General features: G+C 38.3%; 3 protein-coding genes across 3 annotated transcripts; 2 read left to right on the plus strand and 1 right to left on the minus strand.

Moving 5' to 3' along the window:
• The first annotated feature begins 29,800 nt into the window (after positions 1 to 29,800).
• On the plus strand, positions 29,801 to 83,925 carry GALNT10 (polypeptide N-acetylgalactosaminyltransferase 10). Its single transcript, XM_032208872.1, has 12 exons — positions 29,801 to 30,143; positions 50,881 to 50,983; positions 52,903 to 53,041; positions 53,633 to 53,799; positions 56,079 to 56,264; positions 59,078 to 59,261; positions 62,907 to 63,024; positions 78,375 to 78,482; positions 79,382 to 79,603; positions 80,502 to 80,618; positions 82,178 to 82,327; positions 82,652 to 83,925. The coding sequence occupies exons 1-12, from the start codon at positions 29,928 to 29,930 to the stop codon at positions 82,817 to 82,819; spliced, it is 1,878 nt and encodes a 625-aa protein (XP_032064763.1). The 5' UTR covers positions 29,801 to 29,927; the 3' UTR covers positions 82,820 to 83,925.
• A 10,493-nt stretch (positions 83,926 to 94,418) lies between these two features.
• Positions 94,419 to 103,283, plus strand: SAP30L (SAP30 like). The gene is made up of 4 exons (XM_032208873.1): positions 94,419 to 95,242; positions 98,369 to 98,491; positions 99,843 to 99,941; positions 100,030 to 103,283. Exons 1-4 carry the CDS (start codon positions 95,057 to 95,059, stop codon positions 100,153 to 100,155), a joined length of 534 nt encoding a protein of 177 aa, XP_032064764.1. The 5' UTR covers positions 94,419 to 95,056; the 3' UTR covers positions 100,156 to 103,283.
• A 20,224-nt stretch (positions 103,284 to 123,507) lies between these two features.
• HAND1 (heart and neural crest derivatives expressed 1) lies at positions 123,508 to 130,405 on the minus strand. The gene is made up of 2 exons (XM_032239064.1): positions 129,765 to 130,405; positions 123,508 to 124,262 (listed from the first exon to the last, which is right to left on the minus strand). The coding sequence occupies exons 1-2, from the start codon at positions 130,359 to 130,361 to the stop codon at positions 124,161 to 124,163; spliced, it is 699 nt and encodes a 232-aa protein (XP_032094955.1). The 5' UTR covers positions 130,362 to 130,405; the 3' UTR covers positions 123,508 to 124,160.
• Positions 130,406 to 144,179: the final 13,774 nt, after the last annotated feature.

Raw genomic sequence — 144,179 nt, forward strand, 5'->3', positions numbered from 1 at the left:
ATCATGGCTGGCTCTATAGCAGTGGTGGGATTCAAATAATTTAACAACTGGTTCTCTGCCCTAATAATTTCTTCCAACAACCATTTCACCAAACTGCTCAGTAAGCTAACAACTGGTTCTCCCAAAGTAGTGCAAACTGGCTGAATCCCACCACTGCTCTAAAAGCAGAGAGGGAAATGCAAATCCTAGGTGTTTGTCTAAGCTCTTCTTGTCAAGCTTTGGCTTGCCTAATCTGTTGCTTATCTGGAGTTTCTGTCTGACCCAGTCTTTCTGAATGGATTACCAAATCTGCATTTCTAAAAGCTGGCCTTGGATTTTTCTTCCAACACTGTCCAATCTTTTTTCTTGAAAACTTCAAGTGATGGAGCACCTACAATGTTTTCTTATTTGTTCAAGGGAAAAATCCTTTAAATAAAAAAATATTATCTGCCAGGATATAAAAGAATCCATTCAGAATTCATTTTCTGCTATCTACACAGTTCTGTCTGAATTTCCATTGCCAGAGATTGCTCTTAATGAATTAGAAAGCTTCAAGGAGATTCCAATTGCTTTTGCTTTGAATGTAGTACTCAAGTGATTTTTCTTAAAGCTTCTCTATCCTTGATCCTTGGTTATTGCTTTTGCCTGCCCAGGGATGAAAACCATCCAACATCATATAATTGGTCCAGGAAGCGACAAAATGTGCTAGACATTTTAAAAAGTAAACAGATCTGGAAGAAAAGGAGATGTAATGTTTATTGTCCATGTGGTCTGCCAAATATTTCTCTAGGAGAAAGAAAGAAAGAAAGAAAGAAAGAAAGAAAGAAAGAAAGAGGGAGGGAGGGAGCGAGGGAGGGGGAGGGAAGAAGGAAGGAAGGAAGGAAGGAAGGAAGGAAGGAAGGAAGGAAGGAAGGAAGGAAGTCTTACAATAGAGTGCTGGAGCTGTCAAAGAATTCAGTACAATGAAATTGACTTTTGAGGAACCACACATTCCTGATCATTGATACTATGCATCATTCAGCCATGACTGCTAGTGGATTGGACCATTTACTCATGTAAACTAATATTTTTGGCTTTGTTCATACATTCCAGTATTTCACAATGGGATTGTTCCACTTCTGGCCTTTGAAATGAAGTCATCAGCAGCTGAAACTAACGTCTGCTTGCAAAATCCTGTTTTACTTAATTAACACTGACCTCTTAAATATTTTTTTAGTCTGTGGTTGTTGCACATAAAGTATTTTATTCTTATGCATGCAAAATTAGCCACTACCCTCTGACTAGCTTGCAGACTTCGGTGTCTCAGAACACCCATATGTTGAATAGTCTATAGATTTCATTGTACTGTGACTAATCTCATCCAAAGTATTGTTTTTTAAAAAAAAGATTGGAGACAACTTTAGAAAGAATGCATCTATTTGGAATAATTGAAGATCCCCTGAAGAAAACATTTCAGTTTTACTAGTATACACAGTTACCTTATTTTCCATATAATACATCATACACCCATTGCTTTACCCAATGAAAATTGTCTTCCTCTTTGTTTTCTGTTTGTCTTCTGCCTTTTCCCCCTTTCCAGCATTTCTGCATGTTACTGTTAATAAACCTTACTCTGACTTTATATTGTTCAGAAAACTGCCATTTCTAGCCAACTGCAAGCTCACTGCTGTAAAGGAGCCAAATTTGGGGATGCACAAATTATGAGCCTATTCAGAGTGGAATTGCTTTTTTCCATAGTTTAGGCAAAGAGAAGAAAAGTTTCCAGTAGGTCTTTCAAGCTGACTATGGCTCATGAATGCAAACCTCTCCCACAGTTGTAATTCATGCCTTTGATGGAGGATGACAGAATGATTTACTGCCATTTTAATTAGATTATTTGTTTTCTGTCTTCAAAGTAGCAAGGCATGATGCATTCAGAGACAGCTAGTCTGTTTAGGACTGCAACTCATTTATCCTTTCTACATAGGCCATTAGGTTGAGATATCACACTAAGCTGGTCCAAATCATTTCACTATCTTTCAGGCTGGTGACATTGCCTTTTCATTGGTTTGGTCATTTTTTTTCCCTTTTCTTAACAGTACAGAAGCACAAGAGGGGAGAAGCACACTCATCTCTGTTAATTGGACAGAGACCAGGCAGTACATTGAGACTAGGAAGAGTTCCCTTCAAAAGGGGACCGGAAGCACAGAAGCTATTGTCTCTTTTTTTCCAAAATCATGGTCCACCTGCATTCTTTTGTTACACCAAGAGCCTTACCGAGATTTACAGGATCTCCCCCCTCCCCCCCAAAAATAATTTCATTAAATTTTTGGGAGGGAGAAAAATGTTAAATTGGTGCTTTCTATAGTCTCCTGAATCAAAGGTCAGTTACTCACAATTTCTGGCTTTTCAATGGTAATTATAGTGATAATGCCATTGGGGCCTAGTTGCTATTGGTGACTTTCAGGTAGAACCCTGATCACTTCTGATCATTTTAGTTTGCGTTACTGCAGGGACATGATCTCTGACTTCTGTGCACAACTGCTCACAAGTTCCTATGGTCTATAGTTAGCTCATGTCTCATCTTAACTCCCTCATCCTTCTTTTCTTGTAAATTGGTGCCAGACTTTTTTCAAAACATGTGAACATGCATTCAACCCACTTGTAAGACAGTGCTCCCTTAAGCACAAAAAGTGGGTCATTAAAACAATTTTTCGAAGTGTGAATCCAATGGCACTAACTCTTCATTAATTAACCTGATGATTTATTAGCCCCAAGAGGGACAGGGACATGGAGTTATGGAATTAGGGGGTTACTCTGTGTTTCTTTGTTTATAAGAGCAAAGTGTTAATTTGAGGACATGTCCCACTTGTCTTTGTTCTCAGGTAGACATATAGTGCAACCTCTTTGACTTTACGATGTAACTAGTCGGCTTTGTTATAACCCTGACACATTTCCTGTAAATAAATTCTTTTCTGTAATAGTCATGAAAATTGCTTCAATTATCTTTGCTCAGATCACTTTCCTGCTCTCAGTACGCTCACAAGAACAGTTTAGCCTCCAATAATAACAAGTCTAGCTTTCTGAGCAAAAAGTCAATGTCATCCTGAAAGACAATGTTTCTAATATCCATAGTTTCACTGTTGCTTCTGCCAATGAGGGATGCTATTTTTAATTTGATGGAGGCAGAAGGTACCATTTTGCATATGTGAAAGACATGTTGGTCACTTACCACTAGACTGCAATCTTCCAACTAATACCACTGGTAGCTATGGTGCCAGGAAAGGACTCACTGCAGTGTTACCATTTCTACTCGAAGCTCCTACTAGAATTAAATTCTGGGTTCCAATCTAGCCGGGCTCTCCATAGAATACACAAGGCAAGTCATTTGGAGAGAGCAAAGTTTATTCAAGAGGGAATCAAAGCTTGCAACTTGCAATGGAAGTTATAGTTCTGAAGTGTCTATGGAGATTCTTAGTCATCCAGGTCATGGTTGTCTCAAAGATGCTTTTTCAAGAGGCAACTGGACTTTCTGGTTTTTCTTTGAAGATGTTTCTTTGAAGACGTTCCTTCCATTCCCCACCATCCAGTCAGAGCTGAAGAAGTTTCTTGGATGAGAAGTGAAACATTTTCAAAGAGCAAACAGAAAGTCCAGTTGCCTCTTGAAAAAGCACCTTTGGGACAGTTCTCAAGTATTCATCTTTATACTTTGGCCAAAAGGGATGCTCAATAGTTAGGCTGCTGTTTTTATGGTGGGGGAGGGAAGGGTTTTCCATTTAAGAAGCTACTTCAGCTCTGAAAAACATCTTCAAAGAAAAATCAGAAAGCCCAGTTGCCTCTTGAAAAAGCAATTTTGGGACCACGATGACCTGGATGACTGAGTTTCCATAGTTTCCTTTCAAGTAGTTAGGCTGTGCTTAGCATCTGTTTCACAACACAATGTGAATCTGTGATATGGGCATCCTGTCTTGACTAAGTTCTTTAGGAGACTTTAAGTACATCGTCCTGGAAATCAAACTTGAAAGTGTCCTGAGGAGATCTGATTTGTTGTTTGCTAACTCAATTAAGGATCATTTTTTGATTATCACAAATTGGGAAGGAAAGAATCATATCTCTTGGAAAACAGAAGGAGCCAAAGATGTATAGCTCTTTGACATCTGTCTTCACCCCGGTGTCTTTCAAACATTTTGAAATAAATTTATTATCCTATCGGCAACCAGTTTGGCCAATCACAGAGGAATTTGGGAAGTGCAGTACTAATTATCTTGAGACAACCGGTTGCTCTTTCTCCAGTTTGCAAATACCTGCGCATTGTACCACAGCTCTGGAAGTACTATTTCCCCACTAGGCTTTGCTTTCCTTCCTTCATACTCACTGCATATGCTCAATTTCAGTGATAGCCAAAAAATGAATCACTGGCAGAGAAACAGATATGCCCAGGGAGCCTTTCTTCCTGCAGCTGCATCGGTTTGTATGCTGTGCCGTTTACAGAGATACTGCAGTTATCTTAACAACTGAAATGCTCAAAGGCAGCCCAGGCTATATTAAAGAGGCTAAGCTAAATGGGAATGACTGGATTTAATCATGATGGTTTCTCATCTCTCTCATTCACAAACACCAGAATCCAACATTTAAACTTTTGTTTGGGCTTTCTAAGCATCTTAAGCCAATGCGGTGCCCACTAGGAGTCCTCATCCACTTAATTGTTTTTTTTTAGACTCCTTTAATTAAACTGATTAAATGGGAGGCCTACATGATGGCATTCTCTTTATTTCCAAGAAAGCCTCTGGGAACTATATGTTGTCTGGGCTCATAAGACATTCATAGAAAACTATTAGTGATTTCCCTCCCCTCTCTCTCTCTTTTAAAGAAAAAAAAAGCTGTGATGGTAAGGTGCATCCTTAAAGAGTAGCTAAGCCAATCACAAACAACTGTCATGTTTTGGAGTTGAATTTTTCCCCCTTCTCCGCAAGCTAGTTGACAAAGCCATGTTTTAAGAGCCTTCCAACAGGGAAGGGTTGAACAGGGTTGAGGTTAACTTCATTGCGTAGGGAGTAATGTTCCACGGGACGGGATTATGACAGAAAAGCCTTTCTTCCTAGGTCCCACCTGACAACACACCCTAGCCAACAGGACCCACAACATGCCTCTCCTGCCAGATCTGATGGATGGATCAATGTAATCAGGGAGAGGCAGTCCCTCAAATAATTCAAGCCCCATGCCATGTGTAGGTAACACGAGCACAGATTTTGGAGGACACATAACTGCCTGTGGTCTATAATTCCAAAATGTAGAACAGCATAGCACTATCATGGTAGGTAACACTATTTCTGGAAAGCTGAAACTTATTTATGTCCTTAGAAAGAAAGCATAGAAGGCAGACCTTTTTTTTTATGGGGAAGTTTCAGAAGCTATCATCTCAAGAAAAAAATCTGGAAAAAAAAGAGATTTGCAAATTGCCAAGGACAATAGTTCCCTCGTTTGCAATGTTCCCTCTTCCCTCATTTGCAATGTCACCAAGGTATTTTCTTCTTGAATTGTTCTGTCATTTATTTTTTTTAATGACAAAACAAAATAATTCATGGATTCATAAAAATTCCTCATTATTTCAATGAGGAAGCCTGTGTCATTGAAGCAGGGCAAGATTGATGCTTATGCAGTATATACTCTCTTAATCAAGCAATAAAGCTGGAAGGAAGTTAGACTTGTGCTATAGTTTAAATTATCTACAATAGATTATTCTCATATTATATTAGTAATATTACTTTAATTCACAGCAAACCACTAGCATTCTTTACTCCATGCTAGTGCAGTCGTTAGAATGCAGTACTGCAGGGCTAATTCACTACTAACTCCAGGAGTTTGATTCTGAGCAGCTGAAAGTTGACTCAGTCTTCCATCCTTCCAAGGTCAGTAAAATGAGGACCCAGATTGTTGGGGGCAATATACTGACTCTTAAACTGCTTAGAGAGGGATGTAAAGCCCTGTGAAGTGGTATATAAGTCTAAGTGCTTTTGCTATTGCTACTGCTACCTAATGATTATCCAGATTTTTACAATCAAGATCTGAAAGCAATAGAATGGGTAGTGCTTTCTTTCCCTCTCTAAATCTTCCCTTTAATGGTACTTCTTTCATCATAGGAATTTTGCTTTCCATATGCAGCAGTGAAGAATGAATGTGAGGGGAAGAAGCTTGGATAGGAAGGAACTGAATTCCCACCTTCTATGCATTGCACATTGGTCTCCATTAGGTATCTACCTCCTTCCTTTGGAGTTAAAAAATTAAAGAGGAATAGCTGAAAGCCATGTAATTTGACTACCGCCATTCCTAAGGCCAAAGGAATTGACAGCTGACATCAGCATTCAATAAAATATGCTATGTCAGTGATGGTGAACCCTTTAGGCACAGAGCGCCCAAACCAGAAGGCGCGCATGCACCAGAGCGCTGGAAACCTGACAACCAGCTGGCTGGTGTGCGTGCGCAACTTGGAAACCTAACAACCAGTTGGCCGGCACACATGCGCAACTTGGAAACCTGATGACCAGCTGGCTGAGCTGGAGTGACAGCATGAATGCCCACAAAGAGGGATCTGCATGTCACCTCTGGCACACATGCCATAGATTTGCTATCACGGTCCTATGTTGTTCTGATTAGTAAGTGAACTCTGGATGGTATGACAAGTGGATATATATCAGCCTTTAAAACTTTACTTAAAGTCTGCTTATCAATAGCTCCATATCTGGTGAGAAAAAGATGTTGAATGGCTGTGTGAAGATACAATGCCGACCCACTTCTTCTTCCCCCTCATTCTCATGTTTTCCCACAGATGCAGGGGTCACTCTTTGATCAACAAATGCCATTACGGCATCCTGCCATGACGTTGTATGTTCAGCTCAGCGCCACCCTTATGTGAGGGCAGTTTCCAGTGGCATTAACGAGGAGGAATGGATCTTGTCACCAGTCCTGGGCCTTCATTTGGTTGAAGGAGTAGGGAAAATACTTATCAAATTTGCAAATAACAAAATTGTCTAGGATAATTTCTGTCCTCCTGTTGAAACACCTCCTTCCCTCTATAACACAATTTGGATACATTTCAAATTTTTTTTTCCCCCAATCTGATAAGCCAATCATCTGCCCGGTTTATTTGCGTTACAAAAAGTGTTGTGTTTTGCATATAATAAACTAGTGGCTACCTAGTCCAGGAATTTTTTACAGAATTGTACAAAGGGGACAAAATTAAGGGTTTAGATATAGACAAATACTTAGATAAAGAGAAAATACCCCTAGTTAGAGAAGAGTACAGGCAAAAGTTGAACCAACCAATAACCTCTGGGGAAATCCTGCAGGTAATCAAACAACTAAGATTAGGAATAATTTAAACTGCTTAAAGGTTGTGCAACGGCAAGAAGCTGAGTTCAACGCAGAGATCTTATTGACTTTCTTTTTTAAAAATTTCCTTTGTTTTAATATATTTTAGACTGTGTTTGATAAAAAGCTACACCGTGTACGGGCTCTGGGAAGTCGGGGGGGGAAGGGAGGTGGAGTCTTAGGGGGGAGGGGGGAGATATAGTATGTGCTAGATTTTAAAGTAACACGATTGCACTTATATACTGTTGCTCTTTAATTCTAGTGTAAAAATAGGACAAGCTGAATATATTGATAGATAGTAGAAATACACCGAAGGGAGGAGCAGAGGGAAAGAAGAAAGAGGGGTAGAAAGGGTGGGAGAGAGGATTGGAGGGAGGGCGAGAAGGAAGGGAGGGAGTGTATTGGGAGAGAGGAGTGATAGAGGGGGAGGGGAAGTAGGGTAGAGGGGAATGTTGGAGGGAAGAAAGGAAAGTTGGAGGGGGGCGAAAGAAAGGTTGTATGGAGGGTCGAAGTGGTATATTGGGTTTGTATTTTGGGGGGGTATTGTTGACAAGAATGGCTGTGTTTATTGTTTAATGTTATATGGCCCCGGTTATGCACAGTATATATGTGACTGTACGAAATGAAAATGAAAATAAAACACATTTACACAGATAATTTCTGTCCTATAAGATAGAAATAATGTTCAAAGTTACTGTAAGAGGTCAGAAGAATGTTCTAAAATTAAGAAATGAAGTTAATGCAGACCAGTGCAAAGTTTTTCACTTAGGTAATAAAAAAATCTCTTTAAGGCAGGTTATATCTGGCTTGGGAAGCAAATCTTGGAATGCAGACTGAATATAAATTGACAGTATTACATGGTTGCAAAGCAAGAAAATGCAATTTTGGGCTTCACCTCCTAAATCAAAGAAAGTAATTATTCCATTATATTCTCATTCTGTATATTCATCTTGTGCACTTCCCAAGTCTTCTGGGTACATATATTATTTTTTCATTGTATTAATATGACTTTCCTTTCATAATATTAATAAGCTTTAATAAACATAATTGTACAATTTCCAAGTTCCTTATACAGATACTCCTTGTTTAACAACCATAATCTAGCAATCATGATTGGGACCAGCAACTTGGTTGTTCTGTGATGCAGTCACTAAGCAAAACAGCATCGGTGCTTATGATCTCACTTCAGTTTTCCTTGCTTTACCAAACTGCAAAGGTCATAAATGCAAGGATTGCTCATAAAGTTACGTTTCCATTACCTTTGTAAACTGTAAACAGTCTCTAAACAAGGCAGTTGGCTAACAAGGACTACTTGTATAGCCCATTGAATTTTAACATAGTTTTCAGGTAATAGAGTCACTGCATATATCAGCTAGTCCACATTCTGATTTATAAGGAAGCAGAGACGTTTTGTCCTTTCCTGGTGTTAATTGCTGCTGGTTATCTCTACTAGTGCTCATGAGGAACTAAGTTGACCCTTGCTAACTGTAGATGGCAGTCAGGAACATGGATCTGGCCATGCAATAATTCTAGTGACTCCATAAGTTGTTATGCAGCTTCTTGTTCTGTCAGCTACTTTTCAGCAGTTAATTGGTTGCACTTCTTCTCAGAGATTGTTCCCCTGGGTTACCACCTGAAAGAATCTCATGGAAACTTGACATCAGTCTGTTGTTCCTTCTATCCCTTAATCAGTTTCTATACATTGACTTTCTTGCTCACAAAGCTAGAAAGATTTTAGCTATCTGATTGGAATATTCAGCTTCTTACAATTCGTTATTTGTCCTAAGTGCAGACAGGCTGTGGTCTTTATAATAATTTATCTTTTAGTGCAATAATGCTTAATCCAGAGGTAAAATACTACCGGTTCAGACCGGTTCACCCAAACTGATAGTAAAAAATGCTACTGGTTTACCCAAACTGATAGTTTAAAAATGCTACCGGTTCGGGTGAACTGGTATTTCTGACAATCAGCTGTGACACATGATTTATATTAGTTAAAATTGTCAGATTTCCTGCTTTCAAGCTAATCTAAATCACATGGCACAGCGGATTTCCCCCCCCCCTCGCTGTTCTACTTACCTTTGCAGACTCAGAAGACTTCAAAATGTCCTTTTTTTAGTGCTGCGCAGGCATGCCTCAGGTGTGCACGCGCAAATCTCGCACCCGGTAGCAGACTCACTGAACCAGTAGCAGATTTCAGAGGATTTCACCACTGGTCTAATCAAATTCTGACCCAAATCTTGTAAAAAAGGTACTCTGATAATTCAAGATTATAAGGATCAGACCCAGGTTCCTAACTTTTTCCAATGTTATCCTAACAACCTTGATAGCTAATTCCGTTTTCCCATTACTAGAAGGGCAAGTGAGGACATTCAATGCTCCCACTATTTCTGGTCTTAAATTCCTTTGATACAAATTGCAATATATTAATAGAGAATGCTATGACAGATATTCCAGTGGCTCTTAACTTTTCTTATCACCGTTCTAACTTTGGTAACTGGCAGCGAGTTTATCTCTCCCAAATTAGAGTAATAGTCAATATAAGATATATTTTCTCCTGTGGGATAAATGAATCTTTTTCCAGGGCCAGCTGGTACCTCTGGGGAAAGCAGGGGCTGGTTTTGCGAACAGTCACACAGTGGGTTGCAAATATTTCATAATGCTATATATATAATTTCCCATTCTGTCACAAATAGTCTTCAATTCCCAGGTGAAAGTAGCATCTTCCTTTTATTATGACAAGTCATAAATCATCAAGGACAATTGCCCTGCTGCCCTTGAATAGGATTCCCGTCTTGGACACCTCCTTCTCCTGTGAGAAATATGGTGCTTCAGCTGATACTGCACATTTGCTTCAGGCTCACTTGAAAGGCAATATCCCTAACTACCTCTATGATTTCATATTCATATACTATAATAGTAATGTTTAATATGTCTGTAAACACCGTTGAGAAACTTGCTACTGACTCTGTGCTTCTTTCTACAAAGCTCTCTTCACTTGCCAATATATTGCAAGGTATTTTACCTGACTGTTATTCAATGTGCGTAACATACAAGTAATGTTGTAATCTCATTAGCATTTCCTGAAGGCTCTTGGAAGCACTTAGCAGTTGTTTCATCATAATGGCCTCCATAGATTTATGGGTTGAATGGGTCTGTGCTGATTGCCAAATGTAAGTCGATGGAAACATTCCATATCAAATAATACTGGTGGCAGTACTTTTTTTTTAATCTCTGCATAATTCCATTCAGTTTGAGATAATGCTTGGCTGGCATTTGTAATAGGTTTCTGTCACTGTAATAAAGCAGCTTCCAGGCCTGTCTCTGATGTGTAACACAAGTTGTTCTCCAGGATTGTAATATCTGATATAAGGAGGTTATATCTTTAACCTTGTCAAATGCTTACTGATGACTTTCTGATCATTGCCACTCAATTTCCCTGGGTGTCAGCTGTCAGAGTGGTTCACAGTGATCTGCAAGACCTTTGCAAAACTTTGCCAGGAGTTAACTATTCCTGAGAATATTTTGATTCCTTTCACATCTACTGATCTCAGCATCTCCAGATTGTTTCAATTTTCCCAGGATCAGCTTGTTGCCTCTCTGCTGTCAAAATATGTCCTATATAAAGCATTTTTTTCAGTCTTAGCTACAGCTCATTAGGATTCAGTGATATGTTTCACTTTCTGCACCATTCCAAAAACAGAGTTAACTTTTTATCATGGTCCATTATTGTTTCTATTTCAATATCTCTTTCCCCAGCAATAAGGAGGTCATGAGCAATTATTTTTATGTCTGAATTGTTTCCCAGTTCTTGATTTAATCTATAGAGAAATACCTTGAGTGCTAGGCTGGTTTTCTGCTTGCACGTATAACCTACCAAGGCAATGAAATGGCATTGCAAAACTAATCCAATAGTTCACACTTGGCCAACTTAGGACATTAAAACCAATTATCCACATCAAATCTTGATTAATTAATTATGCATTAGTAAATTCATAAGTTCTCATCTTGCCAAGGCAACTCTTAATAAACATTGAGTTAAGGTTCCATGGTGCATCATCAATGGGTAAGAAATGGCCAGTTCATAAGCTAAAGGTATATTTGCACCAATGGATCCCAGCACCAGACCTAATCCATACCATGTCAATGTTTATTAGTGCAATTGTATATTTGGCTTACAAACTGTCGAAGTCCTACTTCAGAAGTTCTAACCATGCCAAAAGAAACCTTGGCGTAGAGATCTGAACGAGAATCTACCTTTGACAATTTCCATGTCAAATTTCCTTTTCCCTGAAAAAAAAAAATCCCAGATTGTTACAGCTTTGTATTCATCTTCCAAGTAGCCCCACTACTATATTGAATGTTTATAAACCAAAGTTTATAAGCCAAAGATATAATTGTACCAATGGCTATTGACATGGTATAAATTAGGAGCCTGATGCTGATGTCCACTGGGGCAATTATATCTATAGCTTATAAACTGGTCATTTCCTACCCACTGGGCAACCAGTTGATGATGCAGTATTTAATCTTAATTCAATATTTATTGAGAGTTGCCTTAGCAAGATGAGCAGCTTATCAATTTATTAATAAATAATTAGTTGATCGATATTTGATGTGGATAATTGCTTTTGAGGTACTAAGTGGTCAACTATTGGATTGGTTTTCCAATGCTAATTTATTGCCTTGGTAGGTTATGTATGTAACATATGTACAATAGTTTCTACTACAATCAGTAGTAGTAGTCTAAGGACTTTGCTTTTTCCACAAATATAAAATCCAACCAATAGTGTTTATGCTCCTTTAAGATGTAAATTTTGATTCTGCACTTATCCCTTATATGTTGAGAGAATTTTCATTACACAGTAAGAATACTGTACTTGACATCATGGAATAATAAGAGTCCCAGAAGAGGAGAATGTATGTCTGTGATAACACCCAGCAGGTAGCCTCAGAAGTCAAATGAAAATGAATATATTGCTTGTTCACTAACGTTTCTGCAAATCACAGTCTGGTTTTCCCAGTATTGCTCACCATGTGTACATCATGTCTGGAGCTGCTAAGATCATCACCTCAGAATATCCACACAACACGCAGAAACTTTATCATCTGCCTGCACCATTTATATTTTTGGGGTCAGGCGTTTTCTTACAATCCTGCACTAATTACAGTATGTATCTCATTTTCTGGGTTACCTGCTAATATTTTGATGTTGTCCTGAAAATTTTACACTGTTCTGCCCATTTCTGGACAACAACATAGTATCAAATCAGCTTTACATAGAAGTTGTACATAGGAATGCTGTTCCTTATTCCATAGAAAAATCAGCTTCTAACAAGGGAATCCATCACTCCAAAATTAAAAAGCGCCTCCAGCATCGATAGTAGCCACATAGCTATCCAGTCCTTTCTCATCTTCACTCAACACTCATGTTGTGTTTCTAAAAATATGATGCTTCATTTTGTTTGGATATACAGTAAACCTCCATCTGCTTTACAGGGTATTCAGCACTCAAGCCCAAGGATTTGTACACTACCCACCCATTTTGTACGATGAGAGAAAATAGTAGGTGTAGCTTTTATTTTTCCTCCAGTATTAACAGGATAAATATATCAATAATTCTTCTCTCCAGTATTTCCATGCCTGCCCTAAATTGATCACTGCAAGGTTTAAGGCCACCAGAGGCTTCATGCCTTGCTTTAAAAATAAGAAGAGGGATAGTGGGAAATAAAATTTGATTATAACTGGATCTTCTGCCACCATAGTTCATTAAGAAGTATTTCTTTTCAGTTAAAATGCTTAGAACACTTTAAACTGGAAGCAACCCAGTTTTGCTACTGCATCTGGAAAGAATTATGTCAGTAACCATTTCCATAATCTACATATTTCCTCAGTGCTCATCCTGCTGTCCGATGAACTAATGTATTTCCAAACAAGATTTTTGTGTAAATTATTCTTCCACAAAGGTTCAAAGGTTGGGACATAGTCCTCCTCTTTCATGTATAACTTCTTTTCCCAAGACTTGTGTTCCATTATTCTTCTTGAAAGAAAAAGTTTAATGGAAGAAAAGATGAGATAGTTAAAGATCCCTTAAAGGAGGAAAATTTAGGTGCCGTTAAGTCTGAAAGCACCTTCTTTCATGGACTTTTATAAGGTTGTTAAGATCTATGGTTTCCTTCCATTACTTTGTCTTTTTCCTTCTACAAAAAATGATAATTAAGGAGAGAAAGATAATTGTTGGACATTATCTTTGGACTAGTAGAACTAGGAAAGGGGTGGGCTTCAAAATTTTTAGCAAGGCGTTCTCTGCATGGTTGATGGGTGGGCATGGCCTAGTCGGTCTCCTGCACCACAGTGGGGGTGAGGGATTTTTTCCCTCCCCGGGCTCTGGAGGCTTTCTTCGAGTCTCTGGGAGGGCCGAAAATGGCCTCCCCAGGCTCCAGAGGTCCTCTGAAGGCCGGAAATGGGCCCATTTCTGGCCTTCCTGAACTTTCAGTAGGCCTGTTTTTCACTCTCCCCAAGCCTCCATGCATGACCTGCACCTACTTGCATCCAAAACAAGCTGCGTGACAACTTCTGGGAGGAGCGGGATGGACAAGGCCAGAAAGGAGTGGGATTTGGGAGTGCTCCAAACTGCACAGAATCTTAGCTAGAGGTTCTCCCGAGCCCCTGCAAACCCCCAGCATCCCATCCCTACACTAGGAACCATCTTTCTGAAAGAAAGGCAAGTACGAGAATGAATACCGTAGTTTTGGGTATCCAACGAGTTCAGTTTAAGTGCAGAGCCTTAGTTCTGTCAGGACTTTCAATATAAGAAGGAAATGTTTTTAGACATTTTAGACATTGACATGCAAAAGTTTTCCCCCCACCCAAGATGGTGGTGCGCTTAGACGCTGCAGCTTTGAGCTCCTGGTGCAGGGATGGGTTCCTGCCAGTTCTAACCTCTTCTTCCACAAATCTGCAGTGCCGTTTAGAACCAATTCCAGCTCCCTCCCCCTGTGACGGTTGTAAATTCAAGCCCTGTGTTTGATGAGGGGTGAATCATGGTTTTTCCTTGGAGTATACTCTATGATTAAGTAAAATAAACCTGAGGTAGATTCTAAGAAAACACATTTTTATTGTAAAATAAATAACAAACAAACTTACTGGCTAATAACTACATTCTGGTAAAGTTTTTAGCCTACCTCCTCATGGCAGGCAAACAGAAAGAGAAAAAGAAAAGGCAGAAGGGACATGTGTAGTAGGCTTACAGAGAAGATTCAGCCTACCATATATCTTTGAATATAAGCACAGCTGGCAAAACAAAAGAACACCGTGACACCCCTTCTTTTTGCCAGTTGAGCAGACATCAGGTACATCATCAAATAAGGCACATCTTCTTACGCAAATGCTCGTGTTGAGCTGCTGGAAGCGGTTTGTTGAGCATGACAGCAATTTGATCATGTGTAGATACAAATTGCAATTTAACAAAACCTTGTTTAGCTAATTGTTTTATATTTTGATAACAGATGTCACTCCCACAAAGCAGGCCACATCTACAGAAGAGGTTCTAAAAATTTTTAAAACCCACCACTGTCCTGGTGCCACAGTAGAGTTAGGCAAAAACTAGTCTATACCCACAGGGAGTTATTAAAGATTGATCTTCTAGTTGACTAGATATTACCACCAACTTCCAGCAGTCTCATAATATACCGAGTGACATAGTAAGACTGCCAGGCTCTCCATGGATCGTTATTGGGCCTAGGAGGCGGCAAAGAGAGCGAAAGCAGAAGCAGGGATGCAGAGCTGGTTTGCTAGTTCGGTTACCGAAGCAGCCTCACAGACCAGCATTACCAAGCATTTTTCTAACCAACTCTAGATCCTTTGTCCACAAAACTGATGAACTAGAGCTATGGATGGCAACGAATAAGCTCATTCATGACTGCTGCGTGATGATCATCACAGAGACCTCACTTCATCCACTTGTACAGGATGCGTCAGTGGAGCTAACTAACCGCACCACACACCGCTTTGATAGAAACAGCAACTCTGGTAAAAGCAAAGGTGGAGGACTTTGTATTTGCGCACATAATAACTGGTGTAATAACAGTAGAGTTGCTTATACACACTGCTCTGCAGATGTGGAATTCTTAACTGTCATTTGTCAGCCATTTCATTTACCTAGAGAGATTTCTGTTATAGTTATCACTGCTGTCTATATTCCACCTGATGCAAATGTTAGCGCAGCGCTCTCTAAGTTACATGACACCATCGAGAGGCAGCAGCAGCAAACTTACCCTGAGGGCGCTTTTATTGTGGCCCAGCCACAATAAATTTTAATCAAGCCAGTCTAAAGTCTGTTCTCCCTAAGTTTGTGCAGTATGTGCAGTGTACCACCAGAGGTAAGAATACTCTAGATCATATGTACCACACTTAAGACAGGCATATAGAGCAATCCCCCTCTCCCATCTGGGTACGTCTGACCACATCTCTCTGCTACTGTGCCCAAAGTGTATACCCCTTAGGAAAAGGATACGACCAGTCTTGAAAACTGTCACAATCTGGCCGGAGGGAGCACTCTGCCAGTTGCAGGACTGCTTTGAGACTACCGAGTGGAATATATTTGAACATTTGGAGCTGCAAGAATTCACTGACACTGTACTCTCATACATTAAAAAATGCACTGACAATGTAACAGTGAATAAGCGCATCAGAGTTTACAGTAATCGTAAACCCTGGATGTTAGCAGAGGTACAATCACTTCTGAGAGCCCGAAACTCCACCTTCAAGGCAGGAAATGAAGACAAATACAATGAAGCCAGGGCAAATTTGAGAAGAGGCATTAAGGCAGCTAAACAGAAATACAAACAAAAGGTAGAGAAGTATCTGGAAGATAATAACTCAAGACAGGGGTGGCAGGGGCTACAACACCTAACCAACTATAAGGTCAATACGAAAAAAATAGCCAATGCTAATGCCCTGCTAGTAGAGGAGCTAAATAGCTTCTTCACCTGCTTTGAGGTCAAAAGATCAGTCTCTGTGGCTCTAACCCAAAGGTTCTCTGACCTCCAAGCACTCACTCTGGATGAATGTCAAGTGAGAGCTGAGCTGAAGGCTGTAAATCCCAACAAAGCTGCAGGTCAAGAGAGAGTGTTGGGAAAAGTGGTAAAAACCTGTATGTAAAGTTTACTATAAGTTTTTTTTATGCACACATTCATTGCTTTTCCTTTGGAAGGCAGAAAGTGTAAACCCTTTATTCTGCTTTAATTTTCTATCACTGTTATTTATAGTTATATAAGGTATACATTCATCATTTTAAGAAATAATTTATTTCTAATTAATTGCTTACCAACTTAGATCAAATTTTTGCTCAGCTCAAAGCAGTAAGAAATCATTATTTTTCCACAAGAAGCGGTTAGCAAAGATAAGTATAAAAAGTCTGTTAAAAAAAGGTTTTCTGGTAGTTTTATACAACTTTTGTTTAGTTAGACCTATCCAGTTTTTGCTGAAAATTCAACCTGTGCCTAATATGCAGCTGGGAATATGGGCATGCACAAATGCACAAGAAAAGGCAAATAATGACATATACACAGTGGTGGGTTCTGGATCCCATCGCAACTGGTACGCTGCAACGGGGCTGGGCGTCCACCATGTGCACGTGTGCTGTGAGCGCTTATGCACCCACCACCCACAACACTCCAGCTGCTGGGCAGAGCATCACACAGACACTGTACACTCCATGTGTGTGCACAATGGCCTGGTCGGGTCAAATACAGGTAAGGAGGGTGGGCGGATGGGTGGTACCTGGTGCTCCCAGCAGACACCGGTACGCGTGTACCAGGGCATACCAGCTGTAACCCACCACTGCATATACATCATCATGATACAGATGGTGTAACTTGCATATTTATTACGTCACCATGTTATTGCATCATATGCATCATTTATTGCATCACACCATATTGTGATATTGTGACATATCATCACTTTGACATCATCATAGTTTGTTTCACAAACCACTGGTTAGCAAGTTAAAACTGAGAGTTATAACTTAAGCTTATTAACCCTAATAACTTCTCCAAGTCCTTAGATGTGTTTCAAATTTAGATATATACTTAATACCTTTAACCCTCACCTGTTCACAAGATAACAGATTTTTGCATTTTGAAATATACAGGTGATAAATTTATGATTAGAATTCAGTGTCAAAGAGTTGATCATGGACCTTTTGGAGTGGAACTAAAAGTACTTTGTTTTGTTTTATTCCTTGCCTTTCTGCTTTATCAAGCATTCCTGGTTGCCATGGAATCAAATTTAAAAATTGTGTGTCAGCCTCAACTTTAGATGTAAGATTATGTGCCTGCTGCCTGGAATGATATTCTCACCCTTCCCCCAATGCCCAACATATACAGATGTTCCCTGGTCTTGTTGGCCTTGAAATTACTTACAATCTTGGCCGATTCTTTGAGTTTTGGAGCCAAGATGACTGGATTTTCCACTTGGAGATGTACTTTATCCCTTTAAATGGGACAACTGATGATTCTGTGTTTCTCTAGTTTAATCTAGACTACCCTTAGATGTCATTATGTTATTCTCACATTATTATGTTATTATTAATTGGTGTCTTTCTTCTGTTCACTTTTTCCTGTGGTCACCCTCTAGAGTTGCAGTTATAAACTGGGTGGATATTTAAATCGATCTAATAAGGGGTTTTTTTTTAAGAAATAAAATGGCTCCCTGAACACTTATTAATGGCTGTTGTTACCTTTGTAATTAAAATGGTTTGTTTATATTCCTTCATTTTTGAGATTATTGTATGCTTCCCAGATAAATCTAATTAATAAATAAAATGTGTAGGGTACCCAGTTGGCAAAAAAGTGATGTCATTGAGCGACATCTCTCATCACCACTAGTTTTTAAGCCATGCTGAGTAAACTGAAGGAAACTAGAATCTCAAAACATTTGGAGGATATAAACGTTCTCTATCCCTGGAAAGGCAATGAACAAGCAAGCAGGCAACCATGCATCTTTTGCAATGTATGAAAGAAAGAAGGGAGAAGAGAAAGCAAACAAGACTAAAGAAAGATTTATCTTTACTGTAAGCAAGAGAAATGAAACAGAAAAACAGGATTTAGGCATTTCATAGAGTATATTATTCTTGATATAACGCTGAAAAAAATCAACCTAGTGCTAAAATTAAATATTGGTGTTCTGATTAATGAAAAATTGTGTCAGCTAAGTGGCTAAAGTAAAATGGCTGTGTTTCAGAAGTAGCTTTGTATCACTAAATTTCTTACTGAATAAAAATGCGTTCAGATTCTTCCTTTTCTTCATTCTTGACTTGGGGAATTGGGCACCCCTTGAGCTCTTGGGCCAAGGACCAAGTTTCCTATGGTCCTCATGACAATTTAAGACCTCTAGCTCATATAAATCTTCCACAATCTGATGGTCTCATATGGGCATATTCTATTGTTTACTTATAGAATATAATATATAGACTATACATTCTGCAACTTTTTATTTCCCTTTTAGGAATCTGTAGTGCTAACATAGCTGAGTAACCCATTTGTCAAGCCCATCTGTATATACATGAAGAACAAGCAATGAAAGTATACAGATCTAGTACAAATAATGCAAAATATATCAATCAAGAATATCTTAACAAAAAAAAAACCTGTAGAGATGTTTGCCAGAAGATGCGTACTTACACTGATTGGTTGATTGATTGATTGATTGATTGATTGGTTATCCAAAGTAGCATCTGCTCCATTTTCTAAATTAATCACCCAGTGTAGTAATATTACTTCTTTTGAACAGCTGATTCCAAGCCTTTACTGCTGTAACTTTTACTTACTATAGAAATTATATGCATTAGCTAATGCAAAGGATAGAATTAGGCTCAAGATTTACACAAGAGATTCTTCTAACATAGCAATTGTTTTCATCTTGATATACAGTATCACAAAATATGTAACCTCAAGACAAATCTTTTTTTAAAATAGAAAGCATATTTTTCTCACCACATAAGCCAAGTAATATATAGTTTTAGAGATGTGACTTCAGAAGAGGAAAGGTAGCTTTAGCAAACAGAGCATTAGTTTTCCCCAATCTAATCTTGAGCTTGTTAGGGCAGCTTCTAACATTGACTTTTGGAATATTGTGTGTGGGTGTAAATATTCTTAAACTAGCAGGATTATAAAGACAATCTGGCAATAATATGCATCCTCTGTCAGAACTAGTTTTGTGTTGTCCTATTTCTAAAATATTCCCTCAAGCAATCAATACCCATTATTCATTTTCACTTCTAAAGTACTTACAGGCAGATTTCATTATAGTGAATATTAAAGGCTCAAGATTTGACATATGCCCTATGTAGGATGTAAGAAATGTAACCCCATCACTGTGAATTAATAGCACTTCCTGAACAGGGAATAACAGCAGATCTAATAAGTAGCATTTAGAACAACTTTCCCCAATCCATTATTCTCTGCTGTGTCCATAACTAGAACAGTATTAATCCCAAAATCATAATGGCTGGAAGTTCTGGGAATTATCCTCACATCTGACTTGATAAAGCTAGTTTAATCCAGCATTGAATTTATGGATGAGTAAATTATTTTTTTTATCCTAACATCTGGCCATCCATCCATCAATCAATCCATGATTTATTTATCTGAGATAAAGTGTTATTAAACTCAGTGTAGTGCAATTCTGAACAAATATCATTGAACAATATAAATTCATTGTAAATTGCCCCCTCCATTTGTCTGTGTGTAATTATAAATCACTCTCTTACCTCTTCATACCATATCCCTCATTATTCTTCTACTCCATAAACAGGGGATAGGAAGTCACAGAGAGAAAGGGAAGGAAACCTTGTCCCCTGAATCTAAACTCTGTTCCATTCATGGGAACAATGTTCAAATTAACCAAATGATCATACTAAGTGGAGGCCTACTAAAATGATAGAATTTAATCCAGATATAATTAATCAATTTGTTTTTTCAACAGTTTTTCAACTTCAACAGAGTTATGTCATAAAACACACTGAACCATTAAATAATTCACTTGCTTTTGATTTTGCCCATTGTATGAATTCAACCATTTCATTTTTTTAAACCCATAATTTATGATTTAACATTTGTCCTAATAACTCTAACAACAATTGTATACCAGCCGATGTGTTTAATAAGACATGCTATATATTTCATGTAGTACAAATACTATCTAGTTTTCATAGCAATGCAGTGACGTTCCCAGGACGAGATGAAAAACTGAAAGATGGCCCCATCTTTGATGATTTTCTGGAAGCCCCTTAAAACCTGGTGGTGTTGTCAGACCTGGGAGTCATAAAGGAACGTTGATATGATGAGACGGTTCTATTGTTCATAATCTGATGCTTTCTCTTAGCCTTTCTATAATTTCTGTACTTATTGTAGGTTTTTAAAATTGTCTCTGTTTTTGTCTCTGGTTTGCTTTAAGTTGCTGTCCAGAATCAGCATATTTATATGATCCCTCATCGTGAAATGAGGGGGTCATATAAATATGATAAATAAATAATAAACAGTGACTAAACCCACAGCATATGACAAGTAGGGCAGATGAAAAACAGTCTTGTCTCACTATTTTAATATTGATAGCAATTTGCCAAGTAACATAACTGCAAATTCTGATTGAACAGAATAATTTTCCATAACTTTAAGAGCAGTTAGACAGTAGAACTAACCAGGGAAGCTAGTGAACTGTTCTTCACTGAACTTAAGGTTGTTGTGGAATAGCATTTATAATACAGATATCTGTCCCTATTTAATGCAGAAATGCAAACATTGCATGAAAAAGAGATGAGACAGACATTTATAATTCTATCTACTGCTGTTAATGACATCTGGAGTTCGCCTGGTTGGGGACATTAAGCAAAAAAAGAAAAAGCCTGGTTAATCAGCATATAAGCAGACTGCAACCTTTCCACGATCATTATCTCACATCACATACAGCTTTTTAACCAAAGCCAAAAGCATGATGTGTTTATCTGAGCTTTCATGACTTCCATTCTTGGTTATAGAAACCGGAATTTAAAATATATGCATATCAAAATCTGGTTTTTATATTTCAAATGATGGCTGTTCTAAATTTAAACTATATGGTAAGCCTTATGACTGCCTGCAGTAGAGGATACACAACATAGAGTGGGGAAGAATTATGACACACACACTCATAAACCAAGCTTTGTGGTTTAGCATGTCATGTAAACACAGTCAATAGACAAGCTAGTTTGTAACAGACCTTGTTTAACTTTACAGGAATAATGCACAGGAAATTTATTTCCTTGTAGTACTAATTGGTTTGTAAAGCAAACTCAAGATAACAAACAACTAAAGTAAATAATTTTATAAATAAGGTTGCTGCATTTTTCAGCTTATCTACTGACTACTCTCACTTAATCTTTACAAATTGATGCATTTATCAATTCAAGAAAAATAGGATTTAGTAATACAAAAAATAATGTCATATAAAAGGAGGCTTGACATGTTGAAAAAAATAACTTGAATGGAAGAGAAATCACTTTGAAAGCTGAAATGAAATGCATTTATCTTCCTCAGTCTGTAATTATATAGCTTTACTGAGAAATCTAACATTTAATAGGGTCATAAATTAGCAATAACTTTGATGTGTTTTAAAAAATGTCCCATTTAATCAGAAGACTGCTAAGTGCCTTTTAGAAATGACGATTTGTTGTTTTGGAATGCCTGCCTTAGGGGAAACTGTTACATGCAGTTGGAAGTAAAAAAAAATTGCAAAAATTATTCTAATCCAAGAAACCCGTGGTATTTTACTCCTGGTTAAGTGGAGCTCTCTGGAGTGAAACTAAACTGACAGTTTCCATTCAGAAAAGTGTTATGTGAAATAAAGCACATACAATAATTAAATATCTGTTTCAAGTTTGGGGAACAGCAAAATTTTCAGTACAATTAAGCATTCTTCCAAGATACAACTACAATATGTTGGTCACCACACTATAAAAAAGATGTTGAGATTCTAGAAAAAGTGCAGAGAACAGCAACCAAGATGATTAGGGGACTGGAGGCTAAAACATACAATGAACTGTTGCAAGTACTCGGCATGGCTAGTCAAGAGAAAGATCAGGGGAGACATAATAGCAGCGTTCCAGTATTTGAGGGGCTGCCACAGAGAGTAGGACTCAGGCCATTTTCCAAGGCACCAAAAGGCCAAACAAGGAATAAGGGATGGAAACTGATCAAGGAGAGATTCAACCTAGAAATAAGGAGAATTTTTCTGATAGTGAGAACAATCAACCAATGGAACAGCTTGCCTTCGGAAGTTGTGGGAGCTTCATCACTGGGAGCTTTCAAGAAGAGGCTGAACTGCCATTTGTCAGAAATATTGTAGGGCCTTCTGCTTGGGTAGGGGGTTGGATTAGAAGACCTACAAGGTCCCTTCCAACTCTGTTAATCTGTTAAAATCTATTCCACATTTTTCCTCCATCAAAATAAGGGCGCAATCCTAAATCGTTTTTAGGTCAGAAGTTCTGAATATACTAACATGTATTCATGAAGGAAATTAAGACATCACTACTTAGTAGATTTTATAACTGAATGCAATGAAGATTTGATTTTGCCACATGTGCAGCCATATGCATCACATTCTATAATTAAGCCTACTTCAAATTAGGTTTGCCTTATCTAATTTATTTCAGATGCCTAAAGAACATTTATCTGTGAAAAATATTTAATGTAATAATGGTTACACTCTGGATTAGTTTATGAAGGTTCTGTGATTACAATATTTAGGCCCTAGCGAGTCAACGGTACCATTGGTATCTGATTTACATTAATAATGATCTATTAAATTTATATACTGCCTGACTCTCAATGAGTCTAGGTGACTCACAATAATCCCCCCGCAAATGCAATCAAACATTATCATTATTACAATAAATGATAAAAAGATAGGAATAAAAATGGCAAGTGCAATGAACCAAAGGACCTTCCTCTCCTTGACAAAGGCTGGATGAGTAGAGCCAAGTCTTCATGACCATTCTAAACAACAACAGAGGCCCATCCAGAATGCAGGGGAGGGGACCTTGTTCCAGAAGGCAGATCAAGAGCTGTCTTTCCAGGATCCCAAGGAAAATTGTTAAAGGAACTTAAGAGTGTAACTTAACCTTGCAAGATCAAATCCATTAGGCAGTTGTTATGGGACATATAGAATCCCCTCAAGTAAACAGGCCCTTTGTGATGTAGCAATGTTTTGGATAAAATTTATTCTGTGTTTTTCTGATAGTCCACAAATTAGCAGAGTTTTCTGTACAAAGGTTTGTATAACTGGTTCCATTATTCATATGACAGCATTCCAGAATCACACAGCATAAATCCTGATGTTATGAATTTCTAGGAGAGTCGCTTAACTATTCAAGTCAGAACAGAAGTTCCTAAATCTTAGGCAAGTGTCAAAATAGCTACCACATCTACATTAACTAACTCTGAAATGTTGTTCCTGTCACATAATTTTGTAAAGTAAAAATATACTATCTTGTTTTGAAGCCAAGTTGCATACACAGAAAAAGGGCAACACTAGAAGCATAAACCAAAGGACAGTCTTTAAATTAGAAATGCTTTCCTTGTAGCATCTTTGTAATCTAAGGTTCCTATGGCTCTTAAGATTACACATTTGTGCTTCAAGACATGACTTAATAACATAAGGTTTGCTGACTGAGAACAGCTCATTGTGTTTTGAAGATTTGTGTGGGATAAATGATGAATCATTTATATTTAACTCTTGGTAAATTGTCTTAGATGTATAAGGGTATATCTCAGTGGTGGGATTCAGCCAGTTCGCACCTATTCGGGAGAACCGGTTGTTAACTTTCTAAGCAGTTAGGAGAATCGGTTGTTGGAAGAAATCTCATTTTGTTTTGTTTTTTTCACTTTACAGGGCTAATACTGTAAGGAAGGCAGGAAGGAAAGAGTCTGGTGTTGTTTCTAGCCTAATCTTTAGAGCCCTGCTTACAGAAACTGTCTTTCTGGTTAACCTTTATGACATAACAACTGAGGCGAAGTGTCCATCAACCTGAGTGACATTGAGTTGGCCATGCCCAACCAGTCATATGACCACCAAGCCATGCCTACCCAGCTGGTCATTAGGACAGAGAACCGGGTGTTAAATTATTTGAATCCCACCACTAGTATATCTAATGTATATTGGAAATATAAACTATCTAAAGGCACTTTTTATCATCTCTGGAGGACATTTAAAAAGCTAAGAAATAGTGGAATTAGGTATGCATTTTAATTCAGAGAATTTTCAAATTGAATGGATAGTTGAAAACAGACTTTTATTTTACACTTGATAGACAAGCAAATTGAGGAAAAACAGCAACACAGTGCCTTGTTGACAATAGCATAGCTTTTTATGTGCTGAGATGGAAGGAGTCGCAAATACCTACAATGGAAGAATGGGTGCTAAAAGTAATGGAATTGGTGGTGGCGGCAAAATTGACCTCTTCAGTTGAAAAAGATTTTGCCTTTGTTTCTATTTGGAAACCACTTTTGGATTTTTTGCTTGAAACCAAAAGAAATGAAACTTTAACCTTGGAATTTGATTATTAGATTTGTTTATTATTGCAAAGGTACTGTGTGTTATGATTTATTGTAACTCAAAGGGATATTGTATTTTAAACCTGTATCAGTACCAAAGAAAATTGGAAATTATTCTTTTTGGCAGCTTTTTTATCTTCTTGTTTGCAATTCACAATTTTGCTTTTTTTCCTGTGTTCCCTTCCTCCTTTCTCTCTCTCCATCCCCCTCCCTCCCTCCCCCCATTTCATTCTTTGTAACACACACACATTTAATAAAATTTTATATTCTTTCAAACAGATAAAGGGGGAAAGGAGGACAGAAACAAGATAGTAATGCAAAGCTGTGTGATAGTGCAGAGACTACTATTATGGACAGGAGGAATGGCTGACAGAAGCAAATATGTGCAGTGGTAGAAAGATGATAGAAATTGTTATATGAAACAGAGAGACACAGATGATAGGCAAGAAATGGCTCTTTGGAAACAGACTTAAGAAGATCAAGTACTGGGAAGCAGTTTAGGATGTTATACGTGAAGGAAGAAAAAAAGGAAGAGGACAAAACATACAATATGATAGTGTCTGAGAAAAGAATGTAACCTGGGACTGAATAAAAAAGGAAGATCATGACTGAGTTCAGAGACAACCATAGGAGTCACAGAAATAAAAAGGGAAAATGATTAAGAAAAAAAATTAGCATTGCAAAACACTTGTAAGGGAGCGTCTAGTGGTTAATTATTGATACAGTTTTGTTATTAACCTCCACAACAATTTAAATTAAATGTGAATCTATTGTTGTATAATTGATGAGGGCACAAATTATACACCAAGGGTCAAAGTACTGTTTTATGTTCTCCTGGATAATATAGAAATGTTCAAAAGAAAAAAACAGATCAAATGAGTTGGTTTTACTGAACACGATACCTGGGTTAATAAATCAGAGTTAATGTGTTTATATAACACACTAGGCCCAAATATTGTTTGTTGGCTTGATTCTTATAACATGCTGAGACAATGCCTACATATGCATTACCACTGATTTTTTTTATGTGCCATCCAGTCATTTTCAACTCCTAGAAACCACAGAGACAGATCTTCTCCAGGAACCTGTCCCTGACCTGGTCTTTCAGGTTTTCTAATGGTACATCCATCGCCACTCTAACTGAATTCATCTACCTTGCTGCTGGTTTTCCCAACATCACAGGTTTTTCCAGATGTAACGGACGTAGTAAGGCGGTGGGTTCCCAGGAGGGAGGAGATGCATTCCACAGAGTGAGAGTCAGTTTAGGACAGATATTGTGTGAGAGAGAAAGAAGGTGAAAAGCCCCTCCCTCCCTAATAGTTCACAGATTATATTGTAGCTGCAAATAGTGGAATGCTCAATCTGGCAAGATTTTGTCTATAGGTATGAAACAATAAAGAACTCAGCTTGGAAGAATCCATGTTATTCTTGGTTTCAGGTCTGACAGAGCTTAATCTTCAGATAATGTGTTTGAAGTAGAATGTACGGATAGTGGTAAACCAATGGATCATTGAACATATCAAACCAGGTTTGATATCACTCAAGGAACAAATGACCTGGTTCAAATTATGTCTTTATTAATACATTTATAAACTTAATAAATATGATTAATAAATAATCTGAGCCTGGTCATTTGTTTGTTGAGTGAAATCAATTCTAGTTTGGCATGCTTGATGTTCCGTTGGTTTATCAGTATCCCAATACAAAAAAAATAAGCATCACCACTAACCAAGGAATACCCTCAATGCTCTAGTGTAGAGAGAAATAAAACACACACACACATGCGCACACAAAGAGAAGAAAGCAATGCAAGCCCATCCATATTGTAGAAAACTGAAAATCATATACAGTCACCGGGAATCAAATTAAACTCAATATGGTCTTCAACTGTAGCATTCTCAGACTTAATCTGTGATGATCTTTCCCTTTAGCCTGCCAAGAAGTAGTGACACTTTTTTCTGGATGAAATAAAATCAATAAACTCAAAAGCCTAACTAAAGTGAATTGTAGGTTATATCAATTTGAGTGCTGTAACTGGCCTTTGCAATTTGAGTGTTGTTTTTAGATAATTTAGTTGGAGTTGATTAATTCAGAATTTACTGGAAGCTTGCCACCTAGTGGATTACATGATAGTTGCATATAGTATATGCATATTTCCCCCTTGATAGTGAGTAAAGATACAGTGAAAGCAAAAAGAATACAATATTCCAATAAAATATAATTTCATAACTTAATGAAAAAACTATACAGTTGACATTCTCTATGCAAGACACCCATTTATTTAAAATGCTTAGTTTAGCATTACTGCTGTTACTCAGCCGGTTTTTCTCAATTATAGATTGTAGGTGGTTTCTTCTTAAATTAAGAAATTAATCAAATGGGGATAAAGGAAAGCTAATGATTATTACAAATTCTTGTGCCACATTGCCCTATTTTGATTGTGCACAATATGGTAAAATATATTTAAATGATTTGCCGGTCAATTAACATCAGTATTAATTATGGTCATTCACAGGAGGCTACAGATGCCAATAATGAATTAATGGAAAAGTAGTGGAAAATTTATACAAATTATAGTGCAATGTCAGGCCTATCTACTTAGAGGCAGCAGAATTTTGTTTAATAGGATTTATGCCTCCTCGGAGATATACAGTATTGAACTGTCAATCTTACTCATCTGAAAGCTGATTATGTCTTATATATTTATTATCTTTGTCATACTATAGAATACTATTTATTGGTGCCTCACAGTTCATATTAAATGCATCCAGTAATATCAATATACATTGTGGTAAAGCCACACACTTTCCTTCTCAATTCCTATGAGAAAATTGTTTATTTGCTTTCAGCCAACTATATTGCTGTTACCAAATATGAATTATTCATATCAGTTCTGCCTTAAATCATTATCCAACGCATTCTTGGAAAAATGTGTAATGAAGTAGCCTTTTATACTGCTTTGGGACTGAAATTTAAAATCAGCTATTAGATTTGTTTCAAAATCCTTTAGAAAATTTGAGTATACAATTTTATCTGCTGTGTTGTGTATTCTGCTGTAAGTAAATGACACAGTATATTTGTAACATAACTTACATGTTCACTCAGAATCTAAGAGTAAGAGAAAAATGCAGATTGTCATAGATTTGAGAGTATCTTCATATATGAGTTATGCTTCTCAATTATCTGTTAACAAATCCTGAAACTTGCCACTTAGAAGTTCTGACCCAGCTGTATGGATCAATGTTTAATGAATGCTTAATTTGATTTTTTTTTAAGTATGCAGAGTTCCAATAACTAAATCATTTCAAAACGGACAACAGTTGTTTGTTCTACATGGAATTTAATACAGAAACTAGGCCAGAAATCAAAAATTTAAACTACTTAATAGGTAGAGATGACCCTGACTTGAATTCAACCCTTAGTGATTATATGGACATGCATTTTACTGGCAACTGTGTGAAAGTAGCTTCTTCCCTTCTTCTGGGTTATCTTTTTGACTTCTGTATCTATTCTACAATCCTGGAATTCCCTTGTGTTCTCCATCCAAGTACTAACTAGATCTGATTTTGTTTGGTTTCTGAGGCTTGACAAAATGGTCAAGTGCTGCAGATACACCCAGCAGAGATACTGTGACAACTACACAACATGTATTTTACATATTTTTATCACTGCTTAGCTTTGGAAATCTAAATCAGCATTGGGTGTGTTCTTGAAGCTATTCCCTCCCACCCACCCCACCCCCATGATTTTACAAAACTTTTTAAAATTCAAAGTCACCGGATTTTCTTTTATTAGAGTTTTATGGGAATGAAAGCTAGTTATATATCTTAGGGGACAATCAGTAGGGTGGAAGGGTTAAAGTATCAACCTAGAAACCAGGAGACTATAATTTCTAAGTTGTAAAGCCAGCTGGAGTGACCTTGATGCAAGCACTGGTCCCTAGGAAGGAGGCAAAGGCAAACCATTTCCCCAAAACCATTTCCCCAAAACCTGTCCAGGCAGTCATCAAGAGAGGAGACTGACTTGAAGAAAAATAAAATAAAATTCCTGTTATTACAATAATTCCACGAAAACAAGTGCATTTAAAGCAGAAGAAAACCTTCACCTAGGAAGTCTAGCAGCCAAACAATAGGATGGGGAGAAGAGAGAATATTTGTAAGACTATTGTGCACACAGTTTAATGGGGGTGGGGGGTGGGGTGCGTTAAAATTGAAAAGCTGGAATTATTCCACACACAAAAGCTCTGCTGATTGATCTTAATTCAACTTATTTCACCACCCTCCTCTGGTCCTAGCATCCAAGTCTGGATTTCATTCTTTCTCCAGCAACGCTATTCACGTTAGCGTAGCCAGCATCCTCTTCTTCCCCCCCCCCCCCAGTAAAAGTAGAAACCGCCTCCCCGATTCCTCTCCTCAAGGTATAAAGGGAATAAAGACGCGACCCCTTTCCGCCCCCTTTTCCTTCGCACCCCTCTCTCTGGCTGCCTTCGCTCTCTTTCTTCGTGGCTTCGCGGGGAGAAGCGGGGCTTTGCTGAAATCGACCCGCCTTCGCCCACCCACCTCCATCGATTTCAATGTTTAAAGAAAAAATGAAATTTTAAAATCCCCCCCCCCTTTTCCCTCCCTCCGACTTGCTTTGGGCCGGGCAGGTCATTTGCTGCCCCCAAGGGGAAAAAGCCGCGCGGCCGGTACCATTAGCCCGGCGACAGGGGTGGTAAGCTAGCGGACCGCCGCGCTCCCGTGGCCTCTCCCGCGACGAGCTTACTAAGCGAGGGTACGCGGTCCAGTTCGAGGTGTGGGCGTGGCTTTGCGCGGCCACCCTCCTCACTCGCTCGCGGTACGAGTGGGAGTGCCCGCCCCAGAGCGGAAGTGCCTTGCCAAACGGAGGGAACTGGCTGAGCTGGCGGCTGGGTTTGCCTCGCGCCGGGGCTCGAGCGTCGCTGTCATCGGCTTCAGCGCGGGAGGAAAGTTGGGCTCGCGCTAGCCCCTTTCGCAGGCGGCGTCTCGGATGCGGCGGAAGCAGAAGCGGCTGCTGCAGGCGGTGGGGCTGGCGCTGGCCGCCCTCGTCTTCCTCCCCAACGTGGGGCTCTGGGCGCTGTACCGGGAGCGGCAGCTGGATGCCGTCGGCGGCGATGGGCGAGGAGGAGCGGGAGCCGGCGCTGCGGGGGGAGCCCGCGGGGGGGCGCCGCCAGGAGCAGCCGCCGCAGCCCGAGAGGAGGCGCAGGTGAGAAGGTGGCGGCGAGGCGCCTTTCCTCTACTGCCCTCCTGCAGGAAAGGCTTGTTCCGCTCCGAAAAGGGACGGGAGGGGAGATCCTACGGCGGGGAGGGGGGGCGCGGCAAAAAAACGCGGACCACTCACTATGCCCTCCTCCGCCCTTTCTGTGGGCCAAGGACGGAAGGGGACGCCTGGCTTCCCTTGGGGTGAGCGAGCGGCCGCTCAATAGAAAGGAGAGAAGGGGGATCCGAGAAGTGAATGCGGACATGAACCCGGGGGGGGGGAGGCAATTGAGGGGATGTGAAGAAGCAGGGAAGCTTGAATTTGACCCATAGGAGAGAAGGGAGAGAGAGGGTCAGAGAGCATTTTTATAGTTGGAGGTCTTGGTTTCCTCTCTCTTCGAGAGGAAAGGCCAGCGGCGACTATTTGTGGCGGGAGAAGTTCTTTTATTTTAGGGAACAAATAAATGAGGATGAAATTAAGGGGTTTTGCAGCTGTCCCGTGTGTGTGCGGACCGTCCAGTGTCCCCCCAAATTAGTCTCCAAAAGCATTTCCCACTCCCGGCCCCATTGGCTTTGAATGAAATTGTAGTGTCCTTTTAATTTCATTTCCTCTTCTCTTGATAGTGATTCCCTGGGGCTTTCTCTTCTGTTGAGCAGTTTGTTTGTTTGTTTTCCAAAAGAGAACTGTTCTGGGATTTGAAACTCATAGTACAGTACTTGATGCCCTTGCTATTTCTTTTTAGTTGAGTTATGGTTGTCAGCTTTATTTTAATTTTTTATTAACCAGATCAATACACCCATCTCACTGTATAAAATGATGCTGGTAAGTTTACAGTAAAAGAGACCATAACTCTATACAAAAATATCAGAAGAACAAAACTAAGTATATCATTTGTACCTAAAGCCTCTTTTGTTCAAGTTACACAAGCCAATTAAAAGTCCCATGTAGGATTTCAGTTCTGGCCATAAGGAACCTGAGAAATAACATCACACTTATGATAATTTGTTTTTATTTTTACCATTCTATTCCTGTTTAATTTGCAAGAAAATTATTAGATTTACTTTTGAATAAAACTGTACATATAGATTAGATTGATTTGATGGGGTTATCTTATTAAATATTGAAACTGTTACAGAAATAGTATGTTATTGCAATCCTGTACTCTTCAAGGTTTTTTTAAGCAAACAAGAATCTGCTCTTTTCTTCCCTAAAGTAAATGCTATATGTAGTTAAAAACATTCTGATACTGTAAGATACAAGCAGGTTAATGGTGTTCTTTGTGCCTTCCAGAAATTAATAAGACACAATTCAGTGAAATATAACTATATAGAAACTACTGACATTAATGAATGCTGGATTTTAGCAAGGCTATTCAATGTGTGCTGGAAATTTATATGGACGTGTCACTGATCACACACCATGATTTCATTGCACTACAGTACTTCTAAACTTCATATTGAAGCTCAAGCTTTCATCATTTCTTGTTTTCATGCAATATTTCAAATTTTAAGAAATAATTTTTAAACTAAATGTTATGTGTAAAATTAACCAGTGTCCAATGAATTATATTTGTACGTTCTGAGAAAGAGAGACTGGTGTGAGTGTTCATTGTCATTCTCTGTTCTGACATTAAGCAGAGTATCTGCATGCTTTGTTTGAAGTCAGTTTACCTTTCCATACAATATAACTGGTGTGACTGCAAGGAGTATAAAAATTGAAAAAATATTACATGTGAGTTTGTGCCATTTAATATATTATCCACATAAAACCAGAATTAATGGTGTATTAATGTTCAAACCAGGCCTTTAACAGTAAAAACCCAGTCCTTACAAAGTATTTACAAACTGTAATAGAAGGACTAATGATTTTCTGAAGGAAGCAGCCATTGAAATAGTGCATTTGTTATATACATTTGGATTTGAGGAAGATAGCAAAATTAAGATATAAAAGGAAAAATCTGTTTTTTCCCAATTTAGATTATGAGTATGCAGAATTTTATTTCAAGCATTTTCCTAGCTATATCTTTAAATTAGAACTGAAATAGAAGTGAGTAAACATGGCTTTCTACTGGGTTTGCAATTTTCTGATAGAATTACTGCTTTCATGTATAAGTGTTTTTTCTTTCTCCACATCAAATGCTGGATAATAGTTTTACAAAAGTATCAGTTATAGATGTTGATTGTTCATTATACTGTATTTGTGAGCTTCCCAGAATTGTTAAAGAAGTTAATAGCATCTACATTTTCTAATAACACCTGTCATCCACAAAGAACAGTTTTACTTAGAGATGTGGGTCTTCTGAATCTCATCAGGAGAAAGAAAGAGAATGTAGATTACCATGCATCATATATAAGACATTTCAGTGATAAATTAGTATTAGTCAGCATAATGTGGACTCCACAATTTTTGTAGATTTATAAGCACTGTCTGGGCCAGTTTTGTTCTAGTCCTATAGATAAGAATAAAATGATTGGGAAGTCCAACTATTTATATGTTTGACTCTTTCCTTGTCATGTCTTATTAAATAAAAAATGGAACAAGAAACTCTTTATAAATAAATAAATGAATACATACATACATACATACATACATACATACATACATACATACGTACATACATACGCACACTATTCTTGTATGATAAAAATGGTAATGGTTATTGTCATTTACCTATTGATTTCCTGCATAAAGTAATCGAGTAGTGAATACTCAGTTTTAAAGATATTATATTGCCTCATTTATTAATAATTAAATAATGCATTTTCATTATTTCATTAAAATAAAAATGAATTAGTGTTGAAAACCTGCAACACACTTGCCAAACCATAATTGCTAAAATATACACTTATACCATATTTTTCAGAGTATAAGTCACACCAAGATTTTGAAAAGGCAATTTTTTTAAAAAAAGGTTTTGCACTCTGCAGACCTCCCCAAAACAGCCCATTTTTTGCTAAGACGGGCCCACTTTTCCTCCCCAAAAAAGGACATGAATAGCTTTTAGGAGGCTTGTAGAGTGCTCCTGGGGGGTGCCCCCCCCAAATGAGCAAAAAATGGCCTGTTTGTCACGAAAATGGGCCCATTTTTTTAAAGGGCATGCATAGTCTTTAGGAGGCTTATAGAGTGCTCCTGGGGGCTGGCCTATTTTTCGCTCATTTCTGCCCTCCCCAGCCCGCAGGAGCACTCTTGGAAGCCTCCTAAAGTCTCTGCACAGCCATTTTGGTGAAGGAGTGGGGTTTCGGGAGGCAAAAAATGCTGTATTCAGTGTATAAGATGCACCCAGATTTTCAGCCTCTTTTTTGAGGGAAAAAGGTGTGTCTTATACTCCAAAAAATACGGTAGTTCATAAATTGCATGGTCCAAGCCATGCAGACTAATAATACAAGTGTTATTCTCATTGGAACACACATTGATAAAGGAAGTAAAACAAGTTTAGTACTTCAACATATCATTCCTCTGTATTAACGCTTTTTGCAGAGAGATCAGCTATAAAGTTGTTTTTAGGTTTTAAAAGCATTTTTTCTATCTATAAATATATTTAAAATATTCCCATGTAGGAGCTTTCTTAGGATTTGCAGCTATGAAGGTATCAAAATTTATGTTTTGAAATACAATGATTGGCATTCTGGATAGATCTTTTTTTTTTCCTAATGATGATCCTTTCACCAGAACCTCCAATTTAACAAAATAAAGCAGCAGCAACAGAAGAAAAGTAAGAATCTACAGTTTTGTTTTTTATTTTTCTAGAACCAGTGATGTCAAAACTATGATACGTGTGTCAAAGATCACATGCCACGACATTTTGGGACACAATGCAAGCATTTCCCAACATTCAACAATTATTTTTGAAACCCTCCAAACTGACTTTGTTGTGCTTTTATTTTATTTTTGGAATTATTTGATATTTATTTATATAATACCTAGTGCCACACATTATTTTTTCAAATAACTACGTAGAGAATTGCCTCTCCTTTGTTTGTGGAGTGATGTCATGCCAGCAGAATCAAATTAGACATGCTGAGCCCAAAAGATACACCATCACTATCTTAGATTAGAGCAGTTTATTTCTTTGGTACATAGATTGTTAATCCCAATATTTACAAATGACATATTCATTACTGACACAATGTTAATTTTTAACTTAATATATTTGGGGAAGAATTGATTCTGTTTAGAATCTAATCATGTGCTCATTTTCATAAAGTGCTTTGAAATAAATGCATATTTACATTAAGTTTTGTATTCATGTATTGTTTACAAGGAGTTTTGTATTTTAAAAAATATTTTTTAACATTTTTCTAAAGGGTGCATTATTTTCTTAAATGTGCAAGGTCATAAATAATTCAGATATATTACCTTGGTAGTTTATCATAAGCACTTTTTGTGGTTCTAGTGGTAATTGTAATAGTATTAATGAACAAGATAGAATTAGGTCACATCATTTGACAATTCAGATTTTTTCATATAATATTTCTTAAATAAACATTTAAATTATGACAATACTTTAGGACTTGTCCTTCTATTACAGTGATGGCTAACCTTTTCCTGACCGAGTGCCAAAAGCGTGCATGTGCCCGAATCCCCAAAATGCCATGTGTTAACACCCCCTGCGCATGCGCCCTGCCTCCAATCATGCACATGCACCCCCACATATGAGCATGCCCCCTGCATAGGTCCTGCCCCTTGAGCAGGATGCATACCCGCCCCACACACATATGCCCCACCCCACGCATGCACAGCAGAGACCCAATGAGCAGCTGGCTGGTGGAAAGTACGTGCGCATGCGTGGCAGAGCAGAACTGGGGCAACTGCTCCCGTGCCCACAGAGAGGGTGCACATGCCATAGGTTTGCCATCATGGTTCTATTATATGGAAGGATTATATGAGCCTGGAATTATGATTGTAAATCATGCTGGTTGTTAATGGGTCACCAAGTGGCCATGGCAGATTTTAAGATTTTTTTGTGGCAGATATTAAGCAAATGCCACAGTCACTAAGTGAATGCCACAGTCATTAACCCATTTTAGCCAATAGGCATATTTCACTGAAAACTGGAAGTAAATGCAGGCAAAATAAGTCATAAATTGAGATTGTGTAACCATGGGACGCCTCAAATGGCAGTAAATGTAGACTGATTGTCAAATGCCCCAAATCAGGGTGTGCAGACTTCAGAACTTCAAAACCAGGTCCTAAGTACCTTCTGGGGGAATCCATGGTAACTTTAAACGGTCATTAAATGACTGCTTATAAGTTGAGGACTAACTGTAATTGTTCTCTGAGCCAATTCCACTTTAAAAAATCAAAATAAGAAGAGTGAAATAAAATGCTGTAGAATATAATTATCCCATATATGAAAAGATATTTAAAAGTTTTAATAGAGATTTGTGGCACTGATTCACCACAAACCTAAAAGCAGAGAACAATGAATGAAGATTTTGGATGTGCTTCATATATTCTTATCAAACTTTTTATGTTTGAACAAATTAATGAAAGCATTTCTGCATAATGTGTCCCGGCACTAGAAAAGTACTCGCTACTTGTCAGTGCAATCACATTTGAAAAGAGAGTGCACCTGGATTTTTGAATAAATTATTTTTCTCCCTTTTGCTGCTTCATCTGTTTTGTCAGGATTTATTTTAGAAAGGTTTGGTATTACTGGGTAAAATTTATGAAGAATTTCAATGAAAATCCATAACCAATCGTGTAATACTTTTCTCAAAATATAGCTTATTTCAAACAAATGCTTTTGTATTATATAAAGATTTGCAGTTTATATTACTTAATTAATATAATTACTTTAAAAAGTACATTTGATAAGGTTATCTTTTGGCATACTAAGTCTTGTAGACTCTTATAACATACGTCTTTAAAAATTGAAATAATATAGTAATATGATGTTTAACATAGTTTAGTCATGCATTGTGTGTCCTAATTTAGGTTTGAGCGGTGGTTCCAGTCCCCTATTTTCTTAAAAGGCCTTCTAGCTTATTTTCTTTTAACACTTCTATACTCCCCCAGTCACAAGTCTGGGCAATGCTCAACAAGGAATATACAACAAAAACAACATAATGATATATTAGCCATAAACATAATAATAATTTATGCTAACTTGTTGAAATAAATTCAGTACCTTTAGAAAATCAAGATCAACTATACTAAGGTAGTGCAAAACTTGAAGGCTGTTGCAGAGAAGAGATATCACTGAAACCAACTGGATATCTTTTACACCAATGAGGCAAATTCCCAGTAGAACATGTCTAGTTAGCCAGACAAGATAGGCAGAATCCTATTTGGCAAGACGGTCCTTATAGATGTGTGCCTTGTAGTGTTTTATAGATAATGATCAGCATTTTGAATTGGGACCAAAAGTCTATTGGTACTTGATGCATTAACCTCAGAATAGACATAGTAACAGTGGCTGCTTTGTTCTGCATGAACTTCAGTTTCTAGTCATCTTCAAAGGCAACTCGACATAAAATAGTTCAATTGTATGACAATCAAGTCACTCTTGCAAGAATTTCCTGGTCTACAAAAGAACCATAACTGGTGGTCTTGGCTTAGAATCTGAGCCATGCTTTCAGGAAGCTGAATATTTAATCTGTTCATATGAGGTTCTGTGAATGTGGGTGAAGCAAAATAATTGAAGTTTATGCAAACAATGGCTTTACCTGGCCCCTGCAAAATACCAGGACAGTATTTGATGAAAAATCTCTAGAAAAAACATTACAAAATCTGAGTAATATAATAGAAAATGCCTTTGCCTTCTTGTTTTCTGACAGTATATAGGTTAATCAAAGAAAGACTTCCAATAATACCTCTAGATGTAGGACAAATTCATAGAGAAGCAGTGAGACTTTCATTTAAGTCTCTAATCTTTTTAGCGATTAACAGATAATCCACTATTGTTGCTGTAATATTTCACAAATATTGGTCTCACTGACCAATTTGGTTAGCATTAGCTGAAATATTTTGAATGCCATTGAATTACTCAGAAAAAATGAAATTAATTACTACTCTGTGTGTACAGGGATTGGTATTCAGAGTTATTTGCCAGATGCTTATGATACCCAAAGATTGCACCAAGCAATTCCTCCTCAATAAATAAAAATAATATAAAACAAAATGGCTAAAATTTCATGAAGCTAGCAAATTGATTGTATGAAAAATCTAAAAAGATTATTGACTACTGATCGTTGACACAATCACATAAATGTTAACTAAAAAACTAGAATCTATTTCTAGTGTTTTTGTAAGTACATGTAGTCCTCAACTTACAACAGTTCATTTAGTGACCATTCAAAGTTACAACAGCACTGTATGACCTTTTTTCAAACAGTTATGACCTTTGCAGTATTCCCATGATCATATGATCAAAATTCAGATGCTTGACAACTGGTTCAATTTTATGATGGTTGCAGTGTCCTGGAGTCATTTGATCCCTTTTACAACCTTCTGATAAGCAAAGTCAATGTGGAAGCCAGATTCACTTAGCAACCGGGTTATTAATTTATCAACTGCAGTGATTCACTTAACAACTGCATCAGGAAAGATTGTAAAATGGGCAAAACTCACTTAACAATTGTCTCATTTAACAACAGAAATTTTGGGCTCAGTTATGGTCATAAGTTAAGGACTATCTGTATCTCTCTTGTAACTATGATAGAAAAGGCAACGGAAAATTAATTCTGTTGCTAAGAAAATATTGCTGTATCCATGTAACAAAGACTGAGATTGAATTGAGTGTAGGTTTTCCTACGACATACATCTGTGTCCATGGGGAGGTCAAAAAGACAGGATGATGGGTTCAGGAATACTATCCAAGTTCCAACCATTTGTGTGTGCAACATTGAACATTTAGACATGAGGGGCAGGCTTCAAGTGCACTACCACAACTGCAGTATTTTAGGAACAAAAGCTTTCCCAAAAGCATTGCAGGAACAAATATCTTAGGAGGAGCCTAAATAAGCATAAGAAGGACTGAGCATTTTCAATAAAAAGGACATTTTGGTTAAAAGAACTCTATAATACTAAAGTGCTCTGATGGGATGGTATCGGAGGACTAGTGTACAGTTCTTATGAGCACAATTGGGATTGGGATCTTGCTTGTTAAAGCAGTCATTAAGCGAGATGCCCCAGTAGGCTTCGCTCAACTATTGCAATCCCAGATCTTCCAATTGTGGTCATTAAGCATATGGGGCCGAAAGTGGACACGCAACTCCCTTCCAGGCACAAAATGAATCTCTTGCACTGGGCTGAAAAAAAGAAGCGGAGATCACAAAGGTCCCTGCTTTGTTTGTCCGGCCCACCACAAGAGTTCCTCTACCCTCTGCACTGAGCTGAAGAAATGAAGCAACGCTTGTGAAGATCTGATGATCTGAGCTTCATTTCTGCAGCCTAATGAAGGACTCCCCCCCTCCTCCCCCATACATAGAAGGGAGGGAAAATCCTTTGGCAGGCAGCAGCACCCTGCAACTTTCTCTACCAGCTTCCTCATTGACTTTCTGGGGGTGCTTGGCAACCAGTGTGCCAAACAGGTTGCCAAGTACCAGATCACACTCACACGACTGAGAGAGAGATTGTTTTACGAAGGCCAAAATTGCTTTATGGATCATAAAACACCTTGCTGAGCCATTGTAACTCTGGACTTAAATGGCTTAAATGGTACGTCAAGGACTACCTGTGATCTTGAAAGAAAGAGCATGGCTGCTGGCTGGAAACATTAATAGGAAGACTCCATTAATAACAGCAATTTGTCATTCTAGATGTCACCTCCTGATTATTCAACTAGTTGTAGATAAATTTATACTGACAAGAAAAAAGTATAAGTCAAAGTGATGTCTTATGTTTATTCTGCCTGAATCCTAAACAAATGTAGAAAAGTAGTCAGTATGTATAATAATGAATTCTTGTTGCCTGAATAGAAATAAATTACTAAAGTATAAAACAAGCTAAAATAATCTGACAGCATTTAAATGTAGATAAGACTCTAATACAGTATGTAAAAGAAATTTATGCTTTTTAGGACTTTTATACTGGGCAGAAAGTTACATTTGAATTTATTTCTGTGTTTTTACTTAACATTTTATGCGATATCATTTAATTTTGCTTATAGTAAAGAATAGGAGGTTCTGAAGAAATTTAGAGAAGAGGGGAACCTGAATTCTTGCATCAACAATTCCAGAAATTATGAAAGTCTACAACATTTGCAAATGTGCATGTCTAATTCCTCATTATGTTATTCTTCTGAAATCCATTGTGACTTATATTTGCATTCTATAAATAATAATAAGCTTAACACTGTATTTTTCCCCAATAATATATGGTTGAAACAGGACCTTTATGGCCAATGCTGATAATGTTTAATATCCTATTAATTAATTACAGCAGAGGCAATGAGGTAAATGAAGTTGGTTTTAATTATTTGATTTCGATTCAGTTTCAAAAAATGAATACAGTAGGCACTTCTAGCTTCAGTGTGCATTGTAAGGTTTAACTCCAGATGTTTAATACATAACTGTTTTATGGATTTTAACAAGCACTTCTAAAAGCTAGTTGTTTGGCAACATTTGAATGGGTTATAAATATATTTTGAAGAGGATATTACAATAAGATTACGTGAATTAAGCTCTGGGATTTTATATTCACATTTTTTGTTTGTAGAGATTTAGTGCTAAGGAACATTTCCGTATCATGTAGAAAGTCATATGGATGCTTTAGGGCCAGATGTTTTTCCACTTTGTTGGCAGGGAAGATAAACTACTACTTAGTGCCTGACATTTCTGAAAGGAAATATACTTAAAAACTGTAAAGGGCAGTGTGTAGAGGGGGGAGAGCACAGCAATAAATTATAGTTATCCTGCACGAATGAGTTACCAGTGTCAAAACATCTTTGGAGTATTGTTCAAACACAAAAAGAAGATTATGTTATTCCTGAAACATGACTTACATCATTATGAATAAATAAAAATTGACAAAGATTTCTAATATTAGTGTTGGGTTAATTATCATCCTTTAATGGTATGCAGAAGTGCTGTCAGAAGAATATTCTGCATACCTTTGCTGATAGGGAAATGTTTCTAATTTACCCACACTTGCAATGAAGGGATTTAATGGACCTCCAGCAGTTGCTTCCAAACTTACATCTCCACAAAAGTCAATGTAAATTAGAAACCATCTGCACATTCTCAGGCTGAAATTAACCCACAAAGCAAGATTTTTTTAAAAAAAAAAACCCCAATACAAGAATTAAAATGCTGCTGACAAATAGACGGAAAGAAAACTGCAGACAGGTTTTCGATTCTTTATTATAGTCCAAGCCCAGCATCATAAAATAATATATAGAAAGAATATGCTTAGATGGTAATATATTAAAAAATAAAACAATAATATGTTTAAAAAGTAAGTTTTTAAATTAAAAATGCAACATATAGTTCTGCTTGAAGTGAGAGAAGTAATCTAATCCATATGAAAAATCTGAAAATAATTTTCCACCCTTTTTCCAAAGTTGAATAACAATGCAGAAAGTTCAAAAATTATAACTTTTAATACTTGTGTTTCTTCAGATTTTACGTCTTTGAGAAACACATAACAGTTGTTGGTTCTTTGCTTATTTTACAGATAACTGTACTTCAGGATATATATATATATATTTATTTATTTATCAGCACAAATAATATATATATGTATATGTGTGTGTATGTATGTATGTATGTATGTATGTGTGTGTGTGTGTGTGTGTGTGTGTGTATGTATATATATATATATATATATATATATATATATATATATATATATATATATATATATATATATATATATAGTTACGTGTTATTTCTCCCACAGTTTACATGTGCCTTTACATGTGCCTAAAGTATCTTCATATCTACTTGCCCATGAATTTAATATGAAGATATTTATTTGTGACTGCTTAGGGCAGTGATGGCTAACCTTTTTTCTCCTTGGGGGCCAAAATTGTGCATGCACATGTGACAGCACATGGACTCATGCCCACACCTATAATGCAATGTGCCCCTCCCCCTCCCAGTACATGCATGCATGACTCCCCATGCACCCCCGCACCCCCTATGCATGTACACACACCCTCCCCATGCCCCATTTTGGGTCTAGCAGGCTTCCTTACAGCCTCCCAGAACCAAAAAAGGGGTGCAGGGGGGTGCACTGCACCCCCCCCGTGCTCCCCCCACCCATGCACATCTGTGCGTGACTGCCCTCTCCCCCACATGTGCATTCATCTCCCACATGTACAGCAATGACCCGAAAATCAGCTGGCTGGCAGGAAGCACACATGCATGCGCGATGAAGCTGATCTGGGCAACGGCTCGCATGCCCTCAAAGAGCTTGCGTGCCATAGATTCACCATCATGGTCTTAAGGGGTCTGCCTTGTGGGTAGACTAAGGAATAACATCCTTAGGATGTACAATTATCCTCTTGGGTAATTCTTTTTCTCTTAAGTTTTGTTCCTAGAATGCAAAGAGTTTAAGAAATTAGCCTATACATTTCTAGTCTGATTTGATATTGTTCCCCTTGGATCAAAGTTTTTAAACTTGTTTAGAATATTTGAAGATATTGTAGCAGAGATGGGTTGCTCCTAGTTCGGCCTGATTCGGCCGAACCAATAGTGGAATTCAGGCCTGGGTTGCAGAACTGGCAGCAACCCAGATCTACCACGCCCACAAACCGTTCCCTCGCCGCCGCCATTTTGGATTTTAGTGATTGCGCACGCACAGTCCACTAAATGGACATATGTGAAGAACAATTTACATTGGACAGTGCATGCGCATGCAGTATTTATCTGCCGTGCACATGCGAGGGTGGTGAACCGTTAGTAAAATTGGCAGCAACCCATCCCTGTATTATAGGGTTGTTTTAATAATGAAAAATCAAGCTAGAAAATCTAGCTAGAAAGGTGTGCGAACTGATAAAAAATCAGACAGTGGTATTTTGGGCAAGCCAAATCTGATTTTGAAGAAGTGTCAGGAAAAAGTATGGGACATTTTCATTGTTTGAGATGGTTCTTGTGCTATTTTGAATGTGTTGCATTTCTTTTCCTCCTACTCCTTCCAAAATATTAAATTTGTTGGTTTCTACCGAAACCAGTCTTGTTTTAAAGTAGGCTTTGTTGGATGCTGTTATATCTTTCTATGTTTACACGTACATTTTATATTTACCCTGATAGTTAATTTACCAGAATAATTACTTGTAAGATTTTAATAATATTTTTTTCATGCACAAATAGGTAGCATCCCACCATTTCCTTTTAGGGGTAAATAATATTATGAAATAAAATATAAGAAGTAGTAAAAATATATATACAGGTAGGAGTTAGGAAAAAAGAAAAAAAATAGCTAAATTCATTCTGTGGTGTTTTTTTTCCCCTTCCATTAAATCATGCCTGCCTGCCTTATTTATTTATTTATTTATTTATTTATTTATTTATTTATTTACTTATTTAGCCACTCATCTTGTAGCCAATTCTTTGACTCTGCTTGGACAAGTCCCTGTGGATTTCTTAGCAAGGTTTTTCAGAAGTGGCTTGCCATTATCTCCTTTTAAGTGTCAATAAAAAATTATTGGCCAAAAGCTTTGTGCATGAGGCGGAACTAAAATATGGTCTTGCAGTTTCTACCTTGATGCCTTAACCACAATACTAAACTGGTTCTCAGTATTATGTCATAAAATTGCTCAGATTGTTCTGTATACATTTTAAATGTTTTACTTATTTACTTTATTTACTTATTAACTTGAAATTGTACAGCCACCCACAAAAAGCAGCTCCATAGATACTCCTTGATCACATTCTTTGTAACTATCTTTTCCTGTCTGCACATGTTATACACATTCTTATCTCATTTTTTGCTGCAGTCATTCTCTCATTTCCCCCCTCATCCTTAGCCCTTTTCATCTAATTATTCCACTGTATCATTTTTTTCATACTTTCCATTAGCATATCGCCACATACATCTAAGGTACTCTCTAACTGCTTTTCACTTTGTTCCAAGCAGCTTTCATATATACTTTTCCTTTCTATACATTCTCCTGCAAAGTTACCTTTCCAATGTTTTTTTCATATGAAACATTTTCTCTTCATAGAGTCATTCTACTTTCATTCTTTCCCTTTTTTCCATGCCCATTTATGATTATGTTGATTACAGTTTTTCTCTTATTGCAATTGTAAATTACAGATTGTCATCAATTTATGACCATTATGGATCCTGCCTGTTACGGTCATAAATCATGGTGCTTGTGAAGCAGATCCTCATGTGACTGACCCAATTTTACAATCTTTTTTTTTACAATTGTTGTTAAGCAAATCACTAGTGAATCTGCAGTGTTTAAGTGAATGTCACTGCTGTTATGTAAACCCAATGTTCGCTTTGGGGTGTTTTTGCTGAAAACTAAAAGTGTAAAACAGAAAAAGTGGTTACGTAGGACACTGCAAATGGCCATAAATGCCATCCAGCTGCCCAAGCACCCAAAATGCTGCCACATGACTGCAGTGGAGCGCCCTTGTCATCAAAACTTTGGAATCGGATCATATGTATCTTGCGGCGGGGGGGGCATCGTAACCTATTGTAATTTGAGGACTACCTGTATCTGTTGAACTAGGGCATAAATAAATAAATTTAATTGATTAATATATGTGCAGACTAAGCTGTACAGGTAGTTCTCGATTTATGATTACAAGGGAGCCCAACATTTCTGTTGCTAAGCGAGACAGTTGCTAAGTGTTAAATGTTGTAAGTGGAAGACTACCTATAATTATGTCCAATTCTTTGCTAATGGAAATGACAGGATGTCAGTCATTTTTACCACATTTTCTCCAGTATATTACTATCAAAGGCAAGTTTTACTCTAGGCATGCTTGTAAACTAAGAGCTTAATCTAGTAGCTATATGTCAAACATTCTGTTCCCTCATCTCACTAATTAGGAAGCATAAACAGTGTATGTCTAGAATGTATATATTTAATATTTACTAAATGTTTTAATTTAAAATTAAGAAAGATACCAGAGTAAATTTACATTTTAATGGATTGTACCTCCTGGGGTTTTACAGAAATCAAAATAAGTTCATCCATGCAGCATGGAACGGTTAATTTTCATAAATCCCAAGAATCTCCAAAGCATGGGGAACATATTTCAGAATATTAAAAGTACTGTACTTTTATGGAGAAATAGAATATTATGCAGAGCAGCCAATGACATCTGGGTCAAGGAAAAAAACAATCAAGACATACTGTAGGTATTAACACTGGTTCATCATTAAGTCTGCACTAACCCATTATATTTTAATATTTAGAAATTCAAAACAAGCTGACACTACAACCATCATTAATATTTACCAGTTGCCAAGCATCTGAATTTTGATCATGTGACTATGGGGATGCTGAAATGGCCATAAGTGTGAAAATGGCTATAAGTCACTTTTTCAGTCCATTGTAACTTCAAATGGTCACCAAATGATCATGCATTCAAATAATCATGAACATTTAGCTTCATTGGGAACATAATTCAGGATAATTCTAATACATTCACATTGTCATTGAATTTCCTTTCTTTTGCCTATATCCTACACTACCTGATGTCAGAGAGCTGAGTAATTTGTATATGTCTTTTGGGCTGCTTGTTGAGGGAAACATTTGTTGAATATTTGCCATACACATATACTGTAGTGTATCTATCTGCCCATGCATTTCTGCTACAAATGACTATTCTTACTCCTATTAGTTTCTCTTTCCAAAGACAAAATCCCCCAAAGATCTTTAATATACTATGTGGTTGAAATAAAGAATCCCAAGGTTACATATAGGAAGTTGGATTGGGGGAACCCTCCAAGAACTCTATAGCAAATTGATTCCATATCATGCAAGAGCCGAGGTGGCGCAGTGGTTAAATGCAGCACTGCAGGCTACTGCTAGATCAGCAGTTCAGCGGTTCAAATCTCACCGACTCAGGGTTGACTCAGCCTTCCATCCTTCTGAGGTGGGTAAAATGAGGACCCGGATTGTTGGGGGCAATATGCTGACTCTCTGTAAACCGCTTAGAGAGGGCTGAAAGCCCTATGAAGCGGTATATAAGTCTACTGCTATTGCTATTGCAAGAAAATTACATGATTGTATCCACATAGCCACGAATTAAACTCTATTTGAAGACAACTTATATTGAAGACAATATTCTGTACTTATATGCACTAAGGTACCTGTTGCAATTTTCAAGTGAAGCCCTAAATTAGGTTTGTGTTATGGCTTTATTGGTAGTTGAGGCTGGCAAAGCTTTAAGTCCACATAATAAGTACATAAGTGTGAAGTGAAGTAAGTGAGAGATTTCTTGCTTCCCAAGTCTGCTTTTTAGATATTGTGTTATAATTATTTCAATATACTACTCGATTATTGATGGGAATAATCAAATGTCTAAATTCTTTCTGGAAGAAAAAAACAGGGATTTTTTTAAATGGAAAAGTTACAAGTTTCAAAGAGAAACATTTGTAAATGCAAGTGGAAACAGTTCAGACAGGCACTACTTTTCTCATCCACCATTTTTTCTACATCTGTATTCTTTACCTAACATCTCCTGAAAGGTTTAGTGCCCCTTGTTAAAAAGAAAGAAAATGAATCTATTTTAGTACTCTCTACACAACATCCTATCTTGATAATTCACCCCTTTTCGATGCACTTGTATCCTTGCATGTTCACACTTCAGAAACTAATTGAGCCTTTCTTCAAACTTCTGGGTCGAGTGCTTTAATGCATCCCCCGCTGTTTTCAGAGTTTCCTTTGCTGTCTCCCTGGCAGATTCACCCAGCTTGAATCATCCGTTAGTAAGAAACCCTGTTTTCTTAATAAGAGGTTGCTTTGTTTTTTAAAAAAAAGAATAAATAGGAGAAATTATAAACTAAAATTTAATTTTCTTTACCACGCTATTTTGATGCACCATTTTAAATCTTATTCTTAGTATTACTTGAGACAAACATGCTTCCAATGTTTCCTTGAAACCTGCTAATTATCAATTATGTGTCTTCATGAAACTTGCCTCCCGGACCCTAGTAATTTGAACAAAGGGTACAAATAGCAGCATCTCTTCCAATATCTATTTCTTTTGGCATTGATGCCTGTTTCTCTTGCTTTTTTAATTTGCTTCTTTTTCTTATTCCCCTTGGGACTACAAAGCTTTCTGTGAAGAGAAGAAAAGAAAATACTTACTCCTTAGGAACATCTAATAACATTGGGCAATACAGGATGATCAACCTTGATTTATTCCAGTGAGTGATTGCAGTTCAGCTGACAGTTGCATAGAGAGGACCATTTGTGTCTGTTTGTATAAACAGAGTGAAAACAATGGGGTAAATATTCATTTGTATAAAAATTAAGAATTTTATGTCTCAGTGCCCTCAGATCATATCTAAATGCATAAACGTAGATCAAGAAAGAACTAGGTAATTAATAATTATTAAACAGAAATAAAATCTGATTTTAATTTAATTTCAAGTTTAACTGTTTTAAATCTGTTTAAAACAGAATGTCAGAGCTGTATAATAGGGATTATTTCAACAGTCGAAAATGGCTCAGTGTTTTAGGCTAGAGCTTAAAATTGAGCATAGTGAGCATTTTTAAGATCTCTGCCTTAATTAAGTCAATACAATATAATTAACATGGGGGATATTAATAGATAGAGATATAGAAATATATAGATATTGTACTTCTATTTTGGATACTCAAAAAATGTGGATTTATATTTACCTAGCTATACCGTTGAACGGATAATTCAGTAGCTGTGGATAAAAACATGCAGCGTTGGGAGGAGGAGGAGGAGGAGGGAAGAGGGTCAAGACCAGAAACCACCTATATAGGATTTTTCTTTCCATACAGGACCATTGCTGCTACTATAGTCATACTATAAATTCATTTGTAAGTAATAGTTATTACATTATACATAATTAGTTACAATGCTCGTAAATTGCTAGAAGGATTGTTATCCTGAAAGTTGGAGTACAAGTAATTACGGTGCAAGAAGAAAGAGTTGGTGATAGTCCTAAACAGATTTATGAAAAAGTAATCACATTGAATTTAGTGGGCATTTATCAATCAGATTATTTACATATATCAATATCATACAAAATAGCCATCTTTATTTTTTTGTATTATCTATCTTCTACTACCGTAAAACTCTTGAGTCTTTCTGATTGACTGTAATCTTCATTTGGGAAAAATGGTCCATCATAATGCAGCAATATTTGGACCAAGGTGTCTCAAATACACTAGTTTATAGAATGCTTCTAAAATACAGAACCCATGACTTCAATCCAGTTGGATTGAAATTTGATAACGTTGTGGCCATTTCAATACTGCTACACTACTGCATTACTATGTTGCCACGGTCAGCTGCGGTCATATTATTTCTGACACTCCCCGCCAGCTTCCTACAAGGAAATCAGTGAGGAAGACAACAGGAATTTGGAAATCACTCTGATTCCTGCTGCTTTTGTGCCCACCAATAATCATTCTGTTTCTCTGTTTAGGCAAGGAAATATCTCTGAAACAATGACCTAATGGGACATATGTTGTCACACTTGTGGAATGTTATAATCTTAACATTTAGACGTTGGATATAGTATGAAATTGTTTATAAGATAATACTTCAAAATAAGTTGGCATAACTATTATACCAAAAATGTTTTAAAGTAAGTAGTTAATTTTGATATTGCTGCATACTTCTATAACTTACTTAATTATTTTGCTATGGAAGGAATGGTTCTTGCTTACTGATCAGAAGCATGGAATTTTATAGTAGCTGTTACTGTATTTAAAAGAGTTCAATATATTTTATAGGAATATTAGGTTTTGTAATAATTTAATAAAAGCATGATAAGCTAAAAAGAAAAATCCACATTTCAAATCTGTTTTTGTTGTATAATAAATCATTTTACAGAATTGTTGTAACTTAGAGTGGTGTCCCCAAATGGGAAAGAATGATCTAATCTGGCTACAATATTGCATTTCCAGTAATTTTAAGAAAATGAATTGTCTAATTTAGCAATCAGTACTAGAATAACACACAATCAGCAGAACATCTTATACTAATTTTCTCTAATTCTAATGGTAAAATTTATACTTTTCTTCCATTTATGTTCCCATTATAGTATATTATTGGTGTATTCAGTTTCTGTATTATACAGTGCTTAGCTTATTCACTTTTTGAATCCTCCTTCACTAGCCATAAAGATAAATCCCAATAAATTACCTGGGTTTTGTGTGATTATTATTTTTTAATTCAGTCAAATCTATTGTTTTTCCTTGCTTTTGTAATTCATTCAGGAACATATAACTGATCAGTAGATATTGAAACCAATGATGAGGCTCTGAATATTCCGAAGAAAATTTTCGTGGACTTCAATTTTGTTTTATTAATAAGTAAATCTTTCAGTCTGTATGAATTATTATCCCCGCACTGGTAAAATTGCTTTGAATGTTCTCCTTCATAAAGTTAGATATTTCATATTGAAACAAGAGATGATAAATCTGGACTCTTATCCGATTCCTTTTAGAAATTCTAAAATGTTGCTGCTTTCATTTGTTTCTCTGTCTCTAAAACCCACTTTCCTCATAAATTAATTTTTTTCACATTTTTTGAAGCTGCATAGCACTTAATTCTTTATAGTATAGCATTATCTGCTATTAAAACTGTACTTTAAAAAGTATGATGTACATCAAATAATGTAAAAGTTATCCTTCTGGATTTAACCAACATCTGGCAAACAAAGAGGGACCTATCTATATTAATTTTGAAATCAATAAAGACTCTCAAGAATCTCAAATAACTAAGTGCATACTTGCTCTGTGTGGGGACTTCATACTATTTAAAATAATTATACTGTTAATATTGATATTACAGTGGAGTCAGCGTTCTTTGAGAGATAATTACCAGAAGAGCAACAGTGTTGAAGAGTACACCAGCTGTAGGGCTTCACGCTTAGTCCTATGAAGACATTTCAAACATTAGAATCCTGAAGTTCTAAGCCGATTCAACAAAATGCCTAAGTAGCTGAAATCTGTATTGGTACTGGCCTTTAATATTAATAAGAATCTGATATAATTAGATACCAGTTAAGTATCTAATTCCCAAGGATGTACAATCAGTTAACTTAGAGAAGGCTTTGGGAGAAAATAGAACGCAAGAAAGAAATAGTTAGAGAAAGAAAGATTCCGTCCGATACAGAGAAGTAGAAGATTTGAGATGGGGGGGGGGGGAGAGAATCCACAAACGTGGTGAAAGCAAATCTTGTGTGAATTTAGATAGCCAATGGGAAACCAGGGTGGTTTGGGTGCATATATACTTGCCAAACAGCAAATCCAGGGGAGATAGCACACAGATATTTTTGGGCTGTGATTGCAGGGCAGAGGAAATCTCCAGGCACATCAGATTCCTTTTGTGAGGCAGCAAACTTAGTGTATCACAGTATTTCTTAACTAATGGCCATAGAAAACATGTATGTTAAAATACACTATATTGTTAAAAGTATTCACTCACAACTGAGTCTGATTATGTGGATGGGTGAGCGAATACTTTTGGCAATATAGTGTATATTGAAATAAAACATACCTTATTAATAACAATAAAGCATATTTTAGTACAATAATTGTTATAGCTGAGACATTGATTTTAAATGTTAATGGAATTCTATGTTTGCACATTGGAACATATCCGATTCATGTGTGGACTAAGATTTGTTAATAAAGGTTTAAATCAAAAGTTGTACTGTACTTAGACTTGGCTATAGTGACAACAAAGTAGCAAAATCATGTTGAAGGAAAAACATTAAAACTAACTCCTTGAAATTACTTGCAAAATACATTCAGATTTTGGAAATTATTTCGCTTTGTAAAGAAATCAATTAAAAAACATCATCTAGAATAGAAATGTAATTTTTATTTCAAACATTAATTGGTACACATCCAATCAGACCATTTCTTTTTTTTCTATTTCATCCTTAGTATTTATAACAGTAAACAAAACAATGTATGCAAACATTTCCCAAGTAGATAGCAAGAATTTCAGTAAGTCTGCAAAACCTTTATATAGAAACAGAATACCAAGGGTTAAAGTGTTTAAATAGATTATGCCTTCTTCAGGAAACCAAGAGTTATGACTATAATTCTTTCCCCTGTTCTCTGTGAATGGCTTATAGTAAACTTAGAAGGGTATCCATCCTTACATGAAAGAAACATGAAGCTCTGAAGATTTTACAAGCAAGTCGAATTCTAGGATTTCAAAAATCATTTGTCTAATAATGTGGTCAAAATTTCATATTAAGACAATAATGTTACAATATAGTCTGTAAACTTTTGACTTTTTACAAATCCTCACCAAGTAAATAGTAATATTACTGATTCATACAGTGTCTAGGGTTAAATCACTTTTTTAAGTTGCCTAACAAAGAATATCTTTTATCAGGAATCAAGAATATTCTCATAGTGTAGCTATAGAGGCCGGTATATGAAATAATATTTTCATTAACGGTACCTAGTGAATTAATAGAGAGTGGTTTGAAACTTGAAACCCAGCAAATAATCATTTTTTTATCCTGCAGTTCTTATATGAAATATCAAATAAAATGTTACAAATATTAAAAGTACATAAAATATAACTTAGAAATGTGGTTTGTCAGATATTCAATATGGATTTTGTGTGTGTTTACAAAATTATAACAGCAATCATATTTTTTAAAGGGCTTCCATGCAAGACAAAGGAATGAAGCTTACCTTGGTAACCGACAAAGAAAAAAAGATTGGCATGACAGAGAGGCTATAAAGAATGATTTGCAGAGAACAGGTTTGTATAACTCAACTCAGTCTTAACTCATGCAGGTGCAAAATAGTACTAAATGCAGCATACTAGTGGATATGTTCATGTAACACAAAAGAAACTACCATTTTTACACTTTTTTAAAAATTAGCAAGTTATAAGTAAGTTAGTAGTCCAGAATAGAAATTGAACAAGACTTCACTCAATTCCTAATGCTTTATGTCACTCACCAGAGACAAAACCCCCACAGAGCCTTGTTTGTTCCAGGAGACAGGAAAAATGCCAAACCAAAGTTCTCATTGGAAATTTGGAAATAACAGCAAAGGGCATGGCATAGGTCCTTAGAAACTCATTTCTGTATCTGCTTTTGTTAGTGCCATCCCATGTCTAGTTGAATGGAAATAAAAACTGTGTGGAAATGCACCAGCTGTGCCAGTAGTAAATTCTAGTAGTAACGATTCTAGATATGACTCTAGTACTGGAAAAGAGACGGGTGATAAGGATTAAAAGTATGAGTTTGAAAGGCCTAAAAATAATTGACATATTAAAACTACATAGAACAAGATTTTAAAAACTGAACTGAATTATACTGTTATCGTCAGGAGCAGAGTAAAAATTCCGTTTTTCTCTGCTATTGTACATAAAAAGGAATATGATGTGAAGGAGGAGAATACAAATGGAAGTAAAGAGATTTGTAGAGAGAGGAACAGAGGGGACAAAAATATGAGTGAAGCTACAGTAGCCATGACAAAAGCACTATTTTAGTATACTATATAAACAAATCATATCCAATTTACTTGTGCTGGTTTTAATAAAAATATATATTTAGTAATAACAAAAATGTTGGCTGGTGCATTAGACCAGTGTTTTTCAACCTTTTTTGTGCAAAGGCACACTTTTTTCATGAAAAAAATCATGAGGCACACCACCATTGACAGCGCGCGTTCTCCTCGCTGCTCCGGTCCTCCACGATTGTTGCTATGGGCGCACGCATGGGACGCATGGGACGTCAGTGACATCCCTGCGTGCGCTACCTCCTGGCAGTCCCCGCGTTTTTAAAGTAAACGCGGGGCCACAGGGACTTAATAGAGGCATCCCTGTGTCCCGAAAGCAACTTTCGGGACACAGAGATGTCCCGAGGCAAAAACACCCAGCGGTGTTTTTCCCACGGCACACCTTACACTATGTCACGGCACACTAGTGTGCCGCGGCACAGTGGTTGAAAAACACTGCATTAGACAACATAGGGTAAAAAGATTCCCATTCAGTTTTTAAAATAAAATAAACAGTTGGTCTTCCTTATGCAGGAAAACAAATAATGATTCAATATTATGGTAGAAATTAAAAATGTATGATTATTTGTATGTCAAAATGGAGAGAAGAGGGGGAATTTCATGAACATGGTAAATGATGCCTTGAAAATCTGACTTTTTCCCAGGTTCTAAGTGAGGCTGGGATGGTGCATCCATCTGAATAGCATTGTGTTTGGTATGTTTGTAGTGTGTCTTTTTGTCAAGCTGTAGCTATTTTTTGAACTGATTTATTACCACCCAGAATCACTGTGAGTTGAGCAGACTTATAAATTTAAATTACAAATTATAAGGCATATTGATTCATCAGGACAAAAATCTAGTAAGTCTATTGTGACCTTTTTCAAAAGGAGAAAATTACCTAGATGTCTCTTTTTAGCATTATCCAATATTCATAAACTGTATAATCTGCTTCTTAACTAGGGAGTTTAACAATTTGGGGCGTATTATTAAGAAATCTCAGCTGCAGTCCTAGAATATAGCATAATAAGTATTGCCTAGAGCTGTGACGAATGAGAAGGCTGATAAAAGGGCTTCTTGAATTTTGAACGTGGATGAAATTATTGCTCTGTTAAATCTCTGCAGTTAATATGTGGAATGTTTTAAGATTACTCCTTGCTTTGCTTATCTCTGCAGGAAATGGAGAACAAGGAAAACCATATCCTATGACTGATGTTGAGCAAGTGGACCAGGCATACAGGGAAAATGGTTTTAATATTTTTGTGAGTGATAAAATTTCTTTAAACCGTTCTCTACCAGATATACGACATCCAAAGTAAGTATAAAATGTTCTTATAGTTGAAAATATGACTTTTCTTATTTCTATAATTTATTTTCCTGAATTTTCCCTTAAATTCCATTCCAGCCGACACTAACATTTTTTGTTGTCAGAGTTTCAGCTGATGTATTAAATATGATATCTAGTAGCATGACAACTGGGGTTACCCATTTTTTTTTAATTTAAACAGTTTCATGTTTGAAACACACCTATTTGTATTTTAAACACTCTATTTTAAGTGTGAAACAAACATATTTTACTTGAAACACTCAAGATAAAAACAATCTCAGAATATTCAAAACAGCCTATTCCATATTTGAGATGGAACAATTTGCAGTGAGTATGAGGTGTTTCAAATATGAAAAATTTTGGACATTGTTTTTGGTAAGTAAAATTAAATAACACAAGATATTGTGTAATATACACCAATTTCCATGGTTATCAAATGTTCTTTATGAATTGAAATAATATGGTCCCACTGGATGTTTAATAATTACATGAGATAATATAAGCGATTTCTTTAGGTGCTGGAACAGTGGTAATATTTTATAAATACTGATCAAGATGGTAATTCTTTTCATCTTTAAGCTGCAATACCAAGATATATCTGGAGCAACTTCCCAATACCAGTATAATAATCCCATTCCACAATGAAGGATGGTCCTCACTTCTTCGAACAGTGCATAGTGTTCTCAATCGCTCTCCTCCTGAACTGATAGCTGAGATTGTGCTGGTGGATGATTTCAGTGACAGAGGTACATCCAAAGTATAATATAATTGTTAATACATTCATGACTCAGCCAAAACAATGGTATATATTGGATTATTTTGCACATAAAATACATTTTAATGTTGGGGTTTTAAGTACTTCCTCGGTTGTTGTTTTTTTAAAAATATTAATGTATCTTATGTGCCACACTTATTAATTTTTTAATGCTAAGGAAAACATTTCTCTTACTTGAGTAAAACTTTTTTAAAAAGAGTTGCAGAATTAGATAAAACAGATGAACCATGCAGAATCAAATTTTCTGAATGAGATAATTATATGTGTGTTTTAATGGGCAGATGTGTATTATTGACTTATATACTGTAATTTAACATAGTAAATGTGTTTTCTAATTTTGAGTACTATTGTTTAAGAATCTGGTTGGATCAGGATAAGCACACACACACATGTAGCCCATGTTGTATGTCACGTGGCAGGCAGAATGTTGACAAGCATGGACAGAAGAATTCTACTCTTTTTTCTCTATTACTCAGTAGCATCTCATATTCAAGGTAGACCTTCAAGAGGATTCAAGTAGCAAACAGCCATTAAGATCAGTGATCATCGATAGCCCAATTCTCCATGAATTTATTCAGTTTCCTTTCTAATTTGATAGTATCACATTCCAAAGATTAATTGTGTATTATTTGTGGATATAAGTATAAAAGACACTTTCTTTTACTATTCCTAAATTTCTCCCATTTAGTTTAATAAATAATCCCACTTTTAACTTTGTAAGAGAAGGAGAAAATTCCCTATCCCAATTATCCATATGATGCATATTTTGATATACATTTCTCTCTCCTTACTGACCTTTACTCTGAATTAAAAAACCATAATCACTGTGGTCTTTCCTTGTAGATAGCCGCTGAAGTCCTCTAACTATTTTGATTACATTTTCTAAACCTTTCCCAGTACCACATTAATCTTTCTGAGATATGATAGACAGAACTGTACATAGTATTCCACATGCTATGGAATATATGATTGATGTAGAGGCAAAACTATATCGACTTTTTTATTTCATGTTCCTTTCATAATGATTTCAAGCTTAGAATTTATATCCTTACAGCTACTGTGCAGTGAAGTGACATTTTCATTGAACTATCCATCATGATTCCAAAATCCCTTTCTTGCTCAATCGCTAACAGTTCAGATTCCGTTAATATATGTGGTTTCTGGGACACTTTGCATTACTTTGCATTTGCTTGCACTGAACTATGCACAGCTTAAACCTAGGGGAGTTACAAATATATATGTAAGTTTTTAATGGCTATTTACATAATAACCTCTAAGACTCTCAGAGCTGTTAACGGAATTGATAAGTATATATTTTACAAAAAAATAATTAACTTTTGATGCCCTCATCCATATTGGAAAGACCCTTTTGGAACGCTTCGAACTCTCTTTTTTATTGTCCTAAACAATTTGGTATCAAATGTTTTCTTCTTGCCCATACTATTTATAAACAAATTAAATAGTCTTTGTCTCAACACAACCCTACTTTGAGAATATCCTCAATTTGATATTTGATAACTCTTTCTTGTTCTATAGCCTATTTTCAGACCAAAAATGTTTGCTCTCTTACTCAATTGGTGCTGAAATTGTTTAGGAGTGTTTGGTGAGAAACTTTATCAAACATTTTGGAAGTACAAATACACATTATTATAGGATCACTTCTGCCTTTATGCTTTCTAATAGTCTTAGAAATGACAACATGCTTAGTTGCACAGGCCTTGCCCTTAAGAAGATTATCTGATTACAGGTAGACCTCAATTTATGACCAGTTGCTTAGTGCGTGTTTGAAGTTACAATAGACCCACTAAAAGGTGCTTGCAACCCAGTTCCAAAATTCCAATGGTTGCGGTTTCCCATAGTTATGTAACTGCATTTTGGACACTCATCAAGTGGCCTACATTTATTGCCATTTGCAGAATCCCACAGTCATACGACCATATTACTGTATATAGCATTTTTGCCAAAACTGCTGTTTAATTCCAATTTCCCTGTAACAGCGCTCCATGGCGAACAATTGTTTAATGGTCATGGTGTTTGCTTAACAAACACTGCAAAAAGTCATCAAATTGACTTGGGCACATGACCCGCTTTTTGACTGCCATGACTTGTGTGGCTCAATTACGGTCAGAAGTCAAAGACTATCTGCATTTTCTCAGCTTTGTGCCATTACTGTTCAGCTTGTAAAGCTGAGGTAGAATCTCCTTTTTAAACTTTATAGTTTCATTTTTAATGCATCTTTGTTCCATGCAGAGCATCTCAAAAAGCGCTTGGAGGATTATATGGCCCATTTTCCGAAAGTTAGGATTCTTCGAACTAAGAAGAGAGAAGGGCTAATAAGAACTCGAATGCTCGGAGCTTCTGCAGCAATAGGAGATGTTATTACCTTCTTAGATTCCCACTGTGAAGCAAATGTGAACTGGTTGCCACCCCTTCTAGGTAAGAATCCTATTTGAAATGCATTTCTAAATGATCAATTGCAGATGCAGTGCCTTTCTGAAAACCAGAATCTGATATTATCCAAGCCTTCCGGTGGCATAGCAAGATTTTGTTGACTTAACATTAGAATATCCACATGCTTGTTAATATTCTAGCATTCAAATTGTTGTTTTTTCCAATTCAGGGGATGGGGAAATACAAGGATAATCAGTTATTTCTTTTGCGCTCAATTAAAAGCTGCTCTTCAATCACATTTCATTTTCACAATTATTCATATGATTTACCAGTATACAATACAGCCAATATTTTTTTAAAAAATAGCTATACAAACAATGCAAAGATTAAAATAGTTAAATTATTAAAATCGGCATAATCACCAGGAGAGAGGAACAGTATGGGCTTCACACTCCTCACTAATCTCCAGACCAGATGGCAAAGCCAAATCATCAGACCCTTCTGAAGGCCATCCAGATCAGGACCAACCTGACCTCAGCAGCAGAAATGTTCCTCCTCCAGAGTGCTACCAAATGAGACTGTATATTATTTTGATATTTATAATACAATATTAAGTTACATTACATTGTAAGCTATAAAGCTTAGAAAGCACCTTGAATTGACTGGGAAACAAATTAATCAATTCAGCTCGTACAGCAGAAGTGTAATGTGGGTACGTCTAGGTGCACACATAATTGCTCATTCCATGACATTTTGCACAAACTGAAGCTTCCAAATACTCTTCAAGAGTAGCCCCATGTAAAGTGTATTATAGTAATCCATGTGGAAGGTAACCAGAGTATGAATGAGGGAGCATGGAAGGTGCTAGGGAGGATTGAGGAGGATGCAAGGAAATGTGCAAGAGGCATTACATGGGTCAAGGATGTATGAGGATACAAGAAGATGACCGGTAGTGGGAATCAGGCATCCGTTTGCGTACCAGGGCAGCCGGAGGCCCCATACCAGTACGGTCCCTCCACTGATTTCTCTCTCTCTCTCTCTCTCTCACACACACACACACACACACACACACACACACACACTGGAAATGAGGCGGCTGTCAAAGAGAAGGAAGTGCAGACTTCTTCCAACAGCCAAGGAAGGAATAGGAGCGGAGGCTCCTATTTCCTCCTATGGTTGGAAGAAGTCTGCGCTTCTTTCTCTTTAACAGCTGCCTCGTTTCCTAGGGGGCGGAAATTCATGTGTTAGAAGGAGGAAAGGCAGTCCCTAGCAGAAGCTCGGCCTTCTCTTCCCTCTAACGCATGGATTTCCCCCCCCCCCCATTGGAAACAAGGCGTTGGCAGAGGGGGAGTTGGTTTCATCACCCAGAGATGGGGGTGATTCAGGCTGGGGGAACAGCTCTTATTAATATTAATTGTCTGTTAAGTCACCCTTTCTAACCTGAGAATATGGAAACAATAATGTAAGGGGGTGACAAAATACTTCCTATGGGGGTGAGTTATGTTTTTCTAATGAAAGTAGCACACATCTGGAATCTTAATTTGCTTGTTTGTTGAGTGTAATTCCCCCTGTAATCCTGATCTTCAGAAGGACTCAATAGTGTTTTTAGCTTCAGTTGGAGAACTGGAGAACTTCATAATGGCTTACCTGTGTTCAGAGTTTTGCTAATCATAAGATAACGTTCTGGTTGAATCATACTCCTTTTATTTGCGTTGATATCTGTATTTTCCAATCTACTGTATTGGATCTCTATATAGCACAAGGTAGTGTAATCCTGTGCATAATTGACTTGAGGGTAGGTTTATGAATTTTACGAAATGTCTTGACAGAACAATTAGAGAAATGGGATGCCTTCAGAAATTGTGGGTATACCATCACTGGAGGTTTTTAAGAAGAAATTTGTCCATAATAGTATAGGGTCTCATCTCATGCTTCAGCAAGGGTTGGACTAGAATACCTCCAAGGTCCCTTCCAACTCTGTTATTCTTTATAAATCTCTCCACTCAATCTTACCAAGAGAATGGTGACGAATAATATTTGGAAATGTACATCAGGCGGTCTTCTGACAACAAAATCTCATCTTATTGGCTAGTATCAAGGGGAAGATGACTTTGAAAATGCTTCCTCTCCCACCATAACGTGCAAGACAAGGTGAGAACTGGCTGGGAGGGGAGGGGCAAGGAGAAGCCAGGCGAGTTGCCCCTCCATGTGAGTGACATAGAGTTGGCCATGCCCACCCAATTACACACCCACTTAGTCACGCCCACCCAGTCACATGACTGCCAAGCCACTCCCACCCAGTCACATGACTGCCAGGCCACACCCACAAAATAGGCCATGGCCACAGACTAGGTAGTTAAAAAGTTTGAAACCCACCACTGGTTGAAGAGTGCAGAGGGTCAGTGAGTAACCAATGGAAACACAGAGGAGCCATTGGAAAGGAAGGGGACACAGATGGGGGACACTTTTTCCAGTAACTTGCAAGCTTTTCTGCCTGGCTTCCCACTGACTTTCTGGGGAACCCAGAAGGGAAGGTTGCAAATGGTGATCTTGTTATTGTGGGTACTTGGCAATTGGTGCTAAATGTGAATGGATTGCCAAGCACCCACATTCTTAATTAACCATCTGCAAACCTTGCTTAACGACGACAATGACAAGATTGTGGCACTAAGCTATTCAAGCTAGTGGTGTTGTGCTTTACAACCACATTGCTTAGTGATAGAAATTCCAGTCCCAATCAGCATCATTAACCAAAGGCTGCCTGTGTTTTTTTTCTAATATTCTTTTTTATGTTCTTCTGTAAGAGTGTCATATTGTTACAAATGAAAGTATAAAATACAACTTTATTTATTCCCCAGACCGCATTGCTCGAAATCGCAAAACTATTGTTTGTCCAATGATTGATGTCATTGATCATGACCATTTTGGCTATGAAACACAAGCTGGAGATGCAATGCGAGGAGCATTTGACTGGGAGATGTATTATAAGCGAATCCCAATTCCTCCTGAATTACAGAAACCTGATCCCAGTGACCCTTTTGAGTAAGTTCATGAGATAAAGTGAATACTTGCTTAACAAGCTAAGAGGTTATCAGTTTTCAAACAGATATAACTGCTAGATGTTCTTTCTTATCTCTCCTCTAAAAAGAAAAGAAATCAACAAAGGTAGAAAATGAAGGTCAGTCAAAACTGGACAAATTAAATCATGTAATTATATCATAGACTATTGTTCCTTGAAATAACATTCCCTTCCAGTTATCAAAATCATCTGTTTTCAGATTTTCTCTTTGTTTCTATACAGTTGGCACAAAAGCAGAAGTGGTCTCTGTCTCTAAAAACATTATTACCATTGTCTGTTGGTATTGCCTCAATTACTGGGGTGAAGAGTATACTCTCTACTAAGCATGAAGTTTGAAAGTCTATGTCACAATTACTATCACTATCATTTTTTATTCTTCTACTGTAGTCAAGAATGTACCCCAGCCAAGAATGTACTATTAAGAATGTACATTTGTGATAGGTGGCGTTGTTATATGCTACCTGATTTTCAGGTACATATACTTATAGCAACAATTCTTTTAATTCCCTTGATCTGAGTTCTATCTCTACAGCTACAATCTCTGTCCTTGTAAGAGGGAAATTTTGAAAAATAAAGCTCTAATATTTCTTGCTGAGTACAAGATTATACAGCTACTATCCAAAATATTAAAATACAGTGATGTCAATTCACAGTATTCACAGTGATCTCAATATAGAGATAGTCCTCTCTTAACAAAAACAAGAGCTTCCTGGAGGTTTTGTCAGTTAGTAAATCCCTGCAGTCGTTAAGCAGATCATCATGTGATCTGATTTGATTTTAGAACCATTTTATTATGGTTATAAAGTGAGTCACAGTGGTTGTTAAGCAAATCATGTGGTTGCTAAGTAATATATTCTCCCAAATAGGTATTCTTTCTCAGGAACAGGCAAAAAAATGTCACAAATTACATAATTGCAGGATGTTGCAACTGATTATAAATCCAAGCCAGTTGCCAAGTACCCAAAATATCATTATGTGACTGTGGGCGGGGGGGGGGGGGAGACACTGCAGCAGTCATAACTTCAAGGACAGGTTATGAGTAACTTTTTGGGGAGACCTCATAGTAACTTTGAACCATTCTTAAGTGATGACTGCCTATATATACACTGTTGGAAGTACAATTCTGTTTTATTTTATGTAATAAAATACTGTTAAACATAAAATATTTTAATGCTTACAGTTTTATCTCTACAGTTGTTTAATCGCCAGTTATGTTGTCATCTACTTCATTTCCCAATATTTATATTGAAAATTGCATTCCTTGTTGCAGTTCCAACTACTGTGTCAGCAAATTCTGTGTGCTATGAGGGGACCAGCAGCTTTTTAAAATTCCATTCAATCATATCAATTCTTGGATACTGTCGAGACAAGTCCCTTCCCTTTCCTTAGCAAGGTTTTTCAGAAGTGGTTTGCTACTGCCTCCTTCCTGAGGCTGAGACAAAGGGACTAGCCCAAGGTCACCGAGCCAGCTTTGTGCCTAAGCAAGACTAGAACTCACGGTCTCCCAATTCCTAGCCTGATGCTTTAAGCATCACACTAAACTGGCTTTCTACCAACGGTTTATACACATTATAACACGTTTATATAACATACTTCATATATTACCTGCATGGACAATTAATATAAAATAAATTTGAACTGCATCTAGCCTTTTAAGTTTTTTTCTTTTTTCCAGTAATTTTCTCTTCTCCATTTATTATGTCCTTCATTCTCTGAAAATTCAGGGTCCTAATTTTCTGTATTCAGAGAATAGCAACAGACTTCAACAGACTCAGTGCTTTCTTCTCTGCTTTATGAATACATAGTCTTACCATTCTGTTTTTTTCTGTTTCTGCTATATTGTATATTTGGCTACTATTTTTCAGAGTATAAGACGTACCTTCTTTCCTCAAAAAAGAGGCTGAAAATCTGGGTGTGTCGTATACATCGAATACAGCATTTTTTGCCTCCCGAAGCCCCACCCCCTTCACCAAAATGGCTGTGCATACCCTTATGGAGGCTTTCAGAGAGCTCCTGGGGGCTGGGGAGGGCAGAAATGAGCAAGAAATGACCGTTCCCCCACCCCAGCAGCACTCTATAAGCCTCCATAAGGATATGCATGCATTTTTTTTGACAAAAAACAGGCCCGTTTACATGGAAAACGGGCCATTTTTTGCTCATTTTTGCCCCTCCACCATCACCCAGGAAGACTCTGAAAGCCCCCCCAAGGCTATTCATGCCTTTTAAAAAAAGGGTCCGTTTTCGTGAAAAACAGGCCATTTTGGGGAGTTTGCAGAGTGCAAAAGCTTTCCCCCCACTTTTGGAAAGCTCTTTAACTGATTGATGAGAATTAAATTGATCAAGTGCTGTGCCAGCAGAAATTGTGTCTTAGGTGCTGCAGATTGTCAGTGATTTCCTTCTCCAGCACAAGGATAAATACACCTGAAAACATCTACCTACCTATCTACTCTTACTCTCTCTCCCCACCTACCTACTGTATTTCTCCCCCTCTCTCTCTCCCTCTCTCTCTCTCTCCCTATCAACTTACCTTCTCTCTCTCTCCCTCCCTAACTACCTACTGTGTTTCTCTCTCTCTCCCTACCTACCTACTGTATTTCTCTCTCTTTCTCTCCCTCCCTATCCCTCTATACCTACCTACTTTTTTAAAAAAATTGCCTCTTCAAAACCTTGGTGCATCTTATACTCCGGTGCATCTTATACTCCAAAAATATGGTAATTCCCTTCTCTTCCATCAGTGAATACCAGTTTTCTGAGGGATCTCTCAACGTTATGTTATACCACTCTGATTTGAATTAAATCTGAAGCAAATCATTTCAAGGTCCTGGTAACATCCTTTTTCTGCATGAAGCTGTTAAAGAGGAAAAAGCAAAAAGAGTGGTGATAAAAAAGAACAATATAGATTTACCCTGGGGGATCTTTATTTTCTTATAGAAAACATTCTGAACGTTAGTTTTTCTAGGTGTACACCTGCATAAAACTTGTTCAACAACTTCTACAGCTTGATTACGTTCCCCCTTCTTATATTTCACGTGACTGGTTTTTCTAGATTTGTTTTCAACTGTCATACCAATAACTGCTCTACCTTTTTTTTATTTCCTTCACTTTAATTTGTTTGGTTTTAGTTGTTTTAACACATGTGTTTTCAGATGAGATGCCCCTCTTCCTTTCCTTTTAAATTTTCTGGCCTCAGCTCTGTATCGTAAAGGCTCCATTCCATAAGTACCAAGTTTGCAGGAACAAACTTCCATCCTCATATAGGCACAGACTTTACCCATTCTACCTTGGGAAGAAAATGATGCCATAGACTCTTGTAGGTGATGTCAAACAGTTACTGAACAGGCTTGCAAGAATCATCTAGCCTGTTTGTAGGCATCTCTTTGGCATCAGGTTGTTAGCAATATCAGACTCCTATAGTTTCTTTCACTTCCTGCAAAGTTCCTTTTGTGTTCCAGAAGTTGCTGTATAGTATAAATGACACTGTAGTCAAAGTGCAAAGTAGCCACAGTGGGAAGTAAAAAAAAAAGTAAAATGCAATGTTAGAGTTCTGCATGTAATTTGGGCAGACTTTACATAAATATTATAATATGGAGTTTATTTTTTCTTTTAAGGTCTCCAGTTATGGCTGGAGGATTGTTTGCAGTTGATAGAAGATGGTTCTGGGAACTTGGAGGATATGATGCAGGCCTAGAAATCTGGGGAGGAGAGCAGTATGAAATATCATTTAAGGTGAGTTATTGAAAAGATATTGTATAATATTTTTAATGGAGTGTGACTTGGCAAAAAAAATCTTGTTTCTATATATAAAATTATTGAAAAAAGATGAATTTAAGCAATTTGTTAAAATAATTTTAAATATTGTTAAGAATCTAATGCTTCTGTTGAATTGCCTAATGACCCCTATTTATGGCATCTGATTGTTAGCATATGAGAGGTCAATTTTCCTGAAACTAAATGTTTTATATAAAAAACAGGCTAAATTGGTTAATTGTACCCAGATTGTCACTATTTTAAATGCCAACTGAGCTCTGGTTTGATAGGTAAGAATAGAATTTTGAGTACTCAATCCCTACCGGGAAAAAAAGTCTTAACCAATACTTTATCCTGGTTCTCAAGCCATTTATGTCTTAATGGACACACTGTATTGTCCATTGTATTGGGTGTATTTCATTTGGGTAATATACTTAACAAAACATGAATAAATGGTAAATATCTTAAATAGTAAGTCTGTGATTCGTTCTTCTATAACTGCCTGGTTTGATACAGCAATCAAATAAAGGTACAGATATTCAATAGATAGGTCCACAGAAATTTCAACCAGCCTGCCGTTCATTGAGGACCTGTATATTGCATGGGTCAGAAAGAGGGTTGAGAAAATAGCTACAGATTCCTCACATCCTGGACATAAACTATTTCAATTCCTCCCCTCAAGGCACTGTTATAGAGCATTACATGCCAAAATAACTAGACACAAAGACAGTTCTTTTCCCCAGCCATCATTCTGCTGAACACTTAATTTGCATAGTTCGTCTTATGTCTAAATATATTCCATGTAGTATTGCTATATTACTTTTATCCTTCTCATCTGTTCCACTACATTCTCTATTGGTATCATTATTATGATTGTTATCCTTTATTATTATGATTATTATTACTTTGTAATAATGTAATTGCCTGTACACTAAGAGCTTATTTGAGAAAAATTCCTTGTGTGTCTAATCACACTTGGCCAATAAACCTATTCTATTCTATTCCATTCTATTCCACTCCACTCCACTCACCTTCCCCATGTTCCCTTGGCTCTTCTTACAAAGAGATAAATTATTCGTCTGTGACTGCTTTATAGTTAACTGTATTGTCTAAAATTTGAGCAATGCAATTATTACACACTAACTAACCATAAACTAATCTATTACAAACCTTGAGTATATTCTGGGTGTTTTATGGCAGTACAAAATAGTGTGACAGAGCGAGGTGGCATAAAATACAGTATTTTTTCCATCCATGAAAAAGCCAATGGATATGTGCAGGGACTAACTGTAGCACATTTGCTATTTAACTTTTTTTCTGAGTGAGCATGTTATCTAAATATACTGTAAGAGGTCATACTGGTATACTTTTACTATTAATCATGGTTTTAAAGCAGTAAGTGTTTGAATCATCATGGAACTGAAATAATATTCATACTATTACTTCACTTTAGAAAGTTTTTTCATGTATCACTGATCCACCGACCCATAAGAGTATATTTGTAAAAGAAGGCTAAGCTCAAGCAAATGGTTAAATTCTTACCACTGTTTACATTAAAGATAAAAAGCTTGGAAAGTAACTAATTAAATAACCATATAAATATTTTAATAGATGAATTGGTCTGTATGATTTGTAAATTTACTTGTTTATAATAAATGGAATTACTATTAACCTATTTGATGAGTTACTAAAAGTTAACTATTGGTTTGACAAACATTATATAATTAAGAGTATAAATATTTTACAAATATTACTTTAATTTTCTCTATGTTTGAGATTACCTCAGAAAATTATTAGTATGTCTACTTTAATAAGTCCTTTATCCATTTGAATGAGACAGTTTCAGCATGAATCCAGGGGGAGACTAGCAAAACATTGCACTGTAGATAATTCAGTCTTACTAACAGGAAGATGTAGCTCCCTTGATAATTATAATTTCTTGTCTTCTGTTTTGTCTGAATAGTTTTTCTGAATATAAACACCTTAGTGTTCTTAGGATTCTATCAAACTACATTCATTTGGCAATTAATATGTAATAAATGAAATGTTCTTCCCATTGTTTATCTCAAAAAACAGTAATAAAGACATACTGGAGGCTTCTTATTTCCCCTTTGGTTCCATTTATCCATTTTACTATTGTGTATAAAGAAACGGTATAACAGTGTAATTCTCTGTGGGAGAGGTACAAACAACATTCATCATTTCTAGTTGGACCTTTTCTAAAACAGTAGTTTCCAAGAGTGATGACAGTGCCTGGGAAAGTTCTTTGTTTCTGAAATGCTAGAGTAGGTATTCACTGCTTGATATTCAGGAAATAAAGCTACTGTATTCATTTGACTAGTTACACACAATATTTCAAAGAGTTTTGTTTCATGCCAGAAATAATAATTTATGGTGGGTTATATTCACTCTAATTAATCCCAGTTAAGGTCCTTTCTATTTCTCTTCCTTTGTGCAATAGAAAATGACATTTAACTGAAAGGGTATACTTTCAGAAATTAAGATCAATTAATGCATTCAACTACGTTTGATAGAAGTCACTATTTTGATGAAATTATAAGAGAAGAATGCCCCAAAACACACTTATTTTTAAACTATGAAACTCCGTTATCTTGTTTTAAGGATTCATTGACATATAAAATGACACAAAAAAATCAGCCTCTGAAGAACAGAATAAATTAAGTTTGGACAACATCCAAAATAATGCTTTCTGTATTTTAAAGACTGATGAGAGCTTTAAACTACGCCCCTATTGCCAGGCAGACCCCAGCCTCGACGAAGGACTCTATCTGACTCAATATGTCATCTTCTCCAGACGATTGTTGTAGTGAAATACCTTCTTTTAGTATTCACAAAAAACCACAAAATAGTAATAGCAGTAAAGCATTTAAGAAACATGACAATTCCAGGGAGGGGCTGGATACTCCTCCCTCACTATGAGAATAGGTGTATCAGGTAAGAACCAATGCCCTTTCTCCATAGTAAGGGGAGGAGTATCCACATTGGGATGTACCAAAGCCATTTCGTCCCTCGGTGGAGGGGGGGGTCTATGCATAATATATATAGATGTATACAAGAATTATACACAGTGATCTGTTTTACTGTCTCTATGCACAGATTGTAACACCCTGCGTCCAAAGGCCGCTTCTGCCGAAGCAAGAGTCTTAATTTATAGTTCTTTATGAATGGTGAAGGAGATGCCCACGTAGCAGCCCTACAAATCTGAAAGAGGCCTGCATAGCCCAGGCCGCTGAAGTAGCCACACTCATCGTGGAATGTACTGTGATAGACCCCGGTACCTAGACCCTTGTGCTTGGTAAGCGGTAGCGATACAAACCATCTCCCTATGGTAGTAGATGTCCCCTTATTCCCCAGGGATCCCAGCTGGAAAGGAAAAAGCAATGTTTCTGTCTGTCTGGTCGACAAGGTTCTCTTAAGAAAAAACCTCAGAGCCCTCCTCACCTCCAAGGTGTGCCATTTTTTCTCTAAAGGGTGAGAAGTATCCGGACAGAAATTGGGTAAAAGTTCCTGAGCTCGATGGAAGCAAGAGCACACCTTGGGTATGAAGGAGGGGTCCAACCTTAAAACCACTCTGTCATGATAAAGTATACATATATCATTCCTGGTAGACAATACCTGTAGCTCAGATATCCGCCTAACGGAAGTGATAGCCGCCAAAAAGGCCACCTTGAGTGTCAGGAACTTGAGAGCCACTTTTTGCAGCAGTTCAAAGGGGTCACCTGTTAAAGCGTCCAGCACCTTGTATAAATCCCAAGAAGGGTACCTATGTACCATAGGTGGCTTAAGATTAGAAGCACCCTTGAGAAAACGCCTGACCATAGGGGGCTGAGTCAGTGTTTGTGACCTACCGCACAGTAGCACAGAAGAGATTGCAGATACCTGTCTCCTAAAAATATTAGGAGACAACCCTTTATCCAGGCCCACTTGAAGAAAGTCCAGGACCTGTGGACTTGTGGCTGGAACCGAGGCAAGGTCGTTAGTAGAACACCACATGCAGAATGAGCATCATGTAGCACTGTAGATGCACTCCGTGGATGGTCTACGGTAGCCTGAATAGTCTGTATGACCCTGGAGGAATATTTGTTCTCCCTCATTACGCTCCGCTCAAGTGCCACATGGTCAACTGGAGTCATGGAGGGTCCGGATGCTCCAGCGACCCCTGGCTGAAGGAAATCATTTCCTAAGGGATCCTCCAGGGTCTGTCCACCAAAAGTGATCGGAAATTGGCGAACTCTGGCCGGCTAGGCCAATGTGGGGCAATCATCACCACTTCTGCCCCTCCCCCTGCAAGATCTTTTGTATGACCCTGGGAATCAAAGGCAAAGGCTGAAAGACTCCACGTTCTGCGATGGGAACTGGGAGAAAAACCTCGGGAGCTGAGCACTGAGAGGGGTGGCAAACATGTCGACTTCCGGGCGGCCAAAGGGTCCACAAGTGTCCGGAAATTGCTGGCTGCAGCTGCCACTCCGAATTGTCCACCTCGGTCTGGCTGAGCCAGTCAGCCCTGACATTGTCCACTGCCGTTATCGAAAGTAGGTTCCTTTCAGCCCAAAGACCCAGTCTCTTGGCCTCCAACATGAGAGACCTTGATCTGGTTCTGCCCTGCCTGTTTATATGAGCCTTAGTGGCTATGTTGTCCGTGAAGACCAGAATATGTCTGCCACTGACAGAATGGCTAAATTGTTTGAGAGCTAGGCGGACTGCCCTGAGTTCGCCTGGCTCCATTGTCCCTGCGCCATCTGTGTCTGTAGATGGGCCCCCCATCCAAACAGACTGGTGTCCGTTGTGACTATCACTCGGTCTGAAATTCTGAAATATTTCCCCTTGGTGATTGCAGGGGACCTCCATCCTATCAGGGATTGGGATACTTCTGCCAGTAGAAGGACCTTGATCTTGGAGCAGCTCATGAGCCTTTGCTGAAATGGTAAAAGAAACCATTGAAGGTCTCTGGTATGAAGGCGTGCCCAGGGGACAATACCAATGGCAGACACCATGGTGCCTAAAAACCTGGACAATGTAGCTAGGGCCACCCTATGCTCCCTAATGACCTGAGAAACTAACTCCCTGAGATTTTTCTACCTCTCCGGCAACAGAAAGACTGTGCCTGACATAGTGTCTATCAAAGCCCCTAAGTGAATCAGTCTTGTTGTAGGGTGCAAATGACTTTCGCCAAATTAACGGAGAATCCATGATCTCTCAAGGTTGACATAGAAATGTCTAAGTCTCATTAACTGAAGATGATTGCAATAAGAGGTCATCTAAATAACCTTGGAGCCTTACAGGTACGTGCCTCAGGTACACTGTCAAGGCTGCTATCACCTTCATGAAAAATCGAGACGCAGATGATAAACTGAAGGGTAAGGCCCGGTACTGGAAATGGTGCCCTAAGTAATAAAACCTGAAATACTGCAGGTGTTCAGAGGCTATGGGTATATGCAGGTAGGCCTCCGTACGGTCTGTGGAAGTGAGGAAATCTCCCTGCCTAATACCCTCTAAATTAGAATGCAGCGAGTGCATTTTGAACCTCCAATAGCACACGAAGTGGTTTAACCACTTCAGATCAAGAATAGCTCTCCAGCAGCCCGAGGCTTTGGGGATCACAAAAAGAATAGAATAATAATCCAGCCCCTGTTGGTCTGGAGGTACCAGTTGGATAGCCCTTATGACCAATAGATGTTGAATGGCTTCCTGCATAAGCTGCCTCCGGGTCGAGTTATTGGAAACCGGACAGATCCAAAAAGAGCTCGTTGGACTGGAGAGAAATTCAATGGAGAGTCTTGACCCAATGGTGGACTGAACCCACGCACTGGAGGAAGATGAATCCCAACAGTCGGCGAAATGCGCCAAGCATCGCCCGATGGGGGGAGAGGTGGGCCTAGAATTAATTCTTATGGTAGGAGCGCCTGCCGTCTCTGCCCCCTCGAAAGGGACACTTCTGCTGCCTGTTCTTTTGTTGCCGATCTGGCTGGAACTTTTGCCTAGGGGCGCAGTTCCCCTGATACTGCCTAAAGGCAGAATACCCAAAATCAGGTCCCTTGCAGTAAAAGGCATAGTCCTGACCACGAAATGAAGACCTGTAGTCTTGGCCATGGAAGGTAGAGTGCCGGGGGTAAGGCGCCACCCGGAAGTTGCCCTTCCTTGGAGAGGTGGGAAGCACTTTCCGCTTGTCCTTGCCATCCACTAGGAAAGGATCGAGAGCAGTACCAAATAAAGACACCCCCCCCCAGTGAAGGGCGCCGAGGTGAAATGCCATTTGAGGCGTACGTCTGCCTGCCACTGACGTAGCCAAAGCAGTCTACGGGACGCCACAGATGACACTATGGACCTGGAGGCAAACCTGGCTGCTGACAAGGTGGCATCTGATGAGAACTGTATGGCAGCTACCAGTTTGTTAATGTCCTGATGAGCCCCCACATCAGTAATAGGCACTCTCCGCTGCAAGTCCTGTAACCAAAGCAGACAAGAGCGGTTAAAGAAGGAGGCGGTCGTGGCTACCCTCACTGCCCATGCCACTGCCTGATGACCCCTTTGCAGTGTAAGGTCCGCCTTCTTGTCCTCTGGTTTCAGTGCATCTTCGGGAGCCCCTGGCCCATTAGCAGATGTATGCAAGGCCGACACTGGGGCATTGATAGAAGGAATTAGAAGTACTTGGCCCTTATCTACATTGAAAAAAGTCTTATCTGTAGAATTTGGTGTGGGCCCTGAAGTGGGGGTTGTCCACTGCCTTTTTACAAGATTGAGAAAGATTCTTGATAAAGGGTTGTGGCATTAGGAAGGTTGAGACCCACTGCTCTAAGGGCTGCTGCCCGCCTCCACTTCCCTTTGGAAGCCACTCCATTTGGCCTTCGGTTTCTCTTCGGCTGAATACACCATAGCTCCGAAAGCTTTTGATTCCGGCTGGAGATAATGAGGGCTCTTTCCAATAATCGGGGAATAAAAGGTTCCCTCAGAATGCCACATTAAGGCTGACAGCTCCCTAACAGTTCTCAATGCCACCCCCTGAGGGAGTAAACGCAGGGAGACCACCACCCCAGTAGAAATAGTGGTGTGAAATGGGGAGATACTCACAATTAGGCAGATCCGGAATTACAATCAAATTACAATTGTACTGAAAATTTCTCTGGAGAAACTAGATGACCAACCGTCCAGATTGATGGACTGAGTCGAAGCTGGGGTCTGCCTGGCAATAGGGGCGTGGTTTAAAGCTTTCATCAGGCTCAGTCCAATCATTGAGTAGATGAAGTCAACCCAGTCTGGATACTCCTCCCCCCACTATGGAGAATAAATCCTTATCTACTCTTTCCAGGCAGCTCATTTTCTTTCTTCCATTCCTTTTTTTCTTCTTTTAACATTCTATTTGTTGCTAGTTTCTTATTCAAATATATATCTTCACTTAAATCCACTTCTCTGTTGTTTTTTTTAATTTATACAGGTTTAATCTTTGGTTCTTTTTAAATTTTATATAAGTGTTAAGATTTTTTTTTGTGCTTTTTCATTCAGTTCAGATAGATAATATTTGTATTGCACCTAGAATGGCAGAAGACTCCTAATGCAAAGTTTATGTATTTAAATATCATTCATATCTATTGAAATAATATCATTATTGAACCATTTTTGAATGATGTCAGGGGACCTACATAGCCAATAGGAAGAATCTAACTGTGACAATGCTCTAGTCAGATGTGGATATCTAATCCATGCCTTTAGGAATCCTCTTTTTTCCCTATATATACTGGGGAAGAAAAAAAACTCCCTTTTATTTTAAAACAAAGTATTCTCTATTAATATTCTAAAATAGAGCCAGTTTCATGTAGTGGTTCAAGTGCTGGCCTAGAAACCAGGAGAAAACTCTATTTTCTACTCATGAGAGCTAGCTCTTTGGGCCAGTCACTTTCTCTCATCTCAACCAACCTTTTAAGGTGGTTGTTGTGGGGAAAATAGGAAGAAGGAATATTAAGTATGTTTGCCACTTTGAATTCCTTATAAAGTAATAAAAATTGGATAAAAATCTAATTAATTCAAATCTTTCTCCTTCAAAGAATGAATAGCATTTATTCATTTAGCAGTTATTATTCAAATGGATACGGATACAAAAAAAAGAATTTAAAGATTAAAATGTATAACTTGATTGTTACAAGCAGAAATTTATATATGTATGTATATTTGCTTAGTTGCATATTACAAAGCTATACATAAATGGGAGCAGCAGAACAAAAACGACAATTGAAAATATGCCATTTGTATTTAAAGCCAAATTTCCATTTCTCTCAAAAAATTCTGAGTTACATTCTTCAGCATCTACTGTATTTTTATAATACGTCTAGTTTGCCTTCAGGATGTATTCTTTCAATTCTAAATCACAATACCTTTTGTAACTGACAGTTCTTTCTACTGGTACCAAGTACTAACTCTGACCCTTTCTGCTGAACCAGTTTTTACCAAGTGAATAGCAGTTCTTATAGTTCACCTTCATCTTCAAGAAAATCACAAATCTTACATAGACTCCTAGTGGCTTGATCCAGTTCCACTTTCTGAAACCACATTCATTTTACACTTTAATTCTTCCAGGTCCTCAAAGAACCTCGAAGTAATCAACTACTTCAGGTACCCAATGAGCTACCCAACAGCATTAATATACAGTAATTACTTGATATATGGACTTTCCAGTATTGTTTCTCTCAACTTATTGCTTCATCCAAAGACTCAACTACTGTAGGTAGGTCAGGATTCTCTTCATTGGTAGGGCATCCCCATAAGCTCTATTATTGTGAGCCACCCATTGTTCTGTTTCAGATGGGAGATCATACAAATCTTTTAAATTAACTAAAATTAAATTGGCCAAAAATGTTGGCCTTAGTCAGGTTTTAAGAAGCATAATGATAGAGAATTTTGCCCCTTACTACGACCAAGTACCCATAATAGAAAAGAGGTATGAAAGGTTCACCGTTATCCTTTCAAGAGGGGATGGGATACATGTGCAGAACTCCCAAACTTGTTATAAATATGCCTTTTCATTTCCACAATGGCCTTTTTCTGAACCCCTACTGTAGCTCCCTCTGTTTAAGATCTCTGGAAACCATCCGGGGGGAGGGGGGGAATAACAAAGGAATTTTCTATCATAAAATACCAGTGGCAAACACTAAATAGCGAGTGTGCTAATGGATTATCGAGTTAATGTTGCTTTTAAAAATTATTTTAAATTCACATGGTGGATGTAAATGTTGATTGACAGCAAAATTCATTTTAAGAGACAATAACAATCCAAAGCTTGCAAGGAAAATATTTAATCATTTGGGTCACATACATGTGTCCTCATGTCTAGTGAAACAGACTACTTCTATATTTGTGATAGATGATGGTGATAGGCAGTTCCATAAATACTCAGGCCTAAGGCAGGATGTTCCAATTCATCATTCTTTTTATTTTTTTTCTTACATCTTTGTATTAAACAATTTGGGGGGGGGGGTAATTACAATTTAATGTTTATCTTCAGCCAATCATCAATCTCTTTATGGATCACTTTTTCCTACTGTTATATTTATCAACATGCCCATAATAATTCCTGATGATGACACATTGTTGCTTAATGACTTTTAGTTTGGATTCATAAAACACAAATGTTCCCATTTTCTATTTTCTAGACTTACACAATACAGTGAGCCATAAACTATGTAAATATGTATGTAGTGCATTCATAATTGCATTTACAGTTTAAACAGTTGCTTAACTGAGCAAGTGTTGTGTAAACACAACCTTAAAGTAATTTTTCTTACAGTCAGTTGTATTTTTTGCTCCTAGATCTGATTTTCTTATGCTTCATTAAAAAAAAGTTGTTAATAAAATCAAGTATAGCCTTATTCTCTAAAGTTGCTTCTGATTTCTATATTAACCAGTTTATACTTGAAGCAAACATTGTAACATCTCAGCAAAACATTACTTTTCAGAAATAAAAATGTTTACATAAAATAAAAATATGAAAGGTTGTCATCCTCTTTTAATATTTTTATATGTGAAATGATTTTAGGATAAAAATAAGGATTTTTGGAGGAAATAATTCTGGAATAAGCCTACATTTAATCCTTTCAGCAATTTTGAATGTAAATGGAGAAAATCTTAGTTATATGAGAAGTTAATGATACCCACCAACTATCAGGGTTTTCATAGGATACCTATCCCAGCTTGCTGGTTGAATCATAATGCTACAGCATTTCTGTACAAAATCATTGAATATTGCTCTATATCAGTGTTTTTCAACCACTGTGCCGTGGCACACTAGTGTGCCGTGACATAGTGTAAGGTGTGCCGTGGGAGAATTACTTTATATATAGTCAATATAGGCACAGAGTTAAAAACATTTTAACATTTTCTAATGGTGGTGTGCCTCATGATTTTTTTCATGAAAAAAGTGTGCCTTTGCACAAAAAAGGTTGAAAAACACTGCTCTATATACATTTCAAATATTATATCTTAGAAAGTTTTCTATTAATTTGATTTCTTCCTTAACCATACATTAATACTCAAGGAGAAATCAGTAAGAAATACATGTTCATTGTCTTCCTCTATGTCCTGTGATCTATTGAACAAATGTAATAATCTTAGCATCATTATCTTTTGAAAAATAGAAAAATTAGAACAAGATGAGCTAGAATTGGTATCGTGTAATACAGACACCTTTTAGGAAAAAAGATCTGTCAGTTTTAACATAAGAAAAACAAATTGATCAGAATTATGTTCTTTTTTGCTTCTTATTTTGCCTCTACCATGGATACTGGGCAATATCTAGCAAGAGAAATAGCTTATCTGAATTCACTTTGCTTGGTTTTCATACAGCAAAGAGACGTCCCCAGACTTTAAATGGGTAAAGACAGTTTCATGGTCACACCAAAAAGCTGGTTTGAATAATAATAATGGCTAAAAAAAGAAAATTATATTATGTACCTTATTCCAAACCACATAATAAAGTACAACACTGTTTCCCAAATCTGGCAGTTTTTAGAATTCTCCTTCTTTGAAAATTGTCAAAGTTGGGAAACATTGACCCAGAACAACAGTTATTGTACAACTAGTGTATTTTTCAGAGTATAAGATGCACTGGAGTATAAGACGCATCAAGGTTTTGAAGAGGCAAATTTTAAAAAGTTTTTGCACTCTGCAGACCTCCCAAAAACAGCCTGTTTTTCACGAAAAGGCCCTTTCCGCGCCCCCCCCAAGGCATGAAAAGGCTTGTAGAGTGCTCCTGGGGGTGGGGATGGGAGCAAAAATGAGCAAAAAACAGCCTGTTTTTTGCTCATTTCTGCCTTCCCCAGCCCCCAGGAGCACTCTGCAAGGCTCCTAAAGGCTCTGCACGGCCATTTTGGTGAAGGGGGCGGGGTTGCAAGAGGCAAAAAATGCTGTATTCAGTGTATAATATGCACTCAGATTTTCAGCCTCTTTTTGAGGGAAAAAGGTGTGTCTTATTCATCAAAAAATATGGTATGACCTGATCTTATCCTCATTTATAATTTCTTGTCAAGATATGCTAACTTACCATCTTTGATTCTAGTTCTTGTAGACATCAGCTTACTCCCTTGTATGATGACCTCAAAAATATAATTTTAAGAATAATTAACTAGAAAACTCTGCATTCAACTATAGTCAGTTGCACTAAAAATAAAATTAAAGCATTATATGCCATTTCGCCAGTTAGTACAACGCTTATAGTAAAACTGCTAAAAACAGATTTTAGAGATATAGTATTAAGCTAGTCTACCCTGTTTATTTACATTTTCTAAACTTTCGTAGAGTAGATGCTATTATTGTATTTATCTCTTGTATTGTTGGCTTTGCAATAGAATCCAATATCACCTTGTAATGTTTATTTTTGTGTAAAAAGTAAATGATGTCAAAAAATGACCAATATATTGTCTGAGGATAGCTTTCAGATTATAAGGCACAAACAATTTTGTGCGACAGACTATTAATTTTGAATGCTTCAGTGAATAGCATGCTGCTTCATGGAAAGATCCAATCAAAGGGGATTTATTTCAAGAACTACTGTTTGTCTGATACTTGCTCTTTTTTTTCTTCAGTAATGTTCAATTCAGCCTTTTGCTTTTTTTCTTTCTACAGTAATGTGATACTCGTTTCCATTGGTTTCTTTTTTAAGGAGCTGCTCATTTTCTTGTAATGAAATTTGTCATCAGACAAAGATTTTGATAATAAAATGAATCAAAGCAGCAATAAAAATGAATAGGAAGCCTGCTTTTGAAATTATATTTGCTACTTCAACAGTAGAAATCATTTTTTTAAACCATGGAGTTTAGCTACTTAAGACTGAAGTAAAGAGATTTGTAATACTTTAGCATTAACGTATACATAATTCACCTAGTTTATAGGTTAATGGCAGACAGGTATTTAAGTGTGGACTTGTTCTGCAAGCTAAGTTGCCATTTAATCTGAATTTTACTCTGGCTGAGGCTCTTCCCCTTGTCTCCCAAGCTCTTTTCCACATACTATTACCTCCTGAAAGAGGAACAGCTGTCTGATTTTGACCTCTAGGGAATGCCATCTGGAAGATTCCTAAGAGCCGCCGTCTCTGGGTCTGCATTCTTTCTGTGAAGAACATTCCCCTAAACACTAGACAAGCCCCAACACTTCTGGCTTTCTGTAGGCAAATAAGATCTGACTATTTCAATATACTTTTGGGTCTGAGTAGCTGTATTTGATCCTTCTGAAGGATGAATACTTACATACATATGTACACACACACACACACACACACACACACACACACACATATATATATATATACACACATACATACATACATACATACATACATGAGCTGTTCCTCATTGTCAGGTATTACTGGTGTTATTGTAGATTGCTTTGATTATTTTACTATTTGTAGCTCCATAAGATGATCATAGTTAAAATTGGAGAGACATATAAGCTTAATAAATAACATATAAAGCCCAAGATGCAATTTACTACTTTGAGTTGTTGTTGTTGTTGTGGGAGGTTATCAGTTGACACGCTTGACTATAGTCAAAGGTCATTTTTATTTTTCAAGAATCGATATATACTTAGGGACATAAGTTATACTTTTATACACCAGGTTCCCTAACCAGCCAGTATCTTCTTGTTCCACTACTATTGTCCACAAATGAATTGCGGATCTATGTAGGATTTATTTCTGAAATTTATGTTCCCAAATCTTGGGGTTTTCCTGTTGTGGTAGTTTCTTTGTTTAAATTGCATGCTTTAAATATGAATTTGGAACACCAAGTGGGGCATTAATAGACCTAGAAATAAAATAATTTTCATTCCAATCTGATCCTATAAGAATCATCTAAGGCAGTTTTTTAACTATATTGAATTCTCAAACTGAAAAATACAAATTGTATATACAACCTAAGGAGAAAGTGAGTCAGTTTATTTTAATCATTTTTAGCATTTTTTTTCCAGGCTTTAAAATGGTCAAAGAATGTGTTTCTGAAATGCAATGGTCCACAATTCATAGATCCTCTGAAATATTGGATAAAAGTATAAAATGACAGGTTTTCAAAAAGAAAACTTTACCTAGATATTAAATAAAATGAACATATATAAAACTATGTAGGATAAGATTTTCAATGAGAAACAACTGGTGATAGCAGAATGAAGAAACATGCAGTCAAGCAGAATTCTGCAAGCTTGTTTAAAAGTTCTTGTACTAGTTTATTTATTCATGATGTTTTTTCTATCTTAAAGGCTTTACTCTCCATTCAAGAATTGCTTAAAACATAAGAATGCTGTCATCTCCCAAACCAGTATTACATTTTATTGCTATTAATATTAAAATACTATTTTAATTCATTAAATGGCATCAGGGACAGCTCACTATTGAATTTCTTTTGCAAAATGAAAGCTCACAAAATGAAGTTTTCAGCATTTCAATATCAGACATCTAACAAGACTTCCATTGGAATGTTTGCCATATTCTTAAGCAGACAGCCTTTAAAATCATTTTGTAGCTCATTAGTTTATAAATAAATGCATATTTATATTCTATAATTAATAACAACACACTTAAACTGTTTTAAAGTGTGCTATTATTCATCACAGTATTTAAATATAATTTAAGTCTATTGGAAGTAATATACTAAACAAAAGCTGTACTTCAATTAAACCAGTGCTTCCCAAATGAAGCTAAATTACTGAAAATTGCAGTAAAATGTTTTCTCTTTGAGTAACAACACAAAAACCTCTTACCCAATCACATAGGAACATTAACATCAACTTAAAGTGTTTTACCTACATTGAATATAAAAGACTTTCCGAGAAGGAGTTTTGAGTAATGAAGGAAAACATCTTGGGAAGCACTAACATAGACTGACAGAAGTTATATCCATACAGGTATGAAAGAATGTTCATACAGAGTTGACAAAAAATCAGAAATAATAAATTTCTTGATCAAATATAGATATTAGTGGGATGATAATTGCAAGTACTAGTCAGGCTAATTGAGGCTCAGTTTTAAATTCAGAATTAAATTTGTCAGTACACTATTTGTTTGTTCATTTTATAGGCCACCCAATTTGCAATCAGTTTGGGTGGCTTACACCTCTTTTTAAAAATTATAAAATGCATGCACACATACAAAAAGAATCATTAATAGCTCTAAAAACAACATAAAACCAAAGAAAGTCCATCCAGCTTATTGTCTAGCAATTTGGGGCCTTAGTATAAAACCAAAAGTGGAAAATAATTATCTAATATAGGTTAGATAGGTACCTAATCACTAAGCAATTAACTGTTAATTAAAAGTAGTCGTCCCTTAATAACACAAATAGTTGGCACCAGAAACTCTGTTGTTAAGCAAAACGTTATGTGACTGTTCTACTTAACAACACACCTATACCTGACCCATCACAAGACCCACTAACCACACAAAGCGCTTATAAACAGAAGAACACTGAGATCCTATAAATTCAGAGAATACACTTTCTCCCTCAATTAGACATTTGGGAATTACAAAACATGTATTAGATGATTGAATTTACCTGTATATAAAATGTCAGTATTTTTTTAGATGAATTGACATAAGACAAAGAGAAACCTTATTTTTCAGTTAGTTTAAAGGCATGTGTTATAGCCTGATACCTTTATAAATACAGTTGACTTAAATAATTTTAGATGCAGTACACACTACTGTAAAAGGGTACAGAACAATATATAAGTCTAAATGTATTTTGCTGAAATAACAATAGTATCTCTGCTTTCAAAAGCATTGATTTCCATCATAGTAAAAAAAATGAATTGTACATATTCTTTCTCCTGTTTCACAGGTCTGGATGTGTGGAGGTCGCATGGAAGATATACCTTGTTCTCGAGTTGGCCACATTTATAGAAAATATGTCCCTTATAAGGTTCCAACAGGAGTCAGTTTAGCTAGGGTAAGAAGCTATCTTGTGCTATTCTTACATCTTCACAATGGAGCATTAAAAAAAAAACCACCCACTTGATCTATGGTAAAAATTGTTATTGTTAACACAGGAAACCTGTTCTTATGCCTTTTATTTTAAAAATTTATATCCCTATAAGCAGAAGATAGGTAAGTTAAGGAAAATGCATTAGTAAGAGGTTTGAAGATCTAAAGCTACTGTTAAATGCATGCAAAATTCATATCATTATTAAGTGTTCACATGCATAACTAAAATGAAGAACTTACCAGTTTTTAGAATATTTGAAAATATGATCCAATGAGAAATTGTCACTACCTAACTATAAATTCAAGATTTCCTTTTCAATTTGTAAATATTTATTTTAAAAGATATTTTACTTCCTGTTCAAAATTAACATATCTTAAAATGTGGTTAGAGGCTCCCTCTTGTGGGAAAAGAAGTAATGGGAATATTCCTTTAATAACTTTAAGAAAATATTATACATTCTCTTATTTGACTCCCTATATTAAAAGCCTAGCTTTAAAATATTTTATCTGTTGAAGAGTTAAGTATTAAATTTTAATCAATTTTAGTGGATTTACTCAGTCTTATAATTTTATTATGAAATAGTGTATCTTGAATTCTACAAAATGAAGTTGCCTTTGAGTCAAGCTGGCAATGTATACATCAGTCAAATACTGTGGTGAGCTCAGTGTCTATCTAAAATATATTGTTTAACCTTTTAACATAATCAGTCTTCTGTATGTGCCAATAGTAAAGAAATATTGAGAAGAGTTGCTTATCACTAGTTGTTCTGATCCTGTCCGTTACCATTAGCCATTTTTTATTTTCCTATTTATCAAGATAATTTTTTATTTTTATTTTCATTTTAAAATATTGGAATCTTGTAGAACCTGAAACGGGTGGCTGAAGTGTGGATGGACGAATATGCAGAATACATTTATCAAAGGAGACCCGAATATCGACATCTATCTGCGGGGGATGTGACTGCTCAGAAAGAACTTCGTATTAAACTTAACTGTAAAAATTTCAAGTGGTTTATGCATGAAGTTGCTTGGGACTTGGGAAAGTTTTACCCACCTGTAGAACCTCCAGCAGCTGCCTGGGGAGAGGTTAGTTTATTCAAGTCACTCAGCCCATTTATCTACGCTTTAGCATACAGCTGCAAATACTGTAATAACCACAGAATTTCTGGTTCCTCTGATTCCATTCTCCAAGGCTGGTCAACATGTTTTAATGCATGTGTTTTTAATTTCAGTGTTATAGAATTACCTATAGGAATTGAACAGCATATGTATTTATGTCAACAGGAAGTTGCTATATTAGTTTCTATGATGATTAGATATTAGAAGACCCACAGAATGGTAATACAGGTTCCTCTTCTCTCTCTTTAAATTATACAGGGAGGAGGAACTGAAAGATTTTGAAGGTTTAGTTAGGAGTGAATTGACAGAAGGTAACCTCAGTTGTAATCTTAAGGAGAGCTATCAAAACTTATATGTCATCCCCAAGAGTTATTTTGAAATAAAGCAATAGCAATAGCACTTAGACTTATATCCGCTTCATAGTTCTTTACAGCACTCTTTCTAAGTGGTTTACAGAGTCAGTGTATTGCCTCCGATAATCTGGGTCCTCATTTTACCAGAAGGATGAAGGCTGAGTCAACCTTAGCTGATCAGAATCCAACTTCTGGGAGAAAGCAGTCAGCCTGCAATACTGCATTCTAACCACTGCACAACTATGGCTCAAAAATAAATGATTGTGATATTTCTTGATTCATGTCAGTTTAACAAATGTAGTCAATCACTCAGTTCAGCCGTAAATATATTCCATCCTGTTTCTTGCAATTTTTAAGGTTGTATAATTTACAGCCTTAAAACCTGAACTTATTGCAGTTTTCTTGGCATACATATTTTGGGATGCATTTTTAAACTAAGAATTGCGTCACAAAATTCATCCAGTGAAGCTGCTGCTTATTAAATGGCCCTCATCTCTGATTTTGTTTCTCAGATCCGTAATGTAGGGACCAGTCTTTGTGTAGATACAAAGCATGGGGCTCTAGGTTCACCACTAAGAGTTGAAACCTGTGTGAAAGGTAGAGGAGAAGCTGCTTGGAGCAATGTGCAGGTAATTGCATTTTTTTTAAATGAACTTATTTATGTATTTACTTATTTTACTAAATTTGATACCTGAATACTTGCTATATTCAAATTATTCTTGGCAATTTATAAAATCATCCTGTAAGTTAAAACATCTAATACACAATATAATCAAATATAAAAATAAAAAAATACAATCAATAAGTAAGTGGCAGTAATCACAACTCAAATGTCCTTCTAAAGAATTTGTCAGAAAGCTATCATTTAACGCAAATGTTGAAATAATATAACAGCTTCTTTAACGGAACAGTTTTGTGATATTTTATATAGTGTAATAACAAATCAGTTTAAATTCCTTATATTATTACCTATTTTATCAGACTAGTTCTACCCCTTTTAAGCATGAAAGCCAACTGGGTGACTTTGGGCTAGTTACTCTGTCGGCTCAATCCACTTTGCAGGGTTGTTGTCAGGAAAATTGGAGGAAGAAGTATCAAGTAAGTTTGCCACCTTAAGTTATAAAGTAATACAAGCAGAATTTAAAAAATCAATCAAATCAAATATAATACTGGGAGGTAAATACAGTATTATGTTCACATAGTATGGATATATAAATATAATATACATAGAGCAGTCGGAAGAGGGTTAAAAATTACTTGGAAAATATATGCTATCACATTATGACAATATTACTATTTAGAACAATACTTCTTCAATTCCTGCTCCCTAAATTGTCTTTAAAAATTGAGATTTGTGGATGATATTTTTATTATAGAGTTATGGACAAGAAACTATATCAAAACTCCTATCAGATGTCTGTTATTTTCACCTCACTTTCACTCCACGTCTTTATCAGTTCATGCAGTAAATGCCCCTAGAGACCAATAAAGCACTTCTATTACCTTCTTTGTAGCATTTACCATTTGAAATTGGCAAATCTTTGCGAAATGTAGATGAACACAATTTAGAAATCTTTAAAAAATCACTGAGTATTTCACCAATGAAGGCTTTGTAGAATATTCTTTCATGGATCATGGATTCTTGAAAAATGAATTACAATGACTGATTCTGTCACAAAATGCAACATCATTTATCACAGACCAATGCGTGCTAATAGGCCAATTTAAAAGTGTTTTTGTGTTGGCACATACGCCAAAGCATTTTTTAAAAATTGAATGAAAATGCTGCATATCATCAAAACAGTGGAAAATAATTGCTGTTAATGATAATCATAATTACAGAACTCTTCTTACCATTGCTGAAATAGATCATCTTAGTGGCCATGACCCAATCCACAGGACTGTCTATGACTGTCAAGAGGCAGAAGACATAAATATATCAACTAGATTCTTGATTTAAGGCATCTACGGCATCAATTCTTGCATAATTCCAATATCTATTATATTGAAATACTCCTAGCAGCATACAAAACCTTAATATGCTTATCTTTGACCACATAATGGCAGCCTTTTATTCTGATACATAATTTATTGCCCCAAAATAAATTATTAAAAATTAAGTAACTATCTAAAGACAAATATGTTTTTTTTCCTCATTTATTTCTGATAGCATATGTTTATTAAACAGGTATTCACATTCAGCTGGCGAGAGGATATCCGTCCAGGAGACCCTCAACACGCAAAGAAATATTGCTTTGATGCTATTTCCCACAATAGCCCAGTCACCCTTTATGACTGTCATGGAATGAAAGGAAATCAGCTATGGAAATATCGAAAAGTAAGTAGATGTAGTTGAATCAAATGGTGTGATCATCTTGTAACATTTTGAATTATGCTTTATTTTTTGTTTAGATAATAGAAAAAAAGGAGCTATTAATAATATGTTGTTCAGAAGAAGATATTCAAGAAGCAAATACCTTCACATAATTTCAAAAAATTAACAATATTCCTCTTTTGCAAAACATGTTTGCAAATAAAGTCTGTTGGATAATATATTGACTTTTGATATGAAAAAAGTTATTTATGCAAAACTTGTATAGAAAGCTTATTTAAACAATAAAACAATACATGTAGTGAGACTAATTTTAACTTTCGTCTTCAGGACAAGACACTTTATCACCCAGTAAGTGGCAGCTGCATGGACTGTAATGAAAGTGATCGAAAAATCTTCATGAACATGTGCAATCCTTCATCTCCAACACAACAATGGATATTTGAACATACAAATTCAACAGTCTTGGAAACCTTTAATAAGAATCTTGATCTTTAAAGACATTATTTATATGTAAATATTACAGTCATACTTTTTACAGGGGATATGACAATTTTTAAAAAAATAATTTTCTAAAAAATGAAAAAGGGAGAATCTCAGGAGAGAGTGACTATCAGGCCAGTCTTTACTTTGATGATGCTGCATCTATGTGTCTGGATAATTCATCCCCATTAGCAAGAAGTCTAGAAATCTGCATTATTATAATTATAGATTTGGAAACGGTAACAAACTGTGAAGTGTATAGGGGGACACAGCTAGAATTCAAAAATGAATTCATGTGAAAATGTCTTTTATTCAAGTTTTAATTATGCAATTTCTTTCATTTTATTTCCTTTTTCAGTTCTTAGTTAAGAAGCTGCAAGAATGAAACATCATTGAAAATTTCTAAATAACTGACATAACTAAATATCAGGAAACATGTAGATTACAGTAAAATGTCAATTAAGACAAGAATAACACTAGTATCAGTGTTATTCTTGCATACCATAATTTATAGTACTAGTATCAGTAAATACTGTAGATCAGAGGTCCCCAACTCCCAATTCATGGACCATTACTGGTCTGCAGCATGCCAGAAACTGTGCCGCGCAAACAAGCGAAGCCCATCCATGGGATGCAGGCACCATGGAAAACTAGCCCCATCCAGTCCGCAGAAAACCTATTCCATGGAATCAGTCCTTGGTGCCCAAAAGGTTGTGGGCCGCTGGTGTACATGGCCAGTTGCCATTTTAACTTGTTTGATTTTTCATGATGGGCCTAATTAAATAATATATAATGATCAGTATATGTTCACACAATGTTCACAGATATGAATGCCAGGTATCTGTGATAACAGGTAGGCATTGGACAAATCATATGTGGCAGGTTTAAAAATAAAGTCAGATTGTAAGTATTAATTTCATAAAGCAGCGATGGCGAACCTTTTTTGGCTCACGTGCCATAAGGGGGGAGCGCAGGGGGGGTCATGCGTGGGTGTGCCCATAATGCAATGCACAACACCCCCAGTGCGCATACGTGCATGAGGGGTGCTCCCCCCTATTTTTGCATGCTTTTTTTGACACACACACCCCCAGGCTCCAGAGGCTTTATAGGAGCCTGGGGAGGGCGAAAACAGGCTTCAGGGACCTTCAGGAGGCTTCCCTGAAGCCTCCAAAGGGCAAACAATGATCCTACGAGCAAACCGGAAGTCATTTCCAGTTTGCTCGTATGGTCGGTTTAAGCCCTCCAGAGGCTTCAGGGACCTTCAGGAGGCTTTTCTGAAGCCTCCAGAGGACTAAAAAGGACCCTACGAGCAAACAGGGACTTCCTGTTTCCTCTTAGAGCTGTTTTTAGTCCTCCGGTGGCTTCAAGGAAGCCTGCTGAAGGTCCCTGAAGCCTCCAGAGGGCTTAAACCAACCCTACGAACAAACCGAAAGTCCGTTCCCGAACTTTTGGTTTGCCCTAGGGCCAGTTTTTTGTGCTCCAGAGGCTTCAGAAGCCTCCGGAGAGCCTCTGGGGAAAGGGAAAGCTCTTTTTGCCCTCCCCAGGCTCCTATAAAGCCTCTGGAGCCTGCGGCGGGCGAATAATGGCTTTTAAAAAGGCTGAACTCAGCTGACCAACGCGCACATGTGTACTGGCCAGCTGACAGGGCAACGCCTTGTGTGCCCTGACAAATGGCTCCTCATGCCACCTGTGGCACGTGTGCCATAGGTTCGCCATCCCAGTCCTAAAGTATATTCCTAATCAGGTTATAATGAGAGCCTTTACATCTAATATGGCAATACTGTCAATCCATTGGAAACTGGATGGAAATTAAATCTTAAGAGGGACAGTGAAAATTTTTGATTTCTCTGCAGCAATAATATATTTGCCATTTTTTTGCCAAATAAACTGACAAATTAATATTTCTTGATTTCTAATAGTAATGATTCTTTTAGAATTCTTGAAAGTTTTGTTATAGTAATAGTTGACTAGTTGAGAAATGAACATTTATTTTACCATGTTTGTAAATAATTAGTCCACATTCATATTTATTTATAATCATAAAAAACATGTTCTATAAACTTTCCAGACTGCGTGTATGTCAATACTCCCTCTGGAAATTTATCAACTAGTTACGTTAAAAATAAAAATTTAGCTTCCTAAATTTACTAGAAAGATTAATAGTCACACTACTTGACCTCAAGTAGCAAGCATACTTTACATGAGGATCAATCTATCAGTGCTAAATCTACAGTGGGTATTGTGACCATATATTTATTCATTTATTAGACTTAAATCCTGATAAAAACTTTCCAGGAAGTTAAACAATTTACACAAATATTACATTTGAAATGAAAACATAATTAAAGCTGTATGATGAAAACAATAGTATATATGCCTAATTTAGCTGTCAAAATATACTTAAAGGTCAGCCTAAGTAACAATATTTTTACCCAGTGATTAAAAGGATGACTTTTGGGGAAAGGCAACTCCAAGCTCTGATAACAGACATCAACAGGGCCTTTTCTTGAATTCACATGAAACATATCTCTCATGGTGGTGGAGTGAAAGAAAATATTTATCTAAAATATTTATCTAAAAGCCAAGGAAGATTCAGAAAGAACAGTCCTTCACAGAACCTCATTCCAAGTTGTGTAGGACTTTATAGATCATCACACAAGCACACACCACTTTTAAGCCTGGAGACAGCTTGCAAAATGATAAAATTGTTACAATGTTGCTCTTTTATATGCTGTTCCATAAGGCATTCAAAATTATTGTAAATAGGTGGTTCCTCACTTAGTTGCAGTGATTCAGTATAGTTTTAACTCACCATTTTGACTGTTTACCTTTTATGAAGTGAACTATCGTGTCCAGTTGTGATACTACATGAACTTTTGGAAGCCAACTATAGATCTTAATTGCAGGGAACTGTTTGTTTTAGAAAACTTTTGCATACACTTGCCCCCTTAGAGTATCAGTAAAATTGAACATAACAGCATCATTAAAATAAAGAAGTGCCTTTTAAAATGCAAATGTACAACAAAAGCTTAAACTTGAACAATTTCCTAGTGCCTTGCTGGACAAGAGTAAAATAGGTATGAAATGTACAAGACTTATGTACTATATGTTGTTAGTGATATTTTGAGGGTATGATTTTATTTTAAGTTCATATTGCAAGATGGAAGGACGATGGATAATTTAGAAAACCTGAGAATCCCTGGTTTCTGACATTTCACTTCACTTACAAGTGCAAGTATTGGGAGGTATTAATCTCCACAAGACATCCTAACTATTAGTCCTAGATGGTGGCACACAAATATGAAAGTGTTAACCCCAATTTCTGCAGTGAATTTCCAAGCCTATCAAAATATAACTAATTATATGTGATATTAGGCATCCTTCCCAATACCTAGTTGCCTCGAAACATGAGATGGGTGGCATATAAATTTAATTACTAATAGGGCTACGGTAAAAAAAAAACTGTTTACATTTTCATATATGCTTGAATACTTTTTCACAGTGGTATTTGTTTTAGTCATCTTCAGGATCTGATAGCTTCCATACCAGAAATAGTGAATAGTACAACAAAATCTGTTAAGTGGTTGCCATTTATTGATATTGTCAGGCCATTTTCTGATCATATTGCTCTAGATAAAAATAATGACGAAGTCAACTACCATAGTACTTGTAGTATTTGAGTTATGATCATTCATTTAATTGATGGTTCAGAGTTATAACAGCCTCAAAAAAATGACTTTCAACCTGTCCTCAAAATTATGGTGCACCAGTTTCCGTGATCACGTGATTGAAACTGAATGATTGCCAATCACATTTACAACAGTTGCATGATCTTGTGATCACATGACTGTGATTTGCAACTTTCCCAGCTGCTTCAACAAGGAAAGTCAATAGGGGAAACTGGATTTGCTGAACAACTGTGATTCTCTTTGGTGACCATGTGATTCACTTGACAACTGTGGTAATTTGCTTAACTCTTATAAAAATGGCTGGAAAATCTGGTTCAGTCATGTGATGATTTGCTTAACCATATTGTTTTGCAACCAAAATTCCAGTCCCAACTGCCATAAGTCAAAGGCTATCTGTAGAAGATTTGTAAGCCATATAATATTTTTTTAAATCATGAAAACAGTAAATTCATCGATTTACATTTCTATTTTGATCTTCATTTTTCTTATAGATCTGCAATATAAAAATATTCACATGGGGGGGGATGTTTTATAGAACTATTCACAGAGTGCTGACATTGATATAAAATTGCTAGTTTGACATAATTTAAACTAGCCTAAAGAGAGTAATTTCTCTTTAATATGTAACAAAATCAAAATTTCTGGCTGAAGAGCTGCACAAAGTTTCTGTGTCTTGGATTATTTTTAGTGCAGTCTGATATTATGCCTCCCATTATTACTGCATATAAAATTATGCCACTAATTGTTTAGAAATCTAGGCATCCTATTTCTAAATGTCCTTAACATGCTCAAAGTACATAGACTTTTCCAGAAATTGTATTATCTTATTGTATTAACAATCACAGTGAACTAGATTTTAAATAAATATTGCTGAAGATTTTTAAATATTTCAAATTCATAACTGATCTTAAAAGAACCAAGCAAGTCTTCCCAAATAAGGGATTTATTTTACCTTCCTATAGTGACTTCCTACAGGTGCTTTTCTCCTAGCTAGGTTTTAATCTTAGCTGGGCTCCAAAATAGGAAGTGGAGCCTCCAAGGAAATATATTACAGACAGTATAAAAGATAAGTTGGTGTTTTTTTTAACAAAATGCCTCTTTTGTTCTTAAATTAAAACCGAGTACATAAATGCTTTAAATTAAGAGACACTGTTGTAGTTGTGTTTGAATAGTTAAAACAAGTTTTACAAACTTTATCATCCTTAAATGTCATTTTAGATCAAGATAACCATTTTTAAAAATAGCCCAATTTGAAGTCTACTTACAATAGTATTTTTGAACTACATTCTGTTCTAAGCTCTCCAATAGATTTATCACCAATTAGAGATACCTTCACATTCTAGTAGGTAAAAGGGGTTTTAATTTGAATGAATTTAAAAGCGTACAAAAATATATTGGTATGTGGTAGGTAGAATTTTTTTATCATGAAGAAAATTATATGCACTAAGTTCACAACACTGCATTATACGTAACCAAAGTAAGTATAACATTAGCTCTTCCAACAATGCTATTAAGCAGCTAAAGATTTAAGGGGAAAGAAGCAGGAAAATGCAGCTCATATGTAGAAAGTCTTCAGGGATTCTTAAACAGTTTCCCTCTTTATAATGCATGCTTAACAGTTTCTTTTAAATTGGATGTTGCCACAAATTGTGTATTTATTTTGTGCATCTTGGGACAATGTCTTAAGTGGGAGAGATCAAGGATGTCTAGCACTTTAATGTAGTATCGCTGATTAATTGGAAATCATTTGGATGTCAAGTTTAGTATTTTTACGAATTGAATGGTCTTTCTTTTATAATATATTTAAAATAAATTTTTATTGTGTCCTTTTTCTGAAAACTTGTATAAGTATTCTGTTTTGTAACAGCCAAAGCATTTGTAAAGAGAGGAGAGACCGATTACATGAAATAATACAAGTAATCCTTGCTTAACTACCACTCCTTCAGCAACTCTTTGAATTTGCAATTGTGGTAACTACAACCTTACAACTCTCCAATGGTCATGTGATTGCAATTCAAGCACTTGGCAAGTGGCTCAAACTTATTATTGCAGCATCCCTTTGTAACATGATTGCAATTTCCAACTTCTCTGCCATTTCCTGCAAGCAAAGTCAATGGGGAAGCCAGCAGAAAGTCAGAAATAATAACAACATGAGATCCTCACTTAACAATCTGCAGTGATTTACACAACAATGGCAATTGGGGAACTGCCTGGGTTGCTGTTGCTTATTAATGTGGTCATATGACATTGCGCTTTATGACCTCATCACCTAGCAACCGAAATTCTCACAATTACTAGTATTAAGTGAGGACTTACCAATATTATAAACCAAAAATGCCATTTGGTCATATTGTATTGTCATCTTTAACTTGTAATAGCTATTGACCATCACCTTTATATTACATTTTTGTAAGAAATATTTGTCAAATGCTTATGAAAAGCAAGTTGCCCATAATCATACATTTTTATCTTATTAGGCAATCATGATAAATGTTTACTATTGGAGAAAAAAAATAAAATCTTAGAGGTCTCTTTTAAAAAACTCTTTTTAGTGGAATGTTGGGCTGAATGATCATATCAATTTTTATAAATTTTTAAAAAGTGAGTTGACAGTTCCTCCCTAATAACTTTCAAACCTCTTCTCTTAGTATAGGACACAAAATGTTTGCATACATTTTCATACTTTACATTTGCACAAATTTTAAATACTCATAAACATTTGCCTCCAACTGGTATGTTTTATAGTGTGGATGAAAAAAGGAATGCGATGATAAGCATGTTATGATTTAGGTTTACTCTCTTAAGTCCTAAACAACACTGTGTGACCATGAACCAGTCATTTTAAACTATATTATGTTACTGAGTTTGAATGTGATCGCTTAGATATCAGAGATGCAATATAAAGTACTGAAACTGAAGAAGCAATGAACGGTTATAAGAGCAATAAATGCTAAAAGATGAAGAATAGCATGAGGTACCTCAATTTATCTCCCATCTTTTAAAGCCTAGCCTAGGTATATTTTGGATGTTTGAGTTAAAAGACTTCAAAGTAAAGGGATTATAGAAGTGCCAATATTACAATTTGAAAACACTCCTGTTTTTAAGCATTGTGCAGGTAAATAATATTACTAGAAATGAGTATTATTCTCCTGAAATAATCTGTCTAGTGAATATTTCTATGAACTCACTAGAATAGCTAAATACATCATTTAAACATTAATGACAATAGCTAAAAAATGAGCAAAGGCTGTCTAGAGTTACACTGAAAAAAAATCTGGAAGGAGAAGAGAAGGAAAATCCAGATGTATTCATGACATGCTTAAATTAACTGGAATTAACCCAGTTTTATTGCTATGCACAAAACTAGAATCACAGATTTGGTTCATGCAACTTGCTAGCTAAAATGAAATTGACTAGTTTGTGGGTATTGTTTGAGCAACTTAAAGGTAGCTTCAAGTATTTTTTTCTCCGGTGGGACCTGTCTACCAGGGCAATAACTTGAAATAGATATCTATACTAGTCTCCCTTTATTTCTTTATTGGTAAAATATAAATTTAACATAAAGGCAACTTCAAATATAATGCATTACAGTAGGTTTAATTTAAACATGGCTAGCAATATTAAAGTCATTCCTAGCTTCTAGACAACATTTTAATACTCTACAGTAACTATATTAATTTTATAATTGTTAAAAGATATACAATTATCTCCTGCCTCTAATGATGTCTTGAACTGGTAAATATCTACTCAAAAGATCCATGACCAACAGTACAATTGACTGACGTCAGTGTTCTGGAGCTTGTAAGTTTTAGCATATAAAGGAAAAAAGACAACCTTTACATGCTAGAAACCTACGGTAGTTACCAGCATGTTTGCAAGTAGGTGGTCATTTCAGCATGTGCAAAGAAGACATGATCTATCTCTACAGAAGAATTACTCCAAGAACAAAACCACCTTGCCCCCACTATTTTAATCCTACCAGACAGTTCCTCAATAATTGCTGGCTTCCTGCAATGTTGAGGTGGATCACTGCTAGGAAGATGAGACAGTTGTTTGCAGCAAGTCCTGATACTTTATATACATTGAAAGTGACAATAAAGTTATTCTAATTCACTTTCCCCTCTATACAGAGAAAAATATAGGGAAGGTAATATTAACCAGAAGGTTAATGCTTTTTCTTGATAGTATTGTTTTAATTTTTGAAGTAATAACTTAAAAATTTCTTTTCCTCCTCTCAGAAGTCCAAGCTTTTTAAAATTATAACAGTATAAAGAAAAGTTGTATTTAATATCTAGTGCTGGTATAAGTTTAAGATTTGTATCAAGATCATTTTTGTTATAGTGTAAATTTGCTGTGTTTGGGCCATTTGAAACTTTTTTTTATTAAAGATCATTTATCTTAAACAGAATGAGGCCCTTACATATCACCCTTAATGAAAACAATATTGAAACAAAGATAGAAAAGAAGAAATGTTTTAATTGTCAAGTTTCTTTTTCTTCCATTCGATCACGTCTGATTCCTAGAGATTGCCTTGGCAAGTTTCTGTGGTTTTCTTGGCAAGATTTCAGAAGTGATCTGCCATTGCCTGCTTTCTGAGAGAAAGTGACTGGCCCAAGGTCACCCTTAAGGGTGAGTGCCTTAATCCTTAAATCAAATTGGCTCTCCATGTAGGGTGGGGATGGGAATTGGTACAATTATCTAAATCATTTAAACGAGCTATTCAGGCTATTTTGTTTACAATGTCACATCATTCTTATAAATGGTTAATTTAGTCATATTCCTTATGGATGCATGAAAAATAATAGTGTTGGCTTGTGATTTTATGTTTCACATAAACTGTAATGTAGCACTTCCAAGCTTATTAGGACAATAAATGAATCCTTGGGTAATAATCCAGTGTTATATAATATAGGGGGTCCTAACATCTATTCCTAGCCTGAAATACAAGAACAATGATAAAAAGATGCTTTGTATTAGGCATAGGTGCACATGCTATAACTGTCTCCTTATGAAGCAATGTCATGTTGGGGAATGGGATTCCTTGTTGTGCCACATTCGCTCTAGAAAATACATAAGATCATGCTGACATGTCAAGATATTTTGAGACAGACATGAGAGGCTGTCTGGTGCTTCATATCCCCCTGCACATGCACATATCCCCATGCACATGCACATTCCTGGTTGGAAAGGATTGGTATCTACTACGGGTGTTTTGCAGGACAAACACACTCATCTCTATCTCAATAATGCAAGTCCAAATAATGTAACCTGTGTTTGCTGAGTCCACTTTTATAAAGTCAGTAGAATAACGTGGGAAGGGAACACATATGGGGCCAAGAAATGTGTAGAATTTTGACATGATCTCGCTCTCTTGCTTTGTTGCATTTGACAAGATAAAAAGCACAACTCCTGAACCCATTGAAAAACTTCAAATATGTGGTAGAGTTGTAGGCTTTTGAATAGCTGTACGCAGCTTTCTTTGCTGGAAAGAATGGGATAGATAGAAGATAATGCTCGGGTTCTGAGAGAGCGAGAGGGAATGCTCACAAGTTTGGAATGGCTATGGAATACCAAACTGTTCCATCTAATTTTACACATTTTGAAAGGATCTGGGCTGCCGTTAGCTTAAGAGGACAAACATAGGTGGAACAGTAAAGGATGAGCTAAGGCTGCCTTATACATGTACTAAAAGATGAGGGCAACATCATGTGGAAGTCAGAGGTGGCCAAGATACATATGTGGCAGGATTATGGGCAATACATAGAGGGCTTTTCCAGATGAACAGCTGCTAGCTTTCATAAAGAATGAGTGTCCAACCTTTTGGCTTGTCTGGGATGCCATGAAGAACAAGAATTGTTTGGGGCTGCATATAAAATGTATAATAATGTGATAATATATGGATTATGTGTTTGTTATAAATAGGTGTATTATTATATGTGATAAAAATTGAGACCCAGTTTGGTCTAGTGATTAAGGTACCAGGCTAGAAATAACAGGCCATGAATGGACCTGCTTTAGCCATGAAAGCCAGCTGATGACTCTGGGCCAGTCACTCTTTCAGTCCAACCTACCTCACAGGGTTGCTGTTAAGGGGAAAATGAGAGGAGGAAGATGTGTTAGTTATGTTCAATGCCTTGAGCTATTTGTAAAAATAAAGTCAGGTACAAATAAATAAATAATGTTACAATATTGTGGGCCTCATTGCGATCCAGCGCAGCATGAGACCCATGGGCCACTAATTGGATACTCCTTGCTTAAAGATAAATATGCTGCATAGTTTTCTTCCTTTACAGATTTTTTTTCAGCAGAAACATGGAATATAACTAAAACAAACAAACAAAAAAGGTCTAGAACTGTAGAATTCTGTAAAGTTTCAGTTAAAAGCCTCTTAAGAAGTAAAACAAGATTTAAGTTACTTTTGGCTCCAGGTTTCTCTTGACTACTCAAAAAGTAAAGCAAATTTTCATTATTTACATGCCATCAAGGGGGGGATGAGCACTCTGGTGATCTACTAATTGTTCATTTGTAGGTTATGTATACTCTGAAAAGTGACCTTGGGGCCAACTGGGCAATTGTACATAGCTCAGCGTGTGGCAGCCAGAGCAGATGTATTGCTGACAAAAACATATTCAACAAAATTGCCCAAGCATCACTGCATTCTGTTGTGGAGTAAATTCCAATAATCAGCTATTCAACCTAAGAGCAGCACAATTAACCCTTTTATGGCTCCAGTGTCATGGCATCTTCAATAGACTAACCCAGCTTGTGCAATGGGGACCCACATGCCTGCACTTCTAGGCCGAAAAATAGTAAGGTAAAAACTTCCAGAGATCCCTGTTTATTTAGAGTCTCAGTCATCCAGGTCATGGTTGTCCCAAAGGTGCTTTTTCAAGAGGCAACTGGACTTTCTGATTTTTCTTTGACTTCTCTTCTTTTATTTCTCTTATTTTCTTTCACTTTTCATCCAAGAAGCTTCTTCAGCTCTGGCTGGATGGTGGGGAATGGGAGGATTTATATTCCTTGCAGACAGATGGAAGTTTAGAGATTCAGTGAGAGCTGAAGAAACTTATTGGATGAGAAGTGAAACGTCTTCAACAAAAAATCAGAAAGTCCAGTTACCTCTCCAAAAAGCATATTTGGGACTTCCAGAGATCCACCTGCTTCCCAGTTTGTTTCTCACAAGAATTTGTAGCACACGATCTTAGCCTCAAAAATCCGTAGGAGCTGCAACCCGGACGTCCACTACCTTTTGCAATGGAGTCTCTATGGGATAGAGGAAGCTCCCGGCCTTCATTTTACCCCGGTTCTCTGGGATCGTCCATGCCGCCGCGCACCTTCCCTCTACCCTTTTGGATTCCCGGTTTCCTCCCCGAGATCTCGCCGCTGCCCCTTCACGGGTAGGGCTGCATTCCGACCATGCGGAGGGGACGCTCTATTAGTTTGCAGCAACCAGACACGCAAAAGGCGGCCCAAGCAGGACCCAAAGCACTCCTGGTCAAAAGTCCACTTCAACGACGACGCCCGAGCTCCGCAACGCAGTTCCGCCTTTGAGGTGCACGAGAGTCGCTGGCTTTCGAACGCTCAACCGTCGCCCGACCCGCCTTGCCCCGCCCTCTCGCTAACGGTCTCCCGCGTGTCACTGCAGAAGTTGGGTCCGCAGCTCAGGAGTCGCCCGCCCGCCTTCTCCGAACTCCCACTCCGCTTTCCCAGCCCGTTCCTGAGCACGGACTTCAAACGCTCTCCGGCTGCCTCCCCTCGCGTAGGAAAGAGCTTATCGGCACGAGCAGCTACCTCAACCAATGCCTGGTCTGAGCGGGAGCCCAAGCCCCGCCTCTCGAGCCGCACTAGCCACTGGCTGACCGGGGACGGGACTTCCGCTTGGAGGCGAAAGAGGCGGAGCGGGCAGGTTTTGTGTTTGAGGGAGTGGGAAAGAGGCGAGCGAGGGAACGAGTCGGTGCGGGCGGTGGGCTCCGTGGCCTGGTGGCCTCTCCGGCGGCTCAGGAGCGACGGGTCGCGTCCGCTTGACGAGCTCCGCGGAAGGGGCCGGCAGCTGGGCACAGCCACCCATACCGGGCTGCCGGCTCCGGGGGCTGTGACCTAGGCAGCCAAAGGGACGCGGTCCTCGGCCGGCTGCCGGGCGGCGGGTCGGGAGGCCGTGAGGAGGCGAGGAGAGGGATCCTCCCTGCTTTCGCCGCCTCTCGAAGGGGTTTCTTGCGAGGCTGGGGTCCCCACCGGGTCGGGGCAGGCGGAGTGCGTCTGCGGGCTGAAGCGGGAAAGCGATTCCTCGGGGAGGCGAGGGAAGCCGCCACCCCGAAGGACCGCTTCCGGGGGCCCCTAGGCGGGATGGTGGCGTGAGGGGCTCCTCGGGGCCCCTGGGAAAGCCGCCCGGCGGAGGAGGCGGCCAAAGCCAGCGTTGCTTTGACGGCTGCCCTCCAGATGTTTCCTTAAAAGCCCGCCGAGTCCAGATTGGGATAGGCCGGGCGGAGAGGGAAGGGCGGAGGCTGGCGAGCGCAAAGGCTGGCGAAGTTGGTCTTTCGTCGACCGAGGCCGGCGGGAGGCTGCGATGAATGGTTTCAGCACAGAGGAAGATAGCCGGGATGGTCCTCCTACCACCCCTTTTTACGGACAAAGTTGTTGCCTCATCGACGACGGGGATCGTTGTGTCCGCCCGGCTGGCAATGCCTCCTTCAGCAAGAGGATCCAAAAGAGCATCTCTCAGAAAAAGCTGAAACTGGATATTGACAAAAGTGTAAGTGGCAACCGCAGAAGCTTTACCATGGTGTGTGTGCGTGTGCGCGCGCGCAATTGTGTACCGAACCTGTCTCTTCTGTTGTTATAGTGCTGCTGCATTACATGGCTCTAAAATTTTAAGAGCAGCATTTTTTATCGAATTCTGCTGGGCTGCTGCGAGAATTCCCAGCGTCAGCAAAGCAGTATTTTCCTATCCTGGGAAAACGTGTTAGGAACAATCTGAATGATGCAGCATTAAAATGAAAGTATGTTGGTTTATGATCATAGTAAAGAAGCCGGTGTAAATAGAGATGTGCTTGAAACGGCACCACCATTAAAATCCTATTATATTTTTAGAGAATGGTGTTATTTTTTTACAGAGCAAAATGATTGTCTTACATATAAACGTAATAGCAATAGTATCAAAGTTAATCTCTTTTTCATTCAGGACTGAAGTGACAAAAATAGCACAAAGCCGCAGCAGGTGGCAGCATCTAGCTGGTTTGAATAAAGCTAAGCAAGACTGAGATTGATAAATATTTGGATGGGAGACTACCTGGAAATTCTAGGGTGCGTGATGGTAAAAAGACTTGGTGGGAAAAAGGAAATAGAAGCTTCATATTGTTTGGGGGAAAGTACATGGATTGCAGCTGTTGTTGAACTGTACTTAAGGTGTGATTGGGAAAGGCAAGTTTGCAGTATCTAAATAGCTAAAATAAGAAAAGCTGTTCCCAATTCTGTTTTTAGGGGCGAGAATGCTGATATCATTATCTATAAAAATATACTAGAAGTATTTTAGAGACCAGTTATTTATGACTTGTAATTTAAGAATAGAGAAAATGTTTGCTTTGTAATCAATAGCCATCACTATGTATCTGCTATCTCATATTTCAGATGCTAATATTGATAAAGAACTAAATATACATATTTGTAAGTTAACCCATAAAATGTCCAGCTAAAGAGTTCAGAATGTTGTTTCATTTATTAGATGTATATGCTGCTTTTCATTTTCAGGGTAATGCACGTATGTGCGTCTGTGTCTAAGAGTAGACTAAAATCAAAGTCCCTTTTGACATCTTAATTGCTGTACTATATTGTTAGTAGTCTTGAAATAATTCACTTAAAAACTGTCAAATCTCCAGTAGTGAACTGCAGTCAAATTGAAAGCAGCAAGGATGTTTCTTGGCTGGCATCAAACAAATTAACGTGCTGCCAACCAATTGTTACTGTGCCATCTGTCATTTTTAACTCACACATTATATGTAGTAGTAACAATTGTTTGTATTCATACAGATTATATATTAGGATTTGTCTATAAAGCACAATCCAAATTAAACCTGTCTTCATTGAGGAATTAAAGGAGTGGAAGACATTTTTTTCTAGGTCTCTTTTAATGTACTTTACTTAAACATTTTAAATTAAAACTTGCAATGAGATTACTTCCAGGCAGTTTCCCCTTCACAGGACATAAAAAATCTATAAAGTATCAGTAGATGTCTAGCAAGATTGTTTCTGTTACCTATTAGGTAGTCTATATAGTTAAAGCTTTTAACTGGAATTAAATATAATGAGAAGTATAAACTTTAATGATTTCATTTCTTTCAACACAATTACTGCCAAAAAAATATGAAAGCAATAGTAGAAAAAGTTAACTGTGGGCTAGTTTTCTGAAGAGAAATATATCCAAAATAGTCCTAGTTAATTGTCTACTAAATGAGTTATTTTAATTAAGCTAGTACTCACTCCATTAGATACATTTCATTAGTATACTAACTGTAAGGCTCCGGAAATAGGTTTTGTGACTAGAAGTTTCTGCTGTTTCATTCAATCCCTTTCATGCATACAACACTACCTCTTATAATTCTGCAATATTCTGCCAAGTTCATATATATATATTACTAAAACACTCATGTCTATGATTGGGTGAAACAGTGTATCATAGGTCAAAATGCCTGTACCAAGATACTTCAAATGAGCTAACTTATAGAATGCATTCAGGATCCATGATTCCTGTAGAATTGAAATTTGTCTAATTTTATAAAGCATTTTATGACCTAAAATTATCATAAGGCATTTAATGGCATAATACAATATGTCATAAAGCATATTATATAGTCAACTCCTAATGTTTGACTGTGCTATATGGATCAAAATGGGTTACTTTCAAGGCAGATATATCTCTTAATGTCTCCCTCAATTTAAAAGAATTTTCAATCATATAAGAATCTCTGCCATTGGTGAATCAATCAAGGAATCTGGTAAGGTACTGTAGTATCTGTGAAGTGATGCGCCAAGGGGTCACAGGTTGTCTACTAAATGTGTATTATGTGTTGTGTGTGTGTAAGAGAAAAAGTCACCATAATTCAGGAACAATCAGATTCTTTTATCAATGGACAATGATCCATGGGGAGTGTTGTCTTATTTATTAATTTATACCCCAAATTAATCCAACAATTTTTGACAACTTATAGGAAGTATCCAAGCCTAGAGCTAATAATAACTGGAATTTGTCACAGTTCGATACTGGATAGCAATATTGTCATCCCCAACTTTTTCATGCCTCCCTAAATTTCTTTCATAATAGTTCCTCATAAGGGTTTTGGGGGAGGCTTGTTAACTCTATTAAATTCTAACATACTTGATTTTTTTATTTGAAAATTTGATTTTAAGGGATTTTATGATTATTAGCAGCTTCTCTACAGCAAGCTGAGGTTAAAAGAAAATGAAAAAAATATATTTTGTGATGTCACAGTGTACTTTTCTCCTCTTTCTTACTTGTAAGTATATCATTACATACGGGCAAAAATATTTTTTTATTTATTTGTTCATATCCTGCCTTCATTATTTTTACAAATAACTCAAGGCGGTAAACATATCCAACACATCTTCCTCCTCCCATTTTCTTCACAACAACTCTGGATGTTGGGCTGAGAAAATGTGACACAAAATGAATCAAAACTGAAAAAATAAAGTAGCTCTTCTTCTGTCACTCCTTTTTGATGAGCAATGGCTCTTAAATGAACATATGAAAACCTTTTTTCAAAAAGAGCTCAAATTCGTAGCACTGAAAATTCTCAGATTTTCTTTTGTTCTTTTTACTGTTGTAAACATTGTGCTATTTAATATTTTTCTTGTTTAATTTTAGGTAAGACACTTATATATATGTGATTTCCACAAGAACTTCATTCAAAGTGTCCGAAATAAAAGGAAAAGGAAAACTAGTGATGATGGGGGAGACTCTCCAGAGCATGAAATAGATGTTCCAGAGGTGAATTATGTAATAAAATTGAGATTTACTGTTCAGATTATATTTTTGTAAATTTAATTACACTTCCTAAAAGCAGCATAATATTTATTACAATTGTACTCTAATGATTAGTGCTCAGAACTTTCTGATTTCATACATTTTTAAACATATAAATCACATTGGGGCAGTATATGAGCTGCGAAGGCACAGTGGCTAGAGTGCAATACTGCAGACTACTGCTGACTGCCAGCTGACTGCAATTTGGCAGTTCGAATCCCACCAGGCTCAAGGTTGAGTCGGCCTTCCATCCTTCCGAGGTCAGTAAAATGAGAACCCATTTTGTTGGGTGCAATATGCTGACTCTGTAAACCTCTTAGAGAGGGCTGGAAAGCACTGTGAATCGGTATATACGTCTAAGTGCTATTGCTATATCTTTTTTCCATAACACAAACTTGTGAATAGTGTAAATCATGAAGTCAGAAGCATTCACAATTTTTGGTCACAATTCAAGCCTGAATTAAGACTCCTAGAAAATGGAGCAATTTTGGATATAGCAGATTAAAACTGTCTTGATATTGTCTCTGAATTGCTTTAACTTTCTACTGGTTATCTGCTCAAGAAAAGCCACAGCAGCTATCTGCTAATTTATATCTTCCCTTATAAAGGAACCCTATGTTATCACATTGATGATCATTACTATATCTTGAATAAACATGAAGAGTTCAAGCAAGTCCTTAACTTTTATTTGTCCTGAATCTTTCACTACTCAGCATCTATCTGTGTCATGTTCTACATAATGTAACTTTAGCAAGTCCTCTTTCTTTGCTTTTTTAATGTTACAAATCACTTAATCCAATTGTCCCTTTCTCCTAATTTTCAGTTCTACAATTTTTTGAGGTATTAACATATTGTTCAAATACCTGCTTTCATTCTCTAAGTTCATAGCATTCAAAATTCTGAAGAAAAACTTAACAAAAACACTTATATGATGCTGAAAACATGTTGCATGTTGTATACATGTAATCATCCACAAATTTCCTAGTACAAGTAAGTGTTTAGGAATTTCAAGGAAAGAGGATTTGTCATATCTTGCTTTTGCTGCAGTTTTTTAAGAATGCAGTGCTTTTGAAGAAAAGGTGTGTTGAAGCACATTACATCTCTAAAGTTGCCCCTGCAATTTTTTAAAACACCTGCATTGTCCTCCTTGGGTCACATGGCTATCCTATCACATAATCCTGGAAAAAGATTAACATGTGCAACTTTATATACATTGTAAAGAAGCTTTTTGCTATTAAAATGCAATGCATTGTAGAGGCTTAACTCTTTTCACTTGTCAAACTAAATATATATATTTTCATTTGCCACTTTTTAGGTTGACTTGTTTCAGCTTCAAGTAAACACTTTGCGCCGTTACAAAAGACATTACAAATTACAAACCAGACCTGGTCTCAATAAAGCTCAGTTGGCAGAAGTAAGTCAGTGAAAACTTTATGATTTCCACATGCATTTTCCTTCTAGGAAAATATTTTTATTTTAAAAAAATTATTTGTTTTTTTCAGACTGTCAGTCGTCACTTCAGGAACATCCCAGTGAATGAAAAAGAAACTCTTGCTTACTTTATCTACATGGTAAAAAGCAACAAGAGCAGATTGGATCAGAAAACAGAAAGCAGTAAACTGGAATGAAAGTTAGGTAGACTATGGACTCAGACAAGTGTAATATTAACAAAAGCATCAGGTGCATTATAAATACTTTTTTAAAAAAATAAGATTTTTTTTTTGTAAATTAAAATATACATAGGAAAAAGCAAAGTTTGATCCCATATTATAATACTTAATTTCAAAATGTGTATGAAAACCTTTGCAGTTTCAAAGCCTGGTCTTTAACTTGAAGGAAAGATCAAAACAAACTCAAGAAGCCCAAAGCAATGACTGTTTAAGAAATTGACTTATGTTACAGATTGTAACATGAACCATGCATGAATTTGAATTTGGCATTCTTGAATAGAATCTCATACTCACATAGTATTTAAAGGCACAGACCAGGTAAAACTTCTAAATTCTAATTTCAACCACATAAAATTACTTGTTTTGAGACTAAATATCTCAGATTTTCATGGGTGCTAAAAATTTCTAATCCTAGCTTTTTTGCATATATGATCAGTTTTTATATTGAAACATAGAAATTGTCCAGCATAACTCATTCATTAATATTTATTAGAATGTCATGACTACACAAATTCTAATGTGTTAAATGTCTGTTTTTCAAACCAACTATTGAATAGAGAGCTGTTGCCACAGATTCATGCTATTTCCTGATTTTTTAATGCACACACACACACACACAAATTGAAGCTAGAAAAAATTTCAAGTTGCTATGAGCTCTTTTTAAGTAATTGGAATCTCAGTCTAGTCCTGATGAGACTACAAAGCAAACACTTTACAGTAATAACTAATAAAGTTGGCAGTGGCTTCAATTTATCTTCATTTTGATAGTGAGAACAAATGCCATGTTGAGCCATTTATTTGTTCTAGGTATCATGTTTTAAAATGCAGAGTAACTATAAGTTTCTCGCTGTCTGTGCCCACAGTCCAGATAATCACTGTGCACACACAAAGCTTGTTCTTCATTTACTTATATGGGGAAGGTGACATTATAGTCTACTCTAAATAGTTCTTCCTATAAGTCCTAATCTGCTTGGAGTTTAACATCTTTTGGGTCTCTTACTCCCACATTTTGTAATGCCGAAAGGCATAAATGCATTTTAAAATGTCCTGTAGATTACCTTATATAGCAAACATTCTGGATCAGTTTGACATTATTCAGCAGTTGTTTAAAGTAAGGCATAGAACTACATTACATTAGCAGTTTTCACATTACATTTACTATTAATATTGAATTAAGGACCTCTTAGTTCTTTCTTTCTGTCCTAAAAAACATTTTTCAAAATTTTGTAAACTTTAAAAACATTTTTTAAGTCCAAATAAAGATAAAATGTTGTTCTATACGGTGCTAGGAGACAAACTTTGGTAGTTTTTTCCCCCAAAATTTAATGATGTGAAAACCCAAAATGCACATCTCAGCAAATGCAAAAGTTCATTTATATAGCCATGTTTTATTTTTGTTGCAAATAGATCACCAATTTATGTTACTCCAATTAACTGAATGCCCCTTTTAATGTACATTTTAAATTTAAAAACACATGGATATATAACGAAAACTAAAATATTTCAGAGTGTGCTTTGCATTTTAAAGTTTACCAAGTCCCACTGCTTCCTTCCCTGAAATGCTAAACCAGAAATCAAATATGCTAAATGATTTTTATAACTGAATGTGTAACAAATTGTATTTGAATATTTGTAACTTCAATATTCGCATTAGAAATACAATGACAATGACATAATTTCTCAACAGAGATTGGCATCCTATGACCACCTTTATTTTTATATTGTTAGGACTTGTAATGCAAATAACAAAGTTTCAGCAACTAAATTACTACAGAAAATTGCAACAACTAGCTGTTTACACAAGCAATCAGTTCAATAGTTGCTTTGGAGATCAGATTAAGTAGTTTCCTAAATCACATAACAAGGTTTGCTGTCATACTTTATAAAAAGAAAAGATTTTATGAGGAAATTGAGGACTTTCGTGTAAGATGTTAAGAATAACTGATATTAGAATTCTTGAGACGTGTCTTTTAGATATATTGTTATTTGCCTTACTCTCAGCTAGACCAGGTATTGTACAAATATCTTGGCACAAGGAAAGGGCCGTTAGTTTTTCATGACATTTAGTGTTAGAGGTTGATTTTAACAAGATATAATTGTGTGTGTGTGTTTGTTTGTTTGTTTGTTTTCAGGGAGTTGCCTGTGATTCTTGAACATCTAGTATTGCATCACCAAAAACACCATCATGCAGTTCAAAATAATGGCAAATTATGCTGCATGCCATTTAAGGAAACTTTCAAATTCCTAGTGGTTTTAATAAAACCTTGATCATCATTTTGAGCTTCAGAGGATTTGAATCCTAAAACAGTATCTAACATTAATAGTATATATGAAAAAAGAGTCAGATTGGCATGTTTATTCATAGAAACTGGTGGGTAGTATTTTATTGACTCTTGTTAAACATCAATTTTACATTGGATTTAAGCTATTAAATAATAAACCTTGGCCTGGGAGTGACTTCCCACATTGTCTAGTAGTTGTAGATAATACTGCGGACTAGCAGTACTGAATAAAGCTCACTCAAAACCAAAGGTCTTCAAACCCACTGAAAGCTAACAGACGATTTATACTTGTTAAATTGGCTTTGCATCAGAGCCGAAGATTTTAATATGGCACATCTTCTAGAATGAGGTTAACTTCATCAAAGATGGTTGTCCTCTGTGCATTAGTTGTAGTTGTAATGATAGTAGTAATAGCACAAGAAATTTTGTTCATCCCTTGAATGAAGGAAAGAGCAAAGGGAAGGGGAAGTGCAATGACAATTAGTACTAGAACAACATTTTTATGAATGCCTGGTGCAAGGTACAGTTGGAGTATTTTGGAGGATATCTCAGTCTGGTGGTTTAGCTTCCAAGTGTGGTTCTATGATGTAAATGTTAATATCAGATTCCTACATTAAATTTAATGTTTTCTCTTGCAACTAATGCCATAAATTATGGTTGAAAAGAAGAGGCCTCTGTTCTTACAGAATGCTGTAAATTTGCCACCTTGACAGATTTACCAATAAATATTTCCTGTGAGGGTCAGGAAAACATCTTAAAGCCAAAGTAGTCCAGTGCAAGAGTATTTTTCATACTTTGATAAAAAGAGCAAGTTGTATTCAAGTAAAAAAGCAGCTGGTGATTTGTTTGAAAGACATTTATGAAGCAGTATTCAAATTTTATAATATATAAATTAGCCAAATACAATATTGAGGGTAGGGAGGGAGAGACTGGGAACTTAGCACTTTATCTTGTGTTGATAAATCCTAATGTAAATAAAATGGAAACTCTTGATATTATTAAAGAAAGCATTTTGATAAAGATGTTGTTCTAAGGGAAAGTGTCGTGAACAGCACACTATTGTCACTTCACCCTGTGCTTTAAGATGAGGGATAGATAGCTGCTCACAAAAGAAGCCTTTCAGTGCTACCAGATTTAAAGGGCCCTGCTATGAAAGCATAATATATCTATGTTCCTTCATTTGTGCTACCTAACATGCTCTACGTGCATGATTTTTTTTCTCTCTCAAATATGTAATGATGCAGGGTAATTCTTTTACATAATTTATCCAATTCATTCATCACTTGAGGTGTTAAATTTTTAAAATGTTGATAAGGGAAAGGGGCTCATGCCTTAAACTCACAATTTTCAATTAAGTAGGAGTTATTAAATGTTTAGCAATAGTTTTTTTCTGCAGTTGACTTTTTGTACATTTTTCAAGCAGAGACTTATGTAGAAATTATTACATTGCCTTCATTCTCTCTGCTTTGTCCTGCTGAATATTAAAAAAAATTAAACAACACATTGACAAATGTGTTTTACTCCCTTTTGACTTATAACAGCACAACCTTACCATGAAAAAAATGAACCTTCTTTATTCCTCATTCATTCTTGTGGATCATCATGGCTAGTCTTGATCCTTAAGGCAAATGTTTTGGGTCAACCTTGATTTTAATTGTAAACTATAACAGTGTATCCTGAAGCAATCTGGTAAACTTATAGTGCAACTGTAGAGTTCTTTTCTCTGAGATGTATAGCTTGCATCCTTCCTTCCACTGTGTATAATAGTTAAAGCTTTTACTGTTGGGAAAAATATAAATGCCTGAATTTCTAATAAATGATGAGTTCAACAATCAGTTGTATTACTTTCTATTGATTGTGAATAACTGTACGAGACAAAACTAAGATCTCTAGAGCCAGAGCCATTAGACAAATTATACCTGCTCTTATCATGATTAATATGAACTTTAGTTAATCATATCTGCATCATCCATGTGATAGAGTAAGCAGAACAAATTCCAAACTGCTTATTTCAAATTACACTTCAGTAATTAACAGAGCTTAGATATTTTGAATGAATTATTAAATTACTGCATTATTGCTTTGTTAGTGGGTAGAAAAGAACCCAGTAATTTGATGATATAAAGGGAGGCAATGATAGTCTGCCTCATTGACAAACTGTTACTGGGTTGAAGCTCTTCTCTCCCATTGTCTGAAGTATTAGTGCCTAGTTTATTGAGCCTGGTATTAGTAGTAGGATTCCAAAGCAGTGTTGTGAATGGAACTTTGGACTATGGTAGAGGAGATCTAAATTGTATTGCAATCAGCAATAGAGCTCTATAAGAATATATAGTACATAATAGCACAAACGTATTTCACCTTTTGTATGTATGTGTGTATGTGTGTGTGTGTATAATTTGCTGAACCTTCTTCTTTACATCAACCAAAGAGAAGTTCAATATTTCCCCTTCCTTTCAATCATAAAAAAAATTATGATTGCTGCCTGCTATTTTTCTGCAAAGTTTTTCAGAAACAGTTTGCCATTGCCTCTTTCCCAGGGCTGAGAGTGATTAGCCTAGCCACAGTTGGCTTTGGGCCCAAGAGAGAACTAAGAGAGCCTCCTGGTTTCTAGCCTGATGCCTTAACCATTACACCAAACTTACACTCTCTTTAATATTATCATAGTAATGAAAATAGTTTGAGTGCAATCATCTCACTTTTTATACCATAACTATAGCTTAATTATTACCTAAAGTAGTTACAAATATTTCCAATGCCTGACAACAGAAGATGAGGAATATCAAATCTTTAATGAAAGTCACTGGATGATGGAGAAGCATTCATTTCTGCAGACCACAGGTGGTCCCCAACATACCACCATTCATTTAGTGATGGAAGCTACAATGACACTGAAAAAAGTGACTTGCAACCATTTTTCATACTTAAATTGTTGTAGCATCTCTGTAGTCACATGATCAAATTTTAGATGATTGGCAGCTGGTTCATATTTATGATGCTTGCAGCATCCCAGGTTCATGTGATCATCTTTTGCGAATTTCTGACAAGCAAAATCAATGGGGAAACCAGATTCATTTAACCATTATGTTACTTAACAACTGCAGTGATTCGATTAACTGTGGCAAGCAAGGTCATAAAATGGGACAAAACTCACTTAAAAATGCCTCACTGAGTAATAGAAATTTTGGGCTCAATTGTGTCCTAAAGTTGAGGACTACTGTAGCTAGCTACTTGCCATAAAGTGAGGGGAGAACAGGAATTGATATTGCTTCAAGTAGCAATGACTGTTCAGACAATACAACTGCTCGAATTACCTTTCCTAAGCAATCTATTTACCCCTGTTCACCAGCTCTATATGATCAATTCAATCAGGAAGTGGCCATTTTATGAATTCCTCAATAATAAAAATGTTCTATATCATGTCACACAGATGATAAAACAATATTTAAAGGTTATTATTCAAAGCACTGGAAATAACCAGTGTCATTGAGACCCAAGCTCAGGACTCAGATTCTGAATCTGAAGAATCTGCTTCAACTAAACCTGTGAAATGTCAGCCTCAGGAGACGCCAAGCCAAGAATCGGATGAAAGATACACAGGTACCACCTAGACAACTAGACCAGTCAGATGACGACAATGTAAAGCCTCGCAGCCCCCCACCTGGAGAAGAGAGAGCAAAGCAGAGTCATTCTAAGAGGCTTCTTACCCAGCAAGGGAACAAATCTTTTGATTGATAACAGCTGATTGCAGGCTGATTTAAGAAACAGCTCTGATCCATGTTCCCTTTGCTGGAGACAACATCTGACTCTGGCTCTTGCATGATGTTCCACTGAATTCTGTTTATCTAAGAAAACATGAATCTGGACATGCTGACAAACCTAACCTGGATTTTGGAACCCTATAGTGGATTTGGACCATTTTTCTGTATGCTACTATTAAAGTCAAACTCTTCGGGCAAGCTTCGGTTTTGTTTATTATTTATTTGCTGTTATTTTTTTTAGCCTTGAAGTAAAATTGCTAATCTCCATAGCAACCCTGTTTGAGTGTGTGCAATTGGACCCTGAAGCAGACCACAATGATTAATACAAATATAGTTGCTAAATTTATGCATAGGCAAGTTCTACCATTTGATTGAATATGTGCCATAAGTCAATGTCAACTCTTAACCCCATACATAAATTTTGCCCATGATAATCTGTCCCTATCTTGGTCCTTCAGCTCTTCCAATAGTGTCCCAACCACCACTGTAACTGAATCCATACACTTTGCAGTGGGTTGTCTTCTCTTTCCACCTTTCTCAGGATTACATTCCCATCTCCAGATGGGAGACATAAAGTGTCCAAAGTAAGATAATAGGATAATTTGAGGCTCACTTGTGCCTCAAGGGAGAACAATTAATTGATGTGTTTAGTTATCTATTTGTGTGTGCTTTTTAACTGTCTAGAATTCTTAAGTCTTCTGCAACACCAAATTATCAATACTCTTCCTAATTTGCTTCCTCAAAGTACAACTCTAGCTTCTATAGAGAGTCACAGGGTGTACCGTGTCTTGTACAATTCTGTTTTTTATAGATATGACTCCATCATATCATTTGAATATTTTTTTAATTTTGATTTTCATCTGATAATGAAACAGTGTGAATATCTGACTGAAAGTGTCCATTCCAGTCCATCCCAATTTGCTGATGACTATAATCATTTCATTTCATATTTCATTGTGTTGAGCTTTTCCGTATTTATCCTGCTTATGTCCCATTATCTTACTCTAATTCTGTCTTTACAATTCAAACTTCTTTTCCTGCATGACGACATCAGCAAGTAGACATCCCAAATCTAGCTACGTCATAAACATCATGAGTACTTCAAAAGATCCTAAGCTCTTCCTCAGTAGTACATTCAGTGCCACCTAAACCGAGGGGCCCATCATCTGACCCTATATCATCAGTCATGTTATGTTTTCTATCTATGTGCTTTTCTTGGTAAAAATACAGGAATGGTTTATCATTGCCTTCTCTTGCACAGCATGAATTGATACCCTCACTACTGACACTAAAGTGATAATCTGCTTCCAACATCTTCCTATATCACTGTTGCTCAATATAGGTGCTTGCATGCTTTATGTGGGCACTGGAATGACCTTCACACTTGGGGTAGTCTTGCCAACAATATATACTCTGGGCATACCCTCCTGAGGCTCTTCTCACTTTCCTCTCAAGCATACACCCCTACCACAATGAGGCAGCAGAGCAGAACTTGGGAGGGAGCAGGCACTTCACATTTTGTTTAAAGGAAATCCCTATCTTAACCATAGGTATGGTCTATTCTACAGGATGTTTGCGTCTACTCTCAGCCATATGATATATGAGTAATTTTGAGTCAATCACCTTTTAGACTTCTGTCAACCATCTCTGGATTATTGAGAAGGGGGGGTGAGAGAAAAGATTATATTTGCTATTTTGAGTTGCAAGAGAAAAGCAGAATATAAATGTACAGATCAATAGGAATGAGTCCGCTCGTGGCAAGATGGGCAATTTAATAAAATCAGTAGGAATAATTGAATAAGATTTTCCATAATCAATTCATAATCAGCTTTCACTTTCAGTTCATCTGCCATAGAAGGTTATTCTGTGATGAAACTGCAAGGTAGTTTTTGTCACAACTGCACCAGTGGATAGATAGATTCTATGCAAGAAGTTGCAAATTAGTCCTTGGGAGTCCTCAAGTAAGTGCTAAATAGGCAATTGTCAACCTAGTTAATATTGATAAAACTAACTTATTTTAGTTTTCATGATTGTGAAGTTATTCCAAACATCATAAATGCCAGAACTTTGCTGCATGCATTTTGACCATAAGAGGGCAGTATCATCTAAGGAATACAACAGGTTGGTATTTCTGTGATTTGTTGATTGAAGAAGGAACATTTTTCACAGCTGTTAGAGGACCATAGCCCTGTCACAAGTTGTGGGAGCTCTGCTACTTCTCTAGAAGTAGATATTCTTGTCTAGTTTATTGGTTTATTGATTAGACCATAGGCCATATCACAATACAGAGTTCCAAACACACATTATTACTAAAATCCTATAAAAACAAGTTAAAATGAAATTAGAATAAAATACAATGATTTAATATATAGATAAGTAAAATAAGATAAAATTATATTTCAGTATAACCCCTACAATTTACCCCCAATCAGTCCCACCTATGCCAATCTCAGCCGAACCATTTCCCTAAAGTACTGTGCAGTATTAAATGTTTTCAAATTCAGGCCGCACATAAGGTATGTTGTTTTAATATGGGGCTCCCAATGGGCCATTCGTTTAATATATGAACCAAGGTATCACCCTCTTATACAGAGGATATTCTTGTCAGTTTCCAGAAATAGGCTCGTACGCTATAAAGGGATGGAGATGTTATAAAAAATGTTTGCTAACTTTTTAGTGACCAGGTTGGAAATGGAACACTTTTTGTAGATTGGACTCTTGAAAGAGATTTTTCTTCCCTTTCCTCTATCCCATAATATTTAATTAAAAACTAGGGTTTGATTTATTTTTCAATAGTCTTAAAACAGATTAGAAGAGAATGGTCAAAATAAATGGGAAATTAACATTTTCTCACCATTAATTTGTGAAGTGGAGTTAAATTTACATAGTCCTTGAAAATGTTTTTCTAGAACTGAGGAAAATTAGCATTTTTAGCTTAGCTTAGAGATATTTTCTAGGCTTTTTTTCTTCAGAAGTCATGAAATCAATAAGCTGCCAGGTGTTCCCATTACACTACATTTTATATTACTTCATGTAGATGCTATGAACTTAAGAGAAAAGATATAAACATGTATTGTTTAAGCTTCAAATATCTCCATTTCCAGAAATTCTTCTGGGTCCTACATACTTTACAAATGTTTTTAAAAAACAGTATAGCCCAATGTTTTGTTTGAAAGTTTACCCATCTCACCAGAATAAAAAAATTGAGGTGATATAAAGCTAGAGAGGGGAGTTAGAAGAAGGCTAATGAAAAGAAACATCAATATTTTGCATTCTGATATACAAATATCAGAACATGCCTACAAGGGCAGCCATTTGCAAATATATCCTTAGTTTATCCATTAGTTTATTAGTTCAAAAATGCTGGTATCTATATCCTAGTGCTATAGCTAATATAGTGGGACAAAATATGTGCTAAGAACAAAAGTAACACATGCAAATAAGCATATAATTTATAAAAATGAGAAGGAAAACCAAAATAAATGGATTTTTTTCATTGTTAAGAGGATATTTAAGTGAAGCTGTACAATTGAATTTTACTATTTAAGTTTTTCAACAGATAAGTTGAAAATATAACATGAAGATAGTCTTAATGAACATGTAGCTAAAGCTTGCTGCACCAAGTACTCACAAGTCTATACACAAGTCTCTTACACACAAACATATACACCAATTAGCAGAAATAATTGGTTTATTTCTCTTGATCCTAATACATTTTTTTGGTTCTGATTTCATGGTTCTTCTTACTAGCTATATCTTAAGCTTGAAGCTATAGTTATCATATAAAAGTGAGATGCTTGTATTCAAATGATTCCCACCACTAATATTAAAAGTAGATTTGGAGTAGTGGTTAAGGGACCAGACTAGAAACTGGGACACCATAAATTCTAGTCCCAGTCATTCTTTCCGTTCTAGGAAGCAGACAATTTCTGAAACCTGCTAATTAATTGCTTTTTCAGAAGTTAGTCATTTATAAAGAATAGTGTTAATCCTTTGTGATAGATTAGTCAAATACCAAAGTCATGAATACTAAAATTAGTTTTATTATAGAGTTACAGTTTCAAACCTTTGGAACTCTGAATATGCCTTCCCCCCCACCCCATTTTTTCTTAAAGCGAAAAAGAGAACAAAATCTGAATCACTTTTTCAAAATACATTCTTCTTTGGAGTTAAATTTGTCCTATCTGACTAGTACTTTGACTGCCATTGTTCCTCAAGATTAATTTCATACCCTTTACAAATATTCAAAGGCTATAATAATGGCTTCCTGCAATACCTTTTGTACCTTTGATACCAAATATGCATTTATATGTGTGTGACAGGGGAAATGTCTACTTCATTTTGGAAAATACCTCCAATACAATTGAATAAAATTATATAACTTTTAGTCAAACTAAGAACACAGTGGAACATCCCATGCTGATCCAATCAGGGTCATTTGATTGGCATAAAAACTAGCCAACTAGGTTCAAAGAACTTTGGTTCCATGCTGAAAGGAAGGAGAGCTTAGATAGATGATAAATTATCTCCATCTCATCTCCATCTAATATGAGAGAGAGAGAGAGGGAGGGAGAGAGGGAGAGATGATAGAGATAAATGATAGAAAGATAGTGCTGACAGATGATAGATCTATCAGAGACAGAGAAACCACATACATACATACATACATATGAACACATGCATGCTTTACTGGATTTTAATTTCATTCTTCTGTAGCTGTATTCAGCAGCTGAAGGGACAGTTTTGAAAACTTCAGTCTAGGAGAAGTGTCATGCATGAAAATTCTATTAGTCTTAAACATGGGAAAAGTTAGGACAGATAAAGTAAAGGTCTTCAAGTGGTTTTTATTTGAAAATCCAGCCAAGGACTTGAAATATTGGCAGGCTGGACTACGATCAAAGACCTTTTGATTGTAAATCTTTCACCTGGAACTGTTACTTACTAAAGCTTATAGCCATTACTTTGAGGTCAGATCCAGGTCAGGATTTCTCCAGTCTCTTTAGACCCCAAACTCAGAAACATACTCCTTATCCTTGACGCCATCTTGACATAAAAAACAAATTATGGCCCAAGTACCAAAAGAGCCTTCCAAAAAGTTAGGAGTGGGGGCACCTTAAATGACAAGAACTGTCATGCACCTCCTTAAGAAAACATAAAGAATGAAAAGCAATGATGCAACGATCATCCTAAAACTAGTTTGGCATAGCTATCCATATACACATACACTCAGTAGCCTTGCTATCTCCAATCATTTCAAGCAGGCTCCATGTGTCCCCAATAACAAATCTCTTGTATTTAGCTTTTCATATGCCGCTTGAAGGCCCAAAGTAGACATCTTGGAGTCCTTCAAAAGCTCTGGACTCCAGCTCCCACTGGTAATTCAGTTGGCTTTCTGATATGACAGGAATTGAAAACTTATGGAGGATACCAAGTTATCAATCCTTGCTTTTTTTGTAATTGAGGGATGGCGCCTTTCTACTGTAGCATATTAAAACTTGACAGATTAAAAGAAGTATACTGTTTCCAAAGAGGTTAGCCTATCCCTTTGCATCTGCTTCATTCTAATGTCAGGAAGAACAACAAATCTTCTACATTATTTATTTTCAGTTTTCATTCAGTCTGGTTTAAGGAAAATGAATTTCAAGGAGAATAAAATTTCTTGTGAATTGAGAGTGGTGTTCATGCATTTACTGAATCATGATATGGGCAAAGTGTGTACATGGGTAAAAGGTCTTCTCCTTCATTGTCCAATAGTTTCTCTGGCCATCTAGACTCCCTTTGTCCTCATCTTTCAGTTAACTCTTAAGAGAAATGCCTCCTCTTATAGATCATGTTCAAGAACCCTACTGTAGTCATAGCTAAAGGGAAACCCCAACCCTGGGAGTTGATTGGAGAATTTCTCCTTCCCCTTGAGAAGTGTGGAGAACCTTCACAGGCCCGGTCTTTTACATCCTATCCACTTGCCTTACATTTCCCCCTACTATCCAGATGTAAAATGATACATTTTTACTTGTTAAATTCTAAGCCACTGATATCCACAGTTCAAGCCTGTGTGGATATTGTTTTTAATATTTTCTCATATATAAGTACCTCTTTCCTAGTTTTTTGTCTTTTTGATTGGCTCTTCACCTCCCTCACCCAAGTCATTAATAAAAATCCACATGACACTACCTCCAAACACAAGTTTCTCAGTTTCTACTACTACAGTTCTGGTCTTTCAGATAATTAACAATATTATAACCCCTGGTGTCTCAGAAATTTCACATCAGAGTGTATTACCAATTTGTAAAAAGCTGTACACTAGACTAGGCTCTAGCAACTTCATCAAAACTAGATGGGCAAATAGCTTTATGGACATGTTTCTGTAGATTTTTTTATGGAAAAAGTATGTGAAATAAAAGTCGGTTTAAATCTAGTAAATTTTAACATGTGAAATATTTCTTCTATAGATTTGCTCTACCTTAGATAGCCCCATTGATCCTTGTGGGCTGATATTGACCGTTTTGAAAAACCTGCTATAAGTGGCATGTAATATTATAGCTGGATTATTTTGTTTAAAAATATGTAAACTGACAACTGATAGATTTCCTAAAAGCTTGCACATACAATGTCATTCCAGAAAAATTCCCCTCGGAAGTAAATTAAAAAATTGTTTAATAAATAAATTAAAATGTTATTATTGGGAAAATTCCTTTCAAAAATAAATTAATCACAAAAAGAATAGTTAACAGGAGTAAATAAACTGATTTAAATTGAATGAATTCAAATAACATTCCATCCACTGCACATTTTGTGCTGGGTGTGGTAAAGGAATGGTTTCCCCATTTGATTTTTTTAAAAATTTAAGGTATATAAAATATCCTTATGTTTACCTTGGGATGGGTTACCATTGTTTCTTCATTTCCATCCTGATAAGTTACCATTCATATGGAATCATATAAGCATTAGGCCAAGGCACCCAGCATTTGGTGTCATCCAAGTGGCAGACAAAATGCATCCTGTCAGGTGACAAGCATAGATGTCTTTCACTGTGGCTCCATAAACCAGCTAGTAGCTGGTTTATAGAGCGGGTAGTTGACAAGTGTTTCTCAATCTTAGCAAAATTAAGATGTGTGGACTTCAATTCCCAGAATTTCTCCAGATTCCAGTTAGCAAGGCAAATAGCAGGCAAATAAGATCATATAAATGATATTTCTTAAACCATGAAAAACTCAAGAACATCTGTGGCTTCCAACCTTTTTTTTTTTAATTATCCAGTCCCTTCTGACTTTGGCTGTCAAAACTGAGTGGATAAATGTATTTGCCTGTGAAAGCAGGAAATATATAGACCTGCCTGAAATATGTGTAATGTAAGAGAAAGAAGTGGAAAATTAAAACCCAATAAACTTTACCTTCTTTCTATATGTTCATTTTGTGTTATTGCCAACTCATGATAGGCCCTATCAGACAAAAGTATAGACAATGGCACACCATTTTTGTTCCAAAGCACTCCTCTGACTCTAAGCAATCACAGGATAAAGGTTTAGATGGAGCTGCCATTGCTTTTGATCGGACTAGATATAAACAACTGCAATGAGAAGCAAAAGCTCTCCTCTACATGTCTTTCCTGTCAAAAGCCCTCAGACAAGGCTCGGGTTGAAGTGTCTGACAGTGGCTTCCATTTCTCAGCATGTTTCAATTGCTGCTCCATCCCTTCAAAACACACTTGACCATACTAAGACCACACTTGGAATACTGCATCCAGTTTTGGCCATGGCAATATAAAAAATATGTTGAGACTCTAGAAAAAGTGCAGAAATGAGAAACAAAGATGATTAGGGAGATAGAGGTTAAAATATATGAAGAAGAGTTGCAGGAATTTGGTATGTGTAATTTAGTGAAAAGAAGGACTAGGAGCAACATGACAGCTGTGTTCCAATATTTGAAGGGTTGTCACAAAGAAGAGGAGTCAACCTGTTCTCCAAAGACCAGAAGACAAGACAAGAAACAATGGATGAAAATTAATCAAGGGGGGCAATTTAGAACTACGAAGATGTTTCCTCACAGTGAGAACCAGAAGGCTTTTAAGAACAGACTGGACAGCCATTTGTCTGAAATGGTATAGGGTATCTTGCTTAAGCAGGGGATTGGACTAGAAGACCTCCAAGGCCTTTTCCAATTCTGTTATTCTGTTAAGTCAGGAGCAGAAAGGCAAAAGAAACCATATCCCCTTTCCAGAGATCTCAGTTTTCTCAGAGGCCACAATGTTCCCCTTCTAATTTCAGCTTTATTTCCATGTGCCTTTTCACCCCTGCTTTTTCTTTCTATCCCCCCCCCCTTGGTCAGATTGGTATTTTATTTGGCTCCGTGCTGTCTACAGGGCGGTCCTACTTAACCCTTTGCTTGCTGCCTCGAAGATAAGAATTGGCTCCCTTGAAATCAGATAAATAGTCTCATAAATACCAAGAAAAACAACAAGAAGGCCCTGTGGTTTTTGAAAGACACTGTGCTGGAGTGTAAAGGATGGGCGGGGAGAGGGAGGGGGAGAGGAGAGGGGGGAAAGGCAGACAAGATAATTTGCCAAAAGGCCAAACACATAAGTGCAGAGATGAGTCATGGAGCTCCCTGCAGGGATCCCTGCTTACCTCTACATTGCTTAGACACACTGTCAGGCCAGAGGGATGAGTGATTAGCCAATGCGGTGGAACCATTAGACAGAGAAGATTCGCAGCTCCAGTTTAAAGGAATAATAATTATGTTTTTCACCCTCAGGCTTTTAGTGGGAAAGTTGACAATAGCCCATTGTGGTGTAGTAGTGTTAAGGAATAAGGATGTGCTCTTTCATTGCCTAGATAAAGAATTAGATATTGCGAGACTCAGTAATTTCTCTCCCTGACGTTAAGCCACTTGTGTTATTTCAGCCTCTTATATGTAGTATGTGGAAAGTAACCTTCTCTGACCTAAAAACAAGACTGTAAGAGTTTTGTTATTGATCACATGTGTCAAGTCCTATGAGTACATGAAGAGTATCACAAATACAATGTGGAACTTTTGTATGTTCCAACAGTTTGCGGAGTATGCTGTCAAGTCAGCCTTTTCTCCTGGTGGCTGCCTGGACAAATCTCTAGAATTTTTGTGATTTCAGAATCGGTTTGCCTTGCTTTCTTACTAGGGCAGAGAAAGCGTGACCGGCCCACTGCCATTCTGCTGGCTTTGTGGCTCAGGCAGGACTAGAACTCACAGTGTCCAGGGTTCTAGACTGATGTCCTAGCCCAGTGTTTCTCAACCTTGGCAACTTGAAGATGTCCGGACTTCAACTCCCAGAATTCCCCAGCTAGCGAATGCTGGCTGGGGGATTCTGGGAGTTGAAGTCCGGACATCTTCAAGTTGCCAAGGTTGAGAAACACTGTCCTAGCCACTACATCAAACTGACTTTCTTATCTTCTAATCTACTTTTAAATTAGGTCTAACAAAAATATATTGTGTGGCAGCAGGATAAAAGTTTATGCTTAAAAGTGGGATTTGGGGACATTGGCCCTAAAGAGAGAGAGAGAGTAGGTTGTGGGGTGTGATGATAAGAATATGTGTCACAGTTCCATAAAAAGCAATACAGTCAAATTTAGGAATAAAGGTACTAACATGAAGTTGAAGAATTGTTAATAATCCCTGTGATAATAGGAAAGCAGCAGCAATGTTTTGAATTGTGGAGAGAAGAGGTACTAGAGACTAGCCCCAGTTTATATGTTTATTGTATGCTATTTGTGTCAAAGGGCAAAAATCTGGTCCAGCAGTTATCAAAATATCCAGACTGCCTTTGTTCTTATATAAGGTAGAATGAATGTGAAGCATGAGGCATTCCACTTAAGAAGATACAGGAGTTCACAATGCAATGCACTAAAATATTATTCAAAATATTAATAAATGTTTATGATAAACTATAATTATTTATTATAAAAATATTTATACTTTTATGTATCATTTATATATGTTGTAAATCCTATAAATACCCTGTTGCACAAAACCAACTTTCGCTTCTCCATGTCTCATATTTTATATTTCTGAAGAGCGGGGGACTATTTCTTCCAAAATATTCATGGAGAAGCTCTGTATAGCAACCCCCTTTAATGGCATAATGGGTCAACAGCCAGAAAATAATATTTTTCAGTAACAATTTCAAATGCCTAGAACAGTCTTTCTCCAGCAATCAGGCTAAGCCTGAAGATTGAATACTTTCAGATACTTTCTGAATACTCAATTGTATACCATCCAGGACCAGATGTTATTGCTGTTTTTTGCTACCGGCTGCAGTTACTGTTTGATGATATTATATTATGGTTTGTTGTGCAGACAACCAGATGTTTAGACTGAATTTGGTATTTTTATCCACCTATCTAGTGTTTCCCAAGGACCTGAGGTAGACAGGTCCTTGGGATGTTTGATGGTGTTAATGGTATCCTTGCAGGATGTAAGCTGTTCCAGGTAAAGCTGCCTTTTTCCATTAGCTGTACTATTATTTGAATTAAAAGTTGGTTTATTTCCCTGAAGATGCTTTATTATATGTTATGTTGTAAATTACATGTTATATGATGTGAGCTGCTATGAGTTTGATAAATTCAGCAGCATAAATCTTTAATGAATAAATAAATAATAAATAAGTAATTGGTTAACTAAAGTTATTAATCTTGTGCAGGAAAGTGCTATGGCATTAGGTGAGAGTCGTGAAGTAAGAGCAGAGTGTTCAAAATTTAATCTCACTGAGTTAACAATGGCCTTTCCTTTGCCATTTTTAAACCAGTCCCTTTAATTCTGAACATACAAGTAATCCCTAAACCATAGCACATTGCAGAGCTCAAATCTACCTGAAGGAACAGAGTTGGACTCCCCCCTCCTTCCAGTTTCTCAAAAAAGAATTAAGCAATATGGGTGGAGAAGGTTACTAAGATTTTGAAAAATGTCGTGACAAGACTTTAAACTGTGCAGGGATAAGTGTTGACATGATATAAGGCAAGGGTTAGCCTTTAGGATCAAAGAGGCACATTTTATATCCTTCTGCCCTTTTCCTGCATGGGGAAGAGGGAAAGGTAATTTTTCTTTCCTGTCCAACAACAAAAAAAACCTTTCCAATTCATTTTCCAATTTCCAGTTAAGTGTGTGGTTATCCTCTCCTGAGATGCATTTTAACAGAAGAAAGTATTCCCAAATATAAGAGTTTTATCTCATTTTTGCCCTGATACCAGTAGCATTGGTGAACAACCATTAAGATCAGAAGACCGTTAAGGTCTGGTTTGTGCACTTTTACCACAAACACAATTGGGTTTTGTCTTCCACCTTCTGAAAAGGCATCTCAAACCACACGCTGAGTCTAGTTGGTCAGCCAATTGCATATGCATCCACCAGATAAATACATTGCTGGATGACAAATTTGACCTTCAATGGAGGTACCTCTACGTGGAAGTTTTTACAAAAGACTGGACAACCATTTGTCCAGGATAAAATAAGACTCCTGTCTTGGGCAGGGGGGTTGGACTAGAAGACTTCCAAGATCCCTTCTTGGAAGAGAATGCAAAATATTGACAAGAACTGTAGAGAAACCTTTTTTTTTTCAACTGGACCCATTGACTGGGGGACTCCTAGACCAATTTGTGGAGACGGTGACCTTCTAGAGGAAAAATGAACACATAACACTTCAAGGTGCAGCCTGTATGTATTATCTCGATATAATCTGGAATCTGTATGGAGGATACATCCAAGAGAGCACATGAACTAAAACTAAAAGAAACAGGCTTGCTTAAGGTGGCCTTCTGGTGCCTGAACTTTTTCTCTATTCCCAGTTCTGCCATTCGGCCATGGCAGAACTCACTGCCAACTGGAAAAGTCAAAATAGATCACCTTTCCTTTCAGGGGAAGGAGAAAAAGAGAATGCTTCCTAAAGCTGCATGTTTCTGCAGGTTTCACTTGTTAGTTGTTTTAGGGTTGTCAAACTCAATTTCATTGAGGGCTGCATCAGGATTGTGTTTGACCTGGGGGTATGTGGCCACCTCGTCATTACTTGTGTCAGGGGGCGCTTGTGGTGGCCCAAGCATTCTGCCAGTGAAAACTGGCTCCCAAGCTTCATTTCCAGCTGCAATGGCCTCTTGCAACCCTCTGCCAGTGAAAACGCAGCTCAGGAGAGCTGCGCGTAGTCCTCCCAGGCTCTGTTTTTGCTGGCAGAGGCACCACAGGCTGGTCCTTTGCTGTTTCCAGGGTGGCCCCATGGGCCAGAACTAAACATGTCATGTGCTGGGTCCAGCTCATGGGCCTTGAGTTTGACACCCCTGTTTTAGTATTTTGCTTAAATGATGCCTAGGACTTTTTTCACCCTTCCTCCAAGGCTGCTGTAGAGAAGAAAAATAATGGAGCACCGAACTTGAGCAGATACAACAACAATTGGGCTTGTTACTTGAAAAGTGCAGCTGCCCACAGATTCTGTATCGGTTGGTGCTAGAATTTTGGAATTCCTTGAAAGTTTAGCCAATGCCTAACATTCGTACTGATCTCCTGTATCTTAATATCTTTATGAATTCTCTTAAGGGTTTATATTTTAAGGAGAATACCTTCCCAGCAATCCCTATCATGAAATTAGCAGCAACTTCACATTAATGCTATGAATGCACTAACAGAAAAATTCTGAAGTGTGCTTACTTATGCATTTGTACACCACTTATATATTTTCGCTTCTGAGCAAGATCTGGATTTGCACCACTGGAAAATGAGTACAGTAGATTAAACAGTAGGAGAAAAAAATCAGTACAGGTGTCCTCGACGTATGACCAGAATTGAACCCAAAATTTCTGTTGTTAAGTGAGAAATTCATTAAGTGAGATTTGCCCCATTTTACAACCTTTCTTGCCACAGTTGTAAAGTGAATTAGTGCAGCTGTTAAGTTGGTAACATGGTTGTTATGGTAACTGAATCAGGCTTCCTCATTACCTTTCCTTGTTAGAAGGTCACAAAAAGGGATCACATGATCCCAGAGCACTGCAACAGTCATAAATATGAGTAATTTGCAAAGCATCTGAATTTTGATCACATGACCATGGGGAGGCTGCATTGGTCACAGGTATAAAAAATGGCCATAAGTCACTTTTTTCAATGCCATTGTAACTTTGAACAGTCACTAAATGAACTTTTTGTGTAAGTCCAGGATTACCTGTACACAGAATGAAGATGATAATCAAAGTTAACCCCCTAATGGTGTGTGCAGGTATCTGTCTGCCTTTGCTTGCAGTGGATGATTGAAAATATCTGCCTTTTTGAAAGAATCATTCTCAAAATCAATTCTTCCATCTGGTTATCCTCTAGAAAGGTGAACATAAACTACCCAGAATTTCCCAGTCAATATTGCCATCGTGTTCAGATTAAAAAAGACTGTTCTTACCACAAAACTAACCTTTGAGGCAGAAAATAAATAGCAAAGATGTCTTGGAACTTACTTGCTGTGTCCTAGAAACCAATTAAAGAGACTCTTTTTCTTGGCCAAACCAGTAAGCTGGATTTTCTTTTTTTTTTCTTTTTGTTCTTCCCCTCAAGTTCTGTGGAGCTACTGTATGTCTCCATGAACATACAGTTGTGAAGTGATCCAGATCCAGACATTTGTACATTTTATATGTACACAGGACACAGACGCTTGATACGCAACTCCCAGTTCTCCATTTTCTTCCCAAGCCAGGAGACATAGAAGAAGACTGTTATAATCAGACCTAGCCATCTTAATGTTTGCTTCCAGGTTATCTTTTACAAAGTTAACTTGGGTTGGACTGTGTAATGCATGTTTAAAGTGGCTGCATGGCTTTTCAGGGAAGTGATAGACTTGCAACGTAGGGAGGAGAAAAATATGCTCCCTTTATGGAAAAGTACTGAGCTAATGCCCAACAAGTTTCTGAAACCTCCCAATCCAGTGGAAGTCCTCGTTAGTCCTCATTCAATGGCAATTTCTTCACTTTTCATAAGCCCCCTCCCACCCCAACAAACCTATAGCATAGACAGCTGATCTGGATCTTGGATTCTCAGCCGTCCCAATGTAATAGTCTCTCCAAAGAGAGGTTTCACATTGGACCTGGCTATTTCATCTTTTTCTAATCCTGGATAGATGCATGGTTTGGGTAGGTGGGATTAGGCGGAGTTTGAAACACAACAAAGGCAGCCACCCTCTCTTGACATTTCTTTGAAAATCAATAGGGAGATTTTCCTGAGCCCTGGTGGCACAGGGGTTAGAATGCCATATTCAGGCAAACTCAGTCCACAGCCTGGAGTTCAAGGTTGACTCAGCCTTCTGAGGTCATAAAATGAGGACCCAGATTGTTGGGGACAATATGCTGACATTGTAAATCACCCAGAGAGTGCTATAAGGCACTATGCGGTGGTATAAACCGATAAGTCTAAGTGCTGTTGCTATTGCTTTAACTCTCTGAATCTGGAAGGTTCTTGGTTGGGGAAAGCTGTGATAGATAACAGATTACATGCAATAAGTATGCACATGAAGTCAGCATTTCAGTGGCATCAAACATCTGTATCTAAAATTAGAGGAGACTGCTGCTGTGTGAGGTCTGGTCCCTTAAAGTTTGCGGCAAATACGATGATACAGTTCCAAATGCCTGTAATGTTAGCTACTCTTGATCATAGAACAAGAACTGCCAATCAACCAAGCAGCTGCAATGGATTTCCTGAGGAGGTTGAGCAGGATACAGAAAAGCCGATGCTGACTTGGGATGAGGGGAATAGTAGCCCAATGCATCTGAGCTAGGAAAGGATTATTTAGGATGAGGCACATAAAAACCTTTTAAGAAATTATTCCTGTAACAGAACACCATGATTCTGCAGGAATAAAAAGACATTCAAGTTGCTGAATTTTGTTCCTGGCAAAACTTTCCGGTAAAGTTTTATATCATAATCAACAATGTATCATCTAATTTCCACCATTTGTTCCATGAAATGTGGGGGGGGGGGAGGAAAACAGCTGAGGCCTTAAAACCAGTTATATAAAATTATTGGTGTTGCATGAATTAGTTTTGTTTGCTTTTTCTAAAAACATTGGATTGGATTAATTGTAGGAAGAGAATCATGTCAGTCTATGATAGCAATAAATCAGAAGTCTGGTAGCACCAGTCATTTTTAATAGTCCAGGCAAATTAATGGGATTCTATTTGCCCATTGTTACTTAAAGGTAAAGGTTCCCCCACACATATGTGCTAGTCATTCCTGACTCTAGGGGGCAGTGCTCATCTCAGTTTCAAAGCCGAAGAGCCAGCATTGTCCAAAGATGTCTCTGTGGTCATGTGGCTGGCATGGAACGCTGTTACCTTCCACCAAAGGTGGTTCCTATTTTTCTACTTAATTGTTACTTAAGGGTAGTCTTAACATGACAAAACTCTGTATTAACCTATTGATTCCTCTGGAATGCTAAATATTTCCCCTACTGAATCACTTCAAATTCTCCTCATTTCAGTGAGATATATTTAAGCATTTGTTTCAATCTGTGTCAAATAGCTTAGACTAAACTTACTGCCTAACTTAGTGCTGGTTGTGTTAAAACTGCAAGAGAACAACGCAAAAGCTTCTTTATGTGCTAACATTTAAGGAGGTTGTGAATCAGGGTCTGTGTGATGTCTGGGGTGGGAGGGAGAGGGGTGCTGCCTTAGGCTTTCAGGAAAAATACTGCTAGGCCTGCAAACTATCAAGCAACTATAAACATTTTCCTCCATAGGACTGTCGTATGTGCTTAAGATACCAAGCTGGCATTTAGTAAGATCAATAAATATGAAGCATTTTTTTTAATATTATGCTTCTCTCAAATAAATCTGTGTTCTGTACTGTATATATTTGTATAAATATAATTGACATCATATTTATTTCTTTGAAATACCTCATCTTCACGTTGCTGGATAGTTTATAGTAGCATAAAAATAGGTGCATTCGTCACTGGGGAGGAAGAGAAGGAGCTGAGCTAACAACCTGCGCAAATCATGAAAACTCAATTCCTTAAGTTAGTTCGGCTTTGGCATCTTTATGGCTCCCTTCCCTGCTGCTTGAATCTAACCAAGGTTTCTTGTATAATTGGAATTTCTGGGTTCCCCAATAAATACCCCCAAAACTATGGCCAGGCCAGTGGTGAATTTCTTTTACTACCGGTTCTGTGGGCGTAGCTTGGTGAGTGTGGCAGCGGAAGGATATTGCAAAAATCTCCATTCCCTCCCCACTCTGGGGCTAGCCAGAGGTGGTATTTGCTGGTTCTCCGAACTGCTCACAATTTCCACTAGCGGGTCTCCAGAACCTGCTGAATTTCATTCCTGGGCCAGGCCTTAAATAAATGAGGCTTGCCTCTCTGCACTCCAACAACATGTCATGAGAGAAGGGAGAGAGGCCAAGTGGTATATTGTTCTTTTTCCATAAAGCTTTTCTTTATTATTATTATTAATAATAATATTTTAAAATCCTCATAAATACTTGACTTGGCAAACCTGTCTCTTAGGAAGTGGTCATACAGATCTGAGGTAGAAAACCCGGTACAGACAATGTATCAAATTCACCCACATAGGTAGTTTAAATACATCCAACATAAAAACAAAGTGGATGGGAGGGGGAGATGGGGGGGAGGCAAAAAACGGGGAGGGAGAGAGCAGGACTTCGTTGTATTGTTTATTTACATATTTTTTAAAGCACTTAGCACAGTCCAGCCCAAGGGAAGCATGGTTATTATGTCCCATGGATTTCAACGGGAGGGTTATGGTAATGTGCTTAACTCTCCCGCTGAAATCAATGGGTGGTTAGAAAGTGCTTAACGGTGGGCGACCGGGCACGTTTCCCGCCTCCTTCAAAAAAAAACGGGAACCTCCGAGCGAGCGATCAGCCGCTGTGACTTCTGGAAGGCATTGCCGTTCCCGCGACAGCACCCAGATCCAACCTCAGATCGACGACGGTACCGGTTTTAGCTGGGTCAGCTGTAGAACCGAGAGCTGATGGGAAGCTGCTCCGGGGCGGGCGCTTCTTCTGCCCAGAGGCACTGACGTTGCAGGGGGGGGGTTCAGGAAGGCAGGACGCGGGGCACCCAGAGTCTTCGCCTACCTGGGCCCGCCGAAGAGAAAAGGATCGAGCCTCATCATGCACGGCCAGTTGTAGCTGGGGAGGATGGGAGGAAAGGAGGTTGCCGCGGTGGGTGAGGAAATGGCGGGGGGGGGGAAGCTGTTTGGCTTGCTGCTTGGCGAAATCCAGGGGCAGGCGAAGAGCCCTGTTGCTGACCGAGGGACGGTGGTCCCGTGTTGCGCCCCTTTCTCCCTTCCTTCCGAGGAGGGGTGCCTAGACGACTTTTCCGTTGCTCATTAGAGTCCTCTCTTCTCCAAGCACGGAAATCACAGCGGCGTCCAGGCAATCGAAGCAGGCGTTGGAAAAGTCACCCCTCCGCCTCTACCTACTCTTTCAGGGCTGCGGGCTTTTGCTTTGTTTTAAGGGAGAGGGGTCATCTCTGGCGCTTCAGACCTTCCTCAATCCCCCCGAAAGAGTTACGCGGCAGGAGGACGTACCCTGGTACCGACAAATTTAAAACAGGGAGTGGGGTACACAAATGCTTGGCTTTCCGACGAGGTTCCCAGAAAGTAGAGAGTTGCACGGACAGTGAAGCACGTGTGTACGAATAGGTTCAGCCAAGGGATTGCAGGCTAGTTTTCGGCCTCGCCTCCTCCTTTTGTAGGGTTATAGTATTCTCCACCGCGGCTCCGACATTGCACAGGCCCCCCGACGTTCCCAAAGCAAATGAAGGGAAGAGCTGCACGGTTGCTTTTTGGCACGGCAGGAAAGAGGGAGAAGAAGGCGAGCTGCGAAGAGTCGCGCTGGGCCGGGCCATCCCGCCGGGTTCGGGTTCCCCACCGCAGTTGTTCGATTCTTCTTCGTCGCAAACGGGAACTCCGGAGGGTCATTGATTCAGTTCCAGCGCCCAGACCTGCTGAGGCCACCCAGTCCTGCCCTTAAGCCTTTTTTCGCCTTGACCTAAAGCATGAGAATATCCCACGGGCTGCTACAGAAAAGTGAAGGGGGGGGGAGAGAGAAGGGAGAGAGAGAGAAAACAGTTATTTTAAAAGAAAATTTGGCCATGATTATCAGACGTGGAAGTCGGAGGGGAAGGAATACAAAAAAAAGTGATGCGTCTTTCTCAGTCTCGATCCAGCCCAAACGAAGGCGCATCTAAACCCAGGCTTAACTCCGCCGCATAAGCCCATCACCCTTAATCGGTATAAACACAGTAAAAGCCCGCACTTTAGCAGCTTACAAAGGCAGGAGGCAGTGCCTGACCGCTTTTTGGTTACCTGATGCCTCTGGTTGCGAATTTCCCTCGAGAGTCTGTAAATAAGAACCCAGCGTTCTTCCGCTCTTTTTGGAGTATTAGATTATCAGGAGGAAGGCAATAAATTCCTAGCCTTTATTAACGGCCTTTTTATAAATATCGAAGGCCGTGTTTGGTAAACCCAAGCTGCCCTACTAAATTATGTTCCTTATAAGCCTCTAATTGCCAAGGCGGTTTCAGTGAAAGTTTGGGCAACAGCACTGAATAAATAAGAAAGTTTATACAGGCTCTTGGAAAATGTAAACGCAGAATGTTGAATATGTTTAAGTTTTTAAAGAAAAAGAAAAGCTTATTTTTAAACAACTCATTTGCTGGATTGTGAAATGTGCCTTTTCATTCCTTTCTTTCCCCATTATTTTTTCCCCAGAGGAAATTCAAGAGATCTGAAACTGAATATAGTTTAAAAGGGGAGGGGGGGCACATACTTCTCACCCATTGTATACCTCGGTTGGGAATCCAGGCCTCGAGATCCCGAAATGGACATGTGACAGTCGCTTCAAGTATGTATATATAAAACACTATAGTATGATAAACGTATGTAATGTATATAAATAATATACACAAAAAGCAGACGTGGTGAAAGAGCGATATTAGGACTGATCTCTCCGGAATTGTATGAGCTTTGATTGATACAATCTCAACAAAAGGCAACCCAGACTTGCAAAAGCAGGCTTCGAACTTGAGGCTTGTACTAGAATCTCATCCTCTCAATCAGCCGAGCTGATTGGATAGGAAAAGGCTGGATCGTTGCCTTTCATGTCCCGATCAATGGCTGTATTTTCATCATTCCGAAGACAGCCGTAGACATTGGGCAGAACAGTTTAGCAAAACACGGGACCTGGGTCTGTTTAGTTTAACGGAGTGAGATTCCAGGGAAAGGGGGAAAAAGAAATGAAATCAAATCCGCAGAGAGCTTCGACTATTGTTTTGCTTGGAAAGACTCCACTTTTGTGAGCATATAAGTGTTGGTCGCAAATTGCAATGTATATGTATGTGGGGGTGGGGGGGGGGAGAGATGTTTTCCAGGAAAACATACCAACCGGGCAGCATTTAAAATGAAAACAGGGGAGAAAATCCATGCAGGGAACTTTGGACGAATTTTGAAACTTTTAATCTCCTTTGAAGCACTAACACGAAGTCTCGGTGGCGGGTCCTACAGCGGGGAGTTTCGGCCGCACAGAAGAAAACCACGCAAAAAAAAAAAAAAAGACAAAGCAGATTCAATGGCTTAAGAAGAAGTGTAAAAAAGAATAAAGGTCCAAAATAAAGGTCCAAAAATCTAAATTTGGCCAAAAAGACTTCAAGGATTGCATTACATTTTAATTATCCCCTCCCCCGTGTTATATTTGACAGCTTTCCTGCTTCGGAATCCATCCAGAAAAAATCCTCCTTTTCACTCCCAACCCCACTAAAAGTGAGGTCCATTCTTTAGGAGGAGCACGGGAGAGAAAAGCTTTTCCCTACCTGTCAAAAAGAGTTTTCAAAATCTTTGCGTTTTACGTCTTCTCTACCCATCTTATCCGGCTGAGCCTAGCCCCACTTAATTCCGCGCAAGCAAGCAAGAAATACAGCAGCGTCATCTCCCTTCCGAGTGTTGTGGTGTCTTACTGGAGAACAAGGATTGGAGGTACGCTGGAAGCTTTCGGAATAACCGCAAAGCCACCCATTAATCCCCAGTATTTCCGGCCCAAATGCATTTGTACGCCGGCTGTGTCTGCATCGCAGGATGGCGGGCAATTCGCTAGCAAAGGCTACGCTTTGAATGGCCAAATGTGCTGGATCATAAATCCTCGTTTCCTCGGTTTTCTGTGTAGGGATGATGAGAAAGGGCGCCCTGAAAAAAGTGGGGAGTTGGCGCTTCCAAGAGAGAGAAGGAGAAAAGGGGACGCTTTGTTGCAGACTCTGGGGGACCTCAGCCCTTTCTCTTCAAAATTTCCCTCTATTTCGGTCCTGTTCCCCCATCTCTCTAAACGTGTGCATCTTGCGTCTCCTCTCTAGCTCCCTCGGGTTTTGCGAGGGCTGTAATTTTGAACAGAATTCGTACCCAAAGAAATTACCCTTCGTGTGGGAAGCGGTGTCTGCCTTTCCCGAAGGGAGAAGGCTTTGATCCGCTACCCGAGGCTTCGGGCGTGCAGGCAGGCGGGGGTCAGGCGCTTATCAACCACCTTGCAGAGGTCAACTCAGCGAAAAGTGCCTTTGGGCAGGGAAAGTGGCGTCTCAGGAGCTGCTGGCTACAGCTCCCGCTTGCCACGCTTGGGCGCGGGGATTTCAGATGGCCCGCGCAGAGAGGCCAAAGTTGGACCAACTCCGGCCTCTTCACCGCAGATCGTGAGGAAGCAAGCGACGCCTTTTCCTCCCCGAACCATGTGGGCTAGTTCCGCAAAAAAGGACCCTGATGGTCCCGCTAGCGCAGCTTGGAAGGTTCGGTTCCTTTTCGAGGGAATTCACGCGCCGCTCGATTTCAGCTCTAGCTAGACCGCGGCAAATCTCAACACACCATCTCGGCTGCCATTTCCTCGCCTTTCCCAAAGGGCATCGAGATTGAAAGACCTGACCCAGAGAGCTTGGGGTAGTCACGTTTTTGACAGCCCGAAATCTAATCAGGTAAGGCGAGGGTGGCGAGGCGAGGCGGGGAACCTGTAGTGGGTAGGGGAAAGAAGTTTGGATCCTGTAATCCTCTGCCCAGTGCTTTCCGGCTGCTCCCAAGAAGCAGATTTACTGCAGAACAAGCGGGTGCTGGCCTGGAGCCGTACTTGCCTATAAGTGGGGTTCCCACAATACACTCATCTAGATTTAACTAGTTTTCAGGTTTGTACAACATAGTGAATACCGAATATAGTAAACGAATGGGCCTGGGCTGATTTGCCAGTATGAATCCAGTGTAGTGCATTCATCCAGTACAGAATCACTTCTCTCTGCCTTAACGATATTCCTTGCCACTACTCCACGTTTGAGCCAGAGGGCCTTACAATCCTACATTCTTAAGCCACTCTTTCACTAAGTTCCTGGGAGCTATAGCCTAACAGGCTGAAGAACTCTCGTGGTTTTTGAAGGGACTGGTGCTGCCTTCAGTGCCTAAGGAGATTACTGGCAGGATGAAACCACCAAGCGATGGGGATTTTTTGTTTTAAGGAAACCAAAGTCTTAAGACTGAGTCAAAACCAAAAACCTGCCAGGATTGAAGCAGAGGATCTTTGCCTGTTGAATTCTCATAGAAATATTGCTGGTTACAGAAATATTCCTTCAGAGACAAAGGAAATTGGAGAAGAGCTATGTTTGTGGCTTTGTTCGCACAAGTTTAATCAGAGCTAAAGACTCTTAAATGTGGTGGAAAAATGCATTTCCACGTGTTTCTTTTTAAAAATATGACAGTATGTTGCAGGAACCCAGAGCATCAGCTACTTTATAATCCAACATTTTGTAGGAAATTGTTAATTCATGAACGAGCTTAAACTTCATATAGGCACTTTCTGTCTCTTTGGCTTTCCTTTCACACTTACAATCTTTTCATTCACTGAGCATCTCCCAGTTACATCATTCCTCAATTCATGAAGAACTTTTCTTCTGGGTCATGCCACATGAAACATAAGTAGGGGACATAGGATTGGCCTCTGACTTAAAAGAACTAGCATTCCAAGGTCATTAGAATGCTTAACCATAGTCACTTGGAAGTTAGTTCACTGGTTTTCTATTGCATCTTCAAAACCTTCAAAGATAAAAATTTGTGTGAGAGTGAGCTTTACTACTGGTTTTATAGGTTGTAGATGACATGTATGTTCTTACATTCATCCAAATCAATTAAAACAGGTCAAATAAAGACCTAGCAGTTGTATTTGATAAATGTAATAAATATTAAGATTAGCATCACTTTTTAAATGTTTGTCTTATTGGACAAACACAGTCCTCTTGTGTTAATCTAATATATGGGTATCCACAATTAAATAACTAGCTTATTTATGTAGCTGGTTACCATATCACCAAACAATACAGTACTACCAACCACCTCCAAAAAGCCACAGTGTGCTCCTTCTCCTGGAATTCCGGAGATCTGACATCCTTTATTTTGGAAATGTGTAGTTCTCTATGGTTGCTCATTTGCAAATTTCATATAAATGGACACCGGTTTAATTTGGGTGGCCACTAAAATTTCACAGTGTTTACTTTCAAACTAAAACATAAGAATGATGGAGGGCTGAGTATCTTTACAAAATTCTCATGTTGTTAAATAAATTTTTTAAAAAGTTTGGTTTACAAAACACAATGCATCTCAAGCAAGCAAATCACAATTTGGATTTACATGGTTTGTGAACAAAGTCAGTATTTAACTGTACTATTCAGACACAGCCACCACTATTGCAATAAGAAACCTATGGCCGTTTACGGAGATTCTCAGTCATCCAGATCATGATTGTCCCAAAGGTACTTTTTCCAACTTTGTGTGGGTCCCCCCCCCTCCTCTCGTTTGAAAACGTTTCGTTTTTCATCGAAGAAGCTTCTTCAGTTCTTTGAAAGCGAAAGGTTTGTAAAGGAAAGAAGGAAAAAAAACCGAAGAAAGTCCAATGACCTGGGGGGGGGAGCATCTTTGGGGAAATCTGTGGGCGGATAGTGCCAAACCAGCTGAAGCTGGGCAGGAAGCATATGATGATGTTACCATCTCAGAAGTGCCACAGGGGAAATAACAAAAAAAGGGATTCCACTCTTTTTTTAAAAAAAATAAAGATATCGTTTTAAAACAATGTAATGTCTAGTGCCATTCCATTGTCAAAGTGCTGGTTGAGATTTTAGTTATTTCAAAAAGACTAAGCAAATTCTCTAGCTTTGTCTACCGAGGCCAGGCAGGGGATCAGATCTGGAATTTGGGGAGGCCTCTTCAAGCCAGGAATGAATGCCGAGGTGTTCCCGCACACGTGTCAAGTTTCCGCTAGCCGAGGACACACCCGCGGTCTTGGCAAACCGCGCTGCTTTGTTTATGCGCCTCTTTGGCGGGTAGCGATTTGGAGGCGAGGTCCCCACGTTCTGACCTACAATTAAGGACGCGATCTCCTCTAAGCATACGCAGAGTGCCCGCCAAACTCTGCATTCTGCCGATCCTAGAAAACGCCCTTCCCTCCCAGACTCCGCGTGAGCATCAAACACCTCCCCCACCCCTAAAAAACAGCAACCCCGGATTCTTACCGGCTGCTCGCGCTTCCTCTTGGCGTCGCGGGGCTCGGCCTTCTTGAGCTCGGCCTTGAAGCCCTCGGCGGCCGGCCCGTCCTTGGCCAGCACCTCCATGAGGTAAGCGATGTAGCTGGTCGCCAAGCGCAGCGTCTTGATCTTGGACAGCTTCGTGTCGGCCGGCACGTTGGGGATGCACTCGCGCAGCTCGGCGAAGGCGCTGTTCAGGCTCTCGGTGCGACGCCGCTCCTTGCGCGGGGCTCCAGGCGCCGGGCCGGACCTCCGGCGCCCAGGCAGGCGCCCGCCCAGCTCCGAGGGGCTGCTGCCGTAGGACGAAGAGGGCGAAGCCGAGGAAGCCAGCCCGGCCGCGGCACACACTAGCTCCGGAGGCGGCGGCGGCGGCGGCGGCTGAGGCGGCGGAGACAGCTCGGCCGACGCTGCGCTCAACAGCCAGCCCTGCGCGAAGGGCCGGTCGGACGCCGCCGCCGCCGCCGGGAAACATCGCGCAGGGGGCGGAGGTGGGGGCGGCCCGAAGAGAAACGGCTCGTGGAGCAAGGCGCTGTGCGGGTGATGGTGCGGGTGGTGGTGGCCCTGGTAGCTCCCCACCACGTTCATGGCCAATGCCTGGCGCTACGAAGCCATGGGCGGGCGGGCGGGCGAGCGGGGCGCCTCCACACACCAGTCGCCGACCGGCTTGTCCACTCCGCCCCTCTTCGCTCGCCGCCTCGGCCCTGCTCCGTTCCTTCCCCTCAGCTCGGCCTTTATATACAGCGGCGGGCTTTTGATGTCACGCAGGGCAGGGGATGGGGGGGAAGAGGCGCGCGCACGCACGCACGGACGCACGCAAGCGTCCTGGCAGCGGCGAGGAGCTCACCCATCGGAAGCCGGACGCCCGGCCCGGCCTGTCCTGTCCTGTCCCGCCCGCCCTCCGGATCCTTGCCAGGCCTCCTCCCCGTTTGTGCCGAAGCTCCGAAGTCTTTCCGGAGACCGCTCCGAAGCAAAGAGCCCAGCGCTAGAATCAGTCTGGCCGGCTTTGCTTCCTTGCCGTGGGGATCGCCCAGAGAGGCTTCTCCGCCTCCGGTTTCCCCCAGGAAGTTGCTTCTGGATTGGAGACCGAAAGCCCGAGCTGAAGCCTGGCGTTAAGGGCTCGGTCGCATTGGATCACTCCGCTTCCCCCGTTGTCGCTTTTCTTCGCCTCTGCAGTTCCCGGCCTTTGCTTCTCCGCTGGAAGGGCCTTCGACGACCGAAAGCGGATCGGCAGGGCAGGCATCACCCGCGCCACTCTCGCCCTCTCGCTCTCTTTATTTTATTTTATTTTTGTAAAAAAAAAGGACTCAGCAGTCCGTCTCCATCAAGTCATCGGGTGATTCTCCCAGACAGCGAACTAGGCTGTGATCACAATCTAAGAGGGATACTTCAAAATTGCCCCGGTACCCACTGCAACAAAATAACAATAAAAGACGAGAGAGGATTGTTGTAACCTGCAGGACTTTAATATTGTATGCTACTTCTTTTATTTTCTTGGACTCTCACTTATCCCTGAAATCAAACTACATCTACAGTCCGATAAAGATGATTGTATTTCAGGACAATCTAATTTCACTACTTTATAAGCCCAGAGGGAGGGGGGATATTTTATCTCCAATTAGTAACCCATATATATTCCAGATTTCTGACTTTTAAAATTATTTTGATCTTGTGTGGGAGAGCTTTCCACCAGACCTGTACAGTATTTTGGTCGAGGTAAGGTCTCCAAGTTTTGCACTAGAGGTTGAGGCTTTGTCCTTATTGTCAGTGGCACTGTTGTCTTAGGTATTGGGTGAGGAAAATGCATTTCTTATTACTCCTAATCTGAGCCTGAATTTTCCTCTTCAGGCCATTAGGAAGAAGGAGGAATTAAAATCTGGACTGGAAGAAGTTTGTAAACCTGAGGAAAGGCGAAAGCCATCGTGTTTACTCTGAAAAGGGAAAAGGGAAAATCAATGGCCATTGATTAAGATATTACTTTTATTAGTGCAATGGAAGATTTAAATATTAATGTGTAAAATTTCAGGGATCCAAGAATTCATCATAAGGAGATAAACTTTGTTAAAATGAAAACATTAGATTTAGGGTGCAATTATCTGCCCATTTTCCTAAATGTGGAATAGGGAAGCTCATCTGGACTTTGAGTAGTTCTCCAAAGAACTTCCCTGATGAAGGGCAATGGCAGACAACAAAGTAAGCAGTGAGGTCCAATAGTTATTAAAATATTAATGCTTCTGCTCTGTATAATTCTGGTGCCTTGTATGAGTAGAGAATAAACACTGAAAACAAATCAACACTCGCAAAGTAATTTTAGTGGAGTTTTTTAAAGTCAATTTTATTAGAAATGATAAATCAGGCTGAAAAATTGGTAAACCATTCATACAACACACTTTTTTATAATTGGACTGAACAAATACCGAATACTGCCTGCATCTTCTCCTGTTCACAAAGTCATAATCAACTAGGAACAAACCTATAATACTGTACACAGCAGTCAGAAATAAATCTAATTACAATCAAAAGGGTTACTTCCTGCAATGCGGCTGTAGACATTACTACAGTAGGAAAATCCAGACTGGAACATATTTTAATAGCGTTTGTGGACATGTGAAAGATTCCCTGAGTCACTCTTTATTCTTGGCATTCTGAACTGAAATAACAGGGGCTTATAATAGGTCTGAATTCATTTTCTACGGTAGGTAAGTGACATTGTGTTGTGCAAGGCATTTCTATGCCTGAATGTCACTCTTTAGAATTCTCTGGGTATCAGCCATGCTGCTTCTCTCATCACATATGATGTTTTCTATTAAAAACAGAACTAGAAAATAGACCAGAGAGAGAGAGAGAGAGATAAAGAGAAGAAAATCAAGTTTGAATGGAAAAAATGATCAAATGGACCAGTAATCAATCTGCCCATCCAAAACCCACCTCTAACTTTCATTTGCTTGCAGCAAGTTTATTTTTTCTAGCTGGTGGACCTTTGTTTTTGTTTTTCTCTGCTGGAGCACTAACCAAGCCAAGATTTCTGTTTTCTGGACCAGCCTCCAACAGAGTGTAATGAATGTGTCTCCATTTGAAATGGCAAAGCCATTTTCTCCAGCTGCAGAAGCCCACCAAATGCATTGATTCATCATTCCTACTAGCTCCTTTAAGGAACGCAGTGTTCGCATCGGGATTGTGGAAAGCATAAGACAGTCTTCAACCCAATATTTCTGGAGGAAACTGCACTGCATTGTATTCTGCTTCCGGTGGTGCCTGGCCACCATCTCTATTAGTCCATTTTTACTGCCCTCCAGGAAAATTAGTATGTGATGGTTGAGGGTTGTGGGGGTTGTAGTCCAATGTATCTGTAGTGAATGTGATTGGAGAAGGACATTTCAATAGCAGAGGCATTAGAAAAAGAGGGATCCAAATCTGCTGGTAGATCTCTTAACATGTGATTCCACGGATGTCCTATCCTACAATAGTTAACATTACCCCAAGCAATGAAAGCAACAGAGGTTAGTGTCAAGTCAGGTGCTGAGATGAAGAAAATTTACCTGGGGTAGCCAGGTAGCTCTTTGGTTTGAGAGCTTAACAATTCTGGGGTGTAATTATTTGTTCGTTGTTGTCTAGCTTTCAGCCTCAAAAAACCTCACTGTGTGATTTTGGATACAAATAGGCCAAACCCTTAATGTTTTGATCAGTGGTCCTCTCCTTCCAGATATTTTTTTGGGGGTATGCTGTCCTGAATCCCCTCGGATCTCCTGATGGGTTAGTTCCCACCGGCGATTTACAACTTCTTCTACCTTTGGAGTCTGACTAGTCCTGAGCCTTCAGCACTCGAGCAAAGGAACAGGAAAGGAGCAGCCCATACTATTCGCAGGACAATTTTTCTGAGCCAGTCAATAAGGACATTTATTTTGGGGACTATCCAAGGGGACCAACGAGCTCCGCCCTCTTTTTCAAAGCGATTTCTCTCCTCCCTCCCCCCACCCGCTGCCCTGCTTCGCGCACCCCAATAATAGGATACTATATATACAATTATATTCACAATACTGAACCAGGGCGATACATTTCTGAGCCGAGCTTTGCCATTTCGGGATATTTTCCGCTTCCTTTATGTTTTCCCGTGATTTCCACCCACCCACGCCCATGCCACCGCTAGATCTCAGAAGACGTTGTTCCGAGGAAGACGACGCGCGTTTTCATGGTTCGGAGAGAAAGAATCGTTAAGCGAAGCCCCGCGTCTTCGCCGCTGGCCTACCCAATACTCAGCTCCACTCTCGCCTCCCACCCCCGCACGCTCCTGTCTGGCTGGGGCATATCGAGTCCCCCATTGCGGGATCACAGGAATTCGTGAGACTGCTGCTCCCAGAGCCCCCTTTTGCACCAGGGCTGTTTCAGCTAGTGGCCCTTTCGCTGTTGCTTGGCAGAGTAACCCGAAAGGACGTGGGAGAGAAGAAGGATCGCCCTGAGCAGTCCCAGGCTCCAAAAGTCTACCGAATCCCGTGCACACTCTGTAAAGCTGCTGGAAATGCCGTCCGGACAGTGTCGGGAAACTGTCCCATCCCCGTTGTCTGCATTTCCTCTGCCAAATGTGATTCAGAGAGGAAAGTGCCGCCGGCCTAACCTTAGATGCCATTACAACATGTGTATTCCATCTCTCCACCCCACCCCAAACTCGCGTGTTGCCGCTGTACCTTGTGACCGTGAGTTCCACAAGGGTGAATTCCTATGCTCTAGCTATGGTGATAGGCGATAAAAGCTTCGTTGGATTCTCCACCTCGCCCATTTTCCACGCCAAGATTCAGCACGTCGACTCCCTGCGAAGTCGTGGAAAAACCAGAGCGCCTCTGCATGTGGCCTAGCGGCCGTTTCCCGGAGGAGCATCCTACTGGGCAAGGTCGGGCCTGTTCCTCTTTAGGATGTTTGATTCGCCTTCCTCTTACCGGTATGCCTACTACCCCACTTCTAACCAACTTCGTCTTCTCCTCGGAGTTTCAAGGACTCGTCCTTCTTCGCCAACCTATTACTTCCCACACACCCCCGAAAAGCCCGTGGGCCAGGGACTGATGCGGGGGCCTCCTGCCCAGGGAGAGACGGACAGAGCAGAAGATGGGGACAGCCGGCGATGCCTTGGAGGGGATGGGGTGGGGGTACGATAGCGGCGAGCCTGGCGCCGCGAGGATGGGACGAGTCGTCCCTCCGGGGAGGATGGAGGCGACGCGGAGCTTCATTTCAGTCCCTGTCCCGTTTCTATCTATGCCATGCGAGCTCCGACCACAGCTGAGCAGCGGGAGCGGTCCGCAGCTCAGCCGTCTCCCAAACAGCGATGGCGGCGGCTTCGTAGCTCAGCGGTCCGTGAGTTCTCGGCTAGCCACTGGAAACCTCGCCCGGGCTGAGGTCAAGGGCGCCACTTGGGGGGTTGTGTAGCTCCGCGATCCGTGCGTTAAAAGATGGCAAATGGCAATCGGGCACGGGCGCTCAATCAGAAGGAGCCAAGAAATGGGTTTCGTTCGGAGGCAATATTTCCTGTCCTCCGCTCCCCACACCCGAATTATTTTTCATTCTAGAAGTCTAGTTAGGAGTCGGCAACAATCGTGTTATTGTGACTGCTGGGGTTTTTTTAAATGGAATTCTGGCCCTCTTGAGATCCTAATGCAAAGATTCCCCCGCCAGGATTCCACGAACGTCTCCTACCGCGCAGATACATTCGTTGCAAAACGAAATCGCCGCCTTAGGTTCTTACAACAAAACTGAAAAAAGGGAGCGATCCCTTTCTAAATCGTTTCTAAGGCTCATGTTTTTTTTTTTTTTTAAAGAAAAAGCAACCCAATAGGGTGAGCTTTCCCCAAGGGCAAGGCATCTGCTTACTCTGAAATAACTCCAATTGTAATACTTGATCCGATTCACATTCCCTCTCTCGCATGAAACGTTCCTGGCCATAATACGGTGGCGTATTATGGGAGTAGTTCATTTCGGTCTTTGGGAGAAAAAAAGGTACTAAACAAAACCTCGCAGCTGACTAAACCTGCGAGGACCTCAAATCATAAAACATATCCGATCGAACCTGTAGAATGTTCTGCAGAAAATGTGGGTTTTATGCTGCGTTTTGTTGAAGGTGTGGGGTATTAATGCATCCCCCCCCAGCTCCCCAGTGGAGCTCTTGAAAGGGAATTATTGTATGCAAATAGAAATATATATATAATTTAGAAGATGGGGAAAACAGATATGCGCAGCACCTGCTGTTTTCCCTCTGCAATCTTTCACCTTCATCTCTAATTCCCTTCATTTGACTGCTTAGTTGGTTGATTGATCGGCCTGCTCTCGGCAAGTCAGAACAGACCGAATCACCCCGAAAGGCGGTGCTTCTAAGGTTTATTGGTTATTGGTGAGGTTTGCTTTGGAGTAAGTGGGCTCCAGGTTGCGTGAGCTGTTTACCTCTTTCTCCCGGAATTTGAAACTTTCAGCTTCTCTGCATCTTAAGCTTGCACCAATAACTTTCATATATCTCATGTGACGTCGTACTAAGTTGGTCAATTAAGACATTTCTGATTCCTCTCCCCCCTCGCCTGGCAACATCGCGCCTTACCGTCCGTCAATGTCCTGGGTATTTCACTACATTCTGGATCCAGCCTGGTATTCACTATGTGCACATTGGTCTTGGCCTTTTTGAAATCGTTGATCTTTTGGTAGTTTTAAAATCGTTAGCAGGTAGTTTTAAATCCAGCTTTCTTTAAAGCTTCATACAGAGGCTCTTTGCTATCTGTTATTTTTTTTCCTTCCAAAATTGGCCATAAAGAATTAGTAGTTCTCTGAAAGTTCTTCAAAATTGAATTTGGAATTGGCGAAGACAACTCCACCCGTCAAATTTATTTCCAGGTAATATGGAATCTGTAAAAATTTCCATCCAATTTTCTCCAAAAAGTATTATTTACTGGAATAAACTTAGATCAAAGCACCTAGGGCTAAATAATTTATTATTTGGTGTCACTTAAAAGCATTATTTTCATTTCCACATATTTAAAAAAAAACCTTGCTACTGAATTAAAAAAAACAAACTTGTTACTGCAACCTCTTGTAATTAATATTTACATTCTGGCTGGATTTATTTCTTCAAAGTTTTGTGCAAAATCATAAATGGTTGTCAGATTGTCCCTTAACTGAACAAAATTAATTAGATTATCCTATAAATTCATACTAAGTTAAAATTACTTTGTATCAGTGTACATGGCTTACATGGAAATATTCCCTTACTAGCAGAGTAATTGTTTGCACATTTTCTTAGGAGTTAGCTCCACACTTCTATGCCTTAATGGATAACCATTGTTGTTTTGCTAATAAATGTCACTGAATTATATAGGACCCAATATGCTGTTAAGGTGTGGTTGTAAGATGTGTGGAGTTTAGATGTGAATCTTCATTTTACCTGAATTGAACTCTGTGTCATAACTGTTTCTTGTGCCTTATTTGCTCAGATGTTGTCAGGGTTATTCAGATTGATAGAATTGACACCCAAATTATGCTCTTTTGAACAAAAACTGGTCTGTGTTTTACCAAACAGTTGCAATCACTCAAAGCTGAACATCACAGATGAATGGGGTTTCCCTTAACACTTTTATGATTGTGTGCAAAAATTCCTAAACACACATATATTTCCCCTATTCACAGAAATGACTTCTGCAATTATCATAGCAGTTGAGAATATAAATAATTGATTTTAACTTGAGTGTCTGTGAGGATAATTTAAAAGGGGGTGGGGTTGCTATTTCAACAATTAAGGAGTGTGCACATCTCTCTGTGTAGAATCACATATAAAGACATACTGTATATGGAGAAATTTCTTTTGCTACCATGTCACAAATACATAAACACACACACACACACACACACACACACACACACACACACACTTTTCTTAGAAATTCACACAGCTGCTGTTGATGATTTGACTATGGTTTGAGAAATGGCTGTTTGCATATGTGGGCACACAAAAGGGCATTTCTTGGTGTGGATCTGTGGGTCCCATGGGGCTGCAAAAGCAGCATGATCTGGAGAAGGGCCAAACTGGATTTTGACTGTCTCCAAACAGTCCCGTCTGGCTTTCTTTTCTTCAAACATTCAATTTCTTGATGTTTGAGACAGAAAAAAAAACCCAAAGGAAAAATGCCAATAACATTCATTCCCAGAGAGCCTTTATTAAATCAGTGCTAGGTATGCTAACCATTAAATTGTTTTTTTTTTTGTTTTTGTTTTAAATCATACTGTAGTTTAGGGTAGAAATGCTTTAAGATTGTTTCCTGGTGTTTTAAATGAATTCACCCAACTACACAAATCATTAATGTCTGCTTACTTTGGAAAGGGACACATTTTATGTGACTTATTTCAATTGCAGTTCTAGTCTCTGGTGGACAGAGAGCCAAGTACTCTGTCTCCTTCTTTGTTAAGAAATCTGCCTCCATAGCTGTCTCAGTTTTCTCCTCTCCAAGGTCATTAAGATTGTGCAAGAAAGTTGTGAAGGTGCCCTTCTAGCTCTCCCCATCTTTGTTGCCCACCTACTTGCCCTTTAAAATAGGCCAAAGAATATAATTTGCATTATAGGACTTTCCTCTATCTAATTCCACCCCACCATACCATCCCCTGAAATGAAGGATGTGGACACACTTGTTCTTCATTCCCAGTCTATTCACCAGAACCCGAAAACCACCAGACCAAGCAGAGAGTTCCCTCTTCTTCCTCCTAACAAATATAAACATTTAGTTCAGCTCTATGCTCAGTACTGGGTCTCCAAGCTAGGCTTTCATTGCTAGTATCTGCAGAGAGGCTGCTCTGTCTCCACTTAAATTCTTCAAGCACATCAGAAAGACAGTTCTATTGATCAAAAAACTAAATACTTTTGGATGGTTTTGTGATGTCCCAGATCCTGGAAGTTTCTCTACGTATTTAATGTCTACAATGACAAAAATGTCTATCCTGTGTTACCAACTGCTGTGACACATTTGAATTTATTCTGGATTTCTTGGTTACTAGCATAGATAAGCATCCTAAAAGAGACAGCCTCCCAAAGGGGATCTTCTTGTCCAAAAGGTAACATTTCTCTGAAGGTGCTAACTTCCTTTCCAAATGACTTTCAACAAATAATGTTTTACTTTGATTTTAAGGAGCACAGTACACAGTACACTGCCAGATAACTAGGAAGCCCTTGTAGTTCGTTTGGATTTACATTCTCGGAAAAACTTAAGATGAGAGGACCCCTCCTCTAAAGAGACTGAGAATGAGAAAATGAGGGATAACCTATAGTGTCCATATTTGCATCCTGAGCATCAACATCACTTTTTTCTGGCTGTAGGGAGATTATATTAGCCCATTAGAAGAAATTGGGTGGCCTAACAAAGATTGTCTACTTTGCTATCAACTGGATAAACATTGTACAGGATTGCTTAGAGCTTGAGAGAGACGCTTTTATTGAAATCAAGGGTGGGCGGGGGAGCACTGATTTCAGGGGAAGAGGTTACTTCCAAGCACCCTGCTTTGGTTTGCAGTTACATAGGAAAACACATACCAAAGTGCATGTAAATTACTTTGGATTGCATTTCTATTTTTATTGTTTTTAGAAATACTTCTTTTACCGTTTGCTTTTAATATTGTGAGGCACCCAGAATCTCTTCAAAGCGAGATGGTGGCAAACAATGTAATAAATAATAAAATAAAATGATGGTGGTGATGTTAATGAGGATGATGACGACTGTGGAAAAAGAAATCATGTGTTGTCCGATTGTAATGGAGCCCTTGGAGCAATACCTAAAGGGCTACCTCGTTATTTGGAAATTCTAAATTCATTGGACTTAAACATTCTGATTCTACAAAAAAAACACCCTACTTGGAACAGCTTCTATCCTCCGACGTTACCTTAACAGTTCCTAAGTCCTTGGTTAGGACTCAAGCTGTTGAGCTACCAACCAGCCCCAAAGGCTGTGAATCTCACCAAAGAATAACCACGTAATGATGATGATGATGATGATAATAGTAATAGTAATTGCAGCTCTCAACAAAAAAAAAAAAAGCGCTTCTGGATGAAATGCTGTGGGCGCTTACTTCCGGATACAAGTGCAGAAAAGCAGCAGCAATATAGCGGCTGCGGGGAGCGTCCCGGTGTCCATAGCCAAGGAGTTTACAAGTCGAAAAGCACGTAAAACGAATCCGATCCAGCGCCGGTTCATGAGAAGCCCCACAGATCGTTCAATACCCACGCGCGGCATTCCCGACTTCCAGGCGAGGCAGGCAGTCCGAGATGCCTTGAGGGCGCCGATTTGCTAGAAACAAGGCCAGACCCTCCGGTCAGATCCAGATCCTCCAATCAGAGTTTGCGGGAGGCGGTTCTCTGAGAAGCGGCTCCCTCTTGCGCCTGCGGGGAACGCCGCCGGCCAAAAGAGCTTGGGGCTTGGATGCTGATATCATCCAGGATTGCCTCCCCTCGGCCGCCTCCGAGCTCTGGGAAGTTTTTCCGCGCTCGGTTGTTGAGCAGATGGTCAGCCGCTGCCTCGGAAAGCAGCCGGGTTCTTTTATCTCATCGCCTGGTTAGCTGCAGGGAGTCTGGCCCTAAGGAATCCCACCGATAAAGAACTGCGGTTTTGCGGCAGGAAGAAAAGGGGAAGATTCCTCGGGTGGGGAAAGGAGCCTGAATCGCGGTGGCGCTCTCTCGTAGGTCAACCGGGAAAACTCTTACTTGTATTTAAACGTCTATCTATGGAGATTCTCCGTCACCCAGGTCATGGTTGTCCCAAAGGTGCTTTTCGAGAGGAAGCTGGACTTTCTGGTTTTTCTTTGAAGGACGTTTCGCTTCTCATCCAAGAAGCTTCTTCAGCTCTGGCTGGATGGTGGGGAATGGAAGGATTTATACTCCTTGCAGACAGAGCTGAAGAAGCTTCTGGATGAGAAGCGAAACGCCTTCAAAGACAATCCAGAAAGTCCAGTTGCCTCTTGAAAAAGCACGTTTGGGTCTTCCTTATATTGTAGTTCCTTCCAGGCGAAGGGGGGGGGAGGTGTCTTCCGATGACAATTTGTCACTGCTATTTTCCATTTCCCCCAGTTTCACATCCTGTCTGTTTGCTGTTGTTTTCTGTTGTTGCCTTTCTGGTCTCTTAGTGTTATTCTTCCCCATTCTGAGATGCCATTAAAAAGATGTATAGAAATAAGAAATTTAGTTGAGAGACCTCCCCCCAAACTATCTCCGGTTTGTTCATGTTCAACTCAATCTCGTTTGGACCAAAGCCAAAAGTTGGAATTAGTTTACAGCTTTGTTTGATCTGGTAGGACTGTGCAAATGAACTTGGTATCCTGGGAAGGGTTTTAAAATCCATCAAATGATTAAGCCATAAGAAGAGATCAAGTCAAGGGGGGGGGTGTCGAATGTGAATGCAGAAATGCAAAACTCAGATGCTTAAATGAATATTTTTCTGTGAAGGAAAAATGATCAGTGGCAGTTTTGTAGAATATTTTTCTAAAGTCTTCTGGAGCCTGCAATATCATGCTAGCACAAATAAACAAGACTTATAATGGTTGAAGTGCTATTCATCTGGGATAATCTTTATAATAAATAAGGAATTTTTTGTTAAGAACTGAATTAGAAAAAATGTTTCAAACTTGGGAAAGGAGTGAGAAAGGAGAAAATAGTCTCTATACTTGTTTTATTTGTTCAGCAAGTATAGAATGGCAGGAGTTGAAAGATAAGGCAGCTGGAATCAATATCTAAACATTAATAGTTGAGATATGCTGACAATACCCTATACTTAGCTGAACAGGAAGTATTCCTTTAGTTATTTCTTTGACTTATCTCACTGCTCAGCTTATCTGTCATAACTCTGGATGGCTCAACTCAACAGCAATAAAATGCAAAAGACATCATAAAAACAAAATCCAAAACTAGTTCCTTGTATTTTAAACAACATTCCCCAACAATCAATCACGAGGCTCCACCCTAACCTTAAGTAAACTTAGAACTACATGCTGTGAAATTAAAAATGGAAAGTAGAAATCTGGGTTTCCTAAATTAAGAATCCTTAAATTCTTAAGGATCAGGTTAGCGAGCAGTGACATGAGATACTGAAATCACAGTTGGAAGCAAAGAAGAGAAAGTGCAGTTAGTTTTATTTTCTCAAGTTCAAAAGTAGATAAATATGGGCTAGGGTCTAAGAAGTAGCCTGAAGATCAATCACTACCATCAGAAGAAAGTAATGAAAAATAGAAGTATAAGGACATTTGTAAGACTGTAAATATCAGAACTGCTGGAACAATATGATATGGATACCCGAACAATATGAAACTGTGAAAACTGACCACTGAAAAAGAGCATGAGAAAAGAAGACAGACGTCTTCATAATGGATTTGGAGATTGTTACTAAGATCATCATGAAGAAGTACAAGTACAACCAATCGATCATTCCTGGGCTAGATAAAAGCTGACCATTCTCTTAAGGCTATACTTAAGCAGGCAAAAACTCACATGTTTTGGGCATGTCATGCAAGTGGGAAAAGCAGCTATGACTGGCAAGAGGGGCAATAGGAAAATAATATTTAAAGTGGACGATTGGGATCATGAACATTCCTTGATATTTTTGGAAGGCAATGGATTGTCTCTACAAATAGGTTGGAATGGACAGTATTTGTCAATGCAGTCATTAGGTGCTCTGACTGACAATGTCATCTATTTACCTGTCATAGTCATTTCTGATGTCAAATTTGTATCCATTTACTCTTTGTCACCATTCTCTTCTGCAAAATATATCACTAACAGATGACTGCTAGATAATCAGGCAAATGAATACTGTCTTTCCTAGGCAAAATGCCTGGAGTTGTTTGAAACTACAGACAGCAGTAACAACTTAAAAAGGCCAATCACTCTAATATAAGGCAAACTTCTTTCCATGTATTTCTGCAATCATATGCACATTTATCTGGAAAATGTGCCTTATCTCTAAGGAATGTTATTTAGAAATAAAAGCCACAGACAAGGGCTGCACTGAAACTGATTACTGCTTATCTTTTAATTGGATTCACTCTCAATGTAATCTTGTAGATATAACATCCGAGTTTTATATAAAGCAGTAAGGAATTATTTACACTAGTTTGGCACACCCAGAACATACGCTATGAAATAGAATATTACATTATATAACATAATGTAACATAAATTCTACACAGACACCATACAGTACATACATCTTGTTGTGCACACAGGGCTGCACAATCCTTGTTAGTTGATTTTAAGCTCATGTTAGAAGATGTATTGTTGCTACAGTTTTGATATTGTACTGGATCTGTTTTGATATTGTACTGGCAAATGCCACGGAGAACCAGAATCAGAATAGAGCTGGAAGGGACCTTGGAGGTTTTCTAGTCCAGCCCCCTGCTCAAGCAGGAGATCCTGACCTATACAACTTCAGACGAGTGACTGTCCAGTCTTTTTAAAAACCTCCAGTGATGAAGCACTCACAATGTCTCAAGGGAAACTGTTCCACTGGTTAATTGTCCTCACTGTTAGAAAGTTTCTTCTTAATTACAGGTTGTTTCTCCCCTGATTACTTTCCATCCATTGTTTCTTGTCCTGCCTTCTGGTGCTTTGGAAAATAAATTGATCCCCCTTTCCTCTCTGTGGCAGCCTCTCAAATACTGAAATACTGTTATTATGTCCCTCCTAGTTCTTCTTTTCTCTAGACTAGCCAAACCCCAGATCCTGCAACCGTTCTACATATGTTTTAGTCTTGAGGCTTTTAATCGTCTTAGTTGATCTTCTTTGCACTTTTTCCAAAGTCTCAACATCTTTTTTGTAATGCGGTGACCAAAACTGGACGCAGTATTCCAAGTGTGGTCTTTACCAATTTAGAATTTATCCTTTGTTCTCAATTACGAAGGCTTCTCGCTCCCACCCCACTTCTTCTTTTAAAAAAAAAAGTCGGTCTGTTACGCAGTCGACGAAATGCAGCGCTTAGAATTTATTTAATGTGGTTTGGACGCTGAGCCGCAGAATCTATCTCCCCAACTCTTCGCTCAGCCAGAAACTTCAGCCCGCGGGCCAAACTTCTCAATCTGACCACCAACCACAACACCTGCTTTTCCGACTGGAGTGACTAGCAAAGAAAGCCTTCGCGAACGCTTTACCGACCAATTTTTATTTTATTTTTGATTGGTGCTGAGACAGTGGCCGCGTCCCCGTCTCAGCCAATCCCCGGCTTCAGCGCTGATTCTGCTTCGACTTGACAGCGCCTCTAGAGGCTGGCGGGCCCGCGGCCGAACCGGTTTTCACCGGTGGTTTGTGGGTTAGGAGTCCCCCTCCCTCACTCTGCCGGAGGCTGCATTCTTGGGCGGCGCCTCCTGCGCCGCTGCGGTCCAGCGAAACGTCAACCCTGGCACGTCCTGTGACCTTGA

This window comes from Thamnophis elegans, chromosome 2 (genome assembly GCF_009769535.1).
Source record: "Thamnophis elegans isolate rThaEle1 chromosome 2, rThaEle1.pri, whole genome shotgun sequence".
NCBI lineage: Eukaryota > Metazoa > Chordata > Lepidosauria > Squamata > Colubridae > Thamnophis > Thamnophis elegans.

Bases quoted from the DNA above. Each gene is read 5' to 3' on its own strand.
- SAP30L (XM_032208873.1), top strand. From the start codon at position 95,057: ATGAATGGTTTCAGCACAGAGGAAGATAGCCGGGATGGTCCTCCTACC. The intron at 98,492-99,842 runs GTGAATTATGTA...GCCACTTTTTAG, and splicing joins ATGAAATAGATGTTCCAGAG to GTTGACTTGTTTCAGCTTCA. The intron at 99,942-100,029 runs GTAAGTCAGTGA...TGTTTTTTTCAG, and splicing joins ATAAAGCTCAGTTGGCAGAA to ACTGTCAGTCGTCACTTCAG.
- GALNT10 (XM_032208872.1), top strand. From the start codon at position 29,928: ATGCGGCGGAAGCAGAAGCGGCTGCTGCAGGCGGTGGGGCTGGCGCTG. The intron at 59,262-62,906 runs GTAAGTTCATGA...TTTTCTTTTAAG, and splicing joins GATCCCAGTGACCCTTTTGA to GTCTCCAGTTATGGCTGGAG. The intron at 82,328-82,651 runs GTAAGTAGATGT...TTTCGTCTTCAG, and splicing joins AGCTATGGAAATATCGAAAA to GACAAGACACTTTATCACCC.
- HAND1 (XM_032239064.1), bottom strand. From the start codon at position 130,361: ATGAACGTGGTGGGGAGCTACCAGGGCCACCACCACCCGCACCATCAC. The intron at 124,263-129,764 runs GTAAGAATCCGG...ACTTTTCTGTAG, and splicing joins AGAGGAAGCGCGAGCAGCCG to CAGCCCGTGGGATATTCTCA.